Raw genomic sequence first — 144,179 nt, forward strand, 5'->3', positions numbered from 1 at the left:
TTTTTCTACTTTCTCTTCAGCCAGCAGCGACATTCAAATGCTTTCAAAAGGAAACAAAATTGAAAATAAACTGTTGTCAAAGAAAGCTTCCTTTTTGCAGAATGTCTCCCCGGAAAGAGCAAGTCTACGTTCGAATGAGGATGGACCGATGCGAATGCAACATTGAGTTTATGTGCATTACGTGATGAAAATAAATTGTCCGCGCGTGGTTCTCCCACTCGGACGCGCAGTAATGTGTCTCTACCACGGCTGATTTTCAACTACAAAAAACAAAAAATGTACATATTTTATCATTTATACATCCCCTTCATGGCGGTTGCATGGGTTCACCGCAGTGGAATGATGGGGGAGAGGAAAGTTGCAATCGGTCCGACCGACCACGATTTTACAACCGAATGCAAATACCGCCAAAGGAAGAAAAACGATTTGCAAAATAAAAAAAAGAATGCTCGTACAAGATACCCTGCAATACACCGGTTTTCGTTGGCATGGGTGTGGGGGGACACTGAGAGGTGGGGCATTTGCTTTCGCCTGGAAAATTACGGGTTGGAACCGGGCTGCCAATATCCTGGTCACGAAAACGATTTTCACAACCAGGCTCCACGTGCATTCTCAATCATCATCCGGTGATTTACCCTTTTTGTTTCCCGAGCATGCGAGGAAACACGCGACCACTCTCCAGAAATAGACTCTCATCCCAAATACAAACTCTTTATGCTACACGGAAACAGTAAGAAGATAAATCGCGGTATCCCACCAATAAGAAAAATAATTTAGCTGCGAAATAAAACCGATGCAATTCGACTGTACAATGATACCTTGGAAAAGGTTTCGCATGCCAGGGTTACCTCCTAAGGGTCGCACGATATACGGGTAGATGAAGCGACCTGACGCATCAATTATTGATCTACTGCGAGGTGCGCGACCGGATGTGGCGTTCCATGATGTGCGAAATTATCTAGCAACCCATAAACATTACGCGAAAACAATAAAACTTCACATTTACCTTTATTCACCATAAAATCGTACAAACTGAAGTGTGGTCAAAGGAAGGCGGGGCGGTTTTTGTTTCTTTTCCCTCTATCCTTCTCCTTTTACCCATGCTCCATCGTGGACTCCCCGCTTCCGGCTGCAAGTTGTTTTCCTAACCCCGTGCGTGAAAATGACTCAGGGCGAAGGAGAAAGATAAGTCATTTTTATGCGGGATGATAAATTTTATTGGGAAAAGCGCAACGACCACGTTCAAACTTTGACGAAAGGTAGCGGTGCGCTTCAAGGAGTCATGCCTTTTAGCTCCATTTGAAGAGATAAGAACAAACGACATCATCTCGTAACTCACGAAGGAAAAAGGTTTTACCACTCTTATTATTCACCATCAAAGGGGAAAAAATAAAATCGAGTCAACGTCACGAAAATTGACCGTGTGCATGGAAACTAGTACATGTGCGAAGATATGTTTCCAGCCGCCGCATCCAGCGAACGTCAAATGATTCATAAGATCCGGATATTTTTGTGCAGCTTGAGGACATGATTCAATTTCTTGTGCTAAGTGGCCAGTTTTGCAACCAGATCCATTGTTCAGTGTATGGTGGTTTTTGTAGACGGTCGGCAAAGGTTCATCATAAATAGAAAAGAACTAAACATAAGCATATGTTTTGTGCAATAAATTGATTAAAATGTTTATGCTTATTTTCATCTGTCAAAGATGTTTTAGGAAAACATGGCATATTGAGACAGTTGTTTTAATATCACAAATTATTTGAGGTTTTTTCAGTTTATAGTCTGGCGTGGTTTCTTATTTTGTTCAATCTCATTTTTGCGTTTCTTCCGCCAAATTTGTTCCCACATCGAACACATTTCAACACAGTGTGGAATGGAATATCTCTATTGCCATGCTACTTACGATACTGCGGTTTGCTTCTGGTGTAGTAGCATCATTATTTCTGTGTTCACTGTTTTTCCACAATCCCTCACAATACCACAAAGCAGATCACTTGGAAGAACACGGCGCTTGCAAGGAGGTAGAAGGTTTTGCGGGATCCGGAGGGCCGAAATCTTTTAAGACGTTTTAAAATCTTCCAGACCCAAGAATATCGGCATGTCGTTTAACCCGCTCGGAACGTCTCACTGTTCATGGCGGCGCTGCTTCTGCTACTATCGTACCGGACCATCTGCGAAGCCGGCCAGAGGTTTCTCGTCTGATTTGAGGGTATTTACATCTGCACTCTGTCTTTTTCGGTAGCGTAGAGCAGTATTTTCCAAGAGCGGGCGACGCTATCGTCTTGGTTTTGATGACAAACACCTGCCAGGAAACAGACTTGCATGGGTAACCGGTTTCTTTGGGTGTCTTTACTGAATCTCGAACGTCTTATGTTCTGATAGTTGTTGAAGACCAGAAGATTTTTCAATGCCATATCTATTGCCCATTTATTATACCGTTACATTCGTAGCTCATCCCTGTTCAGCATGTGCAAGAAAGGTTGAATGTTGCTGCAGGGAAAAAAAAGATGCTCAACATTTTCGTTAGGTAGCAGTTTGTTTTGTAACGGATTTTTTCACTATGCGTCCGCATAGCTCAATCGTTAGTATGCTTTTCCGGAGATCGGTTCAACCATGATGCGATATGTGATTAAATCGATCATTGATTGATTGTTTTTATTCCATTGTACATATAAAACACGTATCACCAACATAAAATGTCTTGGTAAAATCGAGGTAGACTACCTGAATGTGTTTAGTTTTTGCATTTTCCAGAGACAATGGACATTTTACGTGTGTTTCACCGAGTGATAGATCTATCAAGGATCAACCACTGATTCCATGTTCCTAGTTTGAAGTTGAACCCAACGGTGCTTAGGTAAAACAGGATTAGAAACAAGTGAAAATAACACATTTTTTATTCTGTTCCTCTGATGGACGATGATACTACGAGATACGAGATATCGGCAAACGAAATAGAACATCAACAAAAAGGACTCCTCACACTTGGAGTGTGTCCATCGTTGTTCGTCCACGTCCTCGCGATGATTTTTGCGATTCGCATTAGTTACCAAAAATGAAAGCATCTCAAAAGGACTCGCTTTCAGGAGATTGATCCGCAATTTTGACACACTTTATGACTTCTGCATTATCAGCACGGAAAATCAAAAAAATGGGAGAAAGGGGCCACCAACATTCCGGGAGAACCTTACAGGCCCGTACTCGAGGTGATCCGTTTTCTAGCGGCCGAAAGCTTTTCGACCGCCTTCGCATACGGGGCACATAAAGTTGGCCTTTGTAAAGGGACTCATAAAAGGGGGAAAGCATGAACAAAACACAAAACAGACCATAGAATCACAAAAGAATATCGGGTGGCGCAACATTGCTGCATATTTCCGAGTCGATGGGTGAAGAAAACGAAAGATGCAAGTGGGCAGGCTAACTGGAACCGAGTCCTTTTGACTTGGCGGTCGGTGTGGTGGTCGTCGTCGTCATCGTCATCGGGAAAGCATGAACGTCGCGAGATGAATTTTCACATCCATATCCTTGCTGGTGGTGTAAGTGTAACGTGTTCGTGGTGTAACCTGCCCTACACCTCTCCCACTCCTTGTATACCAATATGGTACAGCAACGTCCAAAGCATCGCCACCGGCCACTGAACGAATGAAAACGCCCTGCCCCCTTTTGCAGGTGGCAGGATAAGAGCGGAAAATTTGTTAAGTTTATGATTGTCACCAGTCCCGTTTCCGCCCGGCCCCCCAACTTTCTCACACCGCACCGTTTTTCGGTGGTGGCGATGGTCGCATATTTATTACCTCCGCCCAGCAAAACACAGAACAACACGCGAAAAAAGAGGATCGGTTTTGTGAAGGGAAGGGCTGATGGGTTGTACGCCGTAGTGGAAGCTTATCGGGAGTTTCAATGAAACATCTAGTTTTTTATCCCAAACGAAATTAATAGTACTTAAAAAAGGGAAAGAAGAAACGAATGCTAAGCAGCAGGGGTGTAAAAGCGGGTCTGTGGTTTTTCGCACCCGCGAAATGATGCGGTTTCCGTATTCCGAGTGCGCACGGTTCTGCAATGTGCCGTTGAGTGTTTTTTCCCCCGGCTGATGATGTGTTACATTTCGGGGCATGCGAGCATAATATGATTATTATCGTCCAACGTGACTCCGCGGTGTGTGTGTGTGTGTGTGTGTGTGTGTGTGTGTGTGTGTGTGTGTGTGTGTGTGTTTTATGTATGCACGCTGATTAGAGGAAAATGGGGGGGGTGGCAGTGTCAATATACAGAGTCGGCTGAAAATGGACAGCCAGCCATTTAAATATATACAGTCAGCCGCAATATTGAGCGTACAACCAAACAAGCATCTGGATTTCTTTCTATATTTCGTAAAAACATTGATCTAACTATTTTTTTAAATTTAGTTTGAAAGCAAATTAATAGGACAATACGAATATTTACTATTTTTATACATAAGCAATCTGTATTTTTAATAGTAAAATAATGAGTGGAAAAAGAGCATTTTACAACGAATAACTGAGCGTACAGATCAATGAACTTCATAACCTAAGGGCCAAATTAGGATCAAATCAATAAACACACATTGCCTATTTTGTGTCTCGAATAGATTGATTTAAGACTAATAATGAAAAAAACGTTTTATCTGAACTCTTTTAACGTCAAAACATACTTAATTTCCCAATCACAGTTTCATCATCATGTACACCTTTTGAAAGATAGGCTTTTTAAAGTAATTCAATCTAGCAAAGTGTTCCTGTGAGCAATTCCCCAGTTGAGGTTAGTACTGACGTATCGTCTAAGAGTGTCAAGTAATTTGGAAATCTTTGTAAGAATTCATTCATACTGTTCTAGTCGACTGTTATAAAAATCAATTTCGACCTCGGTTGGTAAGGTTTTTAAGTATTCCTTTATTTTTGACTTGTTCACCTCTGTCAGTATTATAGATCGTGGCCATTTGACCGCTAGTTGTAGCCCCGTAACAACTATGTGTGACAAACCATATTCATATTCTTGGTATAAATTACAATAGCCGTTTAGGTCTCAAAAAAACATGCCAAACTGCGTAATTTATAGACTGTCCAGTTTTCTAGATGGTCAAACTACTAAATAAACATTGTTTGACGCATGGAAAAGTTCCCGAAGTCAAGTCATGCTTAGTAAAGACGAAGGTGTATGCTCAATTTTGCGTTGCTAAAACCTGCCTGCATTTACAAATTATTTTGCTATGAAAAACTGAAACAAGTAGTAAAAATGCAATTTGTGTTTTTCATTTGTACTATAAATAAGCTACAAAAGAACATTTAAAAGACTGCATTTTGTCGATGTTTCCTTGAGTTATGATGGAAAAACCAACCCTCCTTTAGTTGTATGCTCAATTTTGCGACCGACTATACATATGTACATATTCAGTATCCTGTACAACTAATCAGCACCTTGGCGAGCGTTGGTGGCCTCTAAACGGCGTTTTTCCGACGGTGTGGTGTGAATCAGTCCCATAAACGGTCATAATTTGTGCAATTTTGCTTAATTACTGCGCAAACATGAAACGCATAAAAATGCCTTTTTAAATGGACTTGCACCCGCGGGAAAACTGTTGCACAATTTACATTTTCCAAACAGCCTACTAAAGCTGAGCTTTTGTAATGGATTTTGTGAAAACCGAACCTCCTGAAGCAAAGTGTCGCATATGACAGTTTTCCCAAACTTACCAGAGCTTACAAACAAACACGCATATACACGGTCGGGCCGTTTCGTGGGATAACCTGCTCCATTCTGTTGTTTGCAAACGATGAATAAAGAATCATTTTACAAACGGCTTATTGGCACTGTTGTTGTGAAATTGATTGAAGTTTATTTTTTCTTTTTAACCTACCCAGTATATCCTTCTTGTTTTCAGTATGATACATTGAAACTTTCTGATTGACACAGGCATTGTAAAAATTATACGTAACAATCTGCCTAACGTAAAGCTGTGGGTGATTCTATTCATAACATGGTAATTATCAACTTCATGATGTAAATTGGTAATTCGATGATTTTTTTTTTATAAAACATACTATTTATTTATAAAATAGTTTACTTGCTTATAAATATGGTCTTTACAATAGTGTCAGAGAAACAATGTACATTTAAGGACAGCTAGATCGATCGCAGTATCATTGTTTCCAATGATATGGATGATGTAGTTCGCATACAGACGCAGCACTTTTACTCGTTGCGCAGTACTCATTCCGCGGAGTATTGGAAAACGGAGACATTGAAACGAGCACTGACACCCTGGAGCTTCATTCCTGATGCACTGCTGCAGCAGGTCCCAGGCGGCAATAACGCGAGTGCAAGAGGTGAACCTATGTTCCAGGGTGTCACATTCAACACAAAACATACAGGACGATGAGGATGCGCGTCCCATCCGCATTAGCAGATCGCCATGTGGGACCTTGCCGTTCACGACAAGGTAAAGTGCCGACCGCTGCTCCGATGACAACTTCGGGGAATGGATGTTCTTCCATACCATCTTCCAGACAACATTTTGAAACTGTTCCTGGATTTTGGGATTTGGGAAACGTTGCACTAGCGTCTTGCGAAACGCTCTAGTGGACGGGTGTTGCTTAAGAGTGGAGGGAACGTATGCGAGTATCTGGACAACACTCCGAAGGCATGGATATGTTGATGGGATGGCTGCAATGTCAGGCGGGTTGTCAGCGTATCGTATGTGGTCCGCACCAATCCGCAGGTACTCCTGTTCCACCACATACCGGTTGGTCAACAGGGCTATAGTCGTCACAGCTGGGATGTGGAGGTTGAGTCCCCCACGGTTTCGGGGCAGCGCCAGTTGTTGGAGTGGGATCCGTATTCCGCCAGCACCGCTCCAGAGGAGAGACCCTACCAGGCTAGTTACCTTGGCTGTGTCCATTGCGCGTGCACCAACAACCGACGCAACGAACCACAGCTTCGGCAGCAAGAAGGTGTTGAGCAGAACCACTTTCTGCATAAGGTTCAGGTCTCTCACCCTGTGTAACCACACCAGCCGACGAAACTGGTTGATCACCAGATCCCAGTTGTGACCGGCTGCTTCCCGAATGTTGTTGGAAAAAAGGATTCCAAGCAGCCGCAGGCGCTCCACAGTGTGCAGCCATGGTATTAAGAGCCGGTGCCCGTCTGATACCGCTCCAATATCCAAAGCCAGAGTCTTGTGGACATTTAGTTTGGCACCAGAGCAGACGCCAAAAGCCTCGATTGCCGCTCTCACTCGCTCAATTTTGGAAGGGGACGTACTCACCACTGAGACATCGTCAGCATAAGCATTGACCAGGTCATCCGGATCGCAGCAAATACCTTCGATTCTAGTGATGAGGGGATGAAGGTATAGGATAAACAAGTGCATTGACAAGGGATCTCCTTGCCGCACGGAGCGTTGGATAGGAAAGGAAGAGGATAGAGAGCCGTTCACAAGGACACGAGAAGAGGACTGTTCTCCAATTTTCCTCAAAAGGCAGACGAGATCCGGATTGAAACCCAAGGAGACCATCGATTCAAACAGAAAGCCCCTATCAACACGGTCAAACGCCTGCGAAAGATCGAAGGAGACAAGCTTTCCACACTTCCTCCTCCGCTTTAGATCTATGATTCTCTCCTTAACAGAGAGTACGGCCTGGAAAATATTGGCGGGCTTGTTGCTGCATTTCTGCGCCGGTGATATCACCTGCCACTTATCCATAATTCTTCCAAGCCGAATCCTCAATATCCTCGAGAGGAGTTTGTAATCCGTGTTAAGGAGAGAGATCGGGCGGTAGGAGGATAACGTGCACCCATCACCCTTCTTTCTTCCGAGGACAATGACCCCATTAACGAAACTCTCCGGAATATGGCCATTGAGGGCTTCGTTGAGAACTAATACTAGTTCTTTCCAAATGACCTCAAATGTCCGTAGATAAAACTCTATTGGGATTCCATCAGGACCAGGTGACTTCCGAGGTTTCGATTTTTCAATTGCATGAAGGATTTCACTCACGGTAATTTCCTCCATGCAACCGTTGTTGGTTTGACAATCCTCGGGAATTGCACGGTGACATGCGAAAGACAGGTCAGGGTACGTCGATTCGTCGGAGTACAGGTCCCTGTAGTACGTCTGAACATAGTTCAACAGTTCGTCAGGGTTGTCTATAGTAACGTCATCGTCAGTTCTTAGGCTTGAAATCACGGTACGGCCCTGCCTTCGTTCTCCAAGCTGAAAAGTGGAAACTTTTTCACCACTTACTCTCGTTTCGTTTATTTGAGCAAAGTCCTCAGAGAAACGCCTCTGAAGGAGGAGCATTTCCCCTTTTATACGATTAATATTAGACAGCTCACTAGGATCTGCCAAATACCGATCATATGAGGACCTTAACTCCGCGTAGAGGATGTTATGAAGCAAGCGGAAGTTGGAGTATTTTTGGTTCGTTTTCCATCGGAAAAACGATTTAATTTTTGGTTTGGCGAAACAAATCCACCATTCCATCCAGGAACCATAGTTCCTTCGTTGTCTTGTCCAATAATTCCACTTGCCCCTAAAATCATCTATATTTTCGGCTGTCAAAATATGTGGCCGTAGTTGCCAATAGCCATTTCGTCGCGCGTCAGGCATGTTCGGAAGGCAGAGACGTACCGTAAGTGCCTTGTGGTCTGAGAACGACACCAAGTGCATATGCGTGTTACGCAGTTGGTCGTTCATAGTCTTGGAGACGTAACAGCGATCGATTCGCGAACCGGAACCACGTGTGATGTAGGAGAACTCAACATCGTTTCCTCTGATGGCCTCCCAGCTGTCACACAAAGCTAATCCATCCACAACGTTTTGCAAAGCAAGGCTCTGACTCCCTCCACCGGTAGCGTCCTTGGACTTCAACACACAGTTGAAGTCCCCTGCCAGAATGACCGGTCCTGGTACATTCCGCAGGTAGTAGGCTATCGTCTGGTTGAAGAACAGTTCCCGCTCCGCTCTACGCTGCGTTCCTGACGGAGCATAGATGTTGCATAATGTGGAATTATTCTCAAGCCGAACGCAGATGAGACGTGAATCCAAACTGCGTTCGACGTGAGAAAATTTTATCGGTTCGCGAATAGCGATCGCAGTACCTCTCCTTGTGTGGTCAACGTTCGTTACAATATTGTACCCAGGGAGCGTCAAGTCAGAGTCATAAACCTCCTGCAAGAATACAACGTCAGCGTCAATATTCCGCAGGAAGCTCCGTAAAGCGTCTAATTTAGTCGAGTTGGAGATCGCATTGATATTAATCGATGCGAAAATGATCGATTTCAGCGATTCATCCATCTCAACCAAATTAGCGCGAGTCTCGTTCTGTCGGCTTCGGGTCTTGTGTCGGGGGTTTTTGCAGCCCAGGGTTTTTGGGGGGACGGCCAGGCTTGCGCTTGGGCGGCGCCTCCGTCCGAACTCCCGGTCCGTCTGTCTCTACCGTCTCGTCCGATCTTCTCTTACCTGTCACCAGCACGGATGATGTGGAAGGAGTAGGAGAGGGAATGCGAGGGGCGAGGAAAGGCAGCGACGAAACCTGGCACTGCTCCGTTTCCATGTCCGAGTCGGCCTCCGATGTTGCTGCCGATCTTGAAGCTTGATGGATTTTGGCGCCAGATGTCAAGTTCAGCGAACTTGCTCGCAGCAGACTGGAGACGACGGGCTTAGTTATAGCACCCGGTGCCGTATTTACTACGCCTATCGAGTCGCTTGGCAACGTTGTAGGCGTTCTTGGTGATGATGCCTGGACGGCCGGTGCGACCTCCGTGACGGTCGGTGTGCGCGCCAGGACGGTTGATGTGCTCACCGGGATGATCGGTGCACTCGCCGGGACGGCCGGTGCGCTCGCCGGGACGGCCGGTGCGCTCGCCGGGATGGCCGGTGCGCTCGCTGGGTAGGTTGGTGTACGCACCGACTTGATTGGATTGATGATTTACACAAAACAAAGCTTCATTATAAAATGTTTGTTCGAAATGAAGTAATTGCAATAACATTGAATTGGATAATTGAAGGCTAAACCAAGCCTCGAAATCCTACGATAGCTTGACAAAGCTCCCTTGATCCAATGTTCACTGTGCATGCACCTCAATAAAGAAGAAATACTTTTCCAAAAACGTGTTGACTGCAGATGGAGAGAGTGAACATGATAACAGAAATAATATTTCTTTATCAAGTCTCGATCATCAACCGACTTCCAAAAGAAGAAGAAAAGCTCGTGTAAGGCTTCGTTCGACTGGAGGTATCACTAATTGTGTCCTGTCACAGTTATTCATTAGGTCAAGTCGTGGTCGTTTGAAAACTTTCTGTAGCCTTGACGGCGATAAAGCGAACATGTTTTCGTTTGCCGAGGTCTCCCACTTGAAAACCGACTTTGCATTCCCTGGCAAGCTAAACTTTTACCGGCTGGTCATGATCGGGTAGGAAAAGGAAATACACCGAAAACAAAGATGATCAAACAAACTTTGACGTACTGAAAAAGGCGGTACATTTCGGTCCAGCCCCATGTTCCGAGAACCAGAGAATGCCATGGATGTTCTAAGGCTTTAGATGCTGGAGAAAGCTTATAAAAGTATACCTGCAAAAAGAAATGGTGAAAACTTTTCCGGCTCACCCTCCGCCTTCTATCAAATGCTGATCTACGAAGTGTTCACTCTCGTTACCAGACATAAAGTTTTCCAGAGTCTGAGCTGGCCGATCTCCATTGGGGTACAATATGGTGCATGGTTCGATACGCGAAATAGGAAGTGTTGGTTTTTCTTTATCTGCATCGCTCGAAAGAAAACGAATGGTCTCTTCCACCTAATCTAAGCGTGTGGAACGGTGGTTGTGCTTTTCATTCTCGATTCTCAGGTCTCAAGAACTCCCGGCGTTGTGCATACCAGCAAAAATGCAAATAACCTCCCGCACACGAACACTCCGCAACAACACATGCTTCATATTTATGTAAACACTGCTAGTAAATCTACCAAAATTCCCCCGCATTCCGACAAGAGAATCTAAGGAGGAGGTTTGTTAAACGTCGGGTACGAACACTTCCGGAGGAGAATCGGGGAACCCAAGACCCTTGCCCGATACTGGTCGCAAGGTTTATTTTCCGAGCAGTAAATTAAAGGGGTCGGTTTGCCCCTCACTTTTTGTTCGGGGAGGTTACTTTGGGATTGATAACTTCGGGGAGAATAGAGTGAACCGGATCGTGGGCGAGGGCAAAGTGTCTACAATGCTCGTTTTTGGGCAAATATTTGGCATTCTCACACGAAGGAATGTGCCCTAAGAAAAGGGTTGCACTCATCCTGAAGAGCCGGAAAAGCGAGGAAAAGCTGGGCAGAACTGGATGCAGTGCATGTTTTCCACAGCGCCGGGGCTTTAGAGAAGGATAAGAACCGGTATCGTATTGACTTGGAGCTGTTCTGTAATATCTATATTTAGGGTTTGCTTTTCGTTCGATGAGTTGCTTCAATTGATTTCATCCCTTAGGGTGGGAAGACAATTTTGGAACGCATACGAAATCCAAGAAGGGTTCTATGGGTATCAATTTCAATTTGTATGTTTTTGTGGAAATATAAAAACATATTGCAATGCTGCTTCAATTTTTTCTTACAGTTTGAGCAATGTTTAATGTCACTTAAGCCCTTAGAACTATTGGACTTATGTATTAGTCTTTAAACCATTTCATTTATTATAAAAAAATGTTAACTTGCTTTGATTCTTCATTTCAGAAACAGTAAAGGGTTTTGACGACGACTAGGCTTCATATTGATACATTTCCATGCTGTTATCTTCCTTAAGTCCTTAACATCGTTGGGCTGGGTTTACACTTTGGTTTAAATGAATAGGAGTTCAATTTAAGAAGAAAGCAACAACATTTTATCAAAATGAGTCAAACTTGTACAAAGTCTTGGAATATTGGAATATACTTTAAGATTCCATGCTTATCGTTTAAAGTATTTGATATCGCATTTGCTTGTTTAGAGAAAGGGAAAACTAAATATCAATATGTGTTGATGCGCATGACATATGCAAAAAAGAAATTGTTTTCCTTTTAATTATTGATCAACCTAGTTGCTAAATAAGAGGTCAATCAGAAAGTCAATTTAACCGTTGCAGGATATTGATCGCTTAACTTTCAGAACTTTTACATCCAGTCAAATTGAAACAACAAGAGTACTACTCCAGAGCCATCAGCCACTTGCGTTCATCTTCCATTCATCCTCCAACGTAAAATTGACACGATGACTTCACCAACAATGTCAAAATTAATTTCCTCCATCCTACTGCAGGTTAGTACTGCTGCCGGTAAAAATAGGATTAAGAAGGAGAGCAAAATAATCAGAACCGAGGCCGAATACTGCCCCGTGGTAGATTGAGTTTGGTTTTTAAATAAAAAAACGATGCACTAGAGCGGAAATGAATGTTTCACTGGACAATTTGACGTGTTAATTCTCAGTGCACTGTCATCGACCGCTTGCGTAATAACAGGCGGATCTGCGATTCATTTTATAATACCGCACCAACGAAATCCCCATCGGAATTCGTTCGAAGTCTTTTCCTGGCCCGTTGGCATACTCGCACGCCCGTTATCGGCGATCCAATGGATGGTTGAAAGGAAGGATGAATGGAAGTGTGTCTTCAGTGCTATGAGTCGGATGCGTCGGATTTGATAATAAAATGAACCCAAATAAAGGCAAGGGTGAAAATAACAGGGATCGGGACAAGCTAAAGCTCCTCTTCGATTGCGAGCGAAGGAAAAGCGGATGGATCCGAGGGCAACGAATGGCTGCCGACGGAATTATTCGGTCGGCGCGTAAGAAGAACAACTACTGGCGGGTTTCAGGAAAGGACGGTCCGATTCGTTACAGCAAATGAAAAAGAAAAATAATTTGCGGAGAATTGCGTATCATTATCTAACGTAATCAATCTTTGCTTTCATTTAATTTATGCTCGGATATTCCCCGTGGCCAGCCGAGGCGAACATGCCGCCCAGCCCTGGGTATCGTATGTGCTCCTCCCGGGTGTTTTTCGAGACGTTTTTATTTATGTAATGTTTCTCCGATGTTCTCCGTGCGCACGGGAACAACCTTCCCCATGCTGAATTTGAAAGGGCGTTAAACGAAAGCATAATTTAGCGAATATAACGGTTCCCCTTCAGCAAAGGAAATATTTTGTTATTCGTGAGGAGATAACAAAACTAGAGAAAAGAAATCTTCTCAAACGAAACACACACGTATCGTGGCTAACTGTGGTGAAACAAAATTTCCAGATATCCCTCGTAAAATGGGGATAAATGTTCAAAGCCACACACACGCTACCAAGGGTGGTTTTAAGGAAGTTTTTCTATTTTCCTCGCTGTCATATTGTCAGTTTCGATTCGATAAGAAACAGTTTTACCGAAATTCCGCCTAAAAGTCGTCCGAACTCATTGTCCGTATTTAACACGACTCTGTGACCATATAAAGTATGGGTTTTGTGTATGTATCGGTTGCAGAAGGTGGTAGTTTCGATCGGAAGGAACTTGCAAGTTAAGAGGACAATTTCCTGTGCCGTAATAAACTGGTGGAAAACAGATCACACCATTTGTCTGTAAAATTGATACGTTCACATCGGGAAAAATTGTGGTTCCAATTAAAATGGGTAACAATTGTTTGAAGAAAAAAAGGTTGAAAATATATCCTCAACTAAATGATATCATCGAATCCTTATCCAGCACCGTTAATCTTTTCACTACCATGTCAGGGGCTTGACATTAAATTAAAACTAAAATTAAAAAATCAATGTTTAAAACTTGTTCAAACAACGAACAGATGATTTTGAAAAACTTTTTTTACACCCCACACAACACGAAGTCGTATTAAGTTGAATAAATTGAATCTCATATGAGTATATTTCGAATCGGAATCGCATTATGCATAGACAATGTATGAGCAATGTATATTCTTTGTTGCATATGATGCCGATTTAGAATGTAATATGATTTTCTTTATGCATACGTATAGATGAACGAGCAATGTACGGCTCATGTATATCGTAAGTCGTATATGATGCCGACTTAGAGAATATACGACTAAACATATACATTTTAAACAATGTACGGTTAACGCCTCCACTTTTGTACGTATAGGCGTTATTTTAGCATCATTTACGATTCAATCATATTGCATAGAAGTATGATTATTTCAAGTTGATATTCGATTTACATGCATATGTGTTGTGTGGGACCCGATTCGCTATCCTCTAATATTAATGTGTGAATAATAAGAAATAAGTGAATCCCGCTCTCAGCTGGGAGAGCGTAAAAATAACAGAAAGCTAGCAGCAGAAGATAAGAAAATTAAAAATTTATTGCAGTTATCGGTTTCTTCTAAGAATGGAGTACACACACACTCACACACATACACACACACACCCACAAACACGTATTGATACAACTGCAGTCCTCGCTAGAAACCGACACCTGTACGTTTTGACTTTTATGGACGGCGACTGAAGGAAAAAGGACGAAAACAAACCCCTCCCAGCTCCACGATCGAAGATGGCCTGCAGGTTTGGAACGTACCATGGGCGTATTATACCGACATTTTGTTTTTTATGTTCATTCATTTGTAACCAGCTCCAAGTGAAAGATAAATGAAAGGATGAACTGGTTGGTGGAGGAAAAAATATACTTACTACTATGTATAAAAAAATACTAACAAAATAATAAAAATAAAACCTAATAAAACCACGTAACTTCATCAGTGGGTGGTTTTGTTTGCCCCTCTTATTGGTCAATACGGGGCTTCAATCGGTCGTTTAAATGTGCTATTAGTTGAGGCAAACATAGATAAATAAAGTGCATTCCAATCAGATTGGTATTGAGGAAATGGTGCAAGCACAAATATGCAATCAGCCAGAATCTCCCGGAAAAAAAATGTTCCAAATCCTTGGGTTAAAAAAAGCCACCACAAAGGCAGCTAATAGTTAAGAACGCGAGAAGAAAAAAGGTATGGAAGACTTCAAAGCCATACTCCAAAGAGCAATTAAGAGCTAATTGAATAATTTGCATTTGCTATTGCGCCACTAAAATGCTGTTCGTTAGCATACAACACGTTCCATGGACGACGGAGTAGGCGCTGGCGTATTGCAGCACTGCACTGTCGAAGCATGATGGGTCCATTTCCGCTTTTCCATCGACGGTTGGTTTCTGGTTTTCTTTGTTCATCCGTGCAACAAAGCGCATTTATTACCGGTGTGACACAAAAGAATGGATGGAAATGTAGTTGCTGTTATTAAATTTTAAAATTTTAAGTAATTTAAAAGTACCAATTAATTGTAACTGTTTCATTTCGTCGTGTGGATGAACGGATGGATGGATGGATGGATGGATGGAAGGATGAATGGAAGTCTACGTAATTTGCTCTTCGCCAGCATGGAGGATGTTTGTGATTTCAATGCAATTCTTCCCCGCGTCGCTTGCACTTCCTTTCTTCCGGCATTCGTTGGAATTCTTCATTGTCGTATGCCTTCGTCCTTTTACTGCTCGTGTGTGGTCTGTGTTGATGGCAAGCAGGAACGAAGAGGAAATAATGGTCGTTAGCAAAGTGCAATTGTAACTTATGGGTTTTGGTTTTCTAATTGACGAAAAGTCTGCAGACCATTGCTGCTTGTCTAAGTAGAAAAGTTCAAACAACTCTCAGCAAAACTTCTTCAGAATGATTTTTTGAACATCTTAAGCATCAATTTGTCCAAAGGTGTGTGTGTGTGTGTGTGTGTGCATGAGGTATTGTAATTATCTACTACATATTGTAGCTTTTTTATGAATGGAGTTGTGCTGTGTACACTAAAAACTCGACCAATACTGAACGGTCGCTTCTGAAACTTTTCACACATTAAGTTTAAGTACTGCAGATGTTGTTGAAGGTTTGGTTGATCACTATATTTTGATAAATTCATCTAAATTTTACAATTAATACTCAATTCTACAACACAAACAAAACAAGCATGTAAACAAATGTCAAGGTGTATCCAACATAGTTACCCTAAGATCTATACATTACGGGGAAATTGATGAAATATCATACATTTTAAATATGTCGTTATTGTAACTATTAAATTCAAACATATCTTTCAAGTATTAGTTAAAACCATAATTCTTTTCTCAATCCCTTCGTCACCGAGAAACGCCGGGGCGTCAAGCTAGTGTTTCACTATGGTAGCTTTTTGCGTGTGGGAAAAGTTTTCCCTGGCATTATTGAACAAAGAATTCTTAACGTTATTATTGGGATCAACAGAGAAAGTATGCGATTTATTATTTTTTACTACATTTACAAATTACCAACTAAACAATTTCATTACATTTATCATTTGGTTTAACGAAAAGCATAAAATACTTTTCATAAGGAAGCTTTGATTATTTCAGTAAATTGCATGTAAATCGAAAATAAAATTCCGATACAGCGATCACTACAATAGATTGTCATCCTGATAAACACTCGTGTGATGTCGAAGATTTTTTCATTCAAATATATTAACTTTTACTTATACACAATTTTTTTACAACAACAAAGCACGTTTGTTCACATCTCCCGCCTCAACTAATGATGCGCAGAAAAAAAGTGGTTCGTCCAGAGCAAATATACGGAAACTGACGGCTTTTGATAATAGCGGATGGTTCGGAAAGTTTTGCTCCCGGACGGTCGGGGTTCCTTTTTCCATTTACTTTCTTGCTTGGTGGCTTCGAATTTCCCGCGCTCTTCCCAATTTTCCTCGTTGGATTTCCGATGTGACTGATGTTGTTACGCCTAAGTAAATCTACAGAAAACGAAACCATGCTGGCCGATCGTTTTCATTTTGCGAATGGCGGAAGGATACCAAAATATAACTTCTTGCTTTTGTACGTACCGTTTTTTCTTTTTTATCGCCTCTGTCAAAGTCCCACCGGAGGATGCCTTTTAAATATTTTTTAAACCAAATCCCACCGCAGGCGGTCGGAACCGCACGTGTTGCTTGTGTGTGTGTCTGTTTGAGGTGGGTGTGCGAAAGAGAGAGGAGATGGGTGAAAATTCATCGAAACACCGATCGTCGAACGCAAATATCGGCAAACGTCAGTCGGTGCCATCATTGCGTTGTTTTCGTATCCTTATTTCCTTATGGCTCTCCGGGACCATCCTCAACTGTTATAGTCACACGCTTGAAGAGGGAAAAGAGGACCGTGTTTCCAGTGCAAACATAATCTATTGGCGTGTGTTGCCTTTAAGATAACTTGTTTCCGATGTTGCGTTGACGGGTTCAGGACGCAGGGCAGGGGGTGGGGTTAGAAAATAAGAAATAAAATATACTGTGCTAAATGTTTATCGATCGCAAGACGATTTCGCGTAGCTGGCAGCTTCATACCGAGATCATGCCGTCGTATGCAAAAGAGCTCCTTCACACTGGGTTGGCATGTCCGGCATGGATGCTCGAGAAAGTGTCGTTACCGGAACCGTGTCGTTATTAATGATGATGTAATGCGAAGGAGCATACGGGTTCGGACTCGTCGGTGGTCTTTACGGGGATTACCTCGTCTATTCTGGAACGATTCTTTCGTTCGAATGGCACGAAGTACACCGCTTATTACAGCTGACAGTTTGAGAGGCATCATTTAGATAAAGAGACAAGTTCATTGAACAAAGGTTTTCTTATTTCGGAAACCGCGAAGTTCATGATAAATAAAACATCCCTGAGGAAAGTCTACAGGAATTTGTTATGGTTATATATGACCGAACGTTTTGCCTTCCCTATTATCACCTATGATCCATTTAAAAATGAGAAACAGTTTTTATTGGATTATTATTGTGAAGCTGTATGAAGCATCTTTTTCACTGTAGATCACATTTCCGTTCTACTTAAACTGTAGTAGTAGTATTCTCTGAAAAGTATATAAACAAACTTGGCATAAGTTCCAATTAAAGTGAAAATTCAAATTGATGAACATATTCGATATCTGCACTTGAATGGTGCTGGACTAATATTATTTTTACTACTTTTAATATCGCCCAATTTTACACCTTATGGTACAAAACAGAATATAATGCATCTTATCGATACTGACATGAATATAGCAGCACTGAACTGACACAACAGAACGAGAACTATCATGATAATAAAAAGCAATCTCCTACAATCATCTATGTTATTTTTTAAATTAATTCTGTGCAATACATTCTCTCCTCACTTTTACATTAATCAAGTACAGTATACATTGTTGATCCTTCTAATCATTTTTTCAAAACACACGAATGTAAGCGACGCTTATAGTAGATGGTAAATCATAATACGGGCTTTGTGGGAATGGAAACAGATTTTTTAAATGTGGATGAATGCAATGCATTTTTATTTTCTGCACTTTGCCTGAAGTGTACGTTCAGTTTCATAAGCGGGCGCGCATAGAATGACTACAGTTTCCTTTATGTCGATTGCGAAAAAATGAAACACAAAAAGCATAATTATGGCAATCCTGATCCACCATCCAGCGGAAAAGTGGAAACATAAAAACAAAAATTAAATGGCGAAATAGCCATTCATGTGTAAATATCCCAGTTGGCCCGCATTTCTCTCGCTGCATTTTGCACAACGGCTATTGACACGGGGCATGTTTATGCATTCCGCGGAAAGCGCTGGTGGAACCTTGCTTCTTCTTCCCTCCTTGTTATATCCCGTCCAATGCACAGAAGTATTTGGGGTTCGACGGGAACGGGCCATAACGAAAATCACTTCTCACAGGTGAACTGCCAATGGCACCTGGCCTAGCATTGACGTTTAATTTAAAATCCGTACGCTCGTTCGCGCGCACGGCTTTCTAGCAGCGTGCAAATTGGCAAGGTCGGCTTTGTATGTAGTTTGCAATTCATTTGGCGCGTGGCTCTGCAAAGTTGCACCTCACAGGGAACTCCGATGCCAGCCGGAGTGAAGCGCCATTTTTCTGGCCTGCGTTTTTCATAAGTTTCATATCCTTAACGAGCTAACGCGAGATCGTGGATGGAGGCAGGAGTGGAGTGAATTTGAGCAATACTGTAGCCGAAAGTATTTTTTTCCACTTCGTCCTTCCGATCATGTGCACCCGGGTCCATTCTGCCGTTCAAACATGGCGTCCCGAATCCTCCAGAAACGTGGCATTGAAGAGTGGAGGAAAATTGGGATGAAAACCGATAGAATGAAGAAATAAAATAGAACAAAAAATGGCTGGAACGAACGGATTCGGAACACATGGTGAAATGGGTGAATTTTATTTTACCAGTGCCCCATCCTTATACTTAAAATAGTTTTGAGCGTTACTTAGCGTTTTTTTTCGTTTGACGCGTTTTTTCGACCATGCGTTTTTCGACCGTCGCGCCCGCCACAGGTAAAACCAAACATGCGATGGAAACACTCTCTCTCTCAATCGTTTACAGCAAAACATCAAGAGGAAAATCACTACAGCATAACACAAAATCTCTGTGTCTTGAACGATAAAGTTTTCATCTTCATTTAAGCACAAGTTTTAATGTATTTTAGAAAAAACTTTTGTAAACAAAACCTCCACACGTACGAATGAACAAGTTGAAACTGCATTGACAGCTTGCTTTGATTTCCTTTGTAAAGGTAGGGTAATGTAAGCCAGTTTCATGAAAATGATATTTTTTCAAGACACTGACAGGGCCAAGGTATGTACATCGTTGCAAGGTAACCTAATTTTTAAATCAACATGTTTTGTTATCAAAATAGATAAAAAAAAAATGCTTTTATTGCACCTTTAGTGCTTAAAAAAACTGTTTGCTTTATTTTTGTTCTTCGATCATATGGTGATTCTTTTATCATCGAAAAATAATAGATACGTCAGCTGTCCCAACCTTGGTTATTTGATGTAAATATCAATTTCAGGCAAGGCCCAAGGTATATATAATGTGTCAAGGTAACTTTATTAGAAAATCAATAGTTTTTGTGATCAATGTGTTTTGGTGGGCCCAAGGTGTGTATAGAGTTGTAAGGTATCTTTGTAAAAGCACATTTTTTGTTTTCAAAAAGATGTGATGCGTTCCGTAAAAAAAATGTAATGGGCATGTGAAACTGATCTTGTGCAAACCCAAGGTGTACACAGTATATCAAATAGAGATAATGGAATATCATCATGGGTTTTCAATAAAAAAATGGAATTGCAAGGTGATTTAATTTTTTATCATAATTTGGACATCTTGATGCAACAGTTTTGACACCTTTGGGGAGGGCTGGAGACAAGGTGTATATATTAGAAAGTGAAGTCGTCCAGAGTAAAATGACATTTCATGACTTGACGTGACGTAAAAAAAAGGGAGAGAGAGAGAGAGAGAGAGAGAGAGAGAGAGTGAGAGAAGGGGTGGGAAGCGAGTGAGATAGAGAGAGGGAGAGAGGGGGGAGGCGTGAGAGAGAGGGAATGAGGAGTGAGGGGGAGGGGGCGTGATAGGGGCAGCATAAGAGGGGGAACGGGAACAACCGTGCGCTGGCCGACTTTGGTAGCAACGTGGTCAGTTAATTGGAACGAACAAGGCAGGATAAGGGAAATACATCCTTCCGAGCGACACAGAAGGTGGGGGATAGCATGCGTCACAGTGTTCCGGGTTTCGAGCTGATACTGCGGGGCTTCGAGCTGGACCAGGAAGAGGTCCAGAAAGATTCGCATCTAATTTTTGATTCCACAATTCGAATTTGTATTTTAATTATACCGCCATTTGACACAAAAGACCTTCTATAGAAAGAACTAGAAAAAGTAACGCGGACGACATGAAACCTTCCATGGGGCGGAAGGGGATCCAGGAGTTACCGACGGGCCAGGTACCTGGCCTCCGAAAAACTAGTTTTTACTTAACTCATTTAGCCAATGCTGAATGGTGTTTACGTTTCTGCCATTTGCCACGAGCCGAAAAGCGAAAAACCATCCATTAGTGTTTGACTGGTTCGAGTTGGGAAACGTATTTTCTTCTTCTACCTTTCTGTTTTTCGGTTCCGTTGTCCGTTCTCGGTTCTCACCAGCAGCATACAAGAGCTGAAATATGCGGTACAGTGTGCACAATTTTTTGAACCTCAAGAGGATCTCCTCTTCCGAGACCATTTAGTATATGATGGTCTGGTATTTGAATGGAGGAAAGATGATCTGGTATTTGAATTGTTTGGGAAACAGTAGCGTCATTTGGTGGCGTTTCTAAGTTTTGTTTTTTTTGCAATCAACTGTGTTCAACGTCACTGTGAACAATTTGTTTCCGAGGCGGTCAAGAAGTTGGTGTTGGCTGTCCGTTGAAACCGTTAAGTGGTCTTCTTCCGATTTCATGTAGTTTCAAACCTATTCTTTTTTAATTTATCTGGGATTTGCTGGAAGGAGTACAACACAACATAGGGATGTTCTGTTTAAAACTAATCACATTATATTATTTTATACTTTTTATACAAATTATATTGTGATCTGTGTAATGTTATAGCCTAGCTATAGACATAAGCTCTGCATTTGGCTATAATCTGCTTTACAGTTAACTGGGATCCACAGGTGATACGTGTTGCTTTGGGTTTGTCGAGATTATCTTATTCTGATACGGGTGAGGATCCGTTGGTGTGTTCTTCCAAGGTGTTGTTCCTTTGATACTATGAAAATGGTTGTCGATGAATCTCCATTCGCGTTCCCAGGAAGCACGAATTTCGTCTTGGGTTCAGTCAGCGGCTTCGTTGCCATCGATTCCCATGTGACTAGGTTTCTATCATAGAGTGATGTTGCGGGACGAACATCTATCTATGTACTATGTAGGGATCTTATAGTGTACCTTTTCATATTGCTTGAAGAGCGCTAGCGGAAATTTTAAGTATAATATTGGGTTACTATTTACTATTCTTTTGCGTATTTTCATATACAGTTTAAAAATGATTTGGGTCTGGTTTAGGTATGGAAACCACTAGACTATTTTCTAACCACACAGTAGAAAAATCTGTGATTGCACAAGTTGAATTATCATAAACCGTTCCATTTGAAAAACTCACTCAGTTTACCTGTGACTATCCAATGAGCAATCCACTATTCTTCTACACGCTAAAAGTTCTCTGCATTGTCACTTATTTGACGCATAGATAAATCCCCATTCGTTACGCTAATTTCCAATGCGGTACTGACTAAACTGTCTGATTCAACATATTCGAGCATCAATGATTATTCATTACCATTTTACAAACCATGTTTAAGCAATCAATTACCGAATCGAATCCGATCGGTTGACGCGACGAAATCGGGACGGTCCGAGACAGGATTCGGCTCATCTAGAAACAATTTCTCAACCATCTTTCCGGTACATTTCCGTCAAAGAACTCATAAAACTGTCATGCGTTCGATCATAAATTTCAATTTCAAAGCGGACCAAGTTCCTCAACTGCTCGTGATACCCGCCTCCAGGAGGAGCACTCCCGATACGCTCCATATCAGCGGGGAGAAACTATTCTTCCTACAGCCGGTGTTCGGAATCATCCCTCCACGTCAAAAAAAATCATCCCAGATACACACGGACAAGGGACGGTCAATCCTCGCTTCCCCAACCGACAAACTCAACCAAGGGTTTTTTTTGCAAAGAGTTTCGTCTTTTCTTTTGTGTTGTGATTGCGAAATGAAATCGAGAAGGGTACGCTATGAGGATTGAAGGTGGAATTGAAATTGGCCAGAACTGACCTATCTAATTGTGTGCATTGTTGTCAAGCGTCTTCCTAACCTCCCCTGTCCAATCACTTTTCCTCTGAAGGATCTAAGGTTCCCCTCTGATGGTTCTCTGTCGTGGAAAAAAAAAGTTTTTCTCCCAACCGTCAGTGTTTCATAAGTGTCCGGTGATGCATAAATATATATTTTTAATATGTCCCTTCACACTCTTGGTTGCTTTTACCGCTTCTCGGACGTATTCGGTGGAACAATTTTCTTTGTTAGCCCTTGCCGAAGATTATCAAAGCATAGAGGAATTTTTCTCCTTATCAGAATCTCTTGCATTTTGCTGCTCCTTTTGTAATAACATTCATCTTTTATTGTATTTTTCTTGCACAACAATCTGCCTGGAAAGCTCTGAATGAACCAAAAGCCAACGGCATAGTCATCGTTTTAAGGATCCACCAAGCAATTGGGGGTCTGACATTTTTCAATATTAAAAAAAGAGATTGGCATTTCGTAATTCGTAATGATCTCATCATATCATAAAACATGTTGTACACTGAAATTATCCTTTATGAAAATCAGTCCGTCGTCCGCCTTACCCAGTAGAGTAAAGAATAGCGCTATTATTTAAGTATCCTAAATTTTTTTCAGTTTTCAAAGACGAAGTTGGAACAATTGAATCTGCAAAAACTACACATTTTTTAATTCTAGCAATATTATGAAATAACTATTCAGGAGATGGAAAAAAATTAAACGCTTACAGTTATACTATATATCAAATCCGTCACAAGCCTGCACATCGCAATTTATCATTCACATATCAATGTAAACCATTGCCTTCACGCATTATAAAACATGTTTATGAGACAACTAACATTTTGCACACGAGACTCCTATGAGAGATTAAAAAAATCGATTATCGTTTTTCTACCTTTTCTACGAACACGACAGAAACACGAATCAAACATACTGCCTAATCTATCATGATTTGCTCGATAATTGTAGTCACATAAACGCTTAGCTAAACAAGGCAAACAATTTATCATAACTCTGTTAACTCTCGGTTCCGTTGGAAATGTCGGAAAACAAATGCATCCCTCGCGGTTCGGCCCAATATCCATTATGGCTGAAAGATCCGAGGCTGACACGCACTCTCTCTCTTGCTCTTTTCTTCTAGGGCGGATTCAATTGCAACAAATCACCAAGTGTTCGGAGTCCTTGCCTTGATGTCCTAGGGGAATATTTATTTTCGATTTCCCTATCGCTCCTTCCCGAGGGATTCCTGTCGGGGTCGGACTCATGTTTCCCTCGGTGTAATGTTTTTAGATCCATCCCTTCCCTTCGGCACCCTATTTTCTTGTGTTCTGACGCGATCGAAGGGTCGTGTTTTAGGGACACTCTAACGCGTGCCCTGCGGATGATATTATTTTTCGATTATTCAATTTTTATGTAGCTTGTTGAATACGATGTTTATTCACCGTGCAACTTCTTTACGTCTGGATTATGTTCGGGTAAAAAGTGTGCGAAGTATTTCTGTTCTACCACGTACGTTTACTTGTGCGCCGATTATATACGACTATAAAAGGTGTAAAAACAACAATGTATATTTCTTTCGGCTCTTTTCAGTTTTCCTTCATGCATTCGTCCCGCCAGAAGAAAACTGCTTGGCGTTGGTGTTCTTTCCAAGACTTGCCATCAAGATGGTGAATCAGAACACTATGGACGGGCATGTCACAACCCCACCTTTTACAGCCATGCTGACCCGAACGGCGTCACATTTGGTGGTTATTTGATTTTTATGTAAATTGAGCAAATTGACGCCAGACGCGACATCGTTTCGCTCGCTGCTTCAACGGGAGGGTACAGACCGGACAACCCTAGGGAGAATCGGCCGTTTTCCTTTGCTCGGAGACCGCACCGAACGAGGGTGCTTCAGTTTTCGTAGTCGGAAAAATTAGAAACGTAATTGATTTTTCACGCCTCATGAAGATGGAAGATAAACATCCATTATTTTGCAGCTCGCACTACAAATCACAGTACAAGAACACAGCGGAGAACGTAACATTCTGCTTGGATTATGATGGTCGGTTCAATGAGGGGTTGGAAAACTATGCATCGACAAATGTGATTTATAGAACTGATGGTTTGTGCAATCATAAACAAGAATGTTTAAACACAAATTTGTAATCCTCCTACAAGATGCAGTGAACTTAGTTTCTTCAACTCCGAAAGCTTTAACGAGCGTGTGAGGAGTTTTATGCTTGTAAAATATAAATGTCAGGTCAATTGCAAACGTTATCATTCCTGTTTAATCTAATAACTTAACTTATCACAATAAAAAATTTCTAATTAATAAAAACCTATGTAGGGGTAAGCGGTGGGAATCATCATCATATAATTGTGTTTTCTTCTTAAAGAACTTTAAGACCTTTTGGTTTCAGCTTAAGTTTTAGAGTTAAGAATAACATTATAATATACCTGTAAAGATCTACTTTACATGCCAAAATCCCTTCTGAACAAAGAAGCTTGCAATTAAGTTGTTTAACACGTTCACTGCCAAGCGTTTTTAGCACACTTTTTTAGAACAATCTTTTTTAATTTAATTTGTTTATAACATTTGTTAAACCAACAATTTTTGAAGGCTAAACAAAACCTTAGCTTCCCAAAGAATTGATATAAAATATTATTTTAATTTTTATGCTGCATTTTCATTTATTTATGGGTCAAAAACTTTTTAGAACTGAGTTTTGCTGTCACCCACTTTTGGGTGACATGGCAGTCAACGTGTTAAACAAAACAGCCTTTCCGCTATACCTTCCTTCAACCGGCCAGAAGTTTGACTTGGTGATGTCGTCGTATGTTCTAGCGTCGAAGATTTTTCCCTATAGGTATCGCTGTTTATACCTACCAACATATTCCTCTATTATCCCAATCCTTACAATCATCGATGTCTGTTTCACCATCGGTTTCCGTTTTTTCGCTGTAAGGCAACAAAGGTCCAATTAAGGGAAGAAACCCTACCCTCCAAATGGATTCCCACTCCTTTCCCGTTGCTCCTTCAATTCGTTCGGGCGATAATTAATAAACCATCTCCCAAAACCACACAAGCATTAGCATATGTTTCAGCACGTGGGTAATTGCGGCTCTCGTACGGACCGGGAAAAACTCCTCCGAGAAAGTTGTTGGAGTTCGTGGAAATTTTCATTGCCAAATGAGGACATCATTATCGGTGCCCTGCCGGTAGATTTTTCAAGATTGTTAGTTCGTTGGGCAAAATTATCGTTAGCATTAGCGAGTAGAGGACTCATATGGGAATCCGTGAGGTCGAGGGTTTAAATTTCCAGAGGGCGAACCTTCTGTTACTTATTGCGGCGCAGGAAAACAAGACACACAAAAAAAGTAGTCAAAAGGACTCAACGGCACTGATTGGGTCAAAAAGGAAACAAAAAGGATTGTACGGAGGAAAAAAAGCAGCGAGGACCAAATTAAATAAACCCTTGGTTCTCGGAGCCAGTTTCAATAAAACCAACAGAATTAACGCTAGAATACAATATTGTAAGAATCATTTCCCGAAATAACTCTTCAGAATTCGCTCTCAGGAACGGAAAAACCCACTCGACCACCCGGCAGAAAAACAAAGGGCTTGGAATTTAAATTCTCACTGATTTATTGAGCAAATATGTCGTCATTTAGCAGGATGCTTTCCCGCTCCTGGATGGCATCGTTTTGTGGTAACTCCTTTTTCTCTTCTCGTATGCCGTGTGCTCTCACTCCATTTGCTGACCAATTCCAACCGCCGAACCAAGGTTCGGTCAGCAAACCAAAGTTCATGACGGTAATTTTGCACAGTTGTCTTCGTTTTTCCCTTCATCCCACGGGTTTGACAACGAACTCGTCCCGGGAGACACTTCAGGAATGCAATCCGGATAAGGTTATTTGTCCCGTTATACTTCATTTGGTAATCGTGGACTGAGACCAGCCCGTGGCCCATGGTGGCATAATTTTTTCCTGTGTGCTGCACCCATCGAGGGCCGGCGGACCGTTCTCGCTATCTGGCATCCTATCTCCTTGCATCTCCGCTTCGCGTCAAGAATCACCCTTGGACCGGGAAAAATCTGGATGCAATTGCAAGACACGACGGCTTCCCCCCTACCCGCTTTTTCTTCTTACCACCCCTGGGTGAAGTGTATATTATCTGTTGACAAATGATGGTCTATCTGGTGCAGAAGAGGGCCATCCTTTTACCCAAATAGTCGCTAGTTCCAGTTACCTCGGATTACCCTAAAAGTGTTCCATATTCTGTCCGGTTTCCACCCTCTTTTTGGTCTTTTCTCTCCTCTGCTTCATCAACGGCCACAACGACACTGGGAGTATCAGTGCAGTGGAAATATTAATTTACCACGATCAGGCCTGGCTCGGTTTAATGGACGACTTTCATTGCCCGTGGCGACATCGGTGGACGCGACGTCTACTTTCGATACTGCTGCTGTCACTATAAATGCGCTCCTCCGCTGTCCTTGTTGTGCTAATGGATAAGGGTGGTGCAATGAACGTCAACGAAGGAAAGTACTCTAAGAAGACAAGATCATCAATTCAGTTGGACAGTGATTTGATTGAAAGGAAAGGAAACCGATCGCAAATAACTGTACCGTACAAAAGATATAATTTTCGTTCATTGTTCATTGAATCGACAAATGAAGCAAAGCGGAAAAATAATGTTGAAAGGCATGAATAGTTATCTAAATATTTAACAATCGATATTTATTTCAAGCGTTGTAAGTGGTATTCACAACGGACACTGAAATGAACAATATTTGTCAATTTTTATTGCTCCAGCTATTCCCTCTAACGCTTCACTATTAACTTGAAGCTTTAAAAAACATATGTGTTGCGATTGGAATAATACAACAAACGGTCGCTGTCAGCTGCAGCAGCTACATAAACGGTAGTAGGGCGGTAACGGTAAGTTCGAGCAGCGTGATGACAGGAGATAAGAGTGGAAAAGGGATAAAAGGGCTGCGCGAGCCACCATAGCTCTCTTTGGGTGATCAGAAGTTGGAGTGATTTTTGACTAATTTTGGTGGTTCTTCTCAAAGTGGTAATTCCGACAAATATTTCATTCCAATATTGCTACCAATCTGGAATGTTAATCCCTAGTCTGCAACATATAATTTTGAATAAAAACTATGACTGTTCTTCAAAATCTAAATAAACTTATGAGTTTCAACAACTGTAAACAAAAAAGAATGGTCGCTTTCCTATTTTCAGAAATGTTAGTACAGGTTTGCCAGTCTTATTTCAACCATTACCATTCTAAAGCATGACCAATCCACCCTCTTTGCATCACCTCCTTACTTCGTTTTGTTTTACGCTAAGCTCTTCAGTTTAAGATCAATTCGTTCGTTTTCCTAGAAATCCAATCATAATTTTAAAAGCACTTAGACTTTTAAGTTCTCAATTGCAGTTTATGTTCACACTTTAAGTTCAACATGCGAATTTATTTTTTCAACCTTACATCCTACACAAATAATCGTGTTCCAATCATCTTGAAGATCAAAGCTCCCGACGCATCCCACGAAGCTTTTCTATGAGTGGAAATCTAAAGAAAACGAGCTATTACGTCAGTCAAAACTTCAAAAAATGTGCGCGCATCAACGTCGGCCAACTTTGCACCATGGAAACACCGGTGTTTTGACAGATTTTCAACGGATCGCAACTTCATCTCGGAAAAGGGCATACTTCGGCACCTGAAAGTGCGACGGCTTGACGTTAGGGAGTGCCGGAAAATCACATATAGCCTTTGAAGGCCATATCAGTTGCTGGCGGCTCGGGCCAAAGTATTCGGTTTTGTTCGCCAATCACGTTTGGCTTCCGGTACTTTGCAAACTTCCGACCGGTTCGCATGGAACACAAGGCTGCTGCACGATCCTGGCTTCTGCATCTTCCATAAACACCATAAACATTGGACGCTTATGCTATTTGCTTGGCAGACGCACCTACGCGGTTCGTTTTTATTTTTCCCCACACTTTCCGTAGCATCGGAACGTTTTGGGACGAGTTGCGCTGGAGGTGCTATATTAAAAAACAGTTTCTTTGCGGATACCTCTGCCCTTCGCGTTTCTTATACGGCGTTCTTCGTCCAGACCGCAAAGAATTGATGTGCGATATCACACACACACGACTTTCAGCATGCAATTCGTTTTTCAACTTGGGAGGATTCCACATTCATGTGCTTGTGAGTTTTTACATGTATATTTTCTTCCGCCGATAGTTAATCGACGTGCCACGGTCGTGAACACACAAAAACGAGTATAAAAAATATCGACTTTATGAAAAAATATTTCGAACCGGATTCTTTTTTATCGAACAATAAGCGGAAAACGGATCTCAACCTCAGCTCACGGTACGCAAGATTCGATTCCGGATATTCTTCTGTACCGAATTGTGTTTCGTTCATTTTTCCTCTTTCTCTTTATTATGACTTTTTCCACTCTTTCACTCCTCTATGTCGTCTGACGCTGAATTCGTTTGGCTGATCATCTTGAATGAGAATAGTTCTTCAATCTTCTTGAGGCTGGTAAAAACATGGAACGGTTTCGGATCATGTTGAGTGGATGATAAAGGCAGAAGTTCCTGCGCCCGGATAAACAAAAGCAAACGTAGTTGCGCCAGTTGTTGCACGCGTGTTTTTATGTGTCACTCGGCACTGGGACAGCGTTGAAGGAAGCTGAGACAACCCTTTCGCCTCAAAATCATCAGGTTGAGTGTATTTTCGACGCGTCTGAAACGAAACCATGGCAAGCAAAACGAGTTACGTTCTCCATAAACGGAACCAGGGACAGTGGGAAAACAGCGGAAGGCAAAAGAAACTCTAATGCATACACTTCTTGCCATTTGTTTAATGTCACAGATCGCGACAAATGTCCCACAGCATGGCACAGTGGGTTTTTTGCTGGAAAGTTAGTGGACAAAACCGGAAGCAACCAGGAAAAGTTTGTTTATTGTTGGAAATATTGTTTGTTCCTGAATTCTGAATTTGAAAATAGTAGTCTAAAATCATAACTATACTTTTTTTTAAATGTTCACGTTGATTTGAGGTGAAGGTTATTTTTTTGTTCCGATTAATCATATCTGCATATACACAATTCTACAGCACCCTTTTGGCACTCTTAATATATGATATACGCATTATCAAAATTTATTTATTTCTAGTCATCTCTCAGAATCATCACACTGGGTCAACCAGAACTAATTCGTTTTTGCCTCTATTCGTTATTCATATCATTCTCTCTCTGGGGGACATTTTTTCAACATTTACATCCACTGTCTCCGGAGCGATGAGCCCGCATCCGGAAGTGAACTCGCACGAAAAAAACATGTACACTGCCTTGCCAGTTTCCTTTTCCGCATTGTCTTAGACATTATACAGAACAGCACTACTCATAAGCTTTTATAAATGATTAAGGTGAGGCTGTCAACGTTGACGTGGAGCTTCTTGGCTGGGTAATTGGGTCTGTCAGGGTAGTCCAACAAGAACGATGGCACTTGGTGAGAAGATAATTCATAAAACACTTTGTTCACTTTGGCTCTGTAGCAAAAGAACAAACCGGCAAAAGCGCGCAAATGTAAACATGCAACACATTTCAGCCGAGAGCATTGTACCGATGATGTTTTTGATACGTCCAGGAACGAGCTTAACAAAGGCGAAAAGTCTTCAAGGCAAGAAAGAATCAAGTAATTTTGGAAAAAATATGTTTACTCATGTTTCCAACAACAATTCAAATGTATGGATCGAACGGAATAGGTAAGAAGAACAGTTCAAACAGAAATCAAGGACGTTATCTGCAGCGCCCCTGAAAAAGCGCCTCAAGGAGAAGGTTACTCTCCGCATCTTATTTAGTTCATTGATTTTATATTTCTTGTTCTTAGAGTGCTGATTGTGCTTGCTTCAAGTTTCGCCTGCCAGTTTCTGGACACTATCCGATGCGTTGATTAATTTAGTAGTTCGTTTTATATATTTTTACTATTTGGGCTTCAAAACATTGTCTTTGTTTTTCTTTTTCGTTTTTGTTGTTTGAATCGATAGAATACAGTGTGTGATTGAAAATGGATTTCTTAAAACTAGAATGAACTTTTACAAAATGGTTAGATAACAATTGAAAACCATTTCGTTACTACATTAAAAATGCAAAAATGTTCGGCACCCATTCAGTAGTAGTTTATTTCTTTACCATAAATGAAAAGCACTAGGCTCCTCCATTGGAGAATATCTTGCTTGTCTTGAGATGTGCCTTAATAAACTACTATTAGCATGTACTAGTTGTTCAAAAGTAAAATGCTAGAAACACAATTGCCCTGAGAATGGCTTGAAAAAAATAAGTTTTAGGTTATGTCTGGAATGTGGAATGCTTTTTTTATTGTTGTTCTTTAGGAGGTGTAATGTATTCACTACAGTTCAATTATATTTTGAAAGAGAAATTTTAAATTATCAGAGGTTTGCTTGTACGAACTCCAATCGGAAAAAACTTCTTGTCACCTGGATGAGTTTTGTTTTCCAAATCGACGTTTACCGCGATTCAAGCGGTACTTCCTCCCGGTTTTTATGGTTCCTCGGCAGAGCTATGGTTTTGCTCTTGGTAAACCGTTTCTAAAAAAACCGGTAAAATTCTCCAATGTTATAACCACATTTTCGTTGGCGTTCTTTCGCCGAATAAACTTTCCATGTCTGGTGGTCGTGAAAAAATCATTCAGTGTTGCAGCCACGTTTTCACACCCCAAATAAGATACGCTTTTCGCCGATATTTCTCGCCTCCGTGATGTGCTCGGCAATAGGACAATCCTCTCGAGGCCACACGACATAAAACACCGCCTGCAATGCCATTTGCGCCGTATGTCGACGACCGAGATCTTAACGTTTGGCTGCAGCACGGAGAAAATGATCTTAATTTGTACGTTTTTACATGTCAACCCCACCCACTTCAGTGACCTCCCACGGAGGGTCGAGAAAAGTGTCCTCATGGCGTGTGATGAAACCAACCTCCATAAATCCTGTACGTCGTAGGACCAACGACATCCGCATCGTGTACCTCATATTTTGCTCATATTTCCCTGTTAGCTGATGCGGCAAGACGGGTTGTCGACAAAATGAAACTAGTGAGGATTTCGCACTCTTGGAATACCGACACTTAACAATAGGAATCACTATCATGCACGTAATGCGTGAGCCGCACATTATCACAATCATCTTACCGCATAACACCCCGGAATATTCCTTACCTCTTATCGTTTACTGAACGGAAAAGGTTCTCAAGCTGTTTTACTACACACACATGCACGCACACAGCTCCATCAGCTCAGATAATAAATACAACCCCGCACCATGTCCCTCCGTTCCCAGGCTGAGTTTAGGAGACGGAGTTTGAAGATACCAATAAGAAAAATATGGAGCTGAAAAAGAAACCAAGATTTCCAACACACCACCGTTTAGAGAGGACCGTTTCATGAGGATGAAACGTATTTAAACAGCTAATTTCCTGCCAAGACTTGGCACACAATCCGAAGCACCGCTCAAATTGTACACCTTGTTTTTTCCCCAAATTGGTGGCCATTTTTCTATCACCTTCCGACGATTGATGCTTTTCCGAATTGAATTTTTGGAGCTTGTTACAGCCCTCAAGTAGTTGATATGTTTGCGGAAAAATAGAAATACTTGTTCCATCGAAATATCGACGCACCTTTACGTAAGGTCGTTTAAAGCTGCACAGCTCAGTGCCAAGTGAAGTCGTTTCCCGCTGGTCTCGATCGATAATTATGTGAATAATTGATTGCTAAGCTTACGCTGTCGTGTGTCAAACCATCAACACGCGCACACCTCGGCAAAGGCTCACGTTGACACGTAAACAAACCACTCACACGGTAAATCCTACCTCGAACTACCTTTGTGAGATACCTTTGCTGGGAAGTGGGTGACGAGCGATGGAAAAACTTCCGGGACCGGTGTGCAATTATTGAACGATGTAAATCATATTAATTATAGTCACTAAAGCAAACGGCTATCCCAGTACGTTAACACCTAACCCCTCGGGTCCGTTTTCCGTTTCCGATGCGACCCGACCTAGGCTAGGGTTTGTAAGTGTAAATCGTCATACCACGAGGGCAAGGTACCGGGATTCAACCGCTGGCTGCTTGTCAACGCAACGCGGCTTCCCCGAGGTGGAAAACTTGGAGGAGTTTTCTTGTTTCTTTGCTCCTGTTTGAAACTTTGCGTGCACACACATGTTGAGGCACGTGGAAGACCTCGTGGCCTGCTCTTTACGGCTTCCGTAAACACCGCAAACGATCTGAGAATGGGCAAACAGATAGCACCAAGCAGTCTCCAGCAGTACCTTTTGCGTTTAAACTGATGAGAAATTGTTCATGTTCCGAAGATCGGGCGTAATTAATTTAGATTAATGTGCGGAAATTAGAACCATGCCAACCCGAATGGGGACTCGGATTCTTACGGAAGCTTGAGCAGGGACTCTCTTGCGGTTCGCAGTTGCCACGTTGAGTGGCATGGCGTCATTCATTAAAATGCATCGTGTGCAATTGTCTGTTTGTATGGATTGGAGAGAATGTTAAAAAGTGGAAGATTCGATACAAATCAATGTTTCTCGTGTGCTTTAAAGTAGAACCGTATCTGCGCATTGGATGTATCCAAATTTCTAGTAGTTCTTGATTAGATCGAACATACATTTATATACAAAAGAAAGAAAAGACAAAAAGTTTTTATTTGAAGAAGATCTGTTTATGAAGAATACAGAAATAATAACAATCGATTTAACAAGAACCCACACTCAATAAAATCAACCTAAAGCATTTTCTTTTACCTATAACGCATTCAACTCATCCGTTATTGTTCAGTACATAAAGTGATTTTTCAATCTCCCAGTTGAGAGTTCAATCTACAACAGGCCCAACTAATTTTTGAGAACAACGTGCAGTCAAAAACGGTCAATCAAACCAAATAATCAAACCAAAATCAATGTCTAACGTGAAGTAGCATTTTTAAATTCGCTGCCGCATTTCGCACGATCCTTTTCCTTTATATTGGTATTCTATTCCTTAAGTTTTCACCATAAATACAATCGCTTTTATTACGAGAGGAAAACTCATCCATATAACGAGAGGAACAAAGAGAGCGAAAAATACGTTCAGACGAACCGAACGATCCTGACAACCACGTGTTGGTTCGGGTGAATGTTTGAGTTCCCAACCAGCGTTTCCCAAACCGCTACTCGTGCTCCCCTCGGGCAGGCCGATCAATACTGGTCGGCATGAACATACACGCAGGAACAACTTCGCCATGAACACCCTTTTTCACCACCACACGAGACCATTTAAGGGCGAAAAGAAATCAAAACAAGAGGCACCCATGAGATCCACATGATTTTTAGGGGTGGAAATGTGAAGGGTGGGAAAGCGCCTACTGGCCGATGAAGTTTTCGCCATCGTTGAGTTCCGACGCGCGGCTCGTCGTTATTTTTACCGATTCATCTGATTTTTCCCACCGATGGTTTTTCCTAGCGTGCCGTGTCGGGTTTTTGTGTTTAGTTGCGTTTGGGAACCGGGCGAGTTTGGAAGTGTACTCTTCGGGTTTTCCGTGGCCGTCTGTGGTTCAGTGGTTCTTTGAAACGTTTCCGAGAGTGTTGAAACAGTATTTGTCAAGTGTTTTTCATGTTGGTTCGCAAAATATTTATATAATGTCTGTCAACTTGTGTTGCGCTGAAAAAGGTCTTAGGGTTCAACGAGAAAATGTTCTACTTTTAAAACAAACCAGTTCTATAGAGATTGAGCTACTTGAAACTAAATAAGTTTCGAAAATTGTTTCATCATACTTTGGTGCGCACGTTTCATGCTACTTGTCGGGTTGTAAATCTCAGTGTATTTGTGCCACCAGTGCTCCATAATTGGAATGCGAGCCGATAGCCGCATTTGGTGTGTATTAAAAAAGGATTAATAATCCATCGCTGTGCACCGTAGCGTAAAATTCAACCTCCCATTGGATAGAGGAAACGTGAGTGATAGATAGCGTCCAGCGGAATGGACGAAGTGGTTTTCGACGGTGGTGAAGTGCAGCGAATAATTACGAAAGAAGCCCGGACTGCGGGCATAACTCAAATCCAGCTGCAGTTCGCAAAAGAATGCAATTGATATCGGATACATCGCTACACTCGGGAAATGCAACAGTATGTGCGAGGAAGACCATGAAGCAAAACAAGCAAGCAAGTGCAAACGAAGAGGCAAGTGGAAACGAATGCACATGAGTGCAACAGAAAAGCCATGAAATTGGAGGCGATTGTGGGTTGTGGTGCAACATAACACTTTTTCTCGCTGTGGATGAAAACTGCTAGAAAAAAGGGTATCGTTGAAAAATGGGCAGGTGGGCGAATGGTGCGGGAGAAAAAAATCACGGGAATTTTCAATCACACAGCGGAACGGAATACAAGCTGGTCAATTAGCAAAATTATATGCATTGTGAGAGCAAACGGATTATGGGGTAAATGTTTAAGCTAAAAACAAAAACAGGTACCTTTGTATGTATACATCGAAATAAGATTTTTTTTATTTTCATTTTATCAATAGCATATGTTACATGCATTTGACACTTTACATCAATTATTTCATCTTTTATTATATTTTACTTCAAGTCAGAATAATATTACATACTTTCCTCCCTTTTTTCTGTAGTCTGTTATTATGTTAAGCAAGCTAAATCAGAATACACTGCATCATTTCAACATGGGTAATTCATTTCCTCTAAAAAATACAAACCAAATTTATCATAACAAAATATCAAGTATTCGAATGATTAATAAGTGAAATTTCGTTTGATTAACGTGTAATTTGAATCTTCGCCTTTTTCAATCTGAACCTGTAAAACTTTGTGTAAACATAAACACATATAAATATAAAATTACCCTAACTATAATCGCATGAAAACCTAAGGGTGATTAATATTCAACCATGTGAAACTATTTTACCGACGCAAAGCAAATCAATTCGTTATTTGTTTTCAATTGATCTGTGTACTGGCAAGACAAGAACTGAAAGTAGATTGTAGTTTATGTGCGAAGCAGCATTTACATCATAATTCCGATTTCATTGTATTGCTTCAAAGTAGTTCAAAGCACCAAGCTTCGACATTTAGTTCAAACTCATCATTACAAAATACGAATATTATACGATCAAAATTGTAAATTATCCAGAAGTGTCAAAATCATGTAATTTTTTGTTTTCTACAGGCACAATTCGCTACTGTAAAAGAAATACAAAAAGCTCAATTGGTGCAATTTAAAATCACAATAATAGATGTTCTATCTTCTTATTGTAACTATCATAACGTCAATTATTCACTGAAAACGTTCTTATCTGAGTATGAAGCTAAGGAACCTAGAAGCTGTCAGCAGCTTATAGCAAGAACTTGTCTCCAGGGTGTTATTTTTACGGCTGCATATTATGAAAATACCGCGCATCCTGTCTGTCTTATCTTACCATCTTTCAAGTGTCAACTCAAGTATGCATTACATCGTTAAAAGCAATGCAAAGCTGTCTAGGAACGCGGTTCAACGAACCGCCCAATACCACTAAACGAAATCCATCATCCATTCCTGCGACTCAAGTGTTTCGTGCCTCGTCCGCTGCGATCCACCCTTGGCCACGGATAATATAAAATGTAGCACTCAAGCTATCGATCGGGCCACTAAGTTGACACCATATCCCGCGCACTGTCTCGGTTGCTTGATTGATGACGATAAAATACCAGTGATGGTTTCGTAAAACTTCGAAAAACCCGAACAATGACCACACGGGACGCCATCTCCGGCACAATGTTAGCATATCCGATTCGATTGGCATCCAAAGCAGGGGACGCCGGGTCATCACGAAGGCAGGCAAGCGAGCTGTAAATTATAGAGCAACACTTTACTCGGCAAATCATCTTTTTTCATCGACTTATTTCTAATAAGAAAAAGAGGTAAAAATGGGGAATGAGAGGGCAAATATCTGCTGATGCTGTCAGCAAAGCATCAGAGAAAGGCCAAACAAACAAAAAGGCGAAATTGTAAAACAGAAAAAAATTGGGTTCTTTGCATTGAACTCTCATTGCTTGCCATCAATTTCACCAAACCTACGAATCGTATGAGTGTCCTCCTCCGGACGTTGCGTTGTGTTTGTTGATTTTTCTCCAGCTTTATTTTTGACTTGGTTTCCGAAACACTGTGCAACTCCCAGTGCAATACGAACAATATTCCTCGAATATATCCGAGCACAAACGCTGACTTTGCTGAAATCCTACCCGTAAATAAAGTTACCAATCCAAGTTTCCAAGTATTCTGTAGCGGTGTGAGAGAAAAGCTTCCTCCTCCATCTTGAGTGGGGGAAAGGATGAGCTTGTGCAAATACAGTGGTTAGTAAGTATAGGCTGAGTTTAGATAAAAAACTGGACTTATTCAGCTTTACATTTAATTTTTTTGATTTTTCGTTATTAATATGGATATCTCCACAAATCACCGTATCAATCGTTAACACTAGAACATTTGTAGTAAACTTCTTGGGTTTTAATGTCTACAAAACTTCAATAGAAATAATCTAGACTCGACTTAAAAATAGTTTGTGAAAGTTTAAAAAAATAGTAATTGTGATATGTAATAACCTATTTTGTGAAAAATAGATTTTATCGAATGAACAAAAACAACCATTGTGAATATTATACCTCATAAAGAATTATAAACGTTTCTCAAATCGTGTAGGCAAAAGGTTTTTAATGGAATTAAGTCGTAAACACGAATTCATGAAGAAATTTAAGTCTTTACTCTAAAATAATCTCATGACAAACTTCTGGTACCTATATACAGTGTGGATCAATTGACTGCAAAAATGTGAGCCAAACTCATCAAAGTTCTCAGATACGTCAGAACAATCATTCGATCAGACTTCCAAAGATGAATAATGGTGATGCTGTTTTGTAGCTTTCGAAATGCTTACAAATCAAGAGGAACAGATGGAAGCAGCTTGTCGAAACGCTCGAAATTTGACTGCTCTTTCGCGCGTCGCTTGACGAGTGCTTTTGTTTCGCACTTTCTTACCAGTTGAGAATACTTTCCCAAGTGCTGCGAAGGAAGTTGGCTTCCGGCACCATGTCTCCTCGATCTTGCCCCTCGTTTTTTCATTTTCCACAGGCATGCAGATAGTGAACGTGAAGTTCTGCTTATGACTTTTAACTTTCATTCTGTAGCAACTTCTGCCCGTGTGTTTTCAATTCGCGAGAAAGCTTGTCCGTCGCGGACGCTTCATTTGGTACGTCGGTGTTTTGTTGCCCTCCACCAACACTGCAATCGTCAATCAATCAGTAAGGTTTGCTTTTCGCTATCAGAAATATGCTAGCGGGCTTTTGATGAGCTGCCCACAGTTTATTGACTGTGAAATTAGCCGAAATTGCTCAGCACGCGAAGTCCCATCTCCTCCAACAGTGGGGCGAAAGTAAATCTTCTCAACAGAATCAATAACGTCACAGCGCTTAACGACGCCGCAGTTACCGCATCAGTTACCGATTTCAGTGAATTTCTGGATTCTCAGTACGAACTGTAATCAATTTAATAGGTGTTGAATGTCACGCTTTGTGAAGCCAATTGAAGCGAAATGAAATCAATCAAATATCGTCTTTTCTCAATTTTCATGGTTTATCATAACACGTTCAAGTATCGGTACAGTTCAATAATTTGTTGCTCAATTGAATTTCTGGTTTATTATACAATGGCACTTGCAAAGCTGCCTTCTAATATTAACGCTTATTGCCTTTTCGTTTTCTTGGACGCATAAAAGGAATTCGAAATAACTGTCTACGGACAATCGAAGTTAAAACTAAAGGACCTTTTCCTTTTTCCTACCCGTTTTGTAACAACAGCCTAAAGACTTTGGTATCAAAAAACTACAATGTAGAAAACTCGATACTCCTAAGCATTTCCACTTATCCACAGAACAATGTGCTATAATATCATAAGATGTCAGCTCATTTCAGTCATTCACATTCTAAGTACACAAAATAGCTTTCTTGAAGATAAGTAAATCAACGCAATTTACTCTCACTTCACTTCTTTTTCTTATGGGGATGAAAAACGAATGTTTTCACAAGCTCCTCATTTATTTTCATTGACAAATAAATATTGGATAGACAGAGGCGGATCTACCTATGAGCGGACTGAGCGGCCGCGGGGGGCCCCGAGCTTAAGGGGGCCCCGTGATGAAAACCCCAGATCTCAAAAGTAACTACCGATTTTATTTATTCTAGCAGTGGTATACATACTTTGATCATAGTTAGTACAGATGTATTTTGATATTGCTTAACCATTGTTAATTTTCACCTAAACCTTGCCAGAATATGTTTTCATGAATCTTCTTTCTCATCTAATAATGACCGTTTGACTTAAAATGCTCTCAATTCACGGTCCATCAGCAAAAGTCTGCATTGTTACCCTTTTAAACTGTTTTCGTCATCGCTGTCAAAATTGATAAAATGATTTGATAATTTGAGAGCGATTTAAAACACCCTATTGTGATTTAGCACACATAAAAAACATCTGTGAACAGTAATCTACATTTGCATTTACTTAAAAAAAGATAAACATGACATTTATCCCAAAAAAATAATAAAATGATTAATTTTCAATAGGTCTGTTTCATTATGGATGAAAACGAAACAGAACGAAAGGAATTTTATTAACTTGTTCAGAATGCTTAATTCAGAGTAATTATTTTCAGATAATGAAGATCTAATATCTGATTTCATAAAATAAGCAAATTTTTCGAAAGGAAATGTAAGTTACCTATCACATTATATTGTTGAATTTATTTATTTATTTTAGATAGTTTTAATTAATATTTACTATAAGATATGTGACGAAGTTATGCATATTAGCGAAAAGATTTGTAGAATTATACCTATCAAAAACCATGGAGGTTATATCCTGAAAATATGTATAAAGGATTGCTAGCTGATGTAAAAAATAAGTCCAATTTTGGCCATAAGTATAGAAACACTTAGAGCAATGGAAATGTCTGGAGGGCCCCGTTTATCCAACCGCTTGGGGCCCCCGAACGGATTGATCCGCTTCTGTGGATAGAGTTGATTTCGGCCGAGATGTTGCAAAACCCCTTCCATTGAGGGGTAAGGCACGCAGAGGGGCGTTTGCATTGACCGGGAGAGGAAACATCGCGATGACATAATTCATAAGCGAAATATTTGTTTAATCAATTCCAACTTTTCCCGCATAAACGCCGCGTGCGAAAGCTTTTCCTTTTTCGTTTTCTAGCAAACCGGGCGTTTGCGTTTCGCGTGAGCTCGCGTGACATCTCGAGTTTTGACTTCGCTTGAGGATGATTTCCTTTTCTCTATCAAACGTTGCAGCACGGGCACTCCTTGGAAGATAGAGTGATTTTCGGCTTTCTTCTCTTATGTTGTGTTTGTATTTTCTTCTTCGCTTCTAATTGTGTTTTGCTATGTCTTCAGCACTTTTCTTGATGAGCGTGTCTGACTTTAGAGGAGAGAGGAGCTGAGAGGAGTCTCTGAAACGCTCGGCTTGGACGGGCGGCCTTGAGCTGCGAAGGATTTCCACGGCTGTTTGATTGGATTCAACAGCCCCTCGACTGATTTGAAAAACACCGAATTGGTACGCCTTCTCAGTTTTCTGTAGGTGCGTACACCGTCTTGTTCCGTTTTTTTCTTTCTTCTGAACCGGCAACCGGTACGTCAGACGATTCGCCTTTCGCACACCTTATCCGGTTTTGCGCTGCGGACGATATTTTCCAAGACCAAGTACCGGGCCCCAACATCCTGTTTACCTCCGGCTCAGCTGACAACGTGGCGTCAAACGGTAGACAGCATGTTTGGAGTACAAAACTGTGCAAGGCTTATTTTTTCCCCTTCATGACCGGAAAAAGCGCGCACGTACACACACACCCGCATCACATCAAAAATCTCACTGAACCTATCGACTTTCGTTGCACGGTTGAGGGTAAACATTCAATTACGTTTGATTATGTTTCGTAAATTAGGGCTATAGTACAGCGAGGGATGAGTTTTAAAAAGTAAACCAAAAAGCTCCTTTTTACACCTTTCAATTTCGTTCCTCGAAGGCAGCCGGTTTATTCATTTCGGCGACGAATTATTGAAGCTTACCGAACTCGATCTCTTATCATCCAGAATCCGGATAAAACTCCGGATGATGCGCAGATTGTGTGACCACCGAACAGAGTAATACCACGAACATGGGAATGAAAAACTTTCCTAAGCCATTGAGCCCAGATTGTCGTCATCTACAACCCCGTATGTCGATCTTGTTAACAAAGCCGTCGATGAGCATTAAATCTGATCAGCGCGTGTATTGGATGGAAAAATTAGACTTTTGCGAACGAAGCATATTTTCCAGTTATAAAGTAAATGTTTTCCGGCAGTTCGCGAAAGATTATGAGAAAGTTAAGGAGCGTATCTCGTGATGATGCCAATCGAATTCTTCAATACTTTCGATCGGAATCTCGATGCAATCAAATTGTAAAATCATACCTACAATTTATTTATTATCAAAAGTTAAAAGCGTCACCTGCAATTAAATTTAAAGGCCTTTTGATAACATCACGCTGGCTTTACGTGGCAGGACGAAGATGGCTGGCAACCTTGCTCTGCTCCTCGAAAGGAGCGAAAACATTGCTCCTCATTAGTGACCGAAGCTAGCTTCAAATAGTGTTGAACGACATTCTAGCTCTTTTCGCTCCTTTTCGCTCCGACCGAGACAAAGAAAAACATTCTACACACTACAGCTACCCTATCTGGCTTCTTCGGGAAACCCTAAACACCTTCAACGTTCACACCCAACGGCGTTTCCTCTCTATTTGGCAAATTTGCAAAACGGCGTGACAGAATCCGCACGCACGCTCCGGGTGCTTGTTAGTGTGGCAAATAATGAATTTACATACGATCTTCTGTTGGTTAAATACTCGAACCGCACTGGGGAGGACGGCTAGCAAAAAGAAAACGAGCCACTGCAGCCTTCGCTCATACCATCCTAAGGCATCGCAAGCAGCTTTGTGTGCATCTCACCAGGTGTATGGACAGAGGAAGGGAGAGTCACTTTAATCCAGCGATAAAACCTCTTCAAACGCTTTGCGAAAGGACTTCCGATGCAAAGGAACTTCCAGTCCGAGGCCGCCGGTCCGACACGTGCCCATCATTTTCCGCACCCGGAGTGGATTTTGCGAATTGTTCAAGCGTTAGCAAATTGTTTCCTACGGCCGACTTCCGTACGAACAGGACATAGGGGTTACTGTTTGCTGCACTGTTTTTTGTTCCATTTTTCTCTCCTCGCTTGCTTCAAGTGGTATAAGAATCAGGCTGGACCTAGGGAGTACGCGCACCGATTGATTCTCATGTTGAAGAAAAAGGTTGGTGTGCATTTTTAAGCCAACCACCGGCTGCGATTACCTTGTCCTCCATCATGGCTAAGGGTGAAAATGGATACGGTGGCAAATTGCGGAAATTCATTGACCTTCATTCGCCCGGAATAAGAAGCGTTCCGTCGGAGCACCCGGGAGAATGTTGATTTCAGCGGACACAATGGTGTTTCCGTGTAACCGGAAGGAACATTATTCAACTGAAAGCCCCTTCGGAGTGTAAATACTGCTAAGGGAAGGTGGAATGGAATGAACTGATTTATAATTAAACACTTGCAGCCCAAGCCCGGTGACACTACACAGTTGGCCACTGATCTCTCGAGAAGAAAGTTAGTGAAATCAGGCAGAGAAGGAGGTTTTAAAATACATTGTAGATAACTGACATTGAAAAATGATCTTCTTCATGGCATACTACAGTTTTAAAAACTAATATGTGACGACTAGAAAGTCTTTTCTGCTTAGTAATAAACCAGAATCTGTTGAGAAACTGTAAGCAACGTGTCTTTTTTATTTTTTCCTCATGTTGACGCTTGTTCTAAATCTAATAAACTCTCACCAGTTCCGGACAGAAAAGAATTCAAATAAAATATCCCAACCATCGTACTGAGCCTAACCACGTCCAACGAAAAAATGGCCTAAGTGCCGGTTTTCCACGATTCTTTGCCTTCTCTGTTTCCATCCGCTTTTGTTTAACAGTAGAACAGTGCGGCGCATTTTTGGACACGCACGTGCCAAAGATTATCCTGCCGGTCGGTTTTTGCTTATTAAATTCTTCCTTCCACTGGAGTTAAACAAAAAATGTTCGTGATTAAAATGCCTCCTTTTGCTAACATTCCAGTGCATCCAGGCTTATGTGAGTTTTGGAGAGTTTCGATCGTTCGCCTTCCATCCGTACGGTGATACCTTGCAGCGAAAAATCGCGAGTTAGGGTCGTAAATTGGATGGCTTGCGGATGCGTCACCGTCGTATCAGTCGTTTTGATTTTAAAATCATACTGCTAACGTTGGACGGCGACCAATTTATAACCCACGTCCTTTGGGCGGATACTTTCGGACCACGTTGTAACAATGCGCTTTAAATCGCGCGACCTCCAACTCCGGAGTTTTCACGATAGTTGTCGTTAAATTTCCCCAAAAAGAAGCGGAAAAATTATAGCCATAAAAACTAGGAGCCCCTGAATTTGACCAGGTCACGACCGATGGGGTCGCCCGATGTGACTGCGCGATATCATAATTCTTTTGCACATTAATGTGCTTTGCTTTGCTCAAACGTGTTTGCGCTTTTCCACTCACCCACGGCCATGCTTTCTCCTGGAGCAACTTTTCCCGTCATTCGATTGTGGTATCTATTATGGCACATCCGCTGCAGACTTTCATGGAACGCAGCATAGTATCGGTGTATGTGTGTATGGCTGTGTAAGATTCAGTTTCATATTTGATTTCCCTTGCTGGGTCATTTTTTTCTAGGTTAATGCATTTTACCGGCTGATAACGCGAAGGAAACTCGTGCCAAAGGTTTTGCACAACTGCGAGCCTAGAAGGTAATCGTGTCGCTGTGGCCAGTCCATTTCTAACGTTCCGTCAAAGGGCACACGAAAAATCTCCGGACTGGGACGTAAGCGCTGTAATCGTGCTTTTTAGTCTTCTTCAGGGCTAAATTTAGGCGTTTTTAGGACATTTTTATAGATTCAGTATCAAAGCGGCGGTATGCGGAAATAGCATTTGGGTGGAAGTAGCTCTCCCTCCAAACTCTAGGCGTCGAATGGCTGGCTACCTATTTGCAGAAAGCATCCGAGCACCAACAAATTAAATGTGAAATCACTCTCACATTTTACAATTAATTCGCTTCGCTATGCAAAGGGCGCCGTATTTCACAGAATAAGTTCTCGTGAAGAACCTGGGCTAAACCAGCACTTTTTAAACGACGCTTGAGTCGGATAATCGACATTATTTATTGCCCAAAGTACGAACTTAGAAGACCTTAAAAACAGCTTTGCGCCTCGGAGAAAAGACTCGTAAAAACTTAAGCCTGATCGAAACCATGCACGCCACGTGCCAGCGAAGGTTGGGAATGGTCATTATGCGACGCAGGAAGAGTAAACCGGTATGAAAGGTGAAAACATTCCGTCAAGACTAAGGAAAAAACACATACTTCCTACCGAGGATCCAAGCAGCATCATTAGCGGCACCCGTTTGGCCGAACCTCAAAGAACAAACAATCAACTGTACGTACTGTTGCACCTAAATCATCATAAATTCTTTCCCGCAATCGAAGCAACAGCCGCTCACGGCAGACACACGAGGGTCTGAGGCACGGATGGCACAAAGTTGAAAATTTATAACAGTCAGTGTGAAGAAAGCGAGAAACTTTTTTCTCGGATGTGAAAAGTTAAACACGCCGACATTTTCAGCATCACAGCCATCCATCCCGTTCAAGTGCCAGCTGGTGGATTAGGGATTCTATTAAAGTGAACGGTAAAGAAAAACCAGAAAACGTTAAAGTGGCATAAAAAGAAAATACTGTAAGCTGCAAAAAAAGATAAGAAGTTGGAGAAAATTACCCAAAAGAAAGCAAACATTATCGCACCAACATAAACAAACAGCGAAGAAATATACTGCAACTAGACGAAACAACAATACACAAACAAAGGGGAACGAAAAAGTGAATATAATGGTCTTCCGGGAAAACAAAAGGCTGAAGATCATACGGTCCCATTAGTGTGTCCTTTTTATCCTATAATATTCCAGAACAGTTCGGCACGGTTGGCCGTCCGCACAGTCAAAAGCTGCTGGAAACCTTCTACAATGTTCGTGTTTTGTTGATATTAAGCGCTAAGAAAGGGCAAAGTGTTACGTTCTGCTAGAAACGAAGCGATTGTGTGGAAGTGTTTTCGTACTTGTTATTGGCCTGTGTGATTTTTTGATACTAATTCTACTTCTACATTGGTTCTTTCAGCACAGTTTACGGTTGAGCTAAAACAAAAGTAAAAGTGTGTCGATTTACGCTACTTCCTTGGAAGGATGAGTTTGTGATTGTGTGTCTAGGTTTTTGATTTTTTTCATGTGCGTTTGTATCGTCGAGTGTGAGTGTCGAGTTTGAGTTAGTCCTTTCACCAACGCCGTCCGTTGATAAGAAAATTACCCCGTGGCGTAATAAGTTAGGAAATTTGTTTTCTTCAGTGGGAAAACACAAAATACCTAACACGGAAAATAAACCTCAAAAGGCGCTCGGAGCGTCCACCAGGGAGAAGGAAGTACGTTTCACACATGCTCCCAGAAGCAACTACTAATGTGTGACGAGTGTGTGTAGTGCATCAGTGGAAAGTGTAAGAGCATCGAAAGAAAGTCTAGTGTTCTACACAAAGGAGTAAGAAAAACAACCAAACGTTCCACCTGCCGAGGGAGGGGCGCAACCAGCCAAACAACAAAACAGCAGAAAATATGGCCGGCTACGTCTGCCATATTTTGCTGTTCTTTGTGTTCACACAGGAAACTGCTTACGGTAAGAAAAACAAATATTTATCATTCCATTATTCATCATCTAGGACTCAGAGGGCAGGAAAACAAAAGTTTCCTCCACTTGTGCACACAGAAAGGGTCTTTCGGGATGGGGAGCGGTTGGAAATGTAATTTAACCATTTGGGTAAGACCTCGGCAAAATGGTGTTTTCCTCTCACGCGTCCCCATCTGTGCGAGAAGTTTGATTGATGTACGTTCGGCTGTCAGTTTCTTGGCCGTTCAAATCAAAGAAGCCAAACGGAAGATCTAGTTAAACACTAACAAAACTTAGCTACGACTCCGAGGATCTATGGCCCAAAACAAACAATACCTAATTGACAGCACTGGTAGCAAAATCTCCGAAGAGCAAAATTGCCGGACAGCTGGCCCAGAGAAAAAAAATAGAAAAAAACCCCCAAAGTCATCATACTGTTTGCACAGTTTGCACACAGTTTATCAACAGGTAATGTCGTCAGTGACAAAGGATTCCACACAAAAAATCACTTGCCAATGAGTCTTCACGGAATAGTAGTAAAGGAACGTGCCTAGCTTATCAACCATTTCGACATTCATCCCTTGGAATTTATGTCGCTCGACAGATCTGTCAACCGACCCGTAATTGACGATAACATGTTATCTCTTTGCTACCGGCCTTTGGTTGGCTCCAATCGATTACAATTTGCCAATGAGCTTCTGCTTTCGAGCTCGTAACCCGTAATCAGCTTCCATCAGGACGTCTTTTTCTCTCCCGCCCTCAGCTTTGAACCGAATCCCCCCGCGGGAAATGTTTGAGATAGTGATTCCAACAACCTAATCAAAAGCCAACAGAGTTGCCTCAGTACTATCGGATGTTGCATCGGTCTTCTCGATGGTAAACATCTACCCACCGTACTTTCCTAGAAGAGCATCAAGCTTCATCAAAGCTGGTCTCCAAGTTGTTCTAAGCTGTACATGGTCCTCCGGGATCAGGACGAGAATGGATCGAAATCTCCGAAGATGTGGCGGAGTATAAACGTTGCCTTTCGTAGAGCCGTTGTCGTCGTGACTCTTAATCAACTTTTGTTTGTATCATCGATCGTACACCATCAAGTCGAGTCAACTTCATCTCGGGTACGGCTAACATTGTCTAGAAGGGGTTACGATTATTCATGCATGTCAGTGTGACATCAAACCCTTGGAATGCGTGTGTGGCGCACTGAAATGTATTTAAATGTCTTTAAATGCCTCAACCATAGCCAGTAACGTTGACAAATCGTATGAATCCCAGTGTCTTACGCCGTGATTGATGGCCTTTTTGCTTCTGGTGTATCCAAACGTAGCTTTTGCATTGCGCTTTATCGAAGGCAACTTAGGCTGCAACACGAAGCCTTAGTGAAAAAAGAAATTAAAGACTATTATCGATCAATTTTCATTAGCTTTTAATTGAAACGACGGGTTAGTGACATGTCCACTCCCGTGGCCTCCAGAACTCCAATGTGTCCGCTCCTTGGCTGTCGCTACGACCGCTTGCGTCCGTATGCGCTTGTTCCCTCCGTTAGAACGATACTTCCCATGACAACAGATGGAAGTGGCAGTCTCACCATTGGACCCGGAAGAAGGTGCATTTGCATCGTCAAACAATATACCCATTGGGGAAAGGTGCTGTGATGCAGATGTTTTTCAAGGCGTAAATGACCTTCCTGTTAGCGTAACGCTCTGCTCTCTTTCGGCCCATTCTTCTTTTCGTCAGGACTTTCAGTGTGCACGTGACGTTAAAATATTTGCATTTCAAATTAGCTGGCATTCGGTGCGTTAGCGTCAGTTGAAAACTCCAAAGCTGTGGAATGAGCGCAATGAAGAAAGCCCGGCTTCAACCGATTAAGCAAATGGAGCATCGCTTCGGTAGCTTATGCAAATTGCTGATACCTATGAGCAGTGCAGTTTCCACTGGCTGCCCAGGAGGAAAACAAAAAGCGAAAGCAGTGATCTTCTTGTACAAAATTATTTCCATTGTTCGTGACAGCCAGGTTCATCCAATGCATCAAGCTAGTCTAAGAGTTATAACCTTAAATCGCCTTGGTAAATTTTCACAACGTGCTGCGCAAAGCTGGCCAGTTTGTTTTGTTTGTTCGACCGTATCTGAAATTTCATGAAATCGATTATAGATGCAGGTGAAGTCGTATGTCCGAGTGTTCCTCACTGGAATGGAATGGAATGAAAAAGGTGTCCTGAAATATAAAGGTAACTAAAGAACTACAGAGTAGTTATTGTCACAATGGATCATTTTTAAATCAGCAATATTTGCTTTTTAGTTGAGGTCCCGTACATGCATGCCGGTTGTTAATCGTCCTACAAGAGCCAAAGCACATCCCCTGAAATGTGAGTTGGAATTCTCAATAAAACTGGGTAGAAAAAAAGTAGAAATTTTTGCTCTGTAGAATAAAATTCACAGGCATACTTTGAATGAAAAATTACGACTCAAAAGAGGATAAAGGAATTAATGCCTTAAGTCGTGTAAATTAGTGATATCTGACAGTTTAAGATAGATCAAGTACCTCAATATGTTACACAACGAACCAAGGGGGAATTAATAATTCATATTTTTGTCAAAATTATACACTATGGTACTGTCTCAAATATATTAACTCAATCTTGTACATATTACGCATCCTCAACTTGCTAATAATTAAGTTGGGATTTTTCAAAAGAAAATATAGGATCCAGAAATTTTAGCAGTCGATAAGGAGCTCTACGAAATTTGTTCGTTATGTTTCACTATCTGGCTGAATTTGCCTCACAATTTCAAACTACACACAAACAAAGAGCACTCTAAAAACTCTACGATTTTGTAACAACGTGATCGTTTCGATATCGTAAGAGATGGGAGATAATTAATCTATGCGAATTTTAAGTCATTGTCTTACTGAGACTGCGAGAAATTAATATTTCTTGCTTGAGGGATGCATCATTTCGCACTCTACATTTTTCCCTTCTCTGAAATCGTTCTATTTTTTATTTCCAGTCAAAGGAACAAAAATGCATAATTAAATATGTTTTGATTGACCTGGTAGGAGTAACAAAAAGAGATTTGACCAATTACATTAACGAAATTCAAAAAATCATACAAACATGATTTTATTATTCGTGAAAGTTAATAACGTAACCAATATTTCAAAATGCTCACACATAATGATTAACTTATCAAACACAAAGGCTTTGACATTTATTCTTATCCTTTTAAGAAGTTACTTATGTCATTACAAAAATGGCTTAGAGGTGAAAATCGTTCGTAGTCTGTGAAACATTCATTCCATGTTCACTATATCCTTGAACGTTTTTTATATTCCTACGCTTCAATCCGAGCGAAGCAAAGGTTCTCAGAAGAATCTTCCAGAGCCCATTCGAATACGACGATCTTAATTCGAATCGACGGACCTTTGGAATTGTCTGCTCAAATGAAGCAACAAGGCAATGAGTAACACAAATATAAATTCCAACACCAAAGTGTAATTGCTAAAGTAACACGTACGAGGGATTTGCCATCAGAGGACGTGATAATGTTTGTTTGTTTGTTGGTTTGTGTCCTCCGGAAAACTTTATCGAAATACGTTCTTTACATCCCGGAATGGATCAGAAATTGAGCGTTTCTTCCCGGGGTTGGAGTACATCCTTACAATGATCGCCAAAAGGATAGCTTTTTATCTCTCTTTCTCTAGATAACTTTTCGGTGGCAATGTTTTTTTCAAAAAAAAAAAAACACTTCAAATTGGCACGATTGCATCGAAGACAAATCCCCTATGTCACCGACAAGTGGATAATAAAATTTCCATAACGATGTCCCGTGCAACGTTTATTATAAGAGTTTACACCCCGGTCTCCAAAAAAATTACAACTACGCACCCGTATCCCTCACGTTGCTCGATGCTAGACATTTTGTGACTCATCTCGTTAGACTAAATCAAATGTCGATAAATCTTCCGTTAAAGATAACGGCCACGGCAGATCTCGCATCCCGTACATTCAATCGATTTTCGTACCCATTTGTCAGACTGGCGCCATCGTGTACGAAAAATTTATGAGATCAGCGATCCATTGAACCCCAGTCATCTGAGGAAAACGTATCCATGACACGTAGCAGTCAAACAGGAAAAATAAAAGGCACCAAGTGGCTGTAGCCATAAATCAAAACATTCACAACACATAAACGCGACCCTTATAGTGGTGGTTGTAAAGATCATAAAGAAAATGGAAGCTAAAAGAAAAATAATTTACACTGAACCGAGAGCAATATTCACCTTTATTTATGCTGAAGTTGTAATTCTTTCTTGAATCTTATTACCACAGAAAGTCATATACAATTCTTGTTATAAATGAAACATTTAAGGAAACTATTACAGACGCATTATATTTTTCTTAAAAATTTTGCCGAATTATTTAACAAAAAAAAAAACTATTTAATAAAAAAACAAAAGATTATTTTCATGCGCTCCGAGGTTCAATTCCGTTTGAAACGCGTCTTCCAGTGTTCGTTTCTCATCGAGGACTTCCTTTCAATATTCTTCGCTTCTTCCTCAGCACCTTTGAATCATGACTAGTGTGACCCCACCACCCGGGGAAAAACTAAACCTTATTTTGGAAGCCCCATCGTCAAGTTGGGCGAGCGGCGAAGTTCATCAATATGTTTGAAAAACTTGTACGTTCGCTTTTCCATCAACCGGGAAAGGGTGGCTGATAAATATGCATACCAAAGTTCAGCTGAAACTTTATCAGCTGAAAAAAAGAAACCCACGCTGAAGTCAACACTGTTTTAACATTAGCCTTGAAAATTGTTGCTTCCGTTTCGTTTGAAAACTTTCCGCTTGCCTCATGCTTACAGAAGTTTTCCCAGGAAGAAATTGAACACATGAAACGCTCCTGTTTTTCGCCCGTAGACTTGGCCGAGCAAAGAAAATGGATTCAATTTTGTACGGGATTTTTCCTTCCCGTCCGCAAAAACGGATCGACATGGCAAAACGCCAAACTTGGTGCTGCTTACTCGTACTGTCGGAAAATTCATTGCATTCCGCCCATTGCCTTCCACCCCTTATCTTTGATGTGGCCATGATGTGGATAAACTTCGCGGCAAGCCGTTTGATGCCATTGTCCTTGCTCGGAACCCTCAGTTTCGTTGAGGGATGGATTTTTGGCCAACAATTGAAAACAGTTTCAGAGCCAGTCTATTTGATTTACTTTTCCGAGTGCGGGGTTAATGGCAACGAGAGAGAAAAAACCCTCATCCCAACTTGCAAACAAAAGTCACTATCCGTAATCTAATAAATTTATTGGTTTCCTTTAGTTCACGTGTGTGGAGCGATATCTATCGGAATAGAGGAGAACAACAATGGGAACGGGACAAAACGGAATCCCTACATTAGTTTCATGTGAAAAACGGAAGCAGAACGTAATATTGTCGTTTGTTTGACAAGATCTTCTACTTTGATTCGCACACATGCTTGACATGGATATTCTCGATTCGAATCGCTTGATTCTGTGCGCTCATTGTGAAGTTCTCGAGACCATTATCTCGTTTGCGATGTATTGAAACGACCTCAAAACTTACTACACTTTTCCGAACGCCATACCCAACGACATTCTTTAATGTTGATGATCGCCTGATAGGGTCGTTTGGAAAGCTCTGCCGTATTAACGATTTAAGTTATCGCTGGGAAAAATGTCTCCTATCTTCGCGGACGGTTGTGGCAGTTTATTTTTCCACATTTCAACCATCCATCGGGTGTCTGCTTCGAACTCACATAATCAAATTAGAGATCGTCGGGCGAGGGAACGTGGGGTTTTGCGGAAAACGATACAATTTTGCGTTTGATTAACTGCACCGATCGACGTGCATTCATCCGAGGGATGGTCAAAGCGGAGTAGGGTTCGAACTACCCTTACTTCGTCCGGTGGCGATTTTACGTCGTCACCCTAGGGACGACCCGTATGAACGTGGAACAGATTGACCGCCGGAAAGGGTCGTTACGGGGAAAATATAACTATATTTAATCACAGCTCCATTTATGGCTTCCGGTAGCCTCAATTTGTCTCATTTAGCCGCTTATCTTGCTTCATCTGCTCTACATGTCGGGATTCGATTGGCATACATTTGATGGGAAAATCGAAACGGGCCTTGCGGACTGGGAAACTATGATACAGAGGTCGATAATATTACATAAAGTTGTTAAAAATGATTATGTTGTACAAATTTTGCAGGTTCAAGCAAAAAGAATTAGCTCATGTTTTTTTATTTAGCAACAACATAAATACTGCACCAACAAGCAAACCTTCGTTCCATGATAAATTCCCCGATACATACAAGCGTTTGAAGCCAATTGTTCATTATTTTCAGGCATCGCAATTAAGAATTAGTTTCATACGCCTTAATGTATTCACTTGGTGTGAAAAATTTGTCAATAATTCTTCTTCTTCTTCTTGGCGTAACGCCCTCTTAATCATGCCTGCCCGTTAAGGGCTTACGAGACTTGTTTCCCTGTTGTACGTGGATAGAGGGTCCGGTATCGGTTGGGATTCGAACCCACGCCGTCGTGGTAGGTAAAATCGAGGTAGGTCGAGGTAGAATATACATTACAATTCAATAAATCTGTAGTAATAATAAATAAATTTTATTGCATCTTCTCGTTTTTCAGAGCAAACAACAATTTTCGTTAGCTTAATCCGACTTTTTCTCACTTCAATTTTAAGTTTTATCATTTTCCCCTCATCTGTTCAGTTGAAAGAGGCATGACAAATTTGAACATGTTGAGCAAACAAGTTTTTTTTAATAATCCATACAAATCTATCGGTATAAGGCAATTGGATGTATCGAACGCAGCATGCAGCCAAAAAAAATCTATACAATCTACAACAAAGTCAAATAGATTTCTCCTAAGCCTGGCCGGCTATGCCAAACCATCTGTTTGCCTGTTATGATCCCTTTTCTCCCGGTTCCCATCGTTTGGCAATCCCTTTCTTTATTGAATTTCACTGCGGTCGCGATGCAGCGTCGAGGTTCCTGTAAAGCCTCTGTGTTCCTTGAAACGTACGGGATTTAAATCTACGCATCTACGTTGGCTAACTTCTCCAATGTCGAAACAAACTGTCGTCCTTGAATGTACCGACCGCAAAACGATTGCGCCACCGACGAAAACCACCATCCGGAGTCCTTTCGTCCTACCCGACCCTTGAGGGTAGGGTCGTTTCACTCCATTATGCTGTCGATTGGCCGTGTTCCGGTTCGAGAATCGATTGTTCGGTTTTATTTTTAGATGATAGCTTCAACATCTGTTTCGGCAAATGTTACGTGGGTTAAGTTTGTTACGGGAAGTGTACTGTGAGTCGTTTGGTCGCTGTTCTTGTATGTTTCCTGGAAGTCCTGACGATACGCCATCTTCATGGCGACTAATTAATTTACGGCTCATTGCTTCGCTGCTTCTCACGCAACGCACTTGATGGATAAACTTATGCCGATAGATAATTTAAGAGAAATCGACATTTTAAACCGTTCATTTCCAAGAAACATGTCTCGAAGTTCTCCGGCCAAGAACTTGCTTTAATGGTAATTATGACCACCAGGACGGTTAACTTTTAAATTAAAGACAAATCACACCAAAAAACACGGCTCGGTCCACAGAATTGGTACGGTGGTTTTTTGGAAGGTTTGGGTTGACGTGATTAAAAGTTGAAAATTGAAACACTTCTCACCTTACTTCTCTCGAAAGCGCTACCGCATCAACATTCGCTCCAAATCCCAGAGATTGAAGGCCTACTTTAGCGACGAAAAATTGGAACCCTGCATAAAACGGTTAACCGTTTTAATTTTGTAATCAGAAACCACTGAAAACCCAACGCTGGTGGTTAAAAGCAGTGAAAAAACACGAAAGTGTCAACATCAAAGGGAAAAATCCTCTGCCCCGCCGCGCGATAGGCAAGATTGGAAAAGGACCCGCTTTTGGTTGGTCCGATTTTTGGAAGGGTTTCTTCGCCCATTCCCACCCAACTCGGACGCGCACTGAAAGGTCTTCGTAGGCGGTAGGATTTACAACGTGGCGAAACGAGTTGTTGAAAGGGATTTTCGTTCTTCATTTGATTTTTTTCCACAGAAGCTTCTCTGATGACATTGTTGCTGTGACTATATCGAGGAAGGTTTGTGATCTTTTTACTGTGAAATGTTTCTTTTCACGAAATTTGCTACAAAAACTGCAGTTGGCTTCCAAAAAAATAAGTTGTTAAACACCTACTGTAAAGGAAATCTCTATAATTCAAAGGAAAATCATATAGTTAAAAAAACACTTGCTCTATATTATGTTTCACATTATTCTTTTATTACAACATTTCGGTAGAACAACGAATTCATAATAATCGTTGCAAACAAAACTTGTGTACTGAAGATGCAATTGCCATATTGAACGGGCGTTATTTGTTTCAACACTTCCAGAGCATTTGATTATTAGAAAGAATGGGATACGATTTTCCACAAATTGGTCCAAAATCGAACATTTCCAAATGTAAATGTTTCAAGTTGTTTCAAGTTCACAACAGGCATGAAAAATCTAATTGACACCGCAGTGTTGGATTAAACACGGGTTTAGCTAACTGTTAATTTATTATGACTTGCTTAACAAAAATATTTATGACAATGATAAAACTAATTATTTTCCACACAGCGCGAAGCATGATTGTCAAATTTTAATTTGATTGAATACTATAGACTGTTTTAGCGTATGCTAAAACTCACGTCTTTCGTCTCCGGTGGTTCGTTTTAGATAGAACGTTCGGTTCAGAAAGAACGTGAGTTCTCTTTATTTTCTCTCCGTTTAATTTACATGTATCGCCCTCTGCCGGCAAACCTGGCGCTGACGTTTGAACCCGTTAAAATGTTTAAATTTTTAACAATGATGCTATAATAATGAAAAGTGCATGTTGATTGAAGTGGTATAGTAGTTTTTACTTCTCTTTACTACAGTATTGAACAGCCATCATTTGAAGCAATAAGGTTGGCACAAGGCGGACAAATCGTACCGTAAAATGTGAATTTAAAACTTATCAATTCCTTTCCATAAAACAAAGGTTGACTCAGCAAACACCTTGTAATTATTTTCCAGTGACTCAAATCCACTTCAACCCAGCGTTCCTTCGGGCCGGCTTCCGTTCCGACACAAACAAACGTGCCAATGTGCCATAACGCCGTCGGTTACCCTCCATCTTACCCTCTTGCGTGCGGATGGCCAGGACGGAAAACGGGCTCAAAACAAAATCGAGCGAGTTTTTTGGGGTAGTTTCATACGATTATTACAACGTTTAGTTTGAACGGAATATTAATAGAACTCAATTACATCCCCTATTCCACCCTGTCTTTTAGCTGGCGTTCAAAGACGAAGAAAACTCAAGTAGTTGGGGATTTGTCTACCGTCTTTGAGCAACCTAGGAAGGATTTTGGCCAACTCCTCTCGCAAACGGATGTTTGCTGTCACACACACGCACACAAAAGGGAGAACCCCCTGCCACCATTATCTCGCTTTTCCGACCATTATGGAGGGATGATTGATTTTTAACAGGATTATTACAATTAACTGCGAAGCATTTCCCCAAACATCGCCACGTCACGACGCTTCCGGCCATGATTTATTTTCAATTCTTTCGTCGATCGTTTAACATCCGCATTGGTGTTAATTTGCTTCGCTTAAACCACTTCACCATTACTCCTTTTAAAATTATTATTAAATTAGAATGGCTTTGCAGAGAAAAAATAATGAGTTAGGTTACGGTCGTGAATTGTATTTTGAAAATGGTATTGTGTTTTCCTTCACTGGATTTCGATTTATGCGTCTATCAACTATTAAAAGCACATTTGACAAATTATAACTTTTTTAAATGGCTCTTTTCTAAATGATCGCTCTACATGGTTCACCCACATCCAAAATTGGCGACGTCCTTCGTGCCGCTTGAATTTTATTAATAGTAGCGGATGGATGTTGTGTTGATTATGACATTTTGATTTATTGTCTGACCATTTTCTCCGGCCTTCCATTTTTCGGAGCCTTGCGGTAAGCAATTTGAACACCTTTGCTCATTTGCATACAGTAAACGGAAACGGCTCACCGGGAACGCGCCAGGTGGGGTGCACGGAGATTTACAAGATGTATGTTGTCGTTCAAAAAGTATAAAAATGCTCTTATCGCAATTGCACACATGTTGAAAACGCTCTCGATATGTCAGACAATGACTACTTACTTCCTGCAAACACAAACGTAAAGCTTCAAATGGTTTGTAAAATAATAATTACATTGTCAACGTCGGTTGAATCTATCAGAAGCTGGTTGATATTTTCCCAATCCAGTGCTCCGGGAACATTTTCACAAAGTTATATTTTTAAAGTCACTGAATAGTTCATGTCACCCTTGAAACAACTTGCTTATCCTGTTGATGAGAGAATATAGGATGGTTTGCTTCATGAAAAATGTGTGTACAAACAGTCTTTATTTTCCTTTCGCTTGCTCTTCTTATGTTCATGTTCCTCTACGTGGTCTTTTTCGATTTCCGAACGGGTATTGGCGCCACCACCACGGCAAACTATCTGTCCAAGCGGTGTTAATAAACGACGGAAGCCACTCAAAATAACAAGTTCAAACTAATGAATCATTAATCCGTCATATCACTCATACATATAAATTGATTCATTATTTTTGTCATTAAAATTAATGAACATGTCAGCTCAGTCCATCTCGGGCGCCATTCGAGGGAAGTTCGCTTTTTATCCGATGCTTTTCGTGGCCTTTGGTTTGGTTGAAGGTGTGAAACCGGTAAAAATAAACCCATTGGCTAGTGGTCGAATCTGGCTCGCGATTAAATCTGAACACTGAAAATAGTTAAAATATTTAAAGCATTCTTGCTAAGTTAGGCACTCACAGTTTGCGGACTTCGTTCGTGAACAAGCAGATTTTTCCGCAAATCATTTCACCTCTCATCGGGAGTAGAAAACGAGGGAAAGAGGGAAGAAAACTCGCCGGATATCACCGCATGAAGCTTTTTCAAACCGAATGTTCCAATGAGTTGTTTAAGGAGTAAAAGGTCTGCCTTGTCGTTCTCTCGTAACATTTTTTCCTTTGCTTTTTACTTATTAGTTTATTTTCCTTGGATTTTCCGTCTCCTGAAAATTTTAGGAAACTCATTTATGGTTGAGGCTGTCGGTGTTTTCATGAAAACAATTTAAATTAGAAAACAACCCAGTGGGTCGATAAAATTAGCCATCCCGATCGGACTTGTTTTGAATTTACAGCACCTGCCGAAGGCATTTTTTTTTACCAAAATATGGTCTAACTGCTTCCTCAACACTCTCTCTCACTTGTGTACCAAACCATAAACCTAGACTTTTGCAGGTTTGATTGAATCGGAAAGTTTCTTTCCCACCTTAAACCTCTCCGTTCTGCTGCTTGCGGGATGATTACACGCTCGCACTCTACCACTTTGGCTTCCGTTCGTTCAACACAATGTTATCTTTCGATAACGCTTATCGTTTAGCTCATTTGAAACTGAATAGTGTTTCCTCCGTCCGCCACCTCTGTCCCGATTGGCTTCAAGTAGTAGTAGTTTCGACAACTAATATTCATAAGCTGACGAAGAAAGCGTTCGCACTGCAGGAGAAAGCTTATCCGTAGGCAAACGACAAGGCGACACAAGGAAAGAGGTTGAGATTGTTAGGGGCTGATAAAAAATTAACCTCACCTTGCATCTGGTAACTGATCTCGAGCGGGAAAAAATGAAGACAACTATGGCTCGATGGCGGAACATCGAGGATGACGAGGGCACGAGCTGCTTCGTAAAGACATCGTCAGGCTGTTGACAACCTGGCTTGACGACATAAGGACATGCCACCTTATTTATGTATGGTTTTGATCATTAATTTATATTACAACCCGACGGCAAACAACCTCACAAGCTCGACGGGCCCGGACACAGCTTCTGTCACTGGAGTCATTTCCTTTTTCTTTTTACTTCCAAATGGAATACATCCTTCTTGAGGAAAGTGACAAAGCGATGACTTAATGAGGAAGGAAAGGCGCGAATTTTTTTCTCTCATCCGAGAACGAAAAACAGGCCTTCCCGTGAACGTTTTATGCTACGATGCCAACGGTGCTGGGGGATTTTTTGCTGCACATCCAATGAAAGTGTTCTTTTAAAATGATTAGTGTAAGAAGCAACCGTTTATTTTTCTTTTTGTTACAGTTCACTTGAATGAGAAATAATATCATCAAGGCGCAAGGTGTGTGATTTTATCCACGTTTCTGCGCTAATATTTTCTTATAAGCACTGAATACAATGCCACGGTTTGATGCTAGTTGATGATACCTATCATTGCATCCAATTCACAATAGCAATTATAGTACTCGACCGAAAAACATCTTTTTAGCTAGCAGCGAGGTATTTTCCGACGAGCGTACCTAAGAAACATCAACCAAAGATACGTAAATTTTTCGTTACGCAACTTCAGATAGAATTATATAGTATAGTATTAGCTTAAGTTTAAACGAGATTAAAAAGATAATGATTGAGTAATCCGTCATAAATTTTAACCTTTTGTTTTTGCATATATTTTCCTAAACGCTAAATCCGCGACGTTTTCAACATCGATCACTTTATCTTATATAATAATTTTCCTTCCGAGGGTCGACCATGGCCCAACAAACACGCGCGCGAAAAGTTACCCTTATTCGATCCATGCCTGATTCAATGTCGCTACTAATTCAAAATCAGAAAAATGGGCCTGTTAAGCAAAACCGACCCTTCTGTGCGCAATTGTTGGAATTTTGAGTTGTAAGTGTGTGTAAGAGTGAGAGAAAGAAATAGGGAAAGGTGGAACGAGAAAATAAGAGAGAAAGAGAGAGACATACAGTAAAGATAGAGGCAGACATAGTGGGGAACAGAGAGACAACAATGGAAAGTATGACAAGGTGAGGCATAGGGATAGGGATAGATATAGCCAGAGAGCGAAAGAGAGAGAGAGAGATAAATAAAAAGGGAGAGAGATTATGAGAGAGAGACAGTGTGAATGCGATGGGAGATAGGAGATAGGAGATGGGAGATGGGTGATTTGTGGCAGGAGGTTTGTGGTTTGTGATGGGAGATGGGAGGTATGTTGGTGGGAGGTGAAAGATGAGAGTTGTGAGGTGGGTGGTGGGAGGTGGGTGCTGGGTGGTGGGTGTTGGGTGGTGGGAGGTGGGAGGTGGTAGATGTTAGATGTGAAATGGGAAATGTAAGATGGAGAGGGGGAGAGAGAGAGAGAGAGAAAAAGAGAGAGAGAGAGAGAGAGAGAGAGAGGGAGAGGGAGAGAGAGAAAGACAGAAAGAGAGAAAAGAGATAGAGAGAGAAATCCAACGGCATTGGACGGTATGTCCGAGTTCACTTCGCGATTATGTGAGAGGAAGTGAGAACAATCACGCTCGCATACAGGATTAGCTTATAACGCAGCCAATCGATTCGTATTCTAATCTCAATGCTTGTGTTTGTGGATCTACGAATACAAGAAAACAAAAGAAGAATGCGAGAAGTGGGGACCGCTATCCACGGCAGAGTAGACGATCGACCGATCCGAGAGTACTGTTGTTCGGACAGGTAGCTTTACCTTCCGCGAAACGAACAAGGCAAGAGATGGGGGTCGTTCCTTCCGCGAAACACAGGAAATGCGGGAGAGAAAGCGGCAGAGTGTGCCGAACGTCGAGTCTTTCGCGAATCGTCACACACATGGAAGGCATTCTCCATTACAAACGAAAGAAAGGAGAAACTGATACGTGGGGAATAGTGAACCCCAGAATTTGCAGCGAATGCGGCACGGATGGCATGGAGAGAGAAGGAGGTGCAATGCAATTGACACCTCTGAATTGTTTTAATACTGTTTGAGAGGATTCTTACAATTGGCCGAAACAATGCGCAATTCACATCGCAAATCGCATTTACGGATTATCATGCGTAGTAGGAGTGTTATGCTTAGTTTACACGAGACGCAAAAAACATTTTTTTGTAAACCTTTTTTTCACACGCTAGCCGAAAAACAAATGTGCGCAGATTTTGACCGTTGACTGACTCACTAACAACATTTTACCGTTTGCAAAGGTTGCTTTGCGGTTCATGTAAGCTAAGCATAAAAAGTGGTGCAACCACAGAACATGCGCTGTGGAGCACAGAAACTGGTACAATATGCTGTAACTCGGTACAAGTATCTGTCTTTGAAAAATTTCCTATTAACCGAGCTGTTTGATAGACGCGTTTAGTTTTTTGGTAACATTTTGCGGTATAACAGTGTGTCAAAACGACAGGGTTGCATGCGTGATAGCGTGAGAATTGAGGAGTGAGAACGGGAACGCTCACTCAGGACTAATATTAGTTTAGAACTATATAGTTCAAATGTTTGAACCGGAGCCCGGGACGGAATATAAAAGGGAAACCCGAAAGGGACTGGGGGTTAGGATCAGGAAAACGGATGAATTAACTTAATTTTGACGAGTCAGTTGACTAAGTCTAAAATAATTATTCACTTCGAACTTCTTCGAAATCCGAAAGTTGTAGTTACAACACAGTGCTTTTACATTTATGTCGATGGGGGCTTCAGTTAAAGGGATAAATTCTGTGCGCCAAGACCATGCACTGGTCGAATAGGGAGAGGGTCAGATTATTTCGTTAGTTTTGATCCCACAATTCATATTTGTATTTGAACCTGCCAACTGCTCGGCAATTGTCAACACAATATACCTTCTGCAGAAATACCTAGAAACTGTAACGGGGACGACATGGAACCTTTAATGGACCGGTAGATGAGCCAGGAACTGCTGACGGGCCAGGTACCTGGCCTAAAAATCCTAGTCCTATATAATAATTTTCCTTCCGAGGGTCGACCATGGCCCAATAAACACGCACGCGAAAAGTAACCCTTATTCGATCGAAGTCTGATTCGATGTCGCTACTAATTCAAAATCAGAAAACTGGGCCTGCTAAACAAAACCGACCCTTCTGTGCGCAATTGTTGGAATTTTGAGTTGTTAGTGTGTGTAAGAGTGAGAGAAAGAAATAGGAAAAGGTAGAACGAGAAAGCGAGAGAGAAAGAGAGATACAAACAGTAAAGATAGAGGCAGTCATAGTGGGAAAAAGAGAGACAAAAATGGAAAGTATGACAAGGTGAGGCATAGGGATAGGGATAGATATAGCCAGAGAGCGAAAGAGAGAGAGAGATGAATAAAAAGGGAGAGAGATTATGAGAGAGAGAGGCAGTGTGAATGCGATGGGAGACAGTAGATGGGAGATGCGAGATGGGAGATGGGAGATGGGAAATGGGAGATGGGAGATGGGAGATGGGAGATGGGTGATTTGTGGCAGGAGGTATGTGGTTTGTGATGGGAGGTGGGAGGTGAAAGGTGAGATTTGGGAGGTGGGTGGTGGGAGGTTTGAGGTGGATGGTGGGAGGTGGGTGCTGGGTGGTGGGTGTTGGGTGGTGGGAGGTGGGAGGTGGGAGGTGGTAGATGTTAGATGTGAAATGGGAAATGTGAGATGGAGAGGGAGAGAGAGAGAGAGAGAGAGAGAGAGAGAAAGAGAGAGAGAGAGAAAGAGAGAGAGAGAGAGAGAGAGAAAGAGAGCGATAATGAGAGAGAGAGATAGAGAGAGGGAGAGAGAGAGAGATAGAGAGAGAGACAGACGGAGAGAGAGAAAGACAGACAGAGGGAAAGACAGAAAGAGAGAAAAGAGATAGAGAGAGAAATCCAACGGCATTGGACGGTATGTCCGAGTTCACTTCGCGATTATGTGAGAGGAAGTGAGAACAATCACGTTCGCACACCGGATTAGCTTATAACGCAGCCAATCGATTCGTACTCGAATCTCAATGCATGTGTTTGCGGATCTACGAATACAAGAAAACAAAAGAAGAATGCGAGAAGTGGGGACCTCTATCCACGGCAGAGTATACGGACGACCGATCCGAGAGTACTGTTGTTCGGACAGGTAGCTTAACCTTCCGCGAAACGAACAAGGCAAGCGATGGGGGTCGTTCCTTCCGCGAAACACAGGAAGTGCGGGATAGAAAGCGGCAGAGTGTGCCGAACGTCGAGTCGTTACTGCGCCTTTCGCGAATCGTCACACACATGGAAGGAATTCTCCATTACAAACGAAAGAAAGGAGAAACTGATACGTTGGGGAATAGTGAACCCCAGAATTTGCAGCGAATGCGGCACGGATGGCATGGAGAGAGAAGGAGGTGCAATGCAATTGACATCTCTGAATTGTTTTAATACTGTTTGAGAAGATTCTTACTATTGGCCGAAACAATGCGCAATTCACATCGCAATTCGCATTTACGGATTATCATGCGTAGTAGGAGTGTTATGCTTAGTTTACACGAGACGCAAAAAACATTTTTTTGTAAATCTTTTTTTCACACGCTGGCCGAAAAACAAATGTGCGCAGATTTTGACCGTTGACTGACTCACTAATAACATTTTACCGTTTGCAAAGGTTGCTTTGCGGTTCATGTAAGCTAAGCATAAAAAGTGGTGCAACCACAGGGCATGCGCTGTGGAGCACAGAAACGGGTACAATATGCTGTAACTCGGTACAAGTATCTGTCTTTGAAAAATTTCCTATTAACCGAGCTGTTTAATAGACGCGTTTAGTTTTCTGGTAACATTTTGCGATATAATAGTGTGTCAAAACGACAGGGCTGCATGCGTGATAGCGTGAGAATTGAGCAGTGAGAACGTGAACGCTCACTCGGGACTAATATTAGTTTAGAACTATATAGTTCAAATGTTTGAACCGGAGCCCGGGACGGAATATAAAAGGGAAACCCGAAAGGGACTGGGGGTTAGGATCAGGAAAACGGATGAATTAACTTTATTTTGACGAGTCAGTTGACTAAGTCTAAAATAATTATTTGCTTCGAACTTCTTCGAAATCCGAAAGTTGTAGTTACAACACAGTGCTTTTACATTTATGTCGATGGGGGCTTCAGTTAAAGGGATAAATTCTGTGCGCCAAGATCAGGCACTGGTCGAACAGGGAGCGGGTCAGATTATTTCGTTAGTTTTGATCCCGCAATTCATATTTGTATTAGAACCCACTAACTGCTCGGCAATTGTCAATACAATATACCTTCGGCAGAAAGACCTAGAAACTGTAACGGGGACGACATGGAACCTTTAATGGGCCGGTAGATGAGCCAGGAACTGCTGACGGGCCAGGTACCTGGCCTAAAAAACCTAGTTAAATATAACCATGTACACCTTTCGTATGGAACAAAGTTTGAAAAACCAAGTATGTTACAGTACAAGTATGCTACAGTTTTGAACAATAAAAAAAAACAACCGACTTTAAAAGGAAATTACCTGAGTTCATAAAATCGCTAAAATCACAAACCAAAGATTTAATATTAATGTGTATAATTTTGAAGTTAACCAAAAATCTTTTCTAATAATTAAAATAGACTTTTCTCATTATGCAAATCACAAACTATTACAAACAAAGTATAGATTTAAAAAAATGCATACTTCATTAAAATGTAAATTACTTTGTTGTTGTGTTTATCTCAACTTTATATAAAAGTGAGGAAACCGTAAGACCTAAATTGTGTATTCCTGGAGCAATTATTTAAGCTTCGTTTAAAACAAGTGAAATGGCACGAACCGTTTTCGAACAAACAAGCATACCCTTTAGCAAATATTATCAGCAGCGAGTTTCATAAAACACTTTTCACCAGGGCTGCACTACCAACCCACCTCCACTTACTAACTCGCATCTACTAAGGGACTAGATATTTATGAGTCGTACATGACCGTTAACTATCGCTGCTTCCAAACGGCTTTTGACAGTCCATCGCTGTTATCGTTTTTTATTTTAATTTAAGAGACTATCGCTGTTATCGTGAACGATCCCACTAGCCACATTTCGCATATAAGCGTTATGCGACCAGCTGCCGGCGGATGTTGGGGCCGCCTTTCCCGTTACCGAATAAAGGCTGCGTTTTCCGGTGAGCGGAGGGAAATTATGTGCAGTGGTCTCTTGGGGACGCTGCCACTGTAATAATGTTCCAATTTTCTCGGACAATAAAAAGCTCATTTCACCGAATTATTCCACGAAACCCCTCGTGCGTTGCCCTTCACCACAAACAGTTTTCTTTTTCATTTGTTCTGCGGATGGGGAACAACTGGATCCGAACAACGGGATACCCAGAGGATATTCCAACCTCAGCATGGGAAAATTTTGCCTCGCTAAAGTACGAGGGGCTTGGGATACACAAGGGTGTGGAAGGAAGGAATGGGGGGGGGGGGGGGGGGGTAATCGCATCCCCTGGAGCACGGTTACATCGTTCGGACGAAATATCTCGCTGATGACGGTACTCGCACACGTGTACACATTTGATAATGAATAATTAATCGCATACGAAACTGGGATCGAACCTCGCTGCTTCTGATGCCCCTCGAGAGGTTCGAGTGCAATAAATCGCCCACTTATCCACCAGAACCCCTTCCGCACCCTACAGACTGAAGGGCCGATATAAAAATGCTTTCCACTTTTCCCGGCAGCTTTGTACTCTAGTAACCGTCGAAGAGGGACACCAACGGCGATAAGTGATTGGTCTTTCCGAACGAGGCCTGGAGTGAAGAGATTTAATGGATAATGGAAACAATGGAAACCAATTTATTTTTTCCGAAATTCACTCGATTTTTCCAATAATGCAAACACAATTTCCAGAAGAGTAATTCTTCAAGCAATGATATATTTTTCTACCATTTGATTCGACTTACGCCGACTTGACGAAATCAATTCCAAAACTGGAAAGATGATAAGAGCGGATAGCTTAGCCGACGCGATGACACTTCCTTTTACTTACATGGAACTGAACGCAACTCGGCGTTAAACGACTAACCGCACCTCGACGGAGTCCACTGCATCCATCAAGGAGCTTACTTGAAGAGACAAAGTAGCTTGAGGATTGATATTTTATTACGTCTCGTTGTGCTGATAATCCTTTCCGGCCTAAATCCCCAACGGAGAGCGTGCGGGTCAAAGAGAACCAGTAAACCACAACAACCCTGCAGTGCCTTGGGATCTGGTCTGATAGAACCGGTGCGGATCGTCCTTGGAGTATCGACCTACCGATTCAATTATCTTGCCGAATGGATATGGATTACCGTAAATCTTGATATATCACCTTGATTTTGCTTTTTTGGTAGTAGAGCCCCGAGTTCTTGGACTGTTGTCGGACTGTGTCGGAGTCTTCTGGAAAAGATATTGCTCTGTGACAGAGGCGATGCAGGAAGTTACTTCCACTTTTCGAGGGTAGATACTATCACTACCAAAAACCATTATCATTACTTATTTAGCGTTTTTAGCTGAATTTTAGCGGGGTTAGTCCTCAGGGACGGAGATTTTTGCTGTGTAGTCTAATTGAGTTCTGCAATTATTCTACACTCACTTAGAATCCTGCAGGTACCCAAAAACTGACCATCTGGAGGCCACATATCATATGACGAAATTAAATGAGTGGCCTGTTTGTGTTATTTTTAAGCTGTGTGTTCCGTTTTCGTTTGATCAATGTATTGAACCCAACGCTAAGGTTGGGTTTAATAAATTTATCAAACGAACTGGTTCTTCAACGTGTTTGGTAGGTTCAATATGAATTTTATTGTTTTTACGAAAACAATTTACAGGTAAAACAACTATTTGAGTGTAACATGGTGGCATAAAAGAGTTAAAACACAAAGTATTTCACACATTACAAATTTGACCCTGTCCCCAAATACTGTACAACATATTGCAAATTAATAATTTAAGCTATTTCATTTTAAAATATGCAATAAAAAACCTCTATGCATAAGATTCGGTGTTGGAAACAAATTGGACTAAATCTTTATTGAATAGTTACACCAGTTGTATTGAAATCATCGATACTCATAATGCATTTAACATAAATGTTAGATATTTGATTCCTAATTTATTCAACCAGTTATGTAAATTTTGTTTATTTCATATTTTGACGATTTTAATAATTTATACTTTTAGGTATAGGAGACGCACAAAATTTAGATAATTTTTGCGACTCCGAGAATAAACTCTTGCTTCACCTTGTCTTTCAATATTCGTAGATAATATGAGTATTATATGATGAAAAAATATGATTATCTTTTACTTCAAATGATACTTTCACAATGCTACCTGGTTGTATAACTCTGGTATAAAAAATAGTATTTTCATTGTGAATAATGACGATTTTTTATAATCATATAATCATAAATCACAGAAAAAATACTAACAAATTTGCAATCCTTTACTTTCATAATATTTTGTAAAAGTTTTTGAAAGTTTTGCAAATTGTCAAATACGTATCTTTTTCAAAGGATGGCAGACCAAACATCCTTTTAGTGTTTTTTGGTGTGTAAACTCGGTAAGAATGGTGATAGTCTATAAAATGTCAGGCGCGTCCATCCGCTGCTTCGTTCGTTAATTTTCGTGCTCAAACTTGTCCAAAAAACGAAAATTGTACAAATGCCATCACGATATCACGAACTGGTGGAATTTTACACACCCTCTTTCTAACAACATTAAACTAAACGACGTGTTAAATGGTGTTCGTTCTCCCCTTTCCACATCAGTTGCAAGGAATCCTCTGTTTGTGTCAATCTGCTGTGAAAGATTGTTTTGGATCGATTCGATTCGAGGCTTTTGGGCGGCTTCCCAGGGTGTTTCGCGTTATTTTTTCTCCACGCCGCCTCCTGTGTGTGTTTGTTTTTCGTCTTTAGAGCGAACCTTGTCAGCGTAACCACAATGATCTCGGCTGACGTGCAAAAACCAGTCTATTATTCCCGTGGGGTTCAGTTGGGAGTTGAAATGTTGCGAAATGAATAAAAACCGTGGAAGCGCCCACAAGAGAGAGAAAAAGCCGTTTAACGTTTTGTGTTGCCCTCTAATCACTAATTGAAATAAAAAATATACCACCCCACCCGCGTTCCCCTACAACGTTGCAGTTTTCGGGCACGGCGTCCGTTTTGTCATTGCCTGGCAGGTGAGCCTACTGGGGAGAAGGAATGGGAGGGGGAAAAGCTATAAGAGAAAAACAAATACGGATGCCATATAAAACAAAACAATACGTGTGATTATCACTCGAGCGTATCCTTGCAACGTTTTCCTGGAAGGTCAGAACCCCACCGGGAAAAACGCGTACCGGTGCAGGGTGAGGAAGTGGGTGAAACGGGTTGGGGAAGTGTCGTTGCCGGGTGTCGCAGGTATTTTTTGGCCATCGGGTGCAAAATTGCGATTCCGTCGGCGTTGGCAGAGCGCTGGCGAATGAGATCGTTATCGAAGCGTTCCGTCGTCGTTTGTCGCTCGCCGGTCGTTAGCGGACTTTCCATCTCAGTGGACTTGTTGGTATGTGTTTTTCTTTATCGTCTTTGTGTGCTCCTTAATATTTAGAATCCACTCTGAGGTCATCCAATTTGTTGCCGGTTAAAAAAAACTAAACCAAGGAGCTTCCTTCAAAGCGATCAAGTTAGTTTTGTTGAAATTTTCCAAAAAAGAAACGGAAAACCCGACCGTACAAACGAATGAAATCGATGCGTATCTAGCTGACCCTCTTTTCCGCCACACACACGTCATCAACAAATATGGTCTCCACCACCGGACCAGACGGGAGCAATATTTTACCGTAAATTAAACCAATAGTTAGAGTAGTCGGTTTAATGGCGGTCAATCATGAATGCTGAAAACTTTTCAGTCCGACCGTTGTGCGGCCACGTGACGGTTGTGCGACGGCAGTTCCGTGACGGCAGAACATCAGCAGATACGCACCCTTCTATCGGCTGACTCGTTGTCACAATGCACCGTTTTTTCCCGGCCTGTGGAAAAGCCCAACTTGTACCAACTTCACTACGCAGAAGGGCGACACCGAAAAGGAAACCCATGGCGGAACAAATCAACCAGCCGATGAGAAGGAGCAGGCGAGCCGTCGGCATGTTTTATGAATACCCAATTGAAGCCACCACCCTCCGCTGTTTGCCTGGGCCCTCCCTCCGTCGCGATGTGAAGGTCATAAAAAAATTTCATTAAAATCTCGCACGACTCGTAACCTTGCCGACGGGCGAAAAACTCTTTTTGCAGTACAAAAACGACCTTTGGAGGTGGAATGATGTGACCCCTTTTTTGTGTGGTCCGAGATGCCTTGTGTACCGGCACCGTGCTATCTCCGAATGGCCGCGTTTACATCCGAGCTGAGCGTCAACGATGAAGGCGCGCCAAAAATGAGTCCTTCGGCTGGGATCATTTTCCCCTAACTTTGATGAGCTTCCATGAGGGACGAGCAGAGATTCCATACAGAGGACCTGGGCTTGTATGACAACTTCTGGTACATTATTTAGCAGTTCATTGTATACACATGCTACAGCGATGTAGGCGTTGGCCCGTCAGCCTCCAACGCTGAATGGAGGTCGAAATAAAAGAAACGTCGTGTGTTCCACTGTCTAATTTCGGGGATGGAAGCTTGTCAGAAACCCTGACAGCGTGAAGCTACAAAACGGGACAATCCAAACACATTCATTTGCCAACTTGTTTTGCCAAACGGACAATGAGTCCACCACCGGGGAAAAACCACCGTTCCCCTCATAAACGATGCACCACACCCGTCGAGTCGTACGTAGGTTGGTTGAGCTATAGTTACCACTTACGTCCCTCACACAGGACAAGATGAATGGATCGGTAGGTGTTTGCACTTAACGCGATACTGTCAACAAATGGCCGTCGGAGAGTGAGTCGACTCTCGGAGACTGAGCACATCGGATCTGGGACACTTCCTTTTCCCCTATTTGCCTCTACGATCGTATGTAACCGACGGCATCTGTTGCAGCATACTGAGACCATATTTTACCGTGACCAACCTGGTAATGCCAGTGACGATAACGATATCCAGCGATGCTACCGATACGGAAGCTTGCCGGCTTCACTGCAACTGATGATGATGGATCTACCCTGCAGAAGCAAACTGCAGGATTTCGGACACAGTGTGGCTTCCTTTTTTGGGTTTGGTCTAATGCTGATAAGTTGTGCAACGAATTGCACTATTTCATTAACAACTATGCCCAGCTTTCAGCATAGAAAGACGAGCTTGGATTCTAAGTATTCATTAAATAAAAAAAAACAACGGTTGAGTGTGCTTCGTCATGATGAAGATTCGTTGGCAAAACTTGTTTCGATCTAGAGATGCCTGGCAGATGAATGATAATAATGGTCAGTCATTACAACTCTATCAAAGCTCTAAAATGAAAAGGCATCAAATTACTGTAGAATAATACTTCAACAAAAACTATGAATTATAAAACACGTGCATGCTGAAACGATACAAATAAATTGTCTGTCAAATGATAAACAAAATTGCAGAGAGCAAATGCAAATGCAAATAATACAAAAATACAACTTGAAAATGAACAATGTACAACCACGGAATCTTACAATTTTTACAACTAATTTATACCACACAACTTAATTTATCGTTAACTAAATGAGCGTCTCCCCTTATTGACAAACGTTTTCTAACAAAGTTCCTTACTGGTTCTATTGAAAATAAATTAAAACATGTATTTAATTTAATATTTCTGCACCGGTCAAACGTTCACCGGAAAATCATGGGGCAAAATCTTAAAGCAGACGGAAAAAGTTCGTATAATGAATTTACGATCAGCCACTGTAAAGCTATCATTTTCAGCACTTTCAATAAATGGTGAGCAAAAAAATCGAAGGATATCGCTACCCTACCAAAACCGAAATCGAGGTCAGGACCATAGTGGACAATAATTTGATTTTTATGCTACCCACGTTAGGATTATGTCGTCGATTTTTCGTTTCCTTTTCTTTGTCCATCTATTTATTGTCCGACTTTTTTACCTAAGATTTGTCCGCCGCGTCCAGTGAAGTAAAAATAGCGTAGCTGATAAAAAATATACATAACGAACATCTACTTAAGTCGCCCAATAGATGGAAAGGATAACGATCGAATCAACGATGAATTAAATCTAATTTAAATAAAGAAGGCTAGTAACCGCAACCTCTCAACAGGAAACACTGAAAATGTTATAAAATTACCCGTCTGGGATCAGCACTAAAACGAATAGTGTTTTTTTCTTGTTATTATTGATTGCATCTCCTTTTCCGAAATTCGGTTCCTCTTCGGTCCAATTTGCACCATTGACTTCGTTCGGTTGCGTTATTCAGAGTAATCGATTGATTCGTCGATGGCGGGTTGACGATGAATCCAGTGGTGGAAAACAGCAGGGACAAGCAAACGACGTCTGGTCGAACAGAAACTCGTCAAATTTATGGCGTCGTGGAGCGACGAGGCATCCGTATCCCAAGCTCTTACCGTCTACAAACGATCGCTTTATGTTCGAGGGAAAACCTGGAAAATGACGGAGATGCGACTGGAAAAGCTGTACTGGTGCATTGGTAATGTGATAAGGACACCTGCACACGCACACGGGAATCATCCATGGTAGCTGAAACATCTCCGATAATGTTTTCCCATTGGCAGCATTCACGCGAAACGGTGCAGACTGCAACGAAGTGGGAAAATGGCAAATATTCACCGAGGCGATAAAAAGCAGTTCACTTTTATATGGCCCCGCATGGCGCCCGAAACTATGGAAAGAATATGACAAGACGAGTAAAAATCCAGAAAAAGACACCATATAGAATCCTTTATTTTAATGCACGTATACGACAAACGGAAATGAAAGCAAATGGTAATATGAGGAATCAGAGCGTCTGGGGAGCAGCTACGCGATATCGCTTTTGAATCACAATTATTGAAAGTGTCAAAGCAGCATCCGAAGGGAAAAGCTTTCAAAAATGAGATTTAAACTGCATCTTAATGTAGACGATGCAGGACGTTGAACGTTCTTTGACGCTCAACTAGGGAATTCGGTGGTGACGAAAGCATAATATTCTCACAGCAAATATTGCAGAAGCACTCTCACAGTGGTAGCTGCAAACGAACAAAAATCTGCAATAGGTAAACGATCAAAACGTGCCAGACAGCATTTATGGCATTTAAATTAAAACATAAAAGAAAAACCAATTTGTAATAATGATGTCAAAATAAAAAATAAGTTGTGAAAAGCGTAATCTATAACATAAAAAAATAATCATACTAATTATTTAAACAAATTATTTAACCACAGTGAAGCAAAGTATAAACGTAAACGCATGATCCAATCCTTAAATTTGCTGCCTCTTTGCGATCTCACTCTCCAGCACTTAATGGTGCACTTTCCGTGATTTTTCTCGATGCCACGTTCACGACACAAGTTGCAACTAGCGCGGTCGGTAAGTGCTATCTATTCTGATAGTAACTTCCTGGCAGGCTGGAAGCTCATCATTGGTAGAGATAGTGTCGAACCATCGAACCGTCCTGTGCTAAGCAGCCGTGCGAAAAAGTAGAATGGCACGAAACACAGGCACAGAAGATGCAGCATAAGAGAAAACATTGAAGCAACCGAGAAGAGGAACGGGGAAACCGAGGAGCATCGACACAGAGGTAGAAAATGCTGAGTTAAAGCAAACGTGGCACGATAGCTAGTATTTCTATGACCAATGAGGAAAAGCATAAAAATCGTACCATTTTCACATGATGTCCTACAGCTATCCAAGACGGTATAATGCTCCTTTTCAATGCTTCCCTTGTAGAGTATACACTAACACACACACAAACACACACACATGCAAAGACGCTCGCTGATAGTGTGCAGCATAACGGATAAAACACTTTCCGGTGGGAGGAAGCATCATTGGCGATGAAGAAAAAGTCCTTTATTATGGCGCGGGGAAGTTTCGCGGCATAGGTGTACGAAGTGAAGACACGCATTTGCTTCGACAGTTGTCAGAGGAAAACGATTGTATTGAGCGTTTACATGCTTTCATTGCAGTTGTTTGCAACTCTTGCTTTGCGTGCTTCGAGTAACGTTTTATTGTTAATCAACAATCAAGAGAACATTTTTGAACAATTAAATCTGTGTTATTTGGAGTGTGACGACATCTTCCTCAAATTAGCGTTATTTATTTCAATTTTGTTTTATCTAAATAGTATAGTAAAGTTACGTTTGTTTAATAGCATAGTCAGTTACGTTTGTGCAAAATTATAACAAGCACATTTGTTCCGAGCGGGTTCCATTGCATCAAGATTGCTCGGTACTCCCGTGGTGTTCACAAAAACTCGTTATTTCCGAGAGCAACAAATTGGTCACGAATGCGTTCGTGTACGCTTTCTACAAGGGACAGGCGACGAACTGCGCGCAACAGGACTGTATTTGGATGTAGTCATTGCTTCGAATGAACATTCTGTAATTTCTCTCAGAAAGCATGCTTGCCATGCCTTGCAAGGAGGTGTTCAGTTTGACGCTGAAATTAATTACTAGAATCCTAATGAAACCATGCATTAAGGAGAGCAAAACGAACGCAGCATCTACTACATATTTTAGCTTTTTTTCATGCATGGCCAACTAGCGACCCAGCATTACACCCGACCGGGGTCGTCTTTCGTTTTTTTTTTTTGCTTTTTTGCGGTGGGTGGGTGGAATCTCCCACTATCGGCAGAAAAACGCCATGTCGCATTTGTTCCTCTCACCGATTGCAGCGGCTGCACTGTATCTATAACTAAATTAATTAACCACTCAACCCCACTCCCAGGAACAACTCAACCCCACTCCAGGCTCAGTTCATGGGGCACACGTATACGCTGCCCAAGCACACGTACGAAAAGTGTGGTCACCGAAAATTTACCCAAAAATAAAACCCCCCGATGGCCCCAAAACGTGGAGCGAATCGAACCGAACAGTGATCGATTATCTGCCAAAAGCTGCTGTTATCCACCTTCTCCCTCTCTTCAACGCATTTTCCGATTTGCACGTCGATTTCCCGAGCAATGCGTGTTGAGTGATAAGAGCGACGGATAAAAAAGGAGCGACGCAAGAGCCTTCGGTGGTGCCAACCTATACAAGGAAGCCCAAAACTGCGGACAAAGTAAGGGAGAGCTTCCTCCCTCGTATACCCTTCCCCCAACGGCACCATGATGTTCAAACTTACAAGTACCGGGGAAAAGTACGTAAGCCGATGGGATTCCCAATTTTTCCACCGGTCATTTGAACTTCGGACGGAGGATTAGGGATTACAGAATCAGATCCTGCCCCAACTCGTATCAATGTTGCGTGATGCATTTTGCATTTGTTCCGGCCGCGTCCACCACTCTCTCCCTTCACCCACTTCGAGGCACCCCAACTATAAAACTCACTAACTTCTCCCCGACGTTGATGTGTGAATGGAGATTTTTTCGTTATATTCCTCTATTCCGGTTGCATTCCGGATTTTCACGTTAGCTGATCAGCCAAACCTCTGAAGTTCACCGTGCCAGTAGGGCACTGTGTGTGCGTGTGTGCGGAGCACAAGAGGACACAACACCCTGTTCACTGTGACACCTGAACTTTACTTTTCACCCCAAGCAATGCCACAATGAGGAACAAAGTCCCTTGAAGAAAAATCCCCACCGAACAAATCTGCTTTGTTACGTATCGCGGTAGTGCATATGTGAGAGTATTATATTCACAATACAATGTGGCTATTCAAAAAATATTTACAGCACAATCTTTCATGTAATTTAGAAATTTATACATATAAAGCGTATACTACGAGCCTTGTTTCGACGTTCAAATCATCATGATGAATAACTATGCGTCAATATCCTCCCGACATTGTCCTCTTTTTCCAAGTTGCCCCTTCCCCCCGAGTTTCACCTCTCCCGAAAACATTTGGCAGATGCGAGGTTATGTTTACGACATTATCCCATTTCACCTGGTAAACAGAGAGATATTTTGTAACCGTAAGATATGACGTGGTAAATTTTTAATTTGCCATCCGTAAACCGCCATCATATTTACCATTCCGTAGATAGAAAGCTTCTGGCGGGCTGAAGAAAGGTAGAAACCTCCGCTTCCAAACTCACATGAATTCAAGGGCTCCGAAATTAATGACACGGAAGTGAGTAAATAAATTTATTAACTGTGCCAGGTGGAAAATTGTGGGTGTTCGAACACTTTTTTTCCTACTGTACTTGATTCCTGGAGAAACGGAAAAAGGAGATGAAACTGGGTAGTTAGACTTATGTTTGATGGCGGAGGGGTTGTGTTTCGTGGTGTAATATCTGAAACCACCAATTTAGCCATCATTGTTATGGTGGGCAATGTATCACCCTTACTTTTTATGTTTATCATAATCTGGGTATTGAACATTATTTATAGTGTATTGCATTTATCGTGATACTTGCGTAAATTTTTAATGTGTGTTGCTAGCTGCATTTTGTCAAGCTTCTCTTTCGTTTGATTATATTTCAATTTTCTGAAGCTGCACAACCTACCATTTTGGCAGAGCAAACTAAACTGTATTTATGTTAATCCTTCCTTAACGAAGAAGACCTTCAGCCACCGATGAAGTACATCACCAATTCGATATTGATTATGCTGTCTGGCGAATTGTTTCCTACTGTTCGTCCTGCAAGTCTCGGTCATTCCCCAATCAATGAAGGAAATCCTCCTCACAAAGTCAAAGCTCGGGTGAAAAGAGAAGATTTTGTTTTTATCAGCTTCATCGACCTCCCGTTACGAACTCAAATATTGACAGGACAATGTTCATCCGTCTTCGCCTCCCAAATGCCTTCTAAAGTTGGTTGGTGTTGGACCTGCTCGTTTCTGCAGGAACTTGATCCCAATGTCGATAATTGCTTACGGTATGGAATCGAACTGATGAAACCATGGTGACATTCACGCAGCCCGATGGCACCTTGAGAAGCGCCGTTGTTAATGTTGTTTGCCCGTTGTTAAGTCACCCGTCAGGCAAACAGACCGGATCGGCACAATACAAACAAACTCGTCGGAAACAGCCGGTGGGGTCGCAATCTCCTGCCCGTTTCTGTCTAACAAGCAAACAAATCAAACATCATCAACTTCTGACGCCACCTCGCGAGGTGATCAAAGGAGGCGAAAGTCTCTACAGGTCACCGGTTCCAATAAGTGTCCTTGATCATTTGAAATGAGTGCGAAAAGTCTTACAACCGAGGGAGGGCGAAGGACTGGGATTAAAACCTAAGTCCTTTCTTCTGCCCAGCAGGGGGAAAGTGACACCGGGAGGCATCTCATTTATTTCCGAACATGATTTATGAAAAGGTTCGTGGCAATATAATAAAGCTAAAACTTGAACCTTCGTGCTTATTGTATACGAAAATACACACAAATATATATATACAGAAGACCGAGCAAATTGTCGTTCGATAAAGCAACGCCTGTTATAAATCGGTATAATGGCTCCAACCAACCGAACCGCCTTCTCGAAGGAGACAGCTTTCGTGAGCACGACATGATCTGGAAGCTTTGCAGCTTTTTCGTTATTTGCTTTGCTCGATCTATCATTATTTGCCTGCGTTGAATCATGTTCTTTTCGCCATTTTTTCCTGCCTTTCAATGCCCTTTTCTGTTGTGCAACATAATGATACCTGGTTTCGAAGATCTAATAGGCACTATAAGTCTGCATTTGTACTTCCCAATATAAGGAAAGAATTTTTGAAATCTAAGCCAGTCTCTTTTTAGAACAGTTTAACCACAAAATCATGAATTTAAATTAGTTCGTAGTTATCGTGTTTCGTGTTCTGAATAACAAAATATTAACTCAATAAACTCCCTTCAATTATCCTTTGCAATTGATGGAAATTTCATAACCGAATTATTATACATTGATTACGATAAATTGATGACGTCTTTTTAAGTTGTAACAGTCCATTTAGTGAACATTGGAAAGTAGAAGAAAAATATCTCAGACCAAAAGGTACTCGCACTTGCCCATCGTGCCGTCCGCCGTGGCTTTGCATTTGTTGACGTATCATATTCCCCCCGAGAGCGAGCGAACCACTTCAGATCATTAATTTTAGCATGTCGTGTGACAAACCTGCCTCCTCCGCCGGTCGGAGGACTCCCGCGTTTTCCACTTGCCTTCTGGTAGGGGTTCTTCGTCATCATTAACGTCTCACACCTTCGTATCACAACGATTTCGTTATTTGATAGAGATGGGGTTTCCTTTCGCCAGTCAGCTGATGTCGTTTCCGAGGTGGTCCGTGAAGAAAATCGGCCTTCCATTTAAAGAACCAAGTTAACATTCCGCTGCAAGGAATTGCACTTGGCGAGATTGTCAATTACCCGCGAGGTCATAAATAGGCAATGAGAAAAATGAAAGACTGGAATTGGATTTAGTATTTGTAAATTTCCGACATAGTGAAGATAATATTGATTTATCTTTTCCTCTGCTTTCTTATTAACTCTAGAACTACCGCGATTTTTGTTCAATATTACAAAGAAAATTTTACTTTCGAATACATAAAAATAAAGATTCCATTGGATGTGTGAAAGTCATGTATTGACATTGGGTAGAATTGTTCAACTTTAAGAAATAAATGTGATTGAAAAAGTACCTGACTCAAAAACAAAAAAAAAAAATGACAAAAAATCAAAATGACTGGTCCGGTGTTTCTAGTGTTAATTGTATTCGTAAGCGTTTCGAGTAGGAAAGCAACTCTTCAAAAGAATTTCATTTCTATAATAATCGTTTCCGTTATTTTTACATGAAACCCTTGGATTTTTGAAAAAAATATTCAATTATATCAAACAGGTTTGTGAAAAAAGATTCAACAAATGTTTGATTTTTAAATACGCGCAGCTAACCAATCCACAAACAAAACATTGGCAAATAGGGTCCTTCAATAAGCAAGGGGTTCGCTTAGGTTTGGCCGAAAGGCCGTAATTGAATGTTCGCGTGTACCAAAACAATCGAGCTGTCAATTTTGATCTTGTTCCCCAAGTACTTTCCACAGCCTTTCCGAGGTTTGGCGTCGAAAATGCTCCGTATATTATGCTCGCGCGATCCTAAGGACACATTGTTGCCCAAATAAGAGAAGGTACGAAAGAAGGGTTTGCAAAAATGGTAAGGCATCAGCAGAAAGAGAATCGACAGGGCTGAAAGATATTTTAATTGAAGATAAATGTTTGCCCATCGCAAATTTATTTACGACGAACGATTGCCATCAGTCTGTGGCCGGTGATGGTTCGGGAACAGCCGATTTGCATTTAAAAATCAACCTCCCAACTCGGATCAGGTTGGCACACAAGACCTTGTAACGTGGGTGAACATAAATGGCTAAGAACAAATACTAGTTGTGACGTTTCTTCCTCTTTTAGCTAAATGTTGTTCTCAAAGTTTCTCAGAGTTTTAAACGATCTCAAGTTTCCATCCTAATACATATTTCAAAAGAAATAAATTTAAAAGCACTTTAGCACATTCCAATATTATGTAACTCCGTTAGATTAAAAGCCCACATCGCACTATGCGCTAGGTCGTACTATGTGCGGACATTACTGATTTAGGTGTTTACTCTGCGTTTACTTTACATTGAGAAACCCTTTTTCCTAAAATTTGCTTTCCACGTAGGCCCAACACCTGAACCCTGACAGAAGGATGTGCTTTTTCTGATCCAAGGAATGAAATGATGAAAAATTTAACTCCGAGCACATATTCCATCCTCGGGGCGATCCATTTTTCTGTTGTACGAAAATACCCCAAAAATTCAACCGGCTGGTTGCTTGAATAGCTAATTATGGATTAACCTGAAAACACGGGAGAACGTAAGGATGATGCCGACCTGGGAAACTGCTTACGCACGGATTGGGCTAATAAAAAAGAAACGACGTCCACATTTTTCCTAGCGAACAATTACGCCGTAGCATGTCAGGAGTTGACGCGGAGTTGTCCGTTTTGTTGTGAGGACTATTTTTTCAATCTTCTTGACGCAACTCGGCTGAGAGGGGTAGAGAAGACAGCTTTCAATACCACCGGTAAGCAAGTAAAACAGAAAAAAATCAAACCATAGAGAAAAGAAAAACGAAATACATTACATGTCCAACATACTAACCCCACATCTTCCCCTAAGTCACCAAAGCCTCCCGACGTTCCGGCAACATCGCGCCGCGTGTTTGTGTTGTCAGAATCGGGTTGCGTAATCCGGATTCCCTTAGAACAACCTGGGGTTAACAAAATCTGTCTACGAAGAAAAAGATGCAGTACGCAGTACCCGTCGGCATGCGAAACCTTTGGCGTGTTGGTAAAATTTGAAGAATGCCTGCAAGAAATGAGAATCACGTGTTGTACAAATATTTACAAAATAAAAGGATTACATTTCACACCGAGCCGCTCGATGGCAGCTGGCGCTTCTTGTTATCATGCCAGCTTCTATCCGTCTAGCGCGCGTCCTTTTTTACGCCATACTTCTCCGTCCTCAGTCCGTTTGACTCAGGTTTCAGAGCATGGCGATGAGCCCAGGCGTAGGGTGTTGCCTCCTACGTCCGCAGCGTAACAAATACGACCGGCGAAAACATTGAATTAGTAAAATACTCCACGCCACGCAACGGTCCATCAAGCCAGGACCAGAGTATCATCTGCGACCTTTACCCGTTCTGTTGACGATGCGGGAAGACACGAGCGCAAGAAGTTCGTCAACGAAGTAAAGACCGCATATTATCGGGCATCGTTTCAGGACAAATATCTCATCGCACCTTTTCCCTCTGCTCAACACACCGGGATTGTGATGGATTCCTTGTCTGGGGAAAGTTTAACATTTCGTCAGTGCTTGGAGGCCATAGTACCTCGGCTTGAGTTCAATCACATAACCCATCGTACCATCCAACGTGCCAGAGTATCGTCAATCGTTGGAAAACAACCACCGAATCGATACAGACCTTCCGAAACACACCAGCTTAAAGAGCGTGCAAGAAGGAAGTTTTCGAATCGACTCACTCTCGAAACCACCTTCGGAGGATTATAGAATTTGTTAGAAAATCTCCTGGCCCAGTGGTTTCGAACTACGGGAAACGCTCATTAACTCTCGAAGCGTGATACTCCTTTTCGAGGCGCCTCTGTACTCGATTGGTCATGGACTGGTCATCTCACATTCTCATTGCATTATCTTCATTTTATATTATCGATCGTGGTGCAAACAGCAAGAGAAATTTCTAGAGCGAAGAGGCTGGTAAGCATTCTATAGTTCATATGTAAAACAGTTGTTTGTCAGTTCGTGAAATGTGCCAACTTTACTCCGTTATGCAAATCTCATCATTTTCTTTATGTAGTTTCGAGACCGGGTAAATGTTTTCGAGTAATTACGACGATGCTGCATCCGGCCACCATCCCTCTGCACACTCCAAACGCATTTTTTACACAGAATTCGGGCGGAAAATGTGTTTGACCCGGCGCTTTTCGCCGGAGTGGTAATAAATTTGAGTTGGGATATCGGAGAGAGGAAAACGCAGAGACACATAAAAACACAACCCCACCAAACAAAATCGATTGCCTATTGTTTGCTTTCAATAACCGGCCATTGGACGTTTCGAGCGAGCTCCAATAAAGATTTATTCATTATTGAATACAAATATTAATTTCAATATTTAATTAACCCACATTGCATGAAGCGAGTGTTGGATCAGGTCAGGATTGCTTATCGCAAACGTATGCGCGCGGGTGACCGAATGACGAATTGCGCCTGAAAAACTGTAACTGTGGCGCACAATAACACAATTTCCGAACGCTTGCACGGGAAATCAATTTTCCCGCGACGCAGAAGGTGGAAAACATATGCCGCACATCTCGTACTTCATCCAAAGTTGTAGCGTTCCGGACGAGGAGACTTTACAGAAACACACAACATAAAAAAAAGTGAAACCAAAAAACACGCCAACTCCTTCCCTGAAGTTAGTCCTGGTTGCTCGGTTAGTAATCACTCGGGCTGATTTCCACTTTCCATCGATACGCGAAGCCGTATCAATTCAATTCAATTTATCAACTAGTTTTTTGGAGGCCAGGTACCTGGCCCGTCGGTTACTCCTGGATCCCCTTCCGCCCCATGGAAGGTTTCATGTCGTCCGCGTTACTTTTTCTAGTTCAATTTATCAATTTAACACTTGAATAATGGATTGTCCGAAAACGGAGCGCGTCCAGGTTTTCCACGCGTAGTTCGGAAAACTGCACCAAACTAACCCCTATTGCAAAGTCAAAGGAAAACCATCATGATCCGGTGTTCATATGTCCTTACGTGTTATTTCTTTTCGATTTTCCTCCTCGCAGCGAACTCTCACCCAAGGCGTCAGTGAGCATTCCGGGAGTCGAAATTGAGTCGAGTGTGATAATGGAAATATTTATAGCCCCCTTCGACTGTTCGGTTGTTTGTTGCCGTTTGGACAGTTAGGGATTGAGGGATTTTGGAAGTCGAGGAAAAATCCTCATCGTTCCCATGTAGCGCCAAAAACCGACAGAAGGGTAAAATATTATGTTGTTCAAATTGATAGTACCGAGCTTAATGCATGCGGATAGGTTTTATCGATTTATTTCACACCAAACAACCCCCGGCCGATTCTTGTGCGGAAGAGGAATGGTAGGGAGGGATGATGAGTCATGGGGACCAGGGAAGGATGGAGTACCAGGGCAGACGTCTCGCAATTTAACGCCTGGCGAGGCAGCTGCAACCTCGAAGCTGCTGCAATTTTCCCATTGCGAAGGTGTCATGAGTTTCCTTTTAATTCTTTTCTCGGTCACTGGCGCTACCCAAGCGTTTGCATCCGGTATGTTTGCTGGTGAGGCTGCTTTCGTGTTATTTGTGTTTGGTTTGCGCCGGCCCTTTGAAGCGCACGAAGAACTGGCCTTTTCTGGCGAATGTTAGCACACGTGGCGCACCTGGGTTTGGTAGTGGAAAATTTAGAATTAGCTAAATCAAGGAATACGGCAACGAAAAACTGCTGCAAATCGCAGCTTCCCTCCGGTTCCGGGCTGATGGACATAGTGCATCTCAAGGCAGAATTTTCTATCCACCCAATCGGGGCTTTTGTCCATTCAACCCTCCTGCAAGACAAACAAACAAAATTTCAAAAAGGAACACTGTTTTCCTGCTTTTGTTCCATTTACGTGTGTGTTTTTTCTCGACTTTTAATGACGCTTTCACGATTTCATGAACAATTTCTTTTCCATTCCGACACCCTTCTTATGCCTCCTTCCGGCAATTTAATCAGTGGTTAATGGGAATGCTGTGGGTATTTTTTCGTTTTCTCGTCCATTACTTTAAACTGTCCTATTTTCACCATTTATTGATCGAACACGATTGATTGTCGAGTTCAACTCCCCCGTTTGTATTTTTTGCTTCTACAAAAAATAAGCGGCGTAAAACAGTTCAAAGTGAAGCGGAATCATCATAGTAACGCTAGCAATGCCATTTGCAGATGATTTTAGTTTAGGTTAAAGAAAAGCAGAGTTCAAGTTTAATTTCATTCGCATTGACTGAATTCTACATTATCTTCGCAATATCTTGAGACATTGCGACACCGTGAGAACAGATATTTAACATGAAAAGATTTCCATTTTGTACCCGCTTTCATTATGGTCGTGACAAATTAATTCAATTTTTAGCATTTAGAAAAACTCCTTGGTTCGCAAGCAACCAAGGCTAATTTTCCTTCACCTTGCAACGACATTGTGAAATTGTGGGGGTGGGCGACATTCCAAAAATAGTGACAACGGAAGAAAGAGGTCCCGCTTGCGAACATGGAATGGCAGTGTTGCATTTCGACGATGTCGACGGTAGAAATCATTACGTGTTGTAAGCGAAATGCCACTTTCTTCGTTAACCACAGTATGAGTTCAGTGCCACTTCGCAAAAGACGGCTCCAAAAGGGAAGAAAAACGGTTGACGGAAGAAGAAAAATGAGTGATTAAATGCGGGGAGGACAAAGAGATGAAATGTTCAATATGGAACCGAATCAAGTTTTCTGTCTAACATTTCGAGAGTTTCCGTTGGTTCGTCTGGCAAGTTGGCGACGAATGAAAGAGGGAAAATGCTACTGACTTTTTCCGAGTGGCGTCCAATGACTAGGGTAAAGTTAAAAAAACCAAGTAAGAAACAAGAAACACGTATTTAACACAAAAGTAACATCAAACATTTAAAAATATGTGTGTAAATAACACACCGCGTTATTCGTACACCAGTTTTTTGTACCCTTCTATTCGGTTCCCCGGACAGTTTAGTTCTATCAAAATCTATTTTTTCAGAAAAGGTAGCCAAAGAGCAAAGGAAGAAACCTGAAAAGGCACGAGTAGAAATAGAAAATTGAATTTTATGTCAAATTGTTGCAAGTTCCTTTAAAGGCACCTCACTTGATGGAAAATGTTTCGTGTCAACAACTGGCCAGCAGAAAAGCAAACGCCTTTTTCCCGACCGGGCGTAAAAAAGGTGAACGAAAGCGAGCTTAAAAGGCAGCTCATGAACTAGTTGGTGGAAAAATGTGGTTGATCAACTCGATGAATTAGGACGCGAAAACTTCCCGCGTCAGTCTTTCGTCAATGTCCCTTTTATTCGTTCCCTATATATTTTTCGTTCCCTTCAAAGTTTTGCATCATTCGGTGGCACGTTTGACACAGTAGAGGAAAACCGAACAGTAGAAGCGATCGGAAAAGGTGGCACGATTCCATGGTTTCGACCGTGTATTACAACAGACTAACGGGCGTCAATCGACGAAAGGTTGATCGGTTCGTTACGAAAGGACCATTTTCCCACCAACGCTCGGTACGTGTGTTTTTGTGTTTGTGTGTTTATGTGCGGGGACGAAGAAGGTATGCAGGGAGTAGGTGTGCAGGGAAGCTGAAACTATTTCCCACTTGCAGCTATTTATGCAATCGGCCCAATGGAACTCTGCTAGGACACCGGAGCGATGGAAACTAAGTTAAACATCATCAGCGTTCAAATATTGACAAACTCGCCGTTCGCACGCACATCCCCATCGGCGGAGGGAGTCGAAAAGGATGTTGCCCGACGAGGCGTGGGAATGAAACCATACGAGCGCAAGCAAGAGCTTCGATAGTGAGCGACGCCAAAGGATTGGTCGGACTTATTTGTCGAGCGACCGAACTAGTGCCAATTAACTTTTTACCTTAACTCCTGTAGTTCCAGACTTTCCCGAGCATTTTGGTGAATGATGGACCGCAAAAGGGAGGGGGTGTCGAAGTCGATGTTCATATCATCGCCACATCCGTTTCATTCGGTTACTGGTGTCTATGACAATCGACGATGGCATGTGACCTGGTTAGGAAAGCCTTATGTGGAAAAGCTTAACACGTAAGAATGGGTTACGTTTGCCAGTATCACTTTTCGATTCAATGTTACATTTACAACTCCTCGAGTACTCAGTTTAATGTTGACGTATAGTGTTGCGTTCATTTTGATTTAAACATCCGATACATTTTTGCATCTACTTTGACTGCTATCAGTCAGTCATCAATGTTTCATTTCACCTTTTCGGTGACATAATGAAAAGATTTCTCTTTTTGTTGACCATTTTGTGAGGATATTGGATAGATACAAAATTGCAATTTAATTCACTTTCTAGCTCGATTTAATGAACCTTTTGATACTGATACTGTAGAAACTGTTAATTTCGGCCAGTACGGGACTATACAAAGGCTTTGTCCTGCTAGAGATTGAACTGGTAAGCGTTCAACTTGCCACTATCACGTTCGCGCGAGATACCTCCGAAGATCGGATTGAAGCAATAAATCACGTTTTGAAACAAAACTTGCAATGAGTGATCGACAGCCAAAAAAGAGAAAACGAAACGTAGCAACCAGTATTGAAACGCTTCACGGAACTTCAATAGCGTATTTCAACATTAACCACTACAGATTAGAGCCCGCGTAGTGATGGCGATATGATCGTGCCAGTTCTTCTCGTTATCGAATAGCGTGTTGGCGTACACGACAGTGAATTCCGGCCGAAAACGTGCCGTATTCAATTTTAATTAGGATATCACTGGACTCCGAATGGTGTCTCGCAGCCGTTTTCATACAGTTGTTGAGGGAGACTGCCTCGAAGTGATCGATTATTGCAATTATTTCGGAGACTAGATGAAGGATGGCACGCAGTACACACACACACACAACTAACTCTGGTTCGGTTTCAATTTGCAGGCACCTCGTTCGGCAACAGTCTCTCGGACACGCTGCTGGATCCAGACTTCATCGACAGTCCACCGATGGTGCAGCCGAAGTTCACCTCCCGCTCGCAGTCGATACGGGCCGTCATCGGCGACACCATCACGCTTCCCTGCGAGGTGGAAAATCTGGGTGAGTACCGCCGTTTTCTCCTCTATTTCCTACTGCCTGTCTCCGTCCCCTCAATGTCAGCGCAAGCAACAACAAAACAAAATCGAAAGGATCAACAATCTCATCGTTGTACCTCACTCTAGAGGTAGAAGGGTCGGGGGTTTGTATTTCCGCAAAAGAGAGTCTCTTGACGCTGAAAAGCTGGTCCGAAGGACACACTTCTCAGTCGGAGACGGTGGGATGTCTATTGCCGACTCGTTTTCGTTCACCAGGTCGTCGTCGACACACGCGTTTCTACCTTAACCGAACGACATCTCGGAATGTCCACCGGTACTTGCCGGCAGGGTATCATGTAGAAATTGGTAACCGTTTTCATCCTGTTCAGCATGCGTCCCTTTTCCTTTGTACGTTCCCCTTCTCTACGGTATCTTTGACACTGTCCAAAAACAGACGAGCTGCCCTTCGTCCGGAACAAGAGGCACGACGTTGGAAAAATACATCGGAATGACGAAAAGTTGAGCCGGATGAGCAACGACTTCGGGCTCGAGCAAAACCAGGCCATGGAGGAGGTGGTGTATGCAAAAAGTTATCCAATGCGGCTATCCCCGTGTAGTATTCACCTGCCTCGGGGCGGAACATGGGACAAGTTTCCACCCGCGTGTGCTTCCTTTCTTTTCTTCGCTTCACTCGCCAATGTCAGTTCGTTTTCTCGCATGCTCTTCGACCATGTCGCCCCTAATCTGCCCGATTACAGGATTCCCATCAATCTGCATGATTATGCCGAGCAGCCCGGTAGAAAGGATGAGGAATTACACGGTTGAGAAAAGACGATTATGGAGAATCCCGGTGATTTGTGTGTTATTTAGGAAATTAAATTTATTCTCCGCCCAACACCTCCACGTTTTAGCAGTCGAGCGTTTCGAGGAGAGTTTTACAAACGAAGAATGAGATTAGATATTCCAGACATTAAAGCGCAGCACGGAACACGACGAGGTAAAACTAGTTACAATGATTAAAGAGCTGCCATTTACGGCACACTGGAAATTATTCTAACGAACATCTAATTTAAAGCGATCCAATTTGAAAGCCAGACTAAATCAATCGTCGTGCTGCAAACTGGGAAAGAAGGGACGCCACAGACACATCTAATCACCTGTTGCATTGCATTTCGTCCACAAGCTTACAACATCCAGCACCTTTTTTTATTATACATTTAATATGTTTTTCGACAATCGGACCGTATTCAGAGCTGATGGGAAATTGAATCGTTTTTCCGATTCCGTGCAGAAATGTGAACTTATTTCCATTTGCACGTTGCCAGCATAATGAAACGTGGGCCTCCGTTTTGGATGGTGCAGGAGAGATGGACTTAAATGCGTACATTAAGAATGTCATTTTAATACAATCATTTCCATAGATGCAGTTCATTTGCGCAGCGGATTAGTGGAGGCGATGCGTGAAAAACTACACACGCACGTATTTACTAAATCAAACAGCACGATAATTAATTTTTCATATCACCGCACACTCCGGGCGGCGTAAACTTTCTCGTCGTTTCTATCCGCTATGCGTTTTTCCACTCGCTCATGCGGATGTTTTCTCACTCCGCTATTTTCTACATCCGTTCCGAGTGCCGGAAAAGGCATCTGTTTTAGTGTTACCGATGGATTTTCCACCAACCAGCAACCACTCGGGATGCGGCACTAAGGGTAATGGTAGCCTCATGTGTGCGAGCACAATGTTGCGTATAAATTATTTGGAAACCGACCTCGGGAATGCCAGCACAGCATCACCGCTTTGCACTTAGGTTGGGAAATGGTGTATCCATCCATCAGACCCATCAGAGTCCAAAGGAGGCTTACGGCGAATGTCCAGTTCGGCCAGCTAAAACTGCATTCAAACTGCGAATAAATGAACCGATTCCAACAGACAGCACCCAAAACACACTTTTCCCTCCCGATCACGACTCACGGTTTTCGCACGTTCAGGGGCTTGCGGAGTCCTTGGGGGGTCCTGGCAAAAGCCGTGTTGGGCTTTTCTTCCCGTTTTGGTGTACTCGTTTAGGAGCGAGTGTTATTTCAAATGTAATCCCTCCTACGATGAAACACAAAAAGTGGGAAGGGGAAGGAGTGGTATGAGCTCCTCTTCAGTCCACTTTTCCAGGCGCCGGAAGTACCTGATCCTTACTCCACGCAAACAGAGTTTAGCAAATGAGCATCGAAAATATGCCCGGCCCGTTTCGGTTTCGTTTGCACGTATGAAGTTCAGAATTTCAAGTCCCATCCGAAAGGCTTTGGACAGGATTTTGTTTGCACGACTCCCGCTTCCTGTTACGGAATTGTTTTCACGTTACGCTCACCGTAAAAACTGACCCCGTACTGAACGTGCATGTGTGTGGTGTTTGAGCAAGGAATGTACTCCACTTGCGTACGACCAGCATGCTGCCGTCGATTCCAGATGATCGCGCGCTGTACACCGATTTAACCTGCCTTCCTCGCAGAATTCCACCGCCCTTAGTTTGTCTTCCGTTCTGGGGCACTTCCGGGAATCCCCGGTAATGATAATTAGAGTTCAAATAATTATGTTTTTAGCATTTTCGCCTAATTCGCCTCCCACCTATTTTCTTTACCCATTCTTTTCGGATGCGGGCTTTGTTGAACGAATGTTGAAATCATTTGTATAACGGTTCGCTTACGTGCAGCGGCATGTCCATTTATCATTATTGGACACTACATTTATGCAATAAGTTGAACGCGTGATTTTTCCAACTTCGAAAACAAAGGAAGATTTAATAAATAGAATATTTTATGATTAAGTTAACATTCCGGGAAATTACCTTGCAGTTAGTAATTGTCTGGTATTTTTTTCTTTGATTTATATTATAGAGTTTGACGGTTTCCTAACAACTGTCCCTTTCATTCCCATTCTACCGTTTCAAAAGTCTATTCCAAAAATGGCCAAGTTTTTTGATAATGAGGTTTAGAAGCTGAATTATCTCTTATAACTCCGTCGGTAGTCCCTGGCTCCCCTACCGTCCCATTGAAGGTTCCATGCCGTCCCCGTTACAGTTTCTAGGTCTTACAGTAGAAGGCATATTATGTCGGTAATTGCCGAGCAGTAAGTTAAATACAACTACGAATTGTAGGATCAAAAATTGACTACTAAACTATCTGACCCTCTCCCTGTTCGATCAGTGCCTGATCTTGGCACACAAGATGTCTCCCTTTAACTGAAATATCGATACCTACCCGACCCATCGATATAAATGCAAAAGCACTGTAATACCGCAAAATGTTACCAAAAACATACGGTACGGAACGGTAGGTGAGCCAGGGACTACCGACGGGCCAGGTACCTAGCCTAAAAAACCTGGTGCATCCGTAATTTTCTACACAAGTGTCTCTCACAAATGGTGTACTGGTAGAGGTGCTAAAGTCTTTTGTCAGAGGTGAGGAGTTCGGATCCTGTATGGAAAAATATTTTATTGTGCGAAATAAATTCTGACTTATGCTATATGGTTCCTCGCCAAGACTACGGTTTCGCTCTAGATAAACCCGTGTTCGACTCCCGTTTCCACTTAAATTTAGAAAAATCATGCTTCACGAGCATTTTAAATTGAAGGGTTTATTGGCCTCATCTCATCACAGAAGAAACATTGGTATGTATTCCGGGTTATACGCAAACGTGATCCATTAGAAAACGAATCGATCAATGAAAAACTTCACCAGTTTCCCAGCATATGTATTTTTTAAATTAGCAAGAATTACTCTTCAAACTATCATAACCTGGTCTGGTAGAATCTTTTTTCTTAATCAGAAAAAGCACCTTTCCATAAAAAAAAGGTCCACTTGAATGCGTGTATGTGAAGCTTTTCTGCAGCGCTGCTAATATTTCGATTACAACATTTGTTTGCCAACGATCGCAAACGCTTCGCACGGCAAAACGCGAGCATAATAAACAACTCGCGGCGTTACAAGCACCAGCAACCCCGGGATTGATAAAATACATTTTCACGCAAAGGCAAATGTTGCCCCCGCATCTTCCCCAACCGCACCTACGGCCACCGTTCCTTTCTGAACTTCAAATGCATTGCCATGCCCTTCAAACACACTATGCAGCAGAACAAAATGAAACAACGTGCTGGCCGGAAAAGCTGTACAATCGCAATACGCCAATGCCGAGCCCCTTGCCGCGATTCGCCTGTATCGTCTATCACTATAGTTGTCGGTTCGGTTTTCCAGTGCTGTCCCAGCGGAGAGCGGAGGCCCAACGGTAGTACAAGAGCATCCCCGTTTCGCTTGGAGTTTTCGGTTTTTCACTTTCCGCCGCTGGCGGTGCTACCGGCAATTTTCGCGAAATTACCAATCCTATTCTCATTTCTGTGCACGCTTCAGCTTCGAGGATGTGGCAAAAGATGGTGGAATGTGTTGCGGTCTTGAACGAAGCGAGAACCTTTAATTTTATTTTTCAGTGCACCCTGCTCTATCTTATAGAAATGCTTTCTTTTTTTTTTGCAAACGGGAGGACATGAAAAAGATGATTTTAAATGAAGTTTTAAATTCATTTGCAAAACGATTCTTCACCGTACGAGGCAAACGAAGATGGTATTTTTTCGTTCTTTTTGTTTGCCTTGCCTTGTTATGCCTGAATTTTCCCATTTTGCTCTGCGTCACCACTTTTTTATGTTAATTTAATATCTTTCCCTCTCATTATCGGAAAATTAGCTCCCAGCTCGGTCCTTCTTTTTTTTTAGACTTTCGTCCTTCGTTGTGGATTCTCTTCAACAGTTGATTTGCCATCGCTTCATAACCGGCGGCTAATGAGCAGATGGCTTACAATGTGTGGCGCCTACTTTCGGAGCCTGGCAGAAGACAAAGGCAAAATGCATTTTAATTCGCTCATTAACATTAAACTATTCAATTATACAATTTCAGTAATGATATATGCTAATGGTAAAAAGTTGAATCAAATTGGGAAAGACAGTAGATTATGGGAGGTGCGTTCCATTCCATTCGTTGCAAAAGTGCCACTGTTAAGAGTGAGGAAAATATGGCCACAAGTGGATGGGAATAATTATAGGACTGAATATCGCAGGAAGTGAATCTCTAGATTATTAGTAGAATATCCTTATGAGCAGGACAGAGTATATAAGGAACTGCTTGTTGGACGTAATTACGAAACAAAAGCTGCTGAGGTTTACCATATTTTTTGTTTAACTTTTCTCTAAGGATATTCCCCAAGCTGAATAGATGATTGCTTGCTGCTTGCTCAGTGCATTTGATATTTTATATTGTTCAACATTTCATCAAAGGAATTTCACCTAACCTTATCAAGTTCTCTACTTTCAAATTTATTTTAGGTAACTCCATAAAAATTTTGATTCTTTTTATTGTTTCATTGTGAAGCGATGTTTCTTTCTTAACCCAAACGAAAGTAACAGTTTTGTTTTATGCTAATCCATTTTCATTTCATTCCATTTTCATCGACATGAAAACTCCCTCACAAATGACGGACAATTTCCTACTCAATTTAACGTTCACATTCTAAAATGTCGCCGAGGCCCCTTGAAGCCATTCCGACGACGGAGCAACCAATGCACGGTAAACGACACAGACACATGGAAGATCAATATTCGTTCCAACTTTACGTAGCATTAAAATTTACTATTTAGCCTTGAGCTTTTTTGACAGCACAAAGTTTAGCCGTTTTAGCTTCGACAGCTCCGGCTTTGAAACTTCTTAGCCAAAAGTCCTTACGTCGATTATGCCTAATGCCGGCTCCGGGTAGCTTGCGTCGGAGCTCGACAGCATAAACTTTTCCACACTACACATACGCTCGCTTGAGGGTAAGGCTGACCTTGGAAGGTTCCCTAGTCATTCGGGTTTCGTTTCGGCATTGTTTTTAACGAATGTTTTCTGCAATAGAGAACATGTAGATGAAACTCAGACGAATTGTGCGGTTCAATTTTTTTGTGTGGGTTCTCCAACATTTCCCGGTAATTGCGGATAACCAGGCGGAAAGTTGCTATAGATGCACTGTAGGATAATGTTCCGATAACGGAAAGGTTTGTTTGAAGAAAAGTATGAATTTGTGGAAAAGATAGAAACAAATTAAAATGGCGCTATTATAACTAAGTGGCACGACATCCCCTAGAAAAGGCAATATCTTATATAAAATCAACTTCATTCGTTTCTCTGAACAGAAGAATCTCTTAAACGCGCTCTTTATCTTTTGTCTTTTGGAAACTTTCTTTTTCCAGGCCGGAATATCCTGTTGTGGCGACGGGGGAGCGCCGTCGTAACGGCGGCCAATCTGATCATCACCCGCGACGCCCGGTTCAAGCTGCTCGAGGGCTACAGCTTGCAGATTAAAAACGTGCGCCCGCAGGACGCCGGGGATTACAACTGCCAGATCGGTGACCACGACAACCGGGATCTGGTGCACACGGTCGAGATTCTCGTGCCGCCCTCGGTGCGCTCGAACCCGGAAACTGGCCACGTCACCGTCCGGAAGGGCGGCACAGCTACGCTTGAGTGCAAGGCCTCCGGCAATCCGGTGCCGAGCATCAGCTGGACACGGAAGGTACGTTAGCTGGTCCGTAGGATTCGACGGAAAATCATGTGTTCTTTTCTTCCGGCGTTTGTTCCTGATTTTGGTTTTTCTCTCCATCCCTTTTGTTCTCTTCATCCCCACGGCGTAGGACTCGATACACGGATCGCCACATCTCTCCGAGGGTCCTACCCTGACGCTGGACAACGTCAACCGGCAGGACAGTGGAACGTACCGGTGCTACGCGGACAACGGCATCCGGGAGCCGGTCTTCGTCGACATGCAGCTGATTGTGCTCTGTGAGTAATTGATTCGACCGGCCTTGGATACGGTTGCAGTTCAGCAGCCCATACCAACTCTATTCCGATTGCGCCGGAAGCAATCAGTCACTAACTAGTTTTTTGGAGGCCAGGTACCTGGCCCGTCGGTAACTCCTGGATCCCCTTCCGCCCCATGGAAGGTTTCATGTCGTCCGCGTTACTTTTTCTAGTTCTTTCTGTAGAAGGTCTTTTGTGTCAAATGATGGTAAGCGGGTTAAAATACAAATTCGAATTGTGGAATCAAAAATTAGATGCGAATCTTTCTGGATCTCTTCCTGGTCCAGCTCGAAACCCGGAACACTGTGACGCATGCTATCCCCCACCTTCTGTGTTGCTCGGAAGGATGTATCTCCCTTATCCCGCCTTGTTCGTTCCAATAAACTGACTACGTTGCTACCAAAGTCGGCCAGCGCACGGTTGTTCCCGTTCCCCCTCTTATGCTGCCCCTCTCACGCCCCCTCCCCCTCACTCCTCATTCTCTCTCTCTCTCACGCCGCCCCTCTCTCTATCTCTCTCTATCTCACTCGCTTCCCACCCCTTCTCTCTCTCTCTCTCTCTCTCTCTCTCTCTCTCTCTCTCTCTCTCTCTCTCTCTCTCTCTCTCTCTCTCTCTCTCTCTCTCTCTCTCTCTCTCTCTCTCTCTCTCTCTCTCTCTCTCTCTCTCTCTCTCTCTCTCTCTTTCTCTCTCTCTCTCTTTCTCTTTCATTCCTGCTTCCCCAGTCTATCTGACTTCCTCTCCCTGTTGCTCCTTCTTCTCTGTCATGTCTCTATTTCACTTTTTTTTGGCTTTAAAGCCCAAGGTATATATATATAGAAGGTGACATTACGTCGCTGTGGCAGGTGTGCCATATTTGAGTATTGATATGTTATAAGCTCAAACCTTGTCCAATACTCACTCAAAACTCACAACAATACCAACAGCAGTGTTACGTCAAGTCATGAAATGTCATTTTACTCTGGACGACTTCACTTTCTAATATATACACCCATGGTCTAATGTAATACTCTGGTCAAATACTGTAGAGCATTTTGACAAATCGTCAAAAGAAAAATACAAGAAACCTTTGACAGTCCGGTTTATATTGTTTGCTTTTAGAATGACCGTTGTGTTGGGGAGTATTATTGCGGTTGTGGTAATTGTGTCTGTTTTAAGTAAAATTTTGCATAATTTGAGCGCACACGAAGGCAGATTTGCAAGGATGCTGCTCACTGCCACGGTTATCTGGCCGTTGGCGATCGGGAGTACTACTTCCGGAAGGTGTTGTCTCGGTTTGTTAGGCTACTGAAGTTGACCAAGATCCCGCGATGCATGTTGCTATTGGTCAGGTGTTTGCGTACACGTTGAAGGGTCTTCCAAAGTGCGAAACGGTCAACGGAACAGTAGGCAATGTGGACGACGGAACGTTGTCTTGCTTCTTGATCAAGCTAGTGAAGCAGGAAGCAGGTGAATGAAACCACCTGCAGGCGCAGGCCTGTCTGAAGCAGGCTTGTGCTATCTGGTTGCCGCCGAAAAGTGCAGAAAGTTGCTGCCGATACGCAGTTGTCCCAGATAGGCGTTCTCATCAAGGTATCCGATGAGTAAGGATGGGTCCTCCAGAAAAGGGAAAATTGTCGTCAGTGCTCGTCGTTTTCCCTTTGTTTATAAACAATATTTGACACTTGAGTTTAATCAATATGGTGGACATGAAATCCCCTATTCCATAACCGTAGTCATTCACCGTGTATACACCTTGCCTCCAGCCCTCCTCAAAGGTGTCAAAACTGTTGCATCAAGATGTCAAAATTACGACAAAAAATTAAATCACCTTGCAATAAATAAATAAATAAATAAATAAATAAATATTTACATGAAATAGAAAGTAAAACCGATTGCTATCGTGTTTCTGCTGATTGTTGTTCGCATAAACATTTTTTTTACGGAACGCATCACATCTTTTTGAAAACAAAAAATGTGCTTTTACAAAGATACCTTACAACTCTATACACACCTTGGGCCCACCAATGGATAACCAAATTACTGATTTTATCATAAAGTCTCCTTAAATTTTTGAATGCTCCTTGTACCTTGCGTGGACAAAGTTGTTTTCATAAAATAAACAGCGTTAGGATAGTCGGAGTATCTTTATTTTTCGAAACTAAAAGCATCATTGTATATTCATCAAATCAAAATATGAAAACCCCGCTTCTTCAGTTTATAGTTTGCTAAACTAAAAATCCTGACATTTTTAGAACACATTGATCACAAAAACTATTGATTTTATAATAAAGTTACCTTGAAACATTATATATACCTTGTGCCTTGTCTGAAATTGATATTTGCATCAAATAACCAAGGTTGGGACAGCTGACGTATCTATTATTTTTCGATGAAAAAAGAATCACCATATGATCGATGAGCAAAAATAAAACAAACAGTTTTTTTAAGCACTAAAGGTGCAATAAAAGCATTTTTTATCTATTTTGATAACAAAACATGATGATTTAAAAATTAGGTTACCTTGAAACGATGTACATACCTTGGCCCTGTCAGTGTCTTGAAAAAATATCATTTTCATGAAACTGGCTTACATTACCCTACCTTTACAAAGGAAATCAAAGCAAGCTGTCAATGCAGTTCCAACTTGTTCATTCGTACGTGTGGAGGTTTTGTTTACAAAAGTTTTTTCTAAAATACATTAAAACTTGTGCTTAAGTGAAGATGAAAACTTTATCGTACAAGACACAGAGGTTTTGTGTTATGCTGTAGTGATTTTGCTCTCGATGTTTTGCTGAAAACGATTCAGATAGAGAGTGTTTCCATCGCATGTTTGGTTTGAGCTGTGGCGGGCGCGACGGTCGAAAAACGCATGGTCGAAAAAACGCGTCAAACGAAAAAAAACGCTAAGTAACGCTCAAAACTATTTTAAGTATAAGGATTGTGAAATGATTCGACAAAACACCCGTCGGTATCCAGAGTTTTCGGGCAGCCGGCTCCGTCATTCCGTGCCTGTTCGCTTGCCCCGTGGTTTTATGAAGTTCTGTCATTTTGCTCGAATCTGCAAAGTTGGATCTGAATTCGATTAAAACTAGATCCCTCGATTATGGCCCGTTCAGTAGAATGCCAATACAGCAATAGATCGAGAGCACCATGGATGGAGCACCATTTTTCATTTTAAATTATTCCATAATATGGGTTTGATGTCGATGAGAAACGGTTCACAATCAAGCAAACGGTACACAATCTAATGTTCTTATTAATCAATTTTGTTCAATTATCCTTAAAAAAATCCTTCGTATGTTTTAGCCCGTTTTTACTCATCACACATATTAAAAATTTGATTAACTTAAAAATATCGATATAGGGTAACTGTACCAATAGTGGTGCACTTAGTAATGTAAATACCAATTAGGTGTAATTTATGAGTGTTAAGAACACTATATTCTACATATTTGAATCAATTATGATCGAAACATGACTTTTCTTCTGAAAAACATCGATTTTCACCGTAAACCATACAAAATACATGAAAAAAAGCGTATTTTTCTTCCTAGTCGGTTGCTCCTATTATGGTGGTATGGTTCCTATAGTTGTGGTATCGTGTTCCTATAGTGGTGGTAGTACGAAAAACTTGAATATATTTTGACTATAACTTATTTTTGAAGCATATTTCAAACAGAACGGTAAAATACTCCTTGACCAATGCCTTGTCATTGAAAAAACTGTATTGTTTTACCGAAATATGTCCAATTTTAATTCATAAAAAATGCTCTGAATATTACAGCTAAAGATATAGTATATGCTTTATAGCGTATCCTTCGCCCGCTTTTTTTTTTCTTTCCTCTGCTTCTTCTGCTGAGCCTTCTCTCCAGTTCCGCTTTGTTTATTTTGTAGAAACAGAATAAAATCTCTAAATTTACCTGATTATATTGACCAAAACCGGAATAAAACTAAAATATACTTGTGAAAAAATCTATGGCTACTATAGGAACAACTTGAGTTTTTGTGCCTATAGTGGCACTATAGTAAAAACTATGAAAATATAATAAAAGTATGGTAAAATGCACTAAGTTCGTATAAATTAACTATATTGGGGTATGTCAGAAGCAAAATCATATAGTTTTAATGATTTTGCAGTGATTTATAGCCTTAAGGAAATCATGATATTCGTTATAGATTCTTAAGGAATGCAGCATGTTGGGACAACCTGTTGAGAAAATATGAATTTTGGAGCTTCTATATTACGGAATGAGTTGGTTCATCTTTTTAACACTCCGCAGAAGATCAAAGAACATTTCATAGAAGAACAAATAACTCCATTGTATATATATCGGCGTAGAGCTAGGATTTTATTCCACTACAACCACTATTGGTACTAGCTCCACTATGGGTGCACTTACCCTAGTGTAACCTTAACTTATTCAAATGCACTTCATTATTAACACTTGCACAGATCAGTTGTCCAGCCGACTACTTTTTTGTTGCGAGCTTATAGCTTTAACTTAGATTTCAATTTTGATTTCGATTGACGATTTTGTTCAAACTTCATCGCAACTTCATTTATTGCACATGATAAACTTTGCAAGGCCCTACGATACGGTTATTCCACCCAATGCGGAATCGTTTTAGACAAATGACCTTCCCATTTGATAATTTCGTTATTTTCAAAGATCTTTCATACCCTTAATCGGTTACTTTTTATTATGTTTGTGGACAATATTTTGGCGGTCTTCTCTGGTCTGGTGGTTCAGAATTTTTTTCAATAGTCAAGAAGTAAAATTTAAATTTTGACAAACTTATTTTAAATCTAAATGACGTGATGGAAAGCATTTATATTTTGGTAAATGTTTTGGTTTGACAGATTACAAAAAAATTGTGTTTGAAAAAACTGCCAGCTATTTTAGAGATATAAAAACTTTGCCGCCCGGATACACGCTGAGGTGTATTGAATCCGTGCCGGTTTTCATCCGCTCACATCATTTTGGTGTGCTGTCAACGCAGTCACCTGACACGCACCGCAGACTACTGGATGTAAATAAACATCAAATAGAAAGTAAACAAATTTCACAGGGCGCGTTGCTGTTCGTACGTAAATTCGAATAGGAATGATTAAACAGGGCGGCCAGATACGTAGGAACTAGTGCAAACGCGACGGTCGTAAAGCGTTGCGACATCGTGAATTATGCGGACGTCAAAGTGTTAAACACGACAATGGCGTAAAATTCAAAATGACCTCTGTTTTGATTCTAGTGTAATTGAAAACTCTCATTACCTACTTCAATGCTCACATTTATCTATATAACATGTTTATTTTGTTACGAAAACTCTCTCGCAAGCTATTTGCATTCTAGTAAACCTTCCCAAACTTTCTATAATTTGCTTGAAAACGGTTTCGAACGAGTGAGTTGATCATAATAATTGTATCATGGCCGTACTCATGCTAATCGCATTAGGAGCCTCAAAAGAATCCTTCTCAACTCGAAAGCAGTCAAACCTTGCGGCTCACAGGACGAGCATAAAGAAACAATATACACACATCGTGCCAGTATGCTTAACCGTCCGAACAAAATGGATGTGCTCCTTCTCGGAATCGTCGGTACGAGTGAAATTCCGCACAATGTACGAATAAGGCTGTAGTTTGATAGATTAAACTGGTCACTTTTGATAAATTTTGGGTTTTCCTTTTTCTACCTTTTTCCCGTCTCACGCGCTTTCTCCCTGCCTTGACCGAACGACCCACCGGATCTCCACAGCTCCACCCGAAATCACAGTCGAAAAATCATGGGTCCACGCTGGCGAAGGATACGAGGCCCAGCTCGTCTGCACCGTTCACGGCGATGCTAATCCGGAGGTAAGTCCAGGCTGAAATAAAACAAACTTTCAAAACATACACATTCACTGTTTGGTACTGGTAAAGGTTAAGGGAAAACATTTTAAAACGTATAAATTCCAACAGTATTGTTTCACAGCTGGGTTGTTTGCACGCTGAGAAACTAAACATAAAGAGTTGATTGGTTGATGATCCTAAAAATGGAATTGTTGATGTTTTAGAAATTCGATTATAAAAAATATAATTCGATTATAAAAGTATATCAACACTTAAGAAAATATCGCAACTAAACCATTATTTAACGACAACATTTCAGCTTGTAAACGAGCATACATTGTATAAACAAGTTCTAGTGACTTGAACTTTGAAAAAATATCACTTTTTCAGGTTTTTCGAAACTGATTCTGACAAAACAATCGGTTTCATCCAAACCCGATAGATTTTATTAAGAAAATTCAGTTAGATCAAAAGATTCCATTCGAATAGGAAGGTAAAATAAAAGAGAATCCAATGAAAAAGGAAAAGAACCCTGAGGAAAGTTCCAACGCTGCTGCATAATGCATTCAGAAAAGAGCGTTGAAAAATGGAACCAATAAATCAAGCCATTTTCACTACAACCGGTAATGATGCTTGGAGTAGTTGCTTGCACCATTTTGACTTGGCTAGGGCCAACCGGGAGCCTTGCGTGTACTCTGCAGAATGGTTGAAATACCTCCGAAGAAAGCTTCAACGGCATACATTAGTCTTAACTGCCAGAGTATATGAAAAGCATGGTATAAATTTTTCGTTTACTTTTTATAAATGTTACTGACACGAATGAAAGTAAAACTAACGTATTTTCGCGTTTGTTGTAGCATTCGTAAAAGATAACTTTGCAAAATTGATGAAAATGCACGTCTTGTTGTTCAGCACTATTAAGAATATTAGGCCAAGCTCCATCTCATTCGTAAAGTTATTTTTTGTGGATCTTAATCACTGTTACAAACAAAAGTAAAATCGAATCAGAAACATTCGTCTACCATTCTATACAATGCGGTGTTCAGTTAGTTCATAGAAAGAAATGTCTCCTATATGTGGCTCAATTTCCTCTCCTCTCGATACCAAGAAGCAAACAGAAACCTTTGTTATGTTTAGATCATTAAAATGATCGAGAAACTAACCGGTTCAACTATTCTTCGAAGCAATCAATCGATGGCAAACCCATTTTGATCCAGCGGTTTTTTCCAACTCTATTTTAAAGAAATTTCTTTACCAAAAAGATGAAATGAAACTTCACATTACTGGCCATAACCGATTGTCTGGGATACATTTCAAATCTGGGCTTTTGCCAAAAGATCTTCAAATACATCCACTAACTAAACTGACGCAGTTTTCAGTATCCCCGGATCCGGCGTTTGCTACATGTGTCTGCTGAACTACTCTATTTTCAGGTCATGTGGTATCAGGATTCCTTTTTACTTCATCCCAACGATAGGCGGACGATGGATACACGAGGGGAGAAGCATTATCTAACGATAAGGAACGTCCGATCGTCTGATTTTGGAAATTACAGGTGATTGAATTTGTACAATTGGGCATTGTTGAGCTTTATCATAATTTAATTGAACATAATGTGCTTGTTTACTTTTAATCAGAAGCTACAACTCTGAGCGATATTTATGTCGTATAGCAAACTGTTATCTCTGCAGCTTTAATGAGGAAACACAAATTTTAGCTCACAAACCCGGAACTATCTTTCTCAATTTTAACCGGAACTATCTTTCTCAGCTGTGTGGCGGAAAATTCTCTGGGACGCGCAAAGAAATACATCGAAGTGTCGGGACGGCCTGGACCGGCCCAGTTCCACTCGCCAATGTACAGCAGATATCGGGAAATGTACAACCTAACATGGAGCATTGAATCATTCCCACTGATAGAGGAAATAAGATTACTCTACAGAAAATTAATGGTAAGTAACTCTGGGGCTGTACAGAAAGCTTGCCAGCAATAATTCCCGCTCGCCTTCGCTTCTCCTTGAGTTTCGCTATCGTTTTCATCCCATTCCAATCCTGAGTTCGTACGCTTCCGCATCATGCGGTCGCTAAAGGAACAGGAAAACTTATCTTCGGTTACAAATTTATTCCCCACCATAACTATCAGTAAAACCTTTTCCATAATTCTGGAGCGTCAGGGTTTACTATACACAGCCACATCAGCGCGCCACGGCGTCCATGAAAAACACTCGTTTCTGTTGGAGTTTCTCCTTCTCGATGTAATTTATTATAGTACGGGCAATGATTTTACACTTTCCCATGGAAGCATCATCAAACCGCAACACACCGGGAGGTTGTTTCATGTTTAAGTAATAATTTATACACAGCATCCTTGGGATTCTATTAGCTCCTCCTGAATTAATTCCATGACGATTATCCTGTTTTATAATGAGTCTTTTGCTCAGCTGGAGAAAAACCACTTCCATCTCCATATTGAAGACAACATTAACGAACACTGTTTGAGTGATGTAGTTGGTAAAGATAAATTTATTTCGTCACTTTTAAGCATTCAGCGCGGAATGCGTTATAGGCACACCAGTTTTCTATAGCAAGGGTGGTGAAATGAAAATAATTACACTACAGCTTTTCAAATGAAATATTTGTGATCTTAAAGAATCAAGTCCTTGGCAAGGTTGCAGGTGGCAACTGGGCTTAATTTTAGTAAATATTTCATAATGGAGTCGATGATAAAGCATTTCAATAAACTTAAACAAATCGTCTAGAACATCGTGTCTAGAACACAAAGAGACAGCTACAACTCGTAAGCATTCCTTTTTAAGTTATCCTTTTTCCACCATCATAACTACTAAACACCAGCTTTAGTTCCAGGCAATCCCATTTCATACTCTACCTCATTCGCATAAAAGCATTAAATCCAAACAAAGACATAATTATTCACTGCCTGTTAGTGAGCTGATCTGTTCTTCACTCTACTCTCGCAATTTGTTCCACTCCAATGTACTCTATCAATGACGCCGTCGGTGCCGTGTTGCACAAATTCAGATGAACGAGTCTTATCAACACCCGGGCAGATGGCACGACATCATCCTGAACCCTCCGTCAACTCGATCCGAATCCTATCGGCATATCATGACTTACACCATCAAGGGACTGGATCCGAACTCCGTCTTCGAGACGATCGTGCAGGCGAAAAATCGCTACGGCTGGAATGAGGTGAGTGTTACCTGATCCTTAAACTCAATTTTGGCATGTTCCAATTTGTTTTATGAAATATTGACCGTAACAAGCCATTTTGTTTTGCTTTTTTCAAAGTGTTGTTTATCTTTTGTATGGGACAGCGACGAGAAAACTGACAGCTAGTGTCGTTTCGGTCCTTCCAATCATAATAACCTCAAATGTTTATTCAGTAGTTTGTAGGAGCATATAGGAGCATGGATAGTTTATAAATTAAGTACTTTGGCATGTTTTTTGAGCCAAATGGGACCTAAACGGCTATTGTAACTTATACCAAGGATATCGATATGTTTTGCCACACAAAGTTGTTACGGGGCTAGAACTAGCGGTCAATTGGCTAAGATCTATAATACTGACAGAGATAAACAAGTGCAAAATAAAGGAACTAAATAAAGGGAAAAGAAATTGATTTTTATAACAGTCGACGAACGAGGAATAGGTCGAAAACTAAGAATGAATCCTTACAAAGAATTCCAAAACTGGAGAATTGCTTTGGGAACAGGAACACTTTACTAGGTTGAACTACTTTTAAAAAGCCTATCTTTCAAAATGTGTACATGATGATGGAACTGTGTACATGATGATGGAAATGAAGCATGTTGTTACGTTAAAAGAAATCAGATAAAATGTTTAGTTCGTCGATTAGTCTAAAAGCGATCTATTCGAGTCATAATGTAGGCAGATTATGTGGTAGCAACCTGATTTGATACCAGATATTGACCATTTGTCCCTAACAGTCATACACACTGAATGGACCGTCAAGCTAAAGCTTTAAGTTCAATGGCAGCTGGAAGGACTTAAACTATGCAGTTTAGCAAAAATATCGTGAAAAAATGGGTGATTTACAATCTGTAACATATACCTGTTATTCAAAAAATCATCTTACTATGTGACCACAGCCTCCAGTAGGACAACGATCGTGCGGTACTGGTGTCGTATAATGTGCTCAAGTCACCCAAAGCACTTCCCCAGATCATTCCATGGCATATTTAGGGTGTTGATCAAAGCACCAGTGAAAAAACGACGAACAAAATACAATGAGAACTGAAATCCGCGATGCAGGGTACTTGGAATAGTATAACGTCTTTGAAGGCCAAAAATTAGTGGAATCGATGCCAAAACTGTTGCAGGCAGTACTGGGTCCTAACGGTAGTCATACAAAGCACTAACTAAATGAGTTTTTTTTCAATTTGATTCCAATTTGGCCCTTAGATTATGAAGTTCATAGATCTGTACGCTCAATTTTGCGATGATTAAAAAGGCCCTTTTTCACTTATTATTTTACTGTAAAAAATGCAGACTAGTTATTTAAACAAAAAGTGTATATTTGTGTTGGCTGATAAACTTACTATCGAACTAAACTTAAATTATTAAATAAGGTCAATGTTTGCGCGCGTAATAGAAAAAAAATCCTGTGCTCGTTTGGTTGCACGCTCAATATTATGGCTGACTGTACTTAGTTTGATTTTTTGAATGTTCGTGTTTGTGGCACCATGATAGTTAAATATGGCCAAATATCACACTACAATAAGATTATGCAAAAAGTTAACATATTGCGTCGTTGTCTAAGCGAATATAGCATTAAATCAGTGTAAACAACTTAGGCAGCAACGAGCGAAAAAATATTGAAAACATCCCATTCGATTGCCTACCGAGGATTCTACAACACACTATCAGTTAATTACATCGTAAATAGACCATTTGAATTGCATCCCATTAGGGAGGCAAAAATGAACCTAAATTGCACCGTCAATTTAATCGGTTTGATGTGTGTCCTTATTCACCCGGCCCAGTGTAAGCAAACTATCGTCCACAAACCGACAAGCACCCACCAGGCACACAGTGATCCAATATTAATTCGCAAAGGTAGAATAAAAGAACCCTTGACCGGTAATGATAACCAGAAATAGTGAGAAGGATTGGAATAAAAACCAAATGATACGCAGAACAATTTCCTGCCATAAATGGTAAATAAATTATAATAAAAAGTTCATCATGCTCTCCAGGCACAATCAGCTCATCTACTCCGTTCTCATCTAGCCACATTAGGCTTGAAATAATTTACATAACATTTTTAATTACCTCATCCAGCACAAATGTAAATTATCAACACGACTCCATACTGGAACGCATGCACCAAAAAAGGTAAAGAGAGCGCACGGTTGAGAGAAAGATAGCAGGGGTGCCACTTTTTCGTGCCAGTTCGGAACGCTATTTTGCAACAATTTCCATCCGATAGGCTGATTAAAATTAATTGCACAGCCACGTTGCGACTAACGAGATTTTGTGGCACGACTGCAACGCGTTTCAGGTTGTATGTGTGCTTTCGGAGCGGTGGTAGGTAGAAACAATGAGCAATGAGTGTTGAGGAGAAAATACTTGACATGAAAAGCAAACGTTGATCGGAAATTAACAAACAAACAAAAAATTATAAACAACGAGTGTCCATCGTACAAAATAGGCCAAAATATTCGGACGTTTCATTTTCAATTTCGCTCATTTCATTTACGCGCTTTTGACCCGCTTTCTATCCGATTATACTGTTATAGAGACAAAATGGCTCCTCCGTAACTTTCCCCGTAGGGAAAGCGCAGGAAAAGCGTATCATGTGTACCTTGATCGAAACAATGACTTGGTTTAATTACTCACGTAAAGCGTTGGCCAGATGTGAGACTCCGACATTTCATTTAATTCTATTATAACCATTTTCCGGGACGAATTTTCCTATTTTCTCGCCTTAATGAGATCGATTCGGTCGCATCTGTATACGAATAATCGAATGTTAATTTCGATTCAATTTTTGTTTCTCCACCATCCTAGGTTAGCGACATTTTCCAGTTTTACACGCTCAGCACCGATATGCCGAACGAGGACGTGGAGCAGACGCTCGGTTCGACGGCGTACGGGAACAACTACCGGGCACTCAGTGGCAGCGGCACACTCGGGGACAGTTTGGTCCTGACGGCATTTCTCCTGAGCTTAGTAACGACCGTGCGGCGGCTGACGAGAATGTAAAGAGCTCGACTGTAATAATTAATTAGACGCCATGTGCCCATGTTTAGTTTCTACCTTCTCATCCTATGAACACAGTGTGTTTGATTGTATTTTTTAACTCATTGCTAAAAGAGAAGACCACCTTTAACAGTTTAGAGAAAGAAAACGAATACGAAACACAAAAAGAACGGACATGTAAACCATCCAACAATATACCTGCCTCCTGCCCCTACTGGAGAATATAATGGAAGTACTCTTCTTACATACTTCATTGTAACGCTACAGGTCGTTCTCCATTATCTAGGTAGAATGAGTAGATAAGCGATTTGAAAGCAACAGAAAAGTCAGTTTAATCGGTCAGTGGAAGGACGGAAATAACGAACAACGTTGTCTACCAATGGAATGGGTAATTTTTGTAGCAAAACATAAGAAAAATTTCGTGGAAGTTACTGTGAAAGTAAATACTTAAGTAAGAGTGTAAGTAATTTAAGATGATATAGAAAGTACTCGCCGTCAGGCGACGAACAGATAAGAAACTGCAAATGAATAAAAAAGGTGGAAAAAATATACCATAGTTGACGCCAAAGAAGAGGCAGCAAAATGCTGTAAGAAGATACATTATTTACCCCGTTCTTTGCCACTCGCGCTCACTCCTTCTTTGCTGATGACAGATGCAGATAAGTCTTGTCTCTAATTTCAGTGGGAGAAAACGTAACAGGAAGTAGTTGCTTAACAGAGGAAAACTTATTGTAATGCTAAGACTTATTATTTTATAATGTTCGCGTAACGTTGTACATTCAGTTACAGCAGAAGCTATTTATCTATTTGATTTCCCGATTCCAATACAGATTATAAAGTAAGATCCTTATTGGTTTATTTTTAATTGCCTGCTAGCTTCTTGAGAATCCGCGCTCAGCAAAGACGTTATTTTATAAAAATTGTAACTTATTATTTTGGAATGTGTCCATATGTTTTTAACAATAAAATCTTGCTGAACAAAATTCTTTTCAAATTCATTTTTGTGTATTTCTGTCGAAGGTTTAAATATTGGTGAGTACAAGCTGTCTCAGTAGTAGCTGAACCCTCATACTCAGAACATTTTTATTCTTGTACTGTAAGTTCATTGAAATCTAGAAGTTAATAAGGTATATCAATTTTTTTCCTTTAACCTCAGTATAATTTCGTGTCTGTTATGAAGTGATTGGTTTTCAGACAGGATTTGTGATGTCCTCTTTTCATCCAATTACGAATACATCAAACCAATTCGATTCAAATAAAAAATCGAAGTTAAATGAAACCGGAGGCAGATCACTGATCCAGTATAACAATCAAGACAGTTAACGCCGACATCTTGACCAGCTCGGGAACAAATCGTTCATATTGACATCTACCACGGTTGATTGTAAAAAAAAACATTGAAACGCCACCAAATGATGCTACAGTTTTACAAACCATTCAAATACCAGACCATCTTTCCTCCATATACTCAATGACCTCAGAAGGGAAGATTCTCTTGAGGTTCAAAAAATAGCGCACCCTGTACCGCGGATTTCAGCTCTTGTATCCTGCCGGCAGTACAACAAAAAGAAAAAAAGTAAGGTAGAAGAAGAGAACACATCTCCCAAGTCCAATCAGTCAAACACTAATGGATGGTTTTTCGCTTTTCGGCTCGTGGCAAATGGCAGAAACGTAAACACCATTCAGCATCAGCTAAATGAGTTAAGTAAAAATGGGGCATTGGTAAAAGGAAATTCACCCATTTCAACATGTGTTTCGAATCCGTTCGTTCCAGTCATTTTTTTGTTCTATTTTACTTTTCCGTCCTACCGTTTTCCATTCCATGTTTTCATCCTCTCTGTCACTTGTCACTTTTCTGGAGGTTTCGGGACGCCATGTTTGAACGAAGTACTACTTTCTGCTACCGGAAAAAATACTTTCTGCTATAGTATTGCTCAAATTCACTCCACTCCTGCCTCCATCCACGAGCTCGCGTTAGCTCGTTAAGGATATGAAACTTATGAAAACGCAGGCCAGAAAAATGGCGCTTCACGCCGGTTGGCTTCGGAAGTGCACCTTTGCAGAGCCACGCGCCAAATGAATTGCAAACTACATACAAAACCGACTCTGTCAATTCTCACCCCGGTAGAAAACCGTGCGCGCGAACGAGCGTACGGATTTTAAATTAAACGTCAATGCTAGGCCAGCTGCCATTGGCAGTTCCTCTGTGAGAAGTGATTTTCGCTTTGGCCCGTTCCTATCGAGCCCCAAATACTTCAGTGCACCGGTCGGGATATATGGAGGAGGAAAGGAGAAGGAAGGTTCCACCAGCGCTTTCCGCGGAATGCATAAACATGCCCCGTGTCAATAGCAGATGTGCAAAATGCAGCGAGAGAAATGGGGGCCAACTGGGATGTTTACCCATGAATGGGTATTCCGCCATTTAACCATTTGTATTTTTATGTTTCCACTTTTCCGCTGGATGGTGGCTCCGGGTTGGCATAATTATGCTTCTTGTGCTTCATTTTTTTGCAATCTACATAAAGGAAACTGAAGCCGTGCTGTGCGCGTTCGCTTATGAAGCTGAAACGTACACTTCACGAAAAGTGCAGCAAATAAAAGTGCAATGCTTTCATCGACATTTGAGAAACCTGTTTTCACTCCCACAAAGCCCTTATTATGATTTACCATCTGCAATAAGCGTTGCTCTCATTCGTATATTTTGTTAAATAACTAGAAAGATCAACAATGTATACAGACAAATAGAACTCGTGAATGTTGGTAAATCAAAACGTAAACGACAAGATTATTTGTTTCACAGAATTTGTTTCGAAAACAACATTGATATTTGAAGGAGATTGCTTTTTACAGCCTTTTACGATGGATACATCAGTTATTATTCGTAAGTAAGCTTAAACGCGTTGATCACCTTTGTGAACTCCGTTATCGAAACTTGAAACCGGGAAATGACATATTGCAATCCTTCATAGCATCTGTGACCTTTGTTAATGATTCTATACTCTCGAATATGCCATGATTCATGATCATGACAACGACACCGTTCCGGTGACGACGCTCGAGTATCCATTCCGGACATGCAAACCAAGTTTGAAGGAGCTGTATTCCATCCAATGACATGATCCCACCCTTCTCGACGTGCGGATAGGATAGCAGCTTCTGACAGCCGCGTTGTAAACGAAATCAACTTGCGATCGATATACATTTAGCACAGTTTACTTTATTTCTTATTTTCTTAGCCCACCCCCTGCCCAGCGTCCTGAACCCGTCATCTCATCATCGGAAAGAAGTTATCTTAAAGCCAATATACGCCGATAGATTATGTTTGCACGGGAGATACGGTTCTCCTTTTCCTCTACAAGCGTGTAACGACAACAGTTGAGGATGGTTCCGGAAGGGCATAAAGGAATAAGGATACGAAAACAACCGAAATCATCCGCTCGGTGATGGCGGCGACTGATGTCTGCCGATATTTGTATACAACGATCGGTATTTCGATGAATTTTCACTCTCCTTCTCTCCCTAGGAGCACGATAGGAAATAACAAACCAGCGAGAATGACGATAATGGCATGGGAAACATCGCATACCCACCTCAAATAGACACACACACAAGCAACAAGCGCCGTTCCGACCGCCTGCGGAGGGATTTGGTTGAAAGGGTATTTAAAAAGCATCCTCCGGCGGGACTTTGAAGGAGGCGATAAAACAGAAAAAACGGATACGTACAAAAAAAATCTTAGGGCAAGAAGATACATTTTCGTATCCTTTCGCCGGTAAAACCCCGACCGCGAACGCTTCGCAATCGTCATAGCACCGATGTTATTTACCCTATTTCGCGGAAGCACCAGGAGGAAAAACTCTCCGAACCATCCACTATCATCAAAAGCCGTCAGCTTCCGTATGTTTGCTCCAGACGGACCGCTTTTCCTTCGGCCATCGTTATCTGAGAGGGGCGATTGTCAATAGTTGTCTTCATTGTTGTGGAAAAGTTACCCATAAATGGAGGAAAAATAAATTAATCTGTTATTGGAAAATATTTGACGTTACATGAGTGTTTATCAGATTGACAATCCTATTTATGGATGAGTGAATCGGAATTTTTAGATTTACTAGCAATTTCCAAGATCAATCAAGTTTTCATTCGTATGTGTCTTTTCTGTCAAACCTTACAAATGTTGTTTTATTTACGTAATAAAATTATATAAGGAAACTATGCATATGAGGTAAAAACTAATATATTGCATACTTTCCTTCTTGATTCTATTGCACATGTAAAGGCATATGTTCCCCAAGAAGATGCACGCAAAATGTAGGACTTTGCTTATAAGTGCCAAGGAAAACTTTTGCTACACGCAAAAACTTTCACACTGCAACATATTTAATTATAAGACCTCACAGCTCACACACTCTTTGAAAAGTTGATGCTGATGCTATGCATTAAATTATGCTACTGAAGGACGTCTGTGAGCGCTTTTCTAAATAAACGAGCCGCAATGGTCTGCAGGCTTTTGGTGAGTTGGAAAACCAAAACGCACCAGTGGCAATTGTAGTGTCCTAACGATCATTATTTGCTAGTCATTCCTATCTCCCACCAACACAAACCACTAACGAGCAGTGGTTCCTCATCAACCAATTTGATGCAGCTAAAGGTCGAAGGCAGAGCACATTTGAAGAATTACAGCGAATGCCGGAAGAAAGGAAGTACAATCAACGCGAGGAAGAATTGCATAGAAATCACAAACATCCTCCATGCTGGCGAAAGGTGCATTGCAAAAACTTGCAACCATCCATCCTTCCACAACAAGTCATGAAACAATTACAATCAATTGGTAATTTTAAATTCTAGTAACAGCAACTACATTTCCATCCATTCTTTTGTGTCACAATGGTAATAAATGCGCTTTGCTGCACGGATGGACAAAGAATACAAGGAACCAACCGTCGATGGAAAAGCGGAAATGGACCCATCATGTTTCGACAGTGCAGTTTTGCAATAAGCCAGCGCCTACTCCACGCCGTCCGTGCAACGTGGTGTATGCTAACGAACAGCATTTTAGTGGCCCAAGAAAAAATGCAAATTATTCAATTAACTCTTAATTGCTCTTTGGAGTATGGCTTTGAAGCCATACCTTTTTTCTTCTCGCGTTGTAAACCGTTTGCTGCCTTTGTGGTGCCTTTTTTTTATCCCAAGGATTTGGGTCATTTAGCTTTTTCCGGGAGATTTTCCCTGATTGCATATTTGTGCTTGCACCTTTTCCTCAATATCAAGCAGATTTGAATGCACTTTATTTATCTATTTTTTCCTCCACCTATAGCTATTCAAACAATCGATTGACGCCCCGTATTGTCCGATAAGAGGGGCAAACAAAATCACCCAACGTTGAAATTTCGTGGTTTTATTACTTCCCTTCCTGAAAAACGAACGGAAAAACGGATATATTTTTCATCCACCAACCAGTTCATCCTATCATTCTCCTTTCACTTGGAGCTGGTTACAAATAAATGAATATAAATATACTACACCTATGGTACGTTGCAAACCTGGAGGCCATCTTGCCATGTGGAGCTGTGATGGGTTTAATTTTGTCTTCGTCGTTTTCTCTTTAGCCTCAGTCCATAAAAGTCACAACGTACAGGCTGCAGATGTATCGAAAGGTGTTTGTGTGTGTGTACTACGGTCTTCAGAGAAACCGAAAACTGCAATAAATTTTTAATTTTCCCAACTTGTGCTGTTAGCTTCGTGTTCTTTTTACTCTCACCCTGTCGAGTGCGGAATTCACTAACTGTATATTGGAGGTTCATCTGTTCGTTGTTTGAACAAGGTCTAGTAACATTGAGTTTTTAATTTAAGTTTTATTTAAAAGTCAAGTCCCTGTAATGGTAGTGAAAAAAATATCAGTGTTGGATGAGGACTCAGTGGTGTTATTCAGAAGAGGATATATTTCCAACGATTATTTTTATTCAAACTATTTTTTCCCATTTTAGAACCAAAATTTTTCCTGATGTGAACGTATCAAATTTGCGGAAAGTGCTGCGGAAAAAATGGCGTGATCTGTTTTCCACCAGTTTATTACGGCACAGGTACGTGTCTGTTTCGAATCTAACATGTCTTCTTAACTTGCAAGTTCCTTCGGATCGAAACCACCACCCTCTGCAATCGATACACACAAAAAAAATACCCCATACATGTTCACAGAGCCGTGTGAAATACAGATAACGAGTACGGACGACTAAAGTGGTAATCATTTTGGTAAAAATGTTTCTATTCGACTCAAAATTGACAAGCCACCGTTTTTGGCGTGTATGTAACTGGTTTTTAATATTCATTTCGCGAGGGAAAGCTTGAAATTTTATTTCATCATATTTAGCCACGATAGGAGTGTGTTTCGTTTGAGAGGATTTCTTTTCTGTATTTTTGTTTTCTCTGTACTAAATACATTTCCCACAATATTCCTTTTGCCGACATGAAATCATTAAATTCGTTGAATGATACTTTCGTTTAGCGCCCTTTCAGATAATTAAGCAAGGGGGAAGGTTGTTCTCGTGCGCACCGAGAACATTGGAGAAACATTACATAAATAAAAAAGTCCCAAAAAAAAGCCCGGTAAGGGAAAATCCGAACATAAATTGAATGAAAGCAGAGATTGATTACTTTAGATAATGAGACGCCATTTTCTTTTTCATTTACTGTAACGAATCGGACCGTCCTTTCCTGAAACCCGTCAGTAGTTGTTCTTCTTACGCACCGACCGAATAGTTCCGTCGGCAGTCATTCGTTGCCCTCGGATACTTCCGCTGTTCCTTCGCTCGCAATCGAAGAGGAGCTTTAGCTTGTCCCGATCCCTGTTATTTTCACCCTTGGCTTTATTTGGGCTCATTTAATTATCAAATCCGACGCATCCGACTCGTAGCACTGAAGATCCACCTCCATTCACCCTTCCATTCATCCGTCCATCGGATCGCCGATAACCGACGCACGAGTGTGCCAACGGGCCAGGAAAAGATTTCGAACGAATTCCGATAGGGTTTTCGTTGGAGCGGTACGATAAAATGAATCGCAGATCCGTCTGGTATTACACAAGCGGTCCATGACAGACCACCGAGAATTAGCACGTCAAATTGTCCAGTGAAACATTCATTTCCGCTCTATTGCACCGTTTTCCAATTAAAAAACCAAACACGATCTGCCACGGGGCGGTATTCAGCCTTGGTTCTGATTATTTTGCACTCCTTCTTAATCCTATTATTACCGGCAGCAGTACTAAGCTGCAGTAGGATGGAGGAAATTAATTTTGACATTTTTGATGAAGTCATCGTGTCAATGTGGCATTGGAGGATGGATGGCAGATGGACGCAACTGGCTGATTGCTCTGGATCAGTACTCATCATGTTTTCATTCCACTGGATTAAAAAAAATTCCTGAAAGTTAAACTGTCTATGTCCTTTTAAACCGACTTCCCTGTTATCTAGCAATAAGATTTGGCAATCATTAAAAGTAAAAAAAGGTCTGCTTTTGAAAAGGAGCAGCAAAGCTAATTTATTGATTTTTTATTATAAATGAAACAGTTTCAAGGCTAATCCATAGGTCCAATAATTTTAAGGGTTAGAAAACCACTGATCAATAAAAAGAAAATTGAAGCAGTTTTGTAATTTTTGTTTTAATATTTCCGTAAAAAACTACACTTCTGATGTCTATGGTCATGAAATTGATACCCATATAACCTTGCTTGCATTTGTATGCGATCCTAAAATGTGTTCCTATCCGAAGGGCTGAATTTGAAGCAACTCATCGAACGAAAAGCAAACCCTAAATATATATATTACAAAACAGCTCCAAGTCAATACCATACCGGTTCTTATCCTTCTCTCAAGCCCCAGCACTGTGGAAGACATGCACTGCATCCAGTTCTGCCCAGCTTTTCCTCGCTTTTCCGATTCTTCAGGACAAGTGCCCCACATTCATTTTTTTTGGCCACATTCCTTCATGTGAGAATGCCAAATATTTGCCCAGAGCTCGAGAAGGATCACCCTAGGCCGGTTTCTTCCACTTCCCACGCTGGAGCACTCTTCTAACACGATCCGGTTCACTCTATTCTCCCCGAAGTTCTCAAAGCCAAAGTGACCTCCTCGAACAAAAACCTCCCCTGGTGCAAAACCAGGACAGACCCAAATTGAATCCAATGGATCGAAAAATAAACCCTGCGACCAGTATCGGGCGAGAGTCTTAGGTTTCCCGGTTCTCCTCCGGAAGTGTTCGTACCCGACGTTTAACAAACCTCCTCCTTAAGTTCTCTTGTTGGAATTCGGGGGAATTTTGGTAGATTTACTAGCAGTGTTTACATAAACATGAAGCATGTGTTGTTGCGGGCTGTTCATGTGCGTGAGGTTATTTGCATTTTCGCTGGTATGCACAACGCCGAGAGTTTTTGAAACCTGAGAATCGAGAATGGAAAGCATAACCACCCGTCCACGCGCCTCTATTAGGTGGAAGAAGCCATTCGTTTTCTTTCGAGCGATGCAGATAAAGAAAAACCAACACTTCCTGTTTCGCGCTTACCACCAGCTTACTAAGGAATGGCATATCGAACCATGCACCATATTGTACCCCAATGGAGAGTGGCCAGCTCAATATGTGGAAAAACTTTATGTATCGTAACGAGAGTGAATCCTACGAAGATCAGCGCTCGATAGAAGGCCGAGGGTGGGCCGGAAAATTTTTTAATATTTTCTTTTGCAGCAAAATAAAAATCCGTCTTAACAAAATTCGCTATTGCAAAACGTGTATTTTCCTCAGCTTTCTCAGACATTTGAAGCCCTGGAACATCGATGGCGTTCGCTGGTTCTCGAAATAAGAGGTTGGACTGAAATATACCATCTCTTTCAGTATGTCAAAGTTTGTTTGATCATCGTTTTTTCGATGTGTTTCCTTTTCCTACCCGATCATGATCAGCCGGTAAAAGTTTTGCTTGCCTGGGAATGCAAAGTCGGTTTTCAAGTGGGAGACCTCGGCTAACGAAAACATGTTCGCTTTATCGCCGTCAAGGCTACAGACACTTTTCAAACGACCACGACTTGACCTAATTAATAACTGTGACAGGACACAATTAGTGATTTCATATCTCCGGTCGAACGAAACCTTAAACTCAGGATCAGGACTAAATAATGTAGGATAAGTTCTGCTATCATGTTCATGCTCTATCTGAAGTCGACAAATTCCTGGAAAAGTTCTTCATTGAGGTCATGCAGAGTGAACATTGGATCAAGGGAGCTTTGTCAAGCTATCCTAGGATTTTGAGGTTTGTTTTAGCCTTCACTTATCCAATTTAATCTTACTCCAATTAATTGTCATTGCGAACTAGCTACACTTTGTGTTGTAACGATAATAAGAGTTTGTATTGTGTAAATCAACCTCTCCCTGAATAATTACCAACTTACAGCATTATATTAACAATCGTTAAGTTACGAATAAAGTCAGCTCAGCTTTATCAGAAAGTTTCAACATATCGTACTGATTTCAATAAGATTGCAATAGATTCGCTTAACCCCAAACATTTTTAATGAATTTTACTATTTGTAATAGATCCTATCATGCATCGTTTGTAAACAACATAATGGCGCATTCTTCGCATTATATACGTGTGTGTTTGTTGACCCTGTTATCACCCCACGATTTTTCCGATTGGAAATGCTGTCATATGCGACACTTTGCTTCAGGAGGCACGGTTTTAACAAAATCTCTTTCAAAAGTTCAATTTTAGTAGGCCGTTGTAAAAAACAACGTGTGCAACAGTTTTCCCGCGGGGTCGACACAACCTAAAACGCTCGCTAACGTGTATGATAGCTGTTCGGGATACGCTTACCTCAAAATGTGTATGTACTAAAATGGCTGGGTGTCCAATTTCTGTTGACTCTGCACATTTAAACTACATCCCTTTTCCCATAATTAGCGTGCATACATCACATCTACACACACACCGCGTGGTCACGTTGGACGATAATAATCATATTATGCTCGCACGCCCGGAAAAGAAACACATCGTCAGCCGGGGGGAAACACACTCAACCACACATGGCAGAACCGTGCGCACTCGGAATACGGAAAACGCATCATTTTCCGCGCGAAAAACCACAGACCCGCTTTTACACCCCTGCTGTCAAACCTTCCTTTCTTCCTTCGCTTTTTTTAAGTACTTTTAAATTCGCTGGGATAAAAAACTACATGTTTCAATGAAACTCCAGACACGCTTCCACTACTGCTTTCGCCACCGAAACTCAGATCACTAATGCGTAAAGAGCGGTAAAAACCGATCCTCTTTTTTCGCGTTTTGTTCTGTTTTTTGCTGGGCGGAGTTAATAAATACGCAACCACCACCACCGAAAAACGGTGCGGTGTTAGAAAGTTGGGGAGGCCGGGCGGAAACGGGACGAGTGACAATCATAAACTTAACAAATTGTCCACTCTTATCTTGCCGCTTGCACGGCGTTTTCATTCGTTCGGTGCCCGGTGGTGATCCTTTGTTCATGACTTTCCCGATGATGATGTCGAAGACTACCACCACGGTAATAAGGAGATTTACTACCTTGGTTCCAGTTAGCCTGGCCACTCTCATCCTTCGTTTTCTTCACTCATCGATTCGAAAATATGCAGCAATGATGCGCCATCCGTTATTCTTTCGCGATTCTATGCTCTGTTTGGTGTTTTGTTCATGTTTCTCCCTTTCATGAGTCCCTTTACAAGGGCCAACTTTATGTGTTGTTAAGGTCACCCGGAATGTTAGTGGCTTTTTACTTCCATTTTTTCGCTTTTCCGTGCTGAAATGCAGAAGTCATAAAGTGTGTCAAAATTGCGAATCAATCTCCTGCTCGGTGCTGGATGCGCCATGCCAATGCTACCGAAAGCGAGTCCTTTTGGGACGCTTTCATTTTTGGTAACTAACTAAAGACGATGGATTTCCCGAATCGCAAAAGCCCGCAAGGACGTGGATGAACAACGATGGACACACAAAAAGTATGAGTTCTATATGTTCTATTTCGTTTGCCGTTAAAAGAATGCACCGTTCCTTTATTTAGTATCATCATCCATCGGAGGAAAAGAAAAAAAAGTATTATTTTCACTTGTATCTAATGCTGTTTATCCTAAGCACCGTTGAGTTCATCTTCAAACTAGGAACATGGAATCAGTGCTCAGCGACAAAAATTTAATAAATTGTAATCTGTGAACACCCAAAACAACACAATCCTCGATATAAAGATGTAAAAGTTGGAAGAGTTGCAAGTTTTAATACATACGTTAGTGAATACATCCTGGTTGATCCTGGATAGATCCACCACTCGGTGAAACACACGTAAAAAGCCCATCGTCTCAAAAACTAAACACATTTGGGTAGTCTACATCGATTTTACCAGGACATTTGATGTTACATGTTTTATATGTGCAATGGAATAAAAACAATCAATTTACATATCGCACCATTGTTAAATCGATCTCCGGAAAAGCATGCTAACAATTGAAATATGCGGACGGATAGTGAAAGAACCCGTCACGAAACGAACTGGTATGTAGCGAAAATGTTAAGCACCATTTCTTCCCTGTAGCAACATTCAACCTTTCTTCCACATGCTGAACAGGGATGAAATACAAATGCACCAGCACAATAAATGGGCTTAGATATGGAATTGAATAATCTTCCGGTCCCTAACGACCATCAGAGAATAAAGTTTTTAGGTTTGCGTTAAAAGACACCCAAAGAAACTGGTCTCCCATGAAAGAGGTGTCGTCTGTTACCTAGCAAGTGTTTGTCACCAGCACCAGGACGATGGCGTCGCCCGTTTACTTTTTGCCTCCAAAATAGCTCTTGGTGGAAAATACTGCACTACGCTACCGAAAAAGACAAAGTGCAGATGTAAATATCTTCAAATCAGATGGCGCAGATGGTCCGGTACGATAGTAGCAGAAGCAGCGCCGCCATGAACAGTGAGACGTTCCGAGCGGGTTAAACGACATGCCGATATTCTTGGGTCTGGTAGATTTTAGAGCGTCTTACCCTTCTACCTCCTTGCAAAACCTTCTACCTCCTTGCAAACGCTGTGTTGTTCCAAGTGGGATGTTTTGTGGTATTTTTGGGGATTGTGGGGAGACAGTGAACACAGAAATAATGATGCTACTACTAGACCAAGAGCAAACCGCAGTATCGTAAATAGCATGGCAATAGAGATATTGTAGACTAGACTAGACTACAAACTCAAGACTTAATAAAGTCACAAATAATTTGTGGGTTTAAAACAAATGTCTCAATTTGCCGGGTTTTCCAAAAACATCTTTTGCAGATAAAAAAATAACAGAATTACAATCAGTTTATGGCTATGCATATAAAAGATATGCTTATGTTTAGTTCTATCCTATATTGCATACGTTGGCATTGAATGGGTAAACTAACGTAACTGAATCTTTTAACATTCTACTGTTATATTTTGTAGAATGAAACCTTCGCACACAACATTTTATTAATGACACTGAATTTTAAATTATTAACCGAATCCGCAATTAGCACCTCTGTTCAGCATATCTTGGGTAAAACTTTATGAACTACTTATGAAGAACCTTTGCAGACCGTCCACAAATCTTCTGGACACCGAGCAATGGATCTGGTTGGAAAGCTGGGCATTTAGCACAAGAAATTGAATCATTTCCAGAAAGTGGGGATAGCAAGCGTCACTGTTTTCCGGCCTTAGAGCTTATACTGCGCCTTTGACGAATCGTCGCATAACCTGAAGGATCCTCAGCTACAATCAGCAGCAAAGTCCACCGACAATACTCACTTTTCTGTAAGCTGAGGTAGCGCGTTATCTATGCAATGTTCTTCAATTCTCTGAACTGTTTTATTCCTGTTTGAGCAAATGTTTCTTATTGGTCAATGTAATGCGCAATTCGCATGGGATTAATGTGGATAAGCATGCGTAACAGAAGTTAAAAACCCGGAACATTAAAAAGTTACGTAACTGCAGTACATCAGTAGTAGGGCTTCATGCGCTGTAAAGCACAGATACTGGTGCAATATGCTGTAAATCGGCTGAGTTTTGAAGAATCTCATACTGAATTAACCAAGATGTTTGGTAGACGGGATTTCAAGAGCAAACGGTGATATAACAGCGCAGTTTCCGTGGGGCGGAAGGAGAGCCATAGGCTCCACAGAAATCAATAAGTACATATATTCGAACGAGAAATCCTCCTTTTAATTCGACTCAACGCATTTCACCTTTAGAAATATAGGGTCCCTTCAAAGCGCTCGACTGGCTGCATAAATGGATTGTCCAATCTTGGTATATGGACGCTGCACGTGTGCGAACCGCCATACAAATTAATTGCACAATCGTTCTGTAAGTGCTAGAAACAATGGATGGAAATCAAAGTCCGTAACCGAAAAGAGGAGGGAGGTTGGGCGAAAATACCTAAAACATACTTATTTGAACTCTAATTATTATTACCGGGGGTTGCTAAAAGTGCCCCGGAACGGATGACAAACTAAGTGGCGGCGGAATTCTGCGAGGAAGGCAGGTTAAATCGGTGTACAGCGCGCGATCATCTGGAATCGACGGCAGCATGCTGGTCGTACGCAAGTGGTGTACATTGCTTTGCTATGTACACACATACACGTTTAGTACGGCGTCAGTTTTTCCGGTGAGCGTAAGGTGAAAACAATTCCGTAACAGGCAAATTACTGGACAGGAAGCGGGAGCCGTGCAAACAAAATCCTGTGCAAATCCTAAAGCCTTTCGAATGGGACTAGTTTGCTCGAACGCTGGACCACCGTGTGTGTGTGCGTGTGTGTGTGAGTGTGGGTCGGTAGATTCGGAACTTCATGGGTTCGGTAGATTCGGAAAACAGAAAACGAAACCGAAACGGGTCGGGCATATTTTCGATGCTCATTTGCTAAACTCTGTTTTAATGGAGCAAGGATCAGATACTAACAGCGCCTGGATGCAAAGGTGGACCGGTGAGGAGCTCATACCACTCCTTCCCCCTCCCAATTTCAGTGATCATCGTAGGAGGGATTAAATTTGAAATAACATTCGCTCCTAAACGAGTTCACCAAAACGGGAAGAGATGCCCAACACGGCCCTTTTGCCAGGACTTCCCAAGGACTCCGCAGGGGAAACATCATTGGAAAACGATTCAATTTCCCATCGGCTCTGAAAACGGTCCGATTGATGAAAACGTTTTAAATATATGATTTAAAAAAGGCGCTGTTTGTGGAAAGCTTGCGAAAGAAACACAACGCAACAGGTGAGCAGATGTGTACGTAGCGTCCCTTCTTTGAAGCACGACGGGTGCATTCGTCTGCCTTTCAAATTTGAATTGTTTTAAATGCTCTTTAGAATAATTTCCAGTGTGCCGTAAATGGCAGCTCTTTAATAATTGTAACTAGTTTTTCCTCGTCGTGTTCCGTTCTACACTGTCCTGTCTGAAATAGTGAATGTCATTCTTCGTTTGTAAAACTCTCCTCGAGTCGCTCGACTGATTAAACGTGGAGGTGTTGGGCGAAGTATAAATGTAATTTCCTAAATAACACGCAAACCACTGAGATTCTCCGTAATCGTCTTTTCCCGGGCGTGTAATTCCTCAATCCTTTCTACCGGGTTGCTCTGCGTAATCATGCAGATTGATGGGGATCCTGTAATCGGGCAGATTAGGGGCGACGTGGTCGAAGAGCATGCGAGAAAACGAACTGACATTGGCGAGCTGAGGCGAAGAAAAGAAAGGAAACACACGCGGGTGGAAAACCTGTCCCATGTTCCGCTCCGGGGCAGGTTTGGCGTATTGGAAAACTTTTTGCATAAACCACCTCCTCCGTGGCCTGGTTTTTGCTTGAGCCCGAAGTCGTTGCTAATCCGGCACAACTTTTCGTCGTGCCGATGTATTTTTCAGACGTCGTGCCTCTTGTTCCGGACGAAGGGCAGCTCGTCTGTTTTTGGACAGTGTCAAAGATACCGTAGAGAAGGGGAACGTACGAAGTAAAAGGAGGGCATGCAGAACAGGATGAAACCGGTTACCAATTTCTACATGATACCCTGCCGGCAAGTACCGGTGGACATTCCGAGATGTCGTTCGGTTGAGGTAGAAACGCGTGTGTCGACGACGACCTGGTGAATCAAAACGAGTCGGCAATAGACATCCTACCGTCTCCGACTGAGAAGTGTGTCCTTCGGATTAGGTTTTCAGCGTGTCCGTCATGAGAGTCTCTTTTGCGGAAATACAAACCACCGACTCTGCCAGCTCTAGAGTGAGGTACGAAGATGAGATTGTTAATCATTTCGATTTTTTTTTTGTTGATGCCTGCTCTGACATTGAGGGGACGGAGACAGGTAGTAGGAAATAGAGCACCTCGCAGGGCAGTGTGATGGTGTCGCCGATGACGGCCCGTATCGACTGCGAGCGGGAGGTGAACTTCGGGGGCACCATCGGCGGACTGTCGATGAAGTCTGGATCCAGCAGCGTGTCCAAGAGACTGTTGCCGAACGAGGTGCCTGCGAATTGAAACCGAACCAGAGTTAGTTGTGTGTGTGTGTACTGCGTGCCATCCTTCATTCATTCTCCCGAAAATTTGCGATAATCGATCAACGCGAGACAGTCTCCTTAAACAACTGTATGAAAACGGCTGCACGGGACGCCATTCGGAGTCCAGTGATGTCCTAATTAAAATTGAATATGGCACGTACACTGTCGTGTACGTCGATACGCGGTTCGATAACGAGAAAAACTGGCACGATCCCATCGCCATCACTACGCGGGTTCGAATCTGGAGTGGACGATTTCGAAGCTACGGTATTGAAGTTCCGTGAAGCGTTTCGAAACTGGTTGCTACGTTTCGTTTCCTCGTTTTTTGGTTGTCGATCACTCATTGCTTTTTGTTTTGTTTCAAAACGTGATTTATTGCTTCAATTCGATCATCGGAGATAACTCTCTCGAACGTGATAGTGTCAAGTTGAACGCTAACCAGTTTAATTTCTAGCAGAACAGGGCTTTTGAATAACTCCGCACTGACAGAAATCAATAGTCTCTGCTAAAGATATCAAATGACATATTAAATTGCGCACGGAAAACGCGGATGAGCTGTAAAGTGAATTAAATTTCAATTTTGTTTCCATCCAATATCCTGACGAAACGTGGAACTGAAAGAGCAAAGGATTGAATTAAACTGTAAAATCCTTTAATTAAGTCACCAAAAAGTGAAAAGAAACTTTGATGACTGACTGATAGCAGTCAAAGTAGGGGCAAAAAAAAAGATATCAGATTGCAAAAAAAAAAATGAACGAAACACTACACGTTAACATTAAACTGAGTACTTGAGGAGTTGTATGTGTAACATAGAATCGAAAAGTAATACTGGCAAACGTACCAAACTCTCACGCGTTGAACTTTTCAACAAAAAGTTTCCCTAACCAGGTCACATGCCATCGTTGATTGTCATTGACACCAGAAACGGAGTGTGTCGGATGTGGAGACGGTATTCAGAGGCTTGTTAAAACTGACACACATTTCCTCCCGGAAGGCTTCGACACCTCTGTAGGGATTGAGCTGAGCTAGATGAATAATTAGAAAAATAGTAATAATGAACGAATTGATAAACGAATGAATTTTGAATGCGAGGCAACGAAAAATTAAAAATGAAATTAATCGCTAGATAGTTGGTAACGAAAATTAGAAGGGCGATGGCCTACTACTGAACCGAGATGGATCTGCAGATCGAAAAAGATGGAACAAAGTAGACATTGAAAAACGGAAAGGGTTGTACCATCAGTCTTCTGATTGAATTTGACGAGAGTGGATAGTGAAAATGAAACAAGTAGTTGAATTTGGAAGTTGAAATATATTGAAAAAGAGAAATAATCCGTGAGATCACGACAACCTCCTCCCGTTTGTGGTCCATCAGTCAGCAAGTCTCGGGAAAGTCTGGAACTACAGGAGTTAAGGTAAAGTTAATTGGCACTCAGTCGCTCGGCAAATATGAAAGAAAAGTCCAACTGATCCTTTGACGTCGTTTGCTATCGATGTTCTTGCTTTTACTCGAATGGTTTCATTCCCACGCGATGTCGGCAACATCCTTATCGACTCCGGCCGCCGATGGGGGTGTGCGTGCGACCGGCGAGTTTGTCAATATTTGAACACTGATGATGTTTAACTTAGTTTCCATCGCTCCGATGTCCTAGCAGTGTTCCATCGGGCCGATTGCATAAATAGCTGTGAGTAGGAAATAGTTTCAGCTTCCCTGCTCGTCAACTCTTTTGCCCTGGCAGATAGACACACAGATATAAAAACACACATACCAGACGTTGGTGGGAAAATGGCACTTTCGTAACGAACCGATTAACCTTTCGTCGATGGTCAACTATACATATACTATCAAAATGTACGGGGATTATGCATGAAAACATCAGATTTCTCTCAACTGGTCGTGCCTACTTCAAACATCCAATCGTCCAGTTTCATTCTGAAAGATCCTTGAAAGTGATGAATTTTCTACTTTACATCAAATTCATGATTCAACATCAAATACTCTACAGTAGGCTATCATTCTTCATGTTCTACATACACTGCCGCGGTTGTTAGGTGAGATGTAAAACGCTGTTTGAGAAATGCTATCGACTTAAAGGACCCTATGTGTCTAAAAGCTCTATATACCTCGCTAGTTCGCTCAATATTAGAATTTAATTCTGTCACTTGGACGCCATATTCCGCAGTTTGGATAAATAGACTAGAGTCAATACAGCGTAGGTTCACTAAATTAGCTTTCTATTATGCACCATGGTTCAGGCCTACTAATCCGATGTGCTATCGTGATCGTTGCTCACTATTAGGATTGCAACCACTGTTCTACTGGCGAAATGTAGCCCAAGCTACGTTTATAGCCAAACTACTAAACAACGAAATTGACGCACCATCACTACTAGACAAACTAAATATTTCTGCGCCGAAAAGGGCCCTGAGATTCAGAGACGCCATCAGAGTCCCACACACAAGTACGGCATATGCCAGTAAAGCCCCGATCGTCGCTATGTCTAAAATGTTCAATATATTCAGCGCCCACCATGACTTCAATGTTAGCACGACTAGTTTCAAAATCAACATACTGTTAACATGGACGTCTACCACTAATTAAAAATGTTAAGGTTGTGATTTTGTTTTCATAGAAGGTTGTAAACTTAGATGTAATACTAATTTTAAGTTCAAACAGACAAAATTGTCCATTGAATAAACTAAACTAAATGGTCGAAACCACACTTCTGCTTTTCGATTTTTCACTACTTTGGCAGAACTTTGAAGGGAAAGAGAAATGAACAAAAACACAAATGGATATTGACGAACGACTGACGGGGGAAGCTTTCGCGTCCTAATTCATCGAGTTGATCAACCACATTTTCCCACCAACTAGTTCATGAGCTGCCTTTTAAGCTCGCATTCGTTCACCTTTTTTACGCCCGGTCGGGAAAAAGGGTTCGCTTTTCCGCTGGCCAGTTGTTGACTCGAAACCTTTTCCATCAAGTGAAGTGCCTTTAAAAGCGACTTGCAACAATTTGACATAAATTCAATTAACTATTTCCACTCGTACCTTTTCAGAGTTCTTTCTTTGCTCTTTGCCTTCCTTTTCTGAAAAAAATGGATTTTGATGAAACTGGTCAAAGTGGAAAACTGTCGGGGAACCGAATAGAAGGGTACATAAAACTGGTGTACGAGTAACGCGGTGTGTTATTTACACACATATTTTTAAATGTTTCATGTTACTTTTCACTCTAACACGTGATTCTTGTTTCTTACTTGGTTTTTTCACTTTACCCTTGTTATTGGACGCTACTCGGAAAAAGCCAGTAGCATTTTCCCTCTTTTTATTCGTCGACAACTTGCCAGACGAACCAACGGAAACTCTCGAGATGTTAGACAGAAAATTTGATTCGGTTCCATATTGAACATTTCTTTTCTTTTTCCTTCCCGTATCCAATCACTCATTTTTCTTCTTCCGTCAACCGTTTTTCTTCTCTCCCGTAGCCGTCTTTTGCGAAGTGGCACTGAACTCATAATGTTGTTAACGAAGAAAGTGGCATTTTGCTTGCGACACTTCATGATTTCTACCATCGACATCGTCGAAATGCAACACTGCCATTCCATGTTCGCAGACTGGACCACTTTCTTCCGTTGTCACTATTTTTGCGATGTCGCCCATTTGAAGGCTAACAATTTTACAATGTCGTTGCAAGGTGAAGGAAAATTAGCCTTGGTTGCTTGCGAACCAAGGAGTTTTTTAAATGCTAAAAATTGAATTAATTTGTCACGACCATCGTAATGAAAGCGGGTGAAAAGTGGAAATGTTAAATATCTGTTCTATAATGTTCTTCTAAATAATCTTTTCATGTTAAATATCTGTTCTCACGGTGCCGCAATGTCTCAAGATATTGCGAGGATAATGTAGAATTCGGTTAATGAGAATGAAATTAAACTTGAACTCTGCTTTTTAAACTTGAACTCTGCTACCTAAACTAAAATCATCTGCAAATGGCATTGCTAGCGTTGCTATGATGATTCCGCTTCACTTTGAACTGTTTTACGCCGTTTATTTTTAGTAGAAGAGAAAAATGCAAACGGTGCTGGAAATGAAGCATAAAAGAGCATGATTGAAAATAAAAGGATAAGTTTTGCTGCGCATGGAGTTGAACTTGACAATCAATCGTGTTCGATCAATAAATGGTGAAAATAGGACAGTGAACGGAAATGGATGAAAAAACGGACAAAAATTTTCGCCAGCATTCCCATGAACTGCTGATTAAATTACCGGAAGGAGGCTCGACAAGGATGTCGGTATGAAAAGAAATCGTCAATGAAATCGTGAAAGCGTCGAGAAAAAAACACACACGCAAACGGAACAAAAACAGGCAAACTGTGTTCCTTTTTTGAACTTTTGATTGTATGCCTTTCCGGAGGGTTGAATGGACAAACATTTCGATCGGGTGGATAGAAAATTCTGCCATGGGATGCACTATTTCCACCAGCCCGGATCCAGAAGGAAGCTGCGATTTGCTGCAGTTTTTCGATGCAGTGTACCTTGATTTGGCTAATTCTAAAGTTTCCACTACCAAACCCAGGTGTGCCACGTGCGCTAACATTCGCCGGAAGGGGCCGGCTCTTCGTGCGCTTCAAAGGGCCGGCGCAAACCAAACACAAATAACACGAAAGCAGCCTCACCAGCAAACATACCGAATGCAAACTCTCCGGCAGCGCCAGTGACCGAGAAAAGAATTAAAAGGAAACTCATGACACCTTCGCAATGGGAAAATTGCAGCAGCTTCGAGGTTGCAGGGGCCTCGCCATGACTCACTATCCCTCCCTACCATTCCTCTTCCACACAATCACCGGTCAGGGGTTGTTTGGTGTCAATTAAATAAAACAAACCTATCCATATGCCTTCAGCTCGGTGCTATCCATTTGAACAACATAATATTTTACCCTTCTGTCGGTTTTTGGCGCTACATGGGAACGTTGAGGATTTTTCCTCGACTTCCAAAATCCCTCAACCCCCTACCGTTCAAACGACAACAAACAACTGAACAGTCGAGGGGGGGTTATAAATAATATTTCCATTATCACACTCGACTCAACTTCGACTCCCGAAATGCTAGCCAAAGAACATTCCACCCAATAAAATCACGCGATCATCAAGCCGTGCCTTGGGTGAGAGTTCGCTGCGAGGAGGAAAATCGGAAAGAAGTAACACGGAAGAACGTACGAACACCGGATCATGGTGGTTTTCCTTTGACTTTGCAACAGGGGTTAGTTTTGTGCAGTTTTCCGAACTACGCGTGGAAAACCTCGATGTGCCCAGTTTTTGTACAATCAATTATTCAAATGCTAATTTGGACTGGCTTCGCGTTTCGATGGAAACTAGAAGTCAGCCCCAGTGATTAATTAACCGTGAAACCAGTACTCACTTCCAGGAATGGGTTGGTGTTTTTTGGTATTTTATTTGTGTATTTTGTGTGTTTCTGTTAAGTCTCCTCGTCCGGAACGCTACAACTTTGGGTGAAGTACGTTATGTGCGGCATATGTTTTCCACCTTCTGCGTCGCGGGAAAATTGATTTACCGTGTTGGGAAATTGTGTTATTGTGCGTTACAGTTACAGTTTTTCGGTCTCTACTTTTCGTTCTGTCACCCGCGCGCATACGTTTGCGATTGCCAATCGTGGCCTGATCCAACGTTTGCTTCATGCAATCTGGGTTAATTAAATATTGAAATTAATATTTATATTCAATAATGAATAAATCTTTACTGAAGCTCGCTCGAAACAATCGAATGCCGGTTATGGAAAGCAAACAATAAGCCAGCGACTGTGTTTGGTGGGGTTGTGTTTTTTATGTGCCTGTGCGTTTTCCTCTCCTCAACATCCCGACACAAATTTATTACCACTCTGGCGAGAAAGAACCGGGTCAAACACATTTTCCGCCCGAATTATCTGATGTGACGGCGCACGATTACATGAAATTCGATGCACAAAATGCGTTTGGGGTGTGGAGAGGGATGGTGGCCAGATCGTCGTAATTACTCGAAAGCATTTATGTGGTCCAGAGACTACAAACAAGGAATAATGAGATTTGCTGGTATAATGGCAATTCTAGTGACGGCTAACTTTCGACATCAACTAGAAGAAATTTAATTCACACATTTGACAAAACGTGTTCGTTGCAACATCTTTTAATGAAATTACTGTCAAAGTACATTCATAAACCATCTAGAATCGAAATTTATATGCACTATAACAGGTAATGATTTCTGAGTGTTATTTCTCATCACGTACAATTTCGATTAGTTCAGTTCCAGCTGATAGTACCTGACGCTCTTGATAAAATTTATTTTAGTAAATTGGTTTTATCATTCACATTTATTTCCATGAACTCTATGGAATACATCCATAAGTTTTACCTTTAAACAAAAGATTGAGCGAAAAACGTTTATTTTTAATTTTTCTGAGGACAAACGAGACAAACGAGACAGTTGCGTACAATTCAATTACATTTTTGACCATTGTTCAGGCACCAGAATGAAATTTTCTTAAATTTTACGTATCATCATCCTTGAATATGCATATCACTGAGAAGTATATTTCGACAAATGAATTGAATAATTATCAACAGCATTCATATATTTCCCGTTCAGGTTTGAATCAGCGCAATTGTCATACCACCAGGCACCATGACGGATAGCGGCACAATCTTCTTTGGCTATATCATGGTCTTTGTCTTTTGTACTAAATTTCCTTCCCTTTTGCCGACTCAAAGCATCTTCGGCAGTTCCGCTAAATGCTCCAAGTTTCTTCAGAGAATATTTCTCCGATTCGCTTCCGATCTCAAACTCATTATATTGAGCAAAGCTGTAAGTACCATTGAATCCTTTCAGTTCTACCAGTAGCTCAAAGGGAGCCTGCGATGTGAGTTGATATAAACGCTCCAATCCGAGCCAGTGCTCTTGATAAGGTGACCCGAATCCATTCCGATATTCCGTCCAATTCCGATAGAAGGCCAAGGATCCGTCGAAGCGATACTGTATCACTAGAAATCCACCTCCGAAACTGTACTGCTCACAAAACGCTTCGAACGGGTTGGATTTTACACCCACTAGGATCAAATAGACTCCGGATACACTTTCAGGTGCACCTGAACACGATGTGTACGGTCCTTTGCGATGGTTTAGTTTTTGAGTTAGCTGTGAGATTTCATTTCGCATCCGTTCGTGGTTAGCACACGCTGTTTGTTGGGCAAGAATCTTCTGGGAATGGGTTTCGATCGAGCTTTCGATTTTTTGTAACTTTTCGACAAACTCTTCGTTGCGTTCTTTCAACCCGAGATCCATTTCATGTAACTTGTATTGCAGGTAGTCAAGTTTGGCCATGATCTCCTCAATGTTATGATCACCATGATCAGTAACTACAACAGATGAACATGCTACACTTGCAAGAAATGCACCAAACAGCAAAAAATAACACCAGTTGATCCCGACTCGTACGAGGGGAGACATGTTCAAGCACAAATCGTCTACTCGACTAGACACACGACACTGAACTCGTACACTTTCGTCGTCTTGATTTTGACCACCTTGATGAAACATTCTTTATACTATGTATTGCAGAGGCGGGCAACCTTCTGTTGAAGCTCGTTGCAAATATATTTATTATTTTGTTCTATACAATTTTTTTTATTTGTTAGTAATGTGGTTAATTTAAAAATTATGTATAGGGTAGTTTATTTTATTGTTCAGTTTACTTGGTGGTAGAAAAGTTTCAATAATTCACTTCTTCGCATACTTTTTTTGCAGTTTCATTGACGTTCTCTGCTCGTGGGATGTTCACCCCTCGTTTGTTGTTTGACTCCAATTTCAGATGGGAGGAACAATTGCGATACGAGCATCTGCGCAACTGCGCTTGTAATTGAGAAATAAAAATAACTTAAATGACTTCTGCCTCGGTGATGATCATAAAAGTCGCGTTTAAAAATATATAAAAACAATCTACATCAAAACTAGAGTAGGTTTTGCAAAACGGTAGTAATATCTTTTTTCATAGATTATTCCTTTGCAAAGAACTTCAATTTAACTAACCTGTAATCTCTGCGTAGAAAATGTCGTGTTTAACAAACGGGATAGCATTGGCCTAATTGTGAACCATTGCGCGGAATAAGTAAAGTTTCGCATTTTCGCTTTCTCAGCTGTTCTGCTATCGTTTGTTGGTGCGCATGAGCCTCTCGCATCTGTGTGGTGAAAGGGAGAACCTTTCAATACAAATTTAAATAGACAAGATTTATTTATAACGCTTTACTCTTATCTATCTTGCTCTACTCGTTAACGAGGTTCTAGGTTTTCAAAGGCGTAGAAAAACATGAAAAAACGTACACTATTAATGTTTCTTTTCAATCATAAATCAATAAAAAGCCAGCAGACTAATTAGTTGAAAATGAGAGAGTACACAGCCACCTGGAGCTGGGTGAAGAGATCAATTCAAAGCTCCTTTGGACCAGTTCATTGATTTTTGATCAAGTTTGTACATGTATCTTCCATTTAAGTTCGAATCGAAGCAATTATTTCGTACCAAATAACACAATTATCATTAAATTGATCATCTCGGTCATTTGTAGTGGATTTCCTTTCCTTTTCCCGGAAAAGCATATCCGGCGGTACCACTGCAGGTTCCAAGTTTCTTTAGAGGATACTGCTCCGATTGATTTACTCATCCTGAAATTTATCCTATTGAGCATATTTATAACTTCCACTGGAAGCCTTTAGTACAACCAACAGCCCATTGCCTGCCAGCAATATGAGCTGATGTAATCGTTCCAATCTGATCCAGAACTTGTTGATATGTCCAAATCCTTGTTGATGTTCCGTCCAGTTCCAGTAGAAGTCCAGGGATCCATCCAAATTACATTTTTCACAAAACACTTGGAATAGGAAGGAATTTCCACTCAATTGGATCCAGTAGACTTCAGAAACATTCGCAGCAGCTTCTTTACACGATTTAAACGATCCTCGCAGACGAGAGGGTTCTGATGAAAAGCTGGAATTGTTACTTACTTGGACCCAATAGACTTCCGATTAATTTACAGAAGTTTCGTTGCATGATTTTACCGATCCATTGAAACCGAAAGCTGACGACGAAGACGAAGAAAGCATTTAGTAAGAACCAATGGATTGGTTTAGTTTTTGGGTTAACTGTGAAATTTCATTCCGCATCTTTTCGTGATTGTTCCACGCTGTTTGTTATGCACGGTTCTTCCGGGAATTAGCTTGAAGAGTCGTTAGGTTATGTCCAGCAAGTTTAGTGAATTTATCGGTGAACTTTTCGTCGCGTTCCTTCTGCCCGAGTTCCTTCTGCCCCATTTCGTGTAGTTTGTATTTCAGGTAGTCACGTTGGGCCATCATCACTTCGAACCCATATCCAGCGATCGAGTTGTCGGTAGAATTTGCACCAGATCTATATATGCACCAGATATATAACGGGGGCCCGTGGACCCCCTCATACCGCGCCGCCTAGGTTGATTGCGTAGCCTAAATTAACGGTACACACAACGGTTTAAATACTCGTTGATCGAAATTAGCGAATTTGTGTACCACCTATTGCATACATTCAGTTTAAACGTCCACAAGAGGTGTTGCCACGATCGAAAACATGGCGGCCGAGGCCTCATTTACTCATTTACCCAGTATAAAACTGTTTTCTTCTAGGCGTATTGTGCACAAGTGAATCAAAGATTCAAAGAGATCACTAGAAACCGTATAAAAAACCAATTATTGATTAAGGAACTTCAACAGAAGTATCTTCGTATAGAAGTACATTTTTCGCAAAGCATTAGTCGTGCTGCATATTTGCCATTCTGTTCTGATATCGTATATTAAGAAGACTGTGGGAAGTACTCATCAGTGTGTGCCTATCAAACTGTATGAGTTATCGCTAGGCTCTCTTCGGTTTTACTCCACTCTTTAGGTACACCGACACACGTTATACAGACTGACCAACTGTTTTACATAGAATTATAGAATTGTACCAGCCTCTTAGCTCCAGAAATAACTCTTGTTGTCTGCACCAAGAAATTTGTCGATAGAGCAATTAGAATGCGGGGCGATCAGTCCGTGTTGATAATCAAGTACGAAGGTGCCTCGAAAAGGAGCATGACGCTTCGAGAGTAAATTAGCGTTTCCCATAGTTCGAAACCACAGTTCTGGCCAGGAGGTTTTCTAACAAATTCCATAATTCTCCGAAGGTGATACAGTGTGGGTCGTTTCAAAAATTTTCTTTAAGCACGCTCTTTAAGCTGGTGTTTGACGATACTCTGGCTCGTTGGATGGTACGATGGGTTGTCTGATTGAACTCAAGGCGAGGTACTATGGCCTCCAAGCACTAAAGAAATGCTTAAACTTTCCGCAGACAACGAATCCATCACAATCCCGGTGTTTTGAGCAGAGGGAAAAGTTGCGATGAGATATTTGTGCCGAAACAATGCCCGGCAGTGTGTGGTCTTTACTTCGTTTGCGAACTTCTTGCGCTCGAGTCTTTAAAGCATCGTCAACAGAACGAGGAAAGGCCACAGATGATACTCTGGTCCTGGCTTGATGGATCTCTCCCGTTGTGAGACATGCAGTATTTTAGTAATTCGATGTTTTCGCCGATCGTATTTGTTACGCTGCGGACGTAAGAGGCAAAACCCTACGCCTGGGCTCACTGCCATGCTCTGAAACCTGAGCCAAACGGATTGAGGACGGAGAAGTATTGCGGAAAAAAGGACGCGCGCTGGACGGATGAAAGCAGGCACGGTAACAAGGAGCGCCAGCTGCCAACGAGCGGCTCGGCCTGAAATGTAATCCTTTTATTTTGTAAATATTTGTACAACACGTGATTCTCATTTCTTGCAGGCATTCTTCAAATTTTACCAACCCGCCGAAGGTTTCGCATGCCGACGGGTATGGCGTACTGCTTCTTCTTCTTCGTGGACAGACAGTTTTTGTTGCCCCCGGGTTTTTGGCAGGGGAATCCGGATTACGCAACCCGATTTTGACAAGACAAACACGTGGCGCGATGTTGGCGGAACGTCGGGAGGACTTAGTGACTTAGGGAAAGATTTGGAGTTTGTATGTTGGACATGTAATGTTTTTCGTTTTTCTCTTTTCTATGGTTTGATTTTTTTTCTGTTTTACTTGCTTACAGGTGATATTTAAAGCTTTCAGGAAAATCAGGAAGGTTGAAAAAAAGCCCGCTCAACAAAACGGACCAACTCCGCGTCAACTCCAACACGCTACGGCGTCATTGTTCGCTAGGAAAAATGTGGTCGTCGATTCTTTTTTATCAACACAATCCGCGCGTAAGCAGTTCCGTAAGTCGGCATCATCCTTAAGTTCTCCTCTGTTCTCAGGTTAATCCATAATTAGCTATAGCAGCAAACATCCGGTTGAATTTTGAGGGTATTTTCGTACAACAGAAAAAATGGATGGCCCCGAAGATGGAATATGCGGTTGGAGTCAAATTTTTCATCATTTCCTTCTTTGGGCCAGAAATATAACATCCGTCTGTCAGAGTTCAGGTGCTGGGCCCATGTGGAAAGCAACTTTTAGGAAAAAGGGGGTTTGAATATAAACGCTCCTAAATCAGCCATGTCTGGACATCGTACGACCTAGCGCACAGTGGGATGTGGGCCTTCAATCTAACGGACGTCAGATTATATTTTAATTTGCTGAGGTACTTTTAAATTTATTTCTTTTAAAATGTGTTTCAGGATAAAAACTTCAGATCGTTTAAAACTCGCTCTGAGAACAACATTTAGCAGAAAAGGAAGAAACGTTGAAACTGGAATTTGTTCTTAGCCAGTTTTGTTCATCGACGTTACAAGTTGAACACTTAGTGTGCCAACCTGATCGGAGTTAGAGGTTGATTTTTAAATGCAAATCGGCCGTTCCCGAACCATTCCCGACCTCAGACTGATGGCAATCGTTCGTCGTAAATAAATTTGCGATGGGCAAACATTTATCTTCAATTAAAATATCCTTCAGCCCCGTCGATCCACTTTCAGCTGATGCCTTACCATTTTTGCGAACCCTCTTTTCGTACCTTCTCTTATCCGGGCAACAATGTGCTCTTAGGATCCCGAGCGAGCATAATATACGGACCATTTTCGACGCCAAACCTCCGAAAGGCTGTGGAAAGTGCTCCCGAAACGAAATCAAAATTGACAGCTCGATTGTTTTGGTGCACGCGAACATTCAATTACGGCTTTTCAGGCAAACCTAAGCGAACCCGTGCTGATTGACGGACCCTATTTGCTAAAGTAGTTTTGTGGATTGGTTGGCTGTGCGTATTTGAGAATCAAACATGTAATGCATCTTTTTTCACAAACCTGTTTGATGGAATTGTATATTTTTCACAAAAATCTAAGGGTTTCATGTAAAAATAACGGAAACGATTATTATAGAAATGAAATTCTTTTGAAGAGTTGCTTTCTTACTCGAAACGCTTTCGAATACAACTAAATAGAAAACAGAGGAAAAGATAAATCAATGTTTTCTTCACTATGTCGGAAATTTACAAATACTAAAGCCAATTTCAGTCTTCCATTTTTCTCATTGCCTATTTATGACCGCGCGGGTCATTGACAATCTCGCCAGGTGCAATTCCTTGCAGCGGAATGTTAACTTAGTTTCTTAAGTGGAAGACCGATTTTCTTCACGGACCAACTCACAAAGGACAGGTGACTGGCGAAAGGAAACCCCATCTCCATCAAATTACGAAATTGAGGCGATACGAAGGTGTGAGACGTTAATGATGACGAAAAACATCAACCGGAAGGTGAGTGGAAAACGCGGGAGTCCTCCGACCAGCGAGGGAGGCAGGTTTGTTATTGTTGAAGAAGCCGCGCTCTCGACGCACCACACGACTTGATAACATTAATGATCTGATGTGGTTCGCTCGCTCTCGGGGGAAATATGATAAGTTAACAAAATCAAAACCACGGCGAACGGCACGATGGGCAAGTGCGAGTACTTTTTGGTCTGAGATATTTTTCTTCTATTTTCCAATCTTCACTAATTGGACAGTCACAGATTAAAAAGAGCCTCTTTGTTAAGGCTTTGTGCACTGCTTGTTGGTGCTCTAAAGAGGGTGGCGATAGGTCATCATTTTATAGTAAACATTCGGTAATGAAATTTCCATCAATTGAAAAGGATAATTGAAGGGAGTTAATTGACTTAATGTTTGGTCATTCAAAACACGAAACACGATAACTACGAACTTATTTAAATTCATGATTTTGTGGTTAAACTGTACTAAAAAGCGACTGGCTTAGATTTTAAAAATTTATTCGTAAATTGGGTAGTATAAATGCAGACTCATAGTGCCTACAAGATCTTCGAAAACAGGTATCATTATGTTGCACAGTGGAAAAGGGCAACGAAAGGCAGGAAAAAGTGGCGAAAAGAACATTATTCGACGCAGGCAAATAATGATAGATCGTTTTGGCTTCCGCGTTGTAGCATTTCTACATTTTGCTCTGGCCTGACGAAAAAGCAACAAAGCTTCCAGATCGTGTCGTGAGCACAATTGTTGTCTTTTTAAAAAGTTTTTCTAAAAGGCGGTTCGGTTAGTTGGAACCATTATCTCGATTGGTAACTGGGGTTGCTTTATCGAACGACAATTTTCTCGGTCTTCTCAGTCGAAGGTACCAGTGGGAGCTTGATTATACACAGTTTTCATTGCCAGTTCGTCCGTATCTAGCTGCTCTTTGCCGGTAGTAGGCAGTGAATTTCACACGCAAGGCATTTGTTTGACATCGTTAGGAAGCACTTTGGGCTTGTTAAGTTTAACTTTGCTGTTATCGGTAGCAACATTGGCTCGAGTTAACGATCCTGGATTTCGGGGGTTTAATAAACCACAACCAGGTTCTTAGAGTTCTGTGTCTTTACGACGTGTATTATAAGACTCCGGACGGTCAGATAAGATAGTTAGCTAGACAATAAAAAAGAGACCGATGTATGTTTCTACCGTACATATCAAATAATTGTAAATTTAAATCGAAATATATTTATAAATTTTTTTTTTTTTTTTTTTATGTGGCACGACATCCCCTAGTAGGACAAGGCCTCTCTCCGAAGAGAGTTTGTGTGACCGAAAGACGGTATATTATAGACCGGTGGTCAGCCGTTCGTAATACCGGAGGGTGCCAGACTCGAGATTCGATCCCACACCTGTGGTGTGGTGTTTCCTCGCGCTACCGCTGCGCCATGGGCACCACATATTTATAAATTGGTAGGAAATAATTCCACAAGATAGGTCATTAAAATGAGGGTAATTAGGAGTATAGTTTAGATAGGGTAAGATGATCAATTTATAGATAGATCCTGAAAAGGATAATGCTGCGCATCTCAAGCGGTCACCTTACTTGAATTACGTCGTGTCATTGGGCCTTTTGTGAAAGATTAATTTAATAGCGCGCTGCGTGCGAAGCGAAGAACATTCGTAATAAAGTCTTCGGTGAAGTTAGAACCAATCTGTAATTATTTAAAGTGCCGAATATCACAATAGGAAACAATTCACTAAACAGCATAATCAATATCCAAATGATGTCGCACTTCATCGGTGGTAGAAGGCCTTCTTCGTTAAGAGAGGATTGAACTTAAATATAGTTAATTATGCTTCGCCAAAAATTAGGTTTTGCAGCTTCAGAAAATTGAAACAAAGTCAAACGAAAGAGAAACTAGGAATAACGTAGCTCGCAAAACGAGCAAAAAAATCTACGTAACATAAGTACCATGGGAAATGCAATACATTATAAATAATGTTCAAAACTCAGATTATGACAAACATAAAAAGTAAGGGTGATGCATTGCTCTCCGTAACAATGATGGCTAAATTTGTGGTTTCAGATACTGGACCACACAACACAACCCCTCCGCCATTAAAGATAGGTCTATCGACCCAATTTCATCTCCTTATTTTCCGTTTTTACGGGCGTCAAGTACAGTAGGAAAAAAAGTGTACAAACACCCACAATTTTCCACCTGGCACAGTTAATAAATTTATTTACTCACTTCCGTGTCATTAATTTCGGGGCGCCTGAATTCATATGAGTTTGGGAGCGGAGGTTTCTACCGTTGCTATGCTGCTTACCGCTTATTCTCGAGCCTGGAATCTTTTTCCGTTCGTTTTTGTGTAGTTGGAACCCCTGGCTAGGTCTCATTCACATTCAAACCAACCAGTCGAGCCCGCCGGAAGCTTTCTATCTACGGAATGGTATATATGATGGCGATTTACGGATGGCAAATTAAAAATTTACCACGTCATATCAAACGGTAACAAAATATCTCTCTGTTTACCAGGTGAAATGGGATAATGTCGTAAACATAACCTCGCATGTGCCAAATGTTTTCGGGAGAGGTGAAAATCAGGGCGTAAGGGGCAACTTGGAAAAAGAGGACAATGTCGGGAGGATTCATTATAATGGTTTGAACGTCGAAACAAGGCTAGTAGTATACGCTTTAAATTTCGAAATTGCATGAAACATTTACATGTGTTATGAATATTTCGCTTTCATTGAACGGTAAGTCTCATGTATGCACTCTAGTGATACGTAACAAAGCAGATTTGTTCGATAGGAATTTTCCGGATAGGGAAATTGTTCCGCATTGTATGAGGGGGAAAATAAAGTTCAGGTGTCACAGTGACCAGGGTTTTACTACTTAGTATGTCCTCTTGTGCCCCGCACTCATGCTCACACAGTGCCCTACTGGCACGGCGAACTTCAGAGGTTTGACTGATTAGCTAACGTGAAAATCGAGAATGCAACCGCACCGTCGATGATGGTATGATGATGTCGATGACGATGCTACTGATGAAAATGGAGCTGTAGCTCGATGCTTTACAGGAAAATCCTCAACCCACAGAGGGATATAACGAAAAAATCTTCATTCACACACCAACGTCGGGGAGAAGTTAGTGAGTTTTACAGTTGGGGTGCCCCGAAATGGGTGAAGGGAGAGGATGGGGGATTTGGCCGGTATAAATGCAAAATGCAGCACGCAACATTGATACGAGTTGGGGCAGGATCTGATTCTGTAATCCCTCATCCTCAGTCCGAAGTTCAAACGACCGATGGGATAGTTGGGAATCCCATCGCCTTACGTACTTTTTCCCGGTACTTAAGTTTGAACATCATGGTGCCGTTGGGGGGAAAGGTATGCGAGGGTGGAATCTCTCCTACCCAGTTTCAAGCTTCCTTGTATAGGTTGGCACCACCGAAAGGCTCTTGCGTCGTTCCGTTTTTATCCGTCACTCTTATTGTTGTGATAGGACCTGACCCGATGGATAAGCTTTGGGTCACTCACTGATAACTCGCCGTTATCAGCTGATGTGGGTTCCTGCTATCCATCGGGGTCAATGCGCAGCGTCCGTCGATCAGTTGACTTCGGCTGGGAATCGGAAGAGGATCGGGCACGGACGAGCCGCGCGTGGCGTCTGTTTTATGTACCGTTAAGTTTTAGGCCAAGGACCTCTGTTTTTAAAGTGTACGTGATCGTCATAGTAAATATAGTTCTAATGGTTAATTATGTAATTTATGTGTACTGATTGAAAAGACCAGAGCTACACGAAAGAACATAAAACTTATCACTCAAGACGCATTGCTCGGGAAGTCGACGTGTAAATCGGAAAATACGTTGAATAGAGGGAGAAGGTGGAAAACAGCCGCTTTTGGCAGATAATCACTATTCGGTCCAGTCGGGGTGAATGTTCGGTGACGCACTTTTCGTACTTTACGCTTAGACAGCGTTTACGTACCGCGAGCTGAGCCTAGGACCTATCCTGGGAGTGGGGTTGAGGGGTTAATTAATTTAGTTAGTGCAGCCGCTTCAACTGATGAAAAGAACAAATGCCACATATCGTTTTTTAGCCGATGGTGAGGATTACACCCACCTACCGCAGAAAGCTTTTCCTCCCGGGGAAGAGAAGACCGGACCGAAGAGAGAATAGAAAATAGCCAGAAGCGTACATGAATTCCATCGTGTAGCTAATCGAAGACGAAAGACTCCCTCAGTTGGAAGGTCAATGGGGAAATTGCTTTGTCTGAATTAGGGATACCGGTGTGATTCAGGGTCGGTAGTTTGCTGCTCGTCTAACAACCTAAGTAGTATGAATTGATGAATTCAGGCCGCTCCTGGAACTGAAGGTTTTAATTGTGCCATTGGAGCTGGCGGCTTTTTAGTCGGGTCATTTTTCCGGATCGTCAGACGGCGTAAGCTGTTCTAATGTAGATTAATTAAATTAGTAATATTTTTGTGATTATGGGTGAATCGGAGCAAAACATGGAGTTAGGTTAGAAAGCAGCATTAAGTCTACACCTATCGATTCAGTGTTTCTCGTATTTAAGTAAAAACATAAAGTGTGCTGGATAATTATTATTTTTTATTATATAAAAAAAATTTTAACCAGTCATAATAAAGCTACAAAAGGAAAGAAAAATCTATAGAAACTGATATTCTATCAAAACATGTTTAATATGTTATGTCCTTTCTCAACTAGACAACAAGGTAGCACATTACTAAACTTTTAAAGAGTACGAGAATTACAAATTGTAAAGCATTTTTGTGATGGCAGTAAATTTACTCGTTCTTGTTCCACTTTTCATACTTATTTTAGATGCTGCGTTCGGTTTGCTCTCCTCGATGCATGTTTTTGTCAGGAGTCTTCTTCTTCCTGGCGTAACGACCTTGTTGGTCAAGTCTGCTCGTTAAGGGCTTCGAAGATTTTTTTCCCTTTCAGTACGTGGATAGTCAGTCCTCTCGTACAGATTAGGGTCTGTTCGCAGTTCGGATTCGAACCCACGCCGTCCATGTGGTGAGCCTCGGCGCCCATGGGGCGATTTTCTAACCGGGCTGCGCATCACAGTCCGGCTATCGCGGACTCCCCTCAGGAGTCTATCTATTACAATCAGCGCCAAAAAGAAGACACCCTTGCATGGTGAAAGAAGTTATAGTCTGTTCACTCGAAACAATAAATGCATCAAAGTTTGTCGTTTGTTGCTCTCGGCAATAACGGGATCACCACGGATGTACCGAGCAATCTTGATGCGATGAAACCCGCTCGGTTTGGTAGATGAAGCACTTGGGTGACATTATTCTTATGGTTTTTTTGTGTTTTTTCGACCATGCGTTTTTCGACCGTCGCACCCGGAACAGCTAAAACCAAACATGCGATGAAACCACTCTTTCTCTGAATCGTTTACAGCAAAACATTAAGAAAAAAATCACTACAGCATAACACAAAACCTCTGCGCCTTGAACGATAACTTTTTCATCTTCACTTAAGCACACATTTTAATGTATTTTAAGGGAAAAAACTTTTGTAAACAAAACCACACGCACGAATGAACAAGTTGGAACTGCATTGACAGCTTGCTTTAATTTCCTTTGTAAAGGTAGGGTAATGTAAGCCAGTTTAATACAACATGTTATGTAAAAAAATCCCGGAACTTTTGACAATAGAGAACGCGACCTTTTTTCGGCGCGCCAATGTTGCTACCGATAACGGCAAAGTGAAACTTAACAAGCCCAAAGTACTTCCTAACGATGCCAAACAAAAGCCTTGCGCGTGCAATTCCCTGCCTACTACCGGCAAAGAGCAGCTAGATACGGATGGACTGGTCTTGAAAATAGTGTATCGTATAGCTGCTCCCTAGGCACCATGATTCTTCTTATTACCATTTGCTTTCGTTTCCATTTGTCGTATGAGTGCATAAAAATAAAGGATTTTGTGTCTTTTTCTGGATTTTAACGCATTTTGTCATCTTCGTTCAACAGTTTCGAACGCCATCCGGGACCATTCAAAAATGAACTGCTTTTTATCGTGACGATCGGCCAATGGGAAAATATCATCGGTGATGTTTCAGCTTCCATGGATGGTTCCCGTGTGCGTGTGCATGTTTTCTTATCACATTACCAATGCTCCAATGCCCGGTTACAACTCCGAAATTCCTCCGCCATTTCCCGGGTTTTCCCTCGAGCACAAAGCGATCGTTTTCAGACGGACAGCGCTTGGGAAACGGGTCCTTTGACGCTCCGGCGCGCTATAAATTTGGCGAGTTACTGTTCGACCTGGGCGTTGTTTGCTTGTCCCTGCTTTTTTACACCACTGAATTCGTCGTCAACCCGCCAACGACAGTGATTCAATCGATTGCTCTGATGGCCTTGAACGCGGGCGGATAAAGTCAATCGTGGTAAATATTGAACCGAAGAGGAACCGGACTCCGGATTTTCACACACTCGAAACGAAAAGCAGATACGATCAATAATATCATGAAATAAACACAATTTGTTTTAGTTCTGCTCCCAGACGGGTCATTTTGTAAAATTCCCAGTGTTTCCTGCTGAGAAGGTGTGGCTACGATCCTTCTTTATTAACATTAGATTTTATTCATCGTTAATTCAATCGTTATCCTTACCATCGATCGGATGGTTTAAGTAGGTATTTGTTATGTATATTTTTTATCAGCTACGCCATTTTTACTTCATTGGACGCGGCAGACAAATCTTTGACAAAAAAGTCGAACAAATCGGTGGACGAAGAGGAGCAGATAAACAATCGACGAAATGATACCGACGTGGGTAGCATAAAAATCAAATTATTGACCACGTCGGTCCTGACCTCGATTTCGGTTTTGGTAGGGTAGCAATATGCTTCGATTTTTTTGCTAACCATTTATTGGATGTGCTGAAACTGATAGCTTTACTGTAGCGACCAGTTTCACGGAAACGGTCCGCATGTTGCGCTGGTCAAATATGGCCGATCGTAAATTCATTTAACGAACGTTTTTCCGTCTGCTGTGAAATTTTGCTGCATTATTTTCCGGTGAACGTTTTGACCGGTGCAGAAATGTTACATATTTTTATTTATTTTCAACAGAACCAGTAAGGAACTTTGTTGTAAAATGTTTGTCAATACGGGGAAAACTCATTTAGTTTACAATAAATTTACATAGTTGTGCATGTTGTAAGTCTCCGTGGCTGTCCAATAGTTCATTTTTATTTTATTTATTTTTTTGTATTATTTGTATCACATTTTGCTCTTGTTATTTATTCTCGCTAATTGCCGACTCTGCTCATTCTCATTTTTCCTGTTATTTTTTTTGTTTTCAATTTGACGAACAACTTGTTTGTGCGTAAGCCATTTTTACATGCATGTTGTGAATAAATTAAACTTCTGTGTTGAGGTATTTGTTACAAAAATGCTTCAGCATTTTAATTTGAATGCTTTGAGAGTGTTTTGACAATAATAGACCATTGCTTTCGTTTATCTGCTAAGAATGTCAAGATCATTTTTAGTTTTGTAAAGGAAAGACATGAGTGCATGATAAAGCACATTGGACCATTGTTTACTTTGATTTAATGAATACTTAGAATCCAAACTCGTGATTCTATGCTGAAAGCTGCGCATAGTTGTTAATGCAATAGTGATTAGGAAATCTTACGATTTATCACTCTTACGCTCTTCATGCAAATGAGAGCTTTGGTCTGCAAAGTGAAGTACATTTCTTTGGAACAAGAATTCGTTTCATACAATATCATGTTGCAATAGAACAAATCCCAAAAAAGGAAACAGTGAGGTTTCCGGATTCCTGCAGTTTGCTTCTGCAGGGTAGATCCATCTTCATCAGTGCCGGCAAGCTTCCGTATCGGTAGCATCGCTGGACATCGTTATCGTCACTGTCATTGCCAGGTTGGTCACGGTAAAATATGGTCTCTGTATGCTGCAACAGATGCCGTCGATTACATACGATCGTGGAGGCAAATAGGGGAAAAGGAAGTGTCCCAGATCCGATTTTCTCCATCTCCGAGGGTCGACTCACTCTCCGACGGCCATTTGTTGACAGTATCGCGTTAAGTGCAAACACCTACCGATCCATTTATCTTATCCTGGGTGGGGAACGTAAGTAGTAACTACTAGTTTTTTGGAGGCCAGGTACCTGGCCCGTCGGTAACTCCTGGATCCCCTTCCGCCCCATGAAAGGTTTCATGTCGTTCGCGTTACATTTTCTAGTGCCTTCTGCAGAAGGTCTTTTGTGTCAAATGGCGGTTATAATTAAAATTCAAATTCGAATTGCGGAATAAAAATTAGATGCGAAACATTCTGGCCCTCTTCCTGGTCGACCAGTGCCTGATCTTGGCGCACAGGAGTGTTGCTTTAATTGAAGCCCCTATCCACATAAATGAAAAAGCAGTGTTATATCACCGATTGCTCATGAAATCACGTTTACCAAACCTTTCGGTTAAAACAGCAGGAGGTTCTTCATTGCCAAGCCGAGTTACAACACATAGCAACTCTACTACAAGTGTCGGGTTTTTAACTCCTGCTACGCATGATAATCCACATGATTGCGATGCGATTGCCACATTGTATCGGTCATTGAATAAAACCCTCTCCGAAAAGGGAGACAAAAATTAAGAGAAGTAAAGAGCACACATTGATGACTCGCTCCCTACGCTTACAGAAAAACGAATACTTCCGGTGTACATCCGTGTCTCTCCGTACTATCTTGCAGGATCCTTCTGGATATGTGATAATTCGTCAATGGCGTAGTATCAGCTCGAAGGCCGAAACATCGTGACGTGTGCTATGTCCCACCTTCTGTGTTTCTCGGAAGGATGTATCTGCCTTATTAGTTTTGCGGATGCATGTAGATGCGCGTTCCAATTAACTGACCACGTTGCTACCAAATTCCTAATGCGCACGGTTGTTCCCTCTCCCCGTGTTATGCTGCCTCCTCTATCTTCTCTTTCTCTCTCTCGCACGCCTCCCCCTCTCACTCTCTCTCACTATCTCACACGCTTCCCATCCCTTTTCTCTCTCTTTCTCTCTCTCTCTCTCTCTCTCTCTCTCTCTCTCTCTCTCTCTCTCTCTCTCTCTCTCTCTCTCTCTCTCTCTCTCTCTCTCTCTCTCTCTCTCTTTCTCTCTCTCTCTCTCTTTCTCTCTCTATCTCTCTTTCTCTCTCTCTCTCTCGCTCTCTCTCTTTCTCATTCCCGCTTGCCCAGTCTCTCTGGCTTCCTTTCCCACTTGCTTCTTCTTACTCTAACTCTATTTCACATTTTTTCGGCTCTCAAGCCCAAGGTGTATAAATATAGAAGGTGACTTTATATCGCTTTGGCAGGTGTGCCATATTTGAGTAATGATATGTCATAACCTCAAACCTTCTCCAATACTCCCTCAAAACTCACAACAGTACCAACAGCAGTGTTACGTCACGTAATGAAATGTCATTTTACGCTGGACGACTTCACTTTCTAATATATACACCTTGTCACCAGCTCCCCTCAAGGTGTCAAAACTGTTGCATCAAGATGTCAAAATTATGACGAAAAATTAAGCCACCTTGCAATGCTGTCTCTCTTCGTACCTAACAATCTTTATAGCTCATGCCTTCCATTTATTGAAAACCCATGATGTTATTCCATTACCTCTATTTGATATGGTGTGTACACCTTGGGTTTTCTCAAGATCAGTTTCAGATGCCCAGAGATATTTACATAAAATAGAAAGAAAAAATGATTGCGATCATGTTTCTGCTGATTGTTGTTCGCATAAACAATTGTTTTACGGAACGCATCCTATCTTTTTGAAAACAAAAAATTTACTTTTACAAAGATACCTTACACCTGTATACACACCTTGGGCCCACTAATGGATAACCAAATTACTGATTTTATCATAAAGTGCCCATGAAAACCATGCTTCTACAGTTTATAGTTTGCAACACCAAAAATCCTGACATTTTCGGTACACATTGATCACGAAAACTATTGATTTTATAATAAAGTTACCTTGAAACACTACATATATACCTTGGGCTTTACCTGAAATAGTTATTTGGATCAAATAGCCTAGGTTGGGACAGCTGACGTATCTATTATTTTTCGATGATAAAAGGATCAATGAACAATGTACAAAAATAGAGCAAAAGTTTTTTTCAACGCTAAAGGTTCAATAAAATCATTCGTTATCTGTTTTGATAACAAAACATGTTGATTTAAAAATTAGGTTACCTTGCAACGATGTACATACCTTGGCCCTGTCAGTGTCTTGAAAAAATATCATTTTCATGAAACTGGCTTACATTACCCTACCTTTACAAAGGAAATCAAAGCAAGCTGTCAATGCAGTTTCAACTTGTTCATTCGTGCGTGAGGAGGTTTTGTTTACAAAAGTTTTTTCTAAAATACATTAAAAGTTGTGCTTAAGTGAAGATGAAAACTTTATCGTCCAAGACACAGAGGTTTTGTGTTATGCTGTAGTGATTTTGCTCTTGATGTTCTGCTGAAAACGATTCAGAGAGAGAGAGAGTGTGTTTCCATCGCATGTTTGGTTTTAGCTGTGGCGGGCGCGACGGTCGAAAAACGCATGGTCGAAAAAACGCGTCAAACGAAAAAAAACGCTAAGTAACGCTCAAAACTATTTTAAGTATAAGGATAGCTCAACCAACCTACGTACGACTCAACGGGTGTGGTGCATCGTTTATGAGGGGAACGGTGGCTTTTCCCTGGTTAACACATTGTCCGTTTGGAAAAACAAGCTGGCAAAATGAATGTGTTTGGGTTGTCCCGTTTTGTAGCTCCACTCCACAGGGTTTTTCTTCCATTCCACACCCCGAAACTGAAAAACGAAGCCGATGCCCAGTGCAGACAAGCTTCCAACCCTGAAATGTGACAGCGAGACACACGACGTTTCTTTTATTTCGACCTGTATTCGACATCCGGAGGCTGACGGGCCAACGCCAGCTACAGCAATGTGTGTACAATGAACTGCTAAATAATGTACCAGAAGTTGTCATACGGGCCTCGGCACTCGGTATGGAATCTCTGCTCGTCCCTCGTGGAAGTTCATCAAAGTCCGGTGAAAATGAGCCCTGCCGAAGGACTCATTTTTGGCGCGCCTTCATCGTTGAGGCTTCATCGTCGGTACACAAGGCATCTCGGGCCATACGAAAAAGGGGTCACATCATTCCACCTCCAAAGATCGCTTTTGTACTGCAAAAGGAGTTTTTCGCCCGTCGGCAAGGTTACGAGTCTTGCGAGATTTTAATGGAATTTTTTTATGACCTTCACATCGCGACGGAGGGAGGGCCTCGGCAAACAGCGGATGGTGTTGGCTTCAATGCAATGGTATTCATAAAACGTGCTGAGGACTCGCTTGCTTGGGCAAGGATTTCCTTTTCGGTTTCGCCCTTCTGCGTAGCGAAATTGGTCCAAGTTGGGCTTTTCCACAGTCCAGGAAAAAACTGTGGATTATGGCAACGAGTCAGCCGATAGTAGGGTGCGTATCCACTGATGTCCTGTCGTCACGGAACTGCCGTCGCATAATCGACACGTTGCCACGGCACAACGGTCGGACTGAAAAGTTTTCAGCATTCATGATTGACCGCCATTAAACCGACTACTCTAACTATTGGTTTAATTTACGGTAAAATATTGCTCCCGTCTGGTGCGGTGGTGGAGACCATATTTGTTGATGACGTGTGTGTAGCGGAAAAGGGGGTCAACTAGATACGCATCGATTTCATTCGTTTGTACGGTCGGGTTTTCCGTTTCTTTTATGGAAAATTTCAACAAAACTAACTTGATCGCTTTGAAGGAAGCTCCTTGGTTTAGTTTTTTTTACTGGCAACAAATTGGATGATCTCATAGTGGATTCAAAATGTTTGGGGCACAAAAATACGATAAAGAAAAACACAAACCAATGACTCCGCTGGGATGGAAAGTCTGCTAACGACCGGCAAGCGACAAACGACGACGGAACGCTTCGATAACGATCTCATTCGCCAGCGCTCTGGCAACGCCGACGGAAACGCAATTTTCCACCCGATGTCCAAAAAATACCTGCGACACCCGGCAACGACACTTCCTCAACCCGTTTCACCCACTTCCTCACCCTGCACCGGTACGCGTTTTTCCCGGTGGGGTTCTGACCTTCCAGGAAAACGTTGCAAGGATACGCTCGAGTGATAATCACTCGTACTGTTTTGTTTTATATGGCGATTCGTGTTTTGTTTTTCTCTTATCGCTTTTCCCCTTCCCATTCCTTCCCCCCATTAGGCTCACCCAACAGGCGCATGGTGGTAAATCCCTCTACTTGCCGGCGGGATGTGCGTCCGAATCCATCGTCTGAGGGTAACGCGTGTGGGGTGGTATATTTTTTATTTCAATTAGTGATTAGAAGGCGACACAAAACGACAAACGTGGGTGCTTCGACGGTTTTTATTCATTTCGCAACAATTCAACTCCCAACAGAACCCCACGGAAATAATAGATTGGTTTTCGCACGTCGAACGAGATCATTGTGGTGGCGCTGACAAGATTCACTTGAAAGCCAAAAAACAAACACAAACGAGAGGCAGCATGAAGACAAAATAATTTCACGAACCGAATCTTGAATGAAAAAATCTCCACGATTCATGAATTCTCTACGATTCACGATTCTCCACGATTCACGATTCTCCACGATTCACGATTCTCTTCGATTCTTCGGAGAGGCGTGGATTATGCGACCACAAAAATGGGGTCCTCAACCAAGATTTGGATTTTCTTCCTGCTTTCAAGCTCTAGCAAATCCGGGTTTCATTAATCTTGGAGCGAGAATCGTGAATCGCTAACATGGAGATTCATATTCTTGATTCTTTCCAAAGATTCTTGAAGATTCGTGAATCTGAATCTGATTCGCACAACACTAATCAAACAAGATACGTATTTAGCAATTTGCAGTTAGTTTTCAACAAGATACGTATTTAGCAATTTGCAAAAAATACAAATACTTTTACAAAATATTATGAAACTAAAG

At 41.5% G+C, this 144,179-nt stretch overlaps 1 protein-coding gene across 1 annotated transcript; it reads left to right on the forward strand.

Annotated features, from left to right (window-relative positions):
* Positions 1-45,568: 45,568 nt before the first annotated feature.
* On the forward strand, positions 45,569-103,043 carry LOC131286817 (protein amalgam-like). Its single transcript, XM_058315819.1, has 9 exons — positions 45,569-45,629; positions 83,744-83,899; positions 90,138-90,460; positions 90,579-90,726; positions 96,477-96,574; positions 97,984-98,105; positions 98,321-98,501; positions 99,589-99,759; positions 102,601-103,043. Exons 1-9 carry the CDS (start codon positions 45,569-45,571, stop codon positions 102,793-102,795), a joined length of 1,455 nt encoding a protein of 484 aa, XP_058171802.1. The 3' UTR covers positions 102,796-103,043.
* Positions 103,044-144,179: the final 41,136 nt, after the last annotated feature.

The sequence above is a fragment of the Anopheles ziemanni genome, chromosome 3, assembly GCF_943734765.1.
Source record: "Anopheles ziemanni chromosome 3, idAnoZiCoDA_A2_x.2, whole genome shotgun sequence".
NCBI classification, from domain to species: domain Eukaryota; kingdom Metazoa; phylum Arthropoda; class Insecta; order Diptera; family Culicidae; genus Anopheles; species Anopheles ziemanni.

Coding starts and splice junctions, on each gene's coding strand:
- LOC131286817 (XM_058315819.1), top strand. CDS start 45,569: ATGGCCGGCTACGTCTGCCATATTTTGCTGTTCTTTGTGTTCACACAG. Junction 45,630..83,743: donor CACACAGGAAACTGCTTACG/GTAAGAAAAACA, acceptor TTCAATTTGCAG/GCACCTCGTTCGGCAACAGT. Junction 99,760..102,600: donor ATCGCTACGGCTGGAATGAG/GTGAGTGTTACC, acceptor CCACCATCCTAG/GTTAGCGACATTTTCCAGTT.